This window comes from Chrysoperla carnea, chromosome 3, assembly GCF_905475395.1.
Source record: "Chrysoperla carnea chromosome 3, inChrCarn1.1, whole genome shotgun sequence".
NCBI lineage: Eukaryota > Metazoa > Arthropoda > Insecta > Neuroptera > Chrysopidae > Chrysoperla > Chrysoperla carnea.
The window spans coordinates 64,554,152-64,672,977 of NC_058339.1; the positions used below are offsets into that span (position 1 = coordinate 64,554,152).

The following is a 118,826-nucleotide window of genomic DNA, read 5'->3' on the forward strand; positions in this document are numbered from 1 at the left end:
ATTTTCCTTTATTAACCGATTTTTATAACATTTTTTAATGTAGGTACTAATAGGCAATAGTCTGTGGCATTGTAGCTCCTAATGAACCGATTTTTATGATTTTGTTTGAAAGGAAATTTGATACAGTTTATTGGACATTTCTGAATTAAGGGAAATTTCTGGAAGCCGACGCATAAAAGACAAAAAATAAAGTAAAAAAATGTCAAAGGTTTGTATCCCATCCAGATTAGTATATTTTTACGTTCTATTTAACAATTGCATTCACACATATATTATTATCACATTATATTCCCCTTCAAAATAGGTTATTACTTTTTTACCATTTTTTACTAGGCCTTCTCAATTATTCATATAGGTAAAAAAAATAACATGTCGTCTAACCAATAATTTAGATACATAATGTTTATTATCTTATCTTCATTAATATTTCGATAATATTTTATGATTTTTAGAATCAAATATGTTGATACATTTTTATGATAAAGTAAAAGTTACTCGATAAAATGAAATCATCCCATGAAGAAACATTTCATGAAATTATGAGACCAATAATAGCAAATACACAATTTTTCTCATTATTTCCAATTTCAAATTACAAGAAGTTGTATATTGAACAAAAATCAAATGCGTTCGGTTATTTTTCGGCCCACAGATTATAAAAAATAAAAATCTGTGTTTCAACCACCTTTTAATAAATACGGCATAATATAAAAGTTGTTCAAAATAGCAGCTTGTGAAGTTGGCACTCCCTAATAAAAAGCTTGAATTTTAGAATAGTTTTTTATAATAGTTTTCAAAATATTTCCCATTTTATGGTTTGGTTTTCAATCTTCTTCAAAACTATAAATTTGATTAATTTAACCCGGATTTTTGTTTACCTTACAAAGAAAATTTTGTCGAATTTTCGATATTTTTCAAAATGGCTAACTTCATACATCTTATAATTATTTCAATTATTTCTGTAACTACCATTTGTTCAATGTATTGATCTCCTAAGTAACCCAAACAAATTTTTTCACACGCATAAATTGCCCAGTTTAATGGATTGAATCATTTAGTTTATCATCTTGAACTTTTTGACAAACAACAAACGTAATCATGTTAAAAAATTGCACCCATCATTTACAACCATTAAAAAAATCAAGTCGATCAGTATTAATACATAACAAAAAAGTCAATAATAATAAAATAATATACCGTTATATCAATTATTTAATAAAAACCGAAGAACCAAAAGAACAAGAACGTATTTTACGTAGTGAAAAATTCAAGCTAACAAATTGGAAGGTAATGCAAGAAATTGATTTTTAACGTTGCAATAATTTGTTACAGAGTTGAAATTTAGATATAGTGGTTAATATCGGCTTCAAAAATGTTCTTTAAAAGTTTTTCATCGGTCCAAGGACTCCAAAATTAAGAAGGATCGGAAATCGTAAAATAAGATTTTTCCGGTGAACTTTCCTATAATCAATAATAGCTGAAACATTTTCTGCACATAATATCCTGAGGCACTTTCCTAGTAGTAAGAGTTTGTAATAAAACGCTCCGACCGTCGAGGGGGGCGATGAAAATTTTGTAGCCGAAAATTCTGTTTTAACTCGATCAAACATTACTCTTGATTTTGTAAAGGGAACCAGTTATTTCAGATAAGTCGCTATATCAACTTCATTGAAATTCACGCTGTCGAAACCTTATGGAAACTAATTATGGAAAATAGACAAGCAGATTATCCTTATTTCGAGACTCCAAATTTTGTACCAAAGTATACAACTTAAGAGTAACTTGTTCTTAAGAGTAACATGTTGCTCGGTATGTCTTGTACAATTTTTATAATCACATCTGCTACAAACTACAATTTTTATTTTTCTCCATTTCTATATCTCAATATGTTTCAATTAAGCACTAAATAACTAATTAGTAAACAATTTTATTGTGGGAAATTTTTTTCAAAAGGGTCTTGTTTTCGTTAAAATTGAGTTACTTGAAAAAACAAAGCTCGATATCTAGCCTTACTAAAAAAACCGTTCCTCCCCCAGAGAAATACAATTAACGATAAAAACTACAGTCAGAATTATTGAATTCAACTCTCATATATAATTACTGTGCATTTATTGTAAGTCCAGTTGCATAATTTTTTTAATCCTTAAATCTAAATTTCCAACTAGTAACAAATTAATTTATTTTAAGGTAGGTAGATATACAGATATCTTTTTCAACTTGACATATGCAAAATAATAAGAATATAGTTTAAAAAACTAAAAAATACGCTTGCTCTAAGTATACCCCTAGTTCGATTTACATCTAGGCATATAACTATCACGAGTAGTACATGCGTTAAGCAATGCATCTAAGTTAAGCAATGCAGTTAAGTAATGCATCTAAGCTACTTGCATCGTGGCTTCGATGTCTTTTAAGCTATACAACAGTTCTTCTGTTGTGTGCCTGCAGAGAGTGGGGGTCAAGATGCATTGCTTAACACATCTATCTGTCATACTCGTGATATTTTTATGCCTAGATGTAAATCGAACTAGTTTTATATGTATAGTATGGTTATCGGTAGTATAATAAATGTATATAACTGATGATGTCCACGCATTTTTTGTAAATGTCAAGTTAAAAAAAAAAAAAAACCCTGTGTAAGGATACTTATGTTCATTTTTCCTGAATTAGGAGAAAAGTAGTACATTCTTTATGAAGCAAATGAAACAAATGACAAAAGCACGTCCAATTGAACCGGATTATTTTCAAAAACGTACAATAAATCGTCTGTGGAGTCGATTTTTAGACTGTACAAATTATTTAAATGTTGCAGATGAAGAATATAAAAAATATGAAGAACAAGCTGATATATTAGCAAAAGCAACAAACAATACAAAAGCTTTAATAAATATATCAGATAAATTTGATAGATTAAAAAAACTTGATCCATTAGACTATCGCAAAGTTTTAACACTAACAAACGATGTTGGAGTACTTAATAACAAAAATACCAAGCAATGTTGTCCAATTAAATCATTTTCAGAATTTGTTCACACAACCGAAATAGTTAAAACCACGGGTTCCGAATTAATTATATATGCACCTCCCACACGCAAAAAAAGACATTTCCGTTTAAATGTTGAAGATTTCGCAAATAATTATTTCTCAATAAGACGACGAAAATTTAAACCATGACAAGACATTGTTAACATAAAAGTTGTATCAAAAAGTTCAAAAATTCGAGATACGTAAACTGTTTTTGAAATTATTTGTATTTGCAATTTTTAATGAAACTTTTTTACAATCCAAAAATGCAAAACGAATTAATTCCATTGTTTTCTTGACATGTCGCTTGTTGGAATGCTTGTTAACGTATATAATTGTTAAATGTTACAAAAACTGGCAATGACTTCTAAAAATCTACTAAATTTTAACGATTAAAAGCAGTTTTCCTGTTGTATTTCCTGTTTTATTTCCTTTACCAGGTGTATTCAATTCTATAATTTTCAACGTTTATTCTGTCCAAATTTCTTATATAATGCATGTAGCAACTTTGTCAAGTAAGATTAATTGTGATTAATTTGTAACTCATATTTTTCGGTAAATAAACTTGTATTAAAGAATGCTTTTTGTTTTTATTTTTAATATTCACATTCACAATATTTTAAAGAAAATGACGATGATAGAACCTTAGCGATACAAGAGTTATTCTTAAAATTTTGGCATTTGTCATCATTTTTCATAAGAAGTGAAAACTTTAAAAATTACTACTTTAATAAATTTATTTTTATATTTTAAAAAAGCTTTTATAAAAACTCGCAAATTAAAAAATGTAACTTGAATCAAGCAAACGTAATTTGGCCCCCCACAAATTTTTTTTGGGTTAATTGTAAATCTTTTTTAATCCATTGTTCGTCGTTTGTTCGTCATTGTTTGACCATTAAAATTAATAATTGTTCGATCGTTGTTTATTTATTATTTGATGCAAAAAAATTTTTTTAAGATGAAATTAATTATATGGAATTATGTGCAAGTAATTCGTAAATAGTTTTTATGTATTTTGATTTCATTTAAATAAAGTTGAAAACTCAAACCCTGTTTTTATTTTATTTTTCCCCATCTCTCTGTAGCTATACAATATTATTTCAGTTAAAAATAGGTGAGTATTTCGAACTTCACGATAGGTAAGTATTTCAAACTTCGTTTGCCATTTTTTTTTGTAATAATACTACTCAAAATTTTCCGAAAATGAGTTTTACTTTTTGTTATAATTTAAGAAAGTCGAAAATATGAATATAATTATTTATTAATACGAACAACAGAGCCCTAATGGTTTAATGGTTAGCGTATCTGACTTCGAATAAATAGTCCCTTGGTTCGAAACTAGGTGAGGACATATATTAAAAAAAAGTTCATTAAATCTATTAAGCAAAATCTGATTTTTATTTTCATTTTTTTTCAAATTTCCACCACAGCATGTTTGCCTAGTAAATGATGAAAAAATTAGTTTTTTTTCGTTCAAAAACTTCAATTTTTTTCACATTTCTACTAGGAGAACATCAAGGACGGACGGAATAAGTAGTACCTGATAGCAAGGTAATTGTTGTCACCTCGTAAGTCAGAAAGTTAGTGGTCTGCACACCCGTGTTTGGTGAGTGTGACCTCTAGTGGGCAGACCAATAACTTTCTGCCAAAATAAAATTTTAGACTTTCGGGGTGAAAACACTTACTCACCTTTCTCCTTATCAGGAACTACTAATTCCCACTTATGTTCTCCTAGTACAAATGTTGAAAAAATTGAAAATTTTTTCGAAATTATATTATTTTTTTAATATAAAATTAAACTGACCAATTATTTATATTAGCTGACCAATTATCAGCGAATGCTTCCCGATCGCGCATAGGTGGAGTTTTTTCAATCTTTAATAAAAAATTTTCTGACGCTGACCAATTAATGAGACCAACTGACCTTTTATGACCAATTTCTGACCTTTCAGATGGTATAATTGGTCAATCGAAATTCCGCACATGAGGTGCTAAGATCGCGGAGCTGCCATTTTTGTGCATATTTTTTAATATTTTGTAACAGGACAACATGATTTTAAATGATTTATTTATGGTTATTTAAATTCCCACCCCCTGACGGAATAGTGTTTAGTCACATATGTATAACTGGCGTTATTTATAGCAAGAGGGCGGATTATACAGATAATTTAAACTATAAAAAAAGTGGAAAATTTTTTAACGTCAGGAAAGATTGATTTAATTTAAAAGTAAAAAAGGTAACCAGACCAGGATACGAACTAGCGTACCTTAGTTTCACAGTCAACTACTATACTCACACAACCATCCTTCTTATTTATTACAATATAATTAAATTAATACTTAGCTTTACTAAATAATTAATTAATTTTGTTTTGAAAGAAAAAATTGGATAAAAAATCTGAAAAATAAAACAAAATTTAAAATATATAACGATTTTTATTTATTTATAAAAAAAAAAAAATGTTTTAAATTTTCATAAAAAATCATATTGTACATATTTTCATAAAACAAATTAACAGAGATTTTTCTTTTCTTATTCAAGTTTTTATACAAAATAAGTAAGATTCGATCACTTTTATATAATAATAATAATAATAATAATAAAGGGTGTCCCAAGATTAACGTCTGATTCGATCTTCTTGCGTTAATTTTGGAACACTCCTTAATAAAACACAATGTATACTTTCTTATAAATATTACTAACTAAACCATAACGACTAAACGTAAAGTTATAGGTTTTAAATTATTTTAATTGTGTCGGGAATGAAATTTGCCAGGTGCTGTGAGAGTGCAGGTCCCGAAAATCTTTTTTAAAATAACATGATTATTAAAAATCATTTAATAATTTTTAATATTCTAAAGCGTCGGCGATACTAGAAATTCATGTACTTTTTTACGATTAATTACGATTTGAATAATTTTAAACGATAATGTATAGTTTTTCACTGGACTATACGAAACGATTAAAAATGATTTTCTTTTCAAAACTTCTCGAAAAAAGACGAACGATTTAAAACTATATTCAAAATTCTTAAAATTTTAATGGTTTTAAATCATTTTTTCTTAAGCTGGGTAAAAACCTACAACTTGACGTGAAAAGGTGTTCGATTCAAAATTTAAACAAAAATCGACCAATAAAAAATTTGCAATTTGCTTGGAAAATTTGTAGTATATGGTTGCCTTTCTTAACAAGCACACTAATTTTTGTATAACAATATTTGAAAATTCATTTGTTAATTGATGTTGTTAACAACATAAAAATCAGGTGTAAATTAATGTCAGTCATTGTAAAAAACCTCCGCATATAGTTATCATCATTTGTATGTGAGATATTTTTGGAGATTCACATACTTAACGATTATTTTGAAAATTCTTGTATTAAATTCAAAAAACAAAATATGAAAAGATAAAAAAAAAAATAGAATAATTTTTAAAAATTAAGAAATTTAGCGTCACAGTGCCTCTTTATTTAAAAACACGGTAATAAATCGAACAAATTTGTAAAAATGTTTTTACAATCGAATATTATCTGCTGTGTTGGTAAAACATCTTATCGTAACCTGCGTCAATTAAAACAACGATCTATGTTACTTCTGGGTAAACGAAGAATGTCCATGCGGAGTGGAAAAAAATTATTTACAAAAGAATGTATGACAAATACACAACGAAGAAATCTTAACACCATCGTCAGTTACATAGAAAGAGCACTCGCTAAATGTCCAAAAAAATCGAAGTTACAATGGAACTATGAACATTGCAATCATTTCATGTCTCCAAAAGATTACGAATTCCAAGATATTCGTAGACAAACAGAAGGTGATTATGGCAGAATAATTTGGAAATTTAGAGATCCACCTGATTGTAGATGTCCAGTTACGTATATGCCAAATTGTAATACAATTGCCCGTGTGGATATGTGTGAAGACAATACATCTGAATTCACGGTACAAGAAAAACGTCCATGTCCTTATAAATCGTTTGCGGAATGTTATGTGAAAGGTATTGAGAAACATAAAACTGAATGTGAAATATGTCAATATGCATCTTACATGCCATCACAAATCTCAGTGATTTGTCCACCATCTGATTGCTGTATGAATTGCATGAGTCTCACTGCTGAGCCGTACAAGAAACTTGCACCGTACAGTAATCATTGTAATATGAAAAGTAATTTAACGTCTTGTTTCTGGCCAACTTTTAAAGCACCATGATATATTTATTTGGCATGTCCTTTTTTTCTTAATTATGTTTCGGTTTGTTTGTTTACAAATTACTTGCGTCATTACATATGTACAATTCCTTCAATTTACCACATTATTCTACCATAAACTGTATCTCAACTGTATATTACAATATCTTGAAATTTGAACCAATAAATTGTTTTACATTAACCTTGTTTTTTTTATTTAATTGTAAATTAGACAACCTGCATTGCATAATTGTCAGTAAAAAATGCGTTTTCCAAAGTTAAATATCGTTCGAAATAAAGGTACGAAACTTTTATAGTTCAGCAAGCTGTAAAAATCAAACTATCGAAGTATCTATTCATTTCATTTTGGGTGAGCATAGCATGAAACATCTTATGTCGATACCGCAGAAACTTAAAATAATCACAAAATCAAACAACTCTCTTTTCTTTGGATTAAAGTAATTATAGGGCCCAAAAAAATCGAACTCATTCAACAACTAGAAATATTTTTTAATTTATTCAAAATCATACTCAAATAAAAGCTTTTTGTATTGGATTTGAAGCGATATGTCAAATACGCAAACTAATCGGTCAAAGAATCCGACTTAGTACGAAACACCCGTACAGCAAAGACTATAGGATAGACAAGAAGCAGAAGTATAATTATAAGTGACATCTGGAGTCTGAGGCGATCAACTATTAAGTTTGTAGGCCTTTGCGGGTATGGCTATTAAGTTTAACTACTTTGCGGGGGTGACTATTAACTATTAAGTTTGAAAGCCTGACTCGGTAGAGGCGCTGAAACTCGTATACTACGATTTTACATTAGCTCATATGGGCTGCTTCTCCTCTATCCTATGCTCTTTGCCGTACAGTATTTTGAACGAAATTAAGGAAGCCTGAATGGTTCATGATATCATGATCAATTTATGAAACTTTTACTCTACACTCCATATGTAATACATAACACATTGAGCTATTGAAACATAAGATCGTGCATGGAAAATTAAAGCAATAATGGATGGTTGCAAAATTGATTTCTAGGAATTGGAATTATATTCAAAATAGTATTTTCAGATGTTATCTCCATATATTATACGCAAAATACGCAGATGTTTTAAACACCGAAAATACCCATTTATACGCAATAAACGTTAGGGAGTTATTTATGAAACTCACTTCGTGTTTGTTCATACATAAGTTGCATGCTTTCAGGTGCATGTTCTATTTTGCTCGTTTTAGTAAACTGAGTATAGAAGAAAAAGATGAAGCTATTTTACAATGTATTTGTCTCTCTTTTTTTGTTTTTATTAAGTGTATTATACAAAAAGAACATACTTTATTTTAATTGTTCTCTATAACCTTTTTCTAGAAATCAACTGACCAACTGATGAACTGACCTTAATAAACAAAAAACTTCTAAAGTACGTTAAATTTATCTGTTTACAAAATCGTAAAATAAATGCAAACAAAGATTTTACAACTATTAAATATAAATATGTGAAAATGTGAATGTTTTGATATTTCAATTTCTTAGTGGTGGAAGCCTGTTGTAATATAGTTGAATTTTATTTTCCCGCTATTTATTATTTGTATATTGATCGAACGTGAATTCAATTTTTCTTGAATTTTTCGAGTGAAATTAATAAATGATTCGTGCAAAAAATAATATTAATAGATAAATATTATCATGAATAGTGTAGTTTCGTTTTATGATAAACAATTAGGAAATCGTAAGTAGATATTAGTATTTAATTTTTTTGTTCCTCATTATTGGTTCCGAATTGTAATACAATATTTTTGTACATAGATTTTCAACGTAATTATGATGTAGCTCTGCAGAAATTAAGATGCTTAAAGTTAGATGAATATACTATAAGACATGATAATGGAGAAGGTCCAGCTCCTCCAATTTTGGCATGTAAATTTGCAAAAGCTGCAGGGAATCAACACATCATTGCATTAGCGAATGAAGATGGTGCAATTGCTATTCAAAATGTGAATACTGAAGTCAAAACAAACGCATACCCTGAAATTGATGGTAAAACTAGCCATTTGAATGCTATATTCGATCTAGCTTGGAAGTACGATGATATGAAATTAGTAACAGCGTCTGGAGATCATACATTACGATCATGGACAATTACAGAATCGGATATAAGAGAAGATCGATTATTTGTTGGACATGATAGATCTGTTAAAACGGTTACATTTCAACGAAATGGCTCCTCAGTGTTCGCGTCTGGTGGTAGGGATAGCTGTATATATATTTGGGATACAAGAGCAGCACCACGTACAGAATTTACTCTTAAGGCTGACAAAATAATAAATTGTTCACAGCTGTCAATACCTAAGACAGCAAAGAAAAAGGGTAAATACGGATGGTGGTACCCATCTCTTATGAATTCGATAACAGGACTCGAATTTCAGGATGATAATACTTTAATATCGTGTTGTGCAAGTGATGGAACAATTCGTTGTTGGGATATGCGTAAAAGTTATTCCGCTCATAATCGTATGCCAATTTCCAAACATTCTTTACCGTACATGGGAAGTTCTTCTACACGTAGAGGTTACACAAATTTATTAGTAGATCATAGTGCTGTTCGATTATACGCTAGTTGTCTAGATAATGTTATTTACTGTTATAATATTTCGACATATTCTAAGAATCCTGTTATGACTTATGTTGGTCATCAAATAAGAAATTCATTCTATGTTAAAACTAGCTTAAGTCCTGATAGTTCTTATTTACTTAGTGGAAGTGTTGACGAAAAAGCTTATATTTGGAATGTACGTAAACAGAAACCCTTATTAACTTTAAAAGGGCATGCCGCTGAAGTAACTTGTGTCGCTTGGTGTCAAAGTGGAGAATTAATTTTAGTCACATGCTCAGACGATGCTAAACATAAAATTTGGCGTGTTAGAGACGATGAAACCTGGAAGAATGATATTATTGGTAGTGTAGAACCAGTAGTTTGTAAAACACCAAAATCAGAACAAAAACGTTTGAGTGAAGATGAATCTAGTCCATATAACAAAAAATGTCGTTTATCTGCCCAACCTTCATCAGCAAGAAAACGATTACTTACTGAACAACAATTTCAATCGCCTAACAAACGGTCCAGATCTTTATTTCAAGATGAAAATTCGAGTGATGTTAATTCACTTGCGACAATTCTGGAAGGAAATAATCTGGGAGAATGTTCGAAAGAAGGTGATTTAACTTCGCAGTTAACAGCAAATTTACCAAACTTTGTAGTAGACGGTACAGCACCACATCTAAGAATTATATCACCTCAAAAGCAAAAACAGAACAAAGACTGGATATCACAAATTCGTAAAGAAAAGGAAATTCGTTGTCGAATGATTGAAGAAACGACAGGAGCAGGTCCTAGCTCACCGAAATATCAGAGATTAGATAGTAGCGAACTTAGATTAAATAATAGTCCAAAAAATATTAAAACACCTTCACGTAAATCATCACGAAAACCATCGTTGGATACACCTCCTCGAGCACAGTCACCTCTTTCAAGGTTTTTTAAAATTACAGCTAGTACGAGTGCCAATAGTAATGTAAAAGATATGCATTGTGCTTCTTCGAGTATTTCTTCTAACCAAGTTTGTACCAAACATATTTTGTGATAACATTTTTGATTGTTTAAAATTAAACATTTTTTGGTTGAATCGAATAGGATTTGACAAACATCAGTATTTAAAGTGGTTTAAAGTTTTAAAAGAGTTTTATTTTTTTAAGTAAACTAATTTTTATGTATATAAAAATCTCATTGTGAATAATTTTTAGATTTAATTAATTAAAGCGTTAATTGAAATTACAAATTTCAATTTAAAAAATTGTTTCTTGTGTAGATTGATAGTAAATTTTTATGGCTTATTTTAATATAATGTAAAAAAAGAGCGAGAAAAAAAATTACTGGCTATTCGCATTTAAGGTGTTTCGATAACAAAACGAAAGTGTTATCAAAAAACTGAAATTTTGTGTGTCATTGAAAGAGTATTTAATACGTCTTCTGTATAAATTTCAAGCAAATTTAATTTACGGTTTGCGATAAATTAAATATTAAAAAACAGTCCTTTTTAGATAAGTACTTTTAAAATGGCTTTTACCATTTACATAAAAAAACTTATTATCAATATTCTTCAAGTTTTAAGCTTTAAAATCATGCCAAAATTAACAACAGCGCATGAAAATGAAAAACTTTTTTTGGTAAAAACACTGATTTCGATAGTTAATTTCTCCTAAACCATGTAGAGAATCATTAGGAATTTTTCACACAAAACGTATAAAAGATGTTTGATTGATAAATAAAATTTCAAATCTTTGGTATCATTTTCAATTTACGGTATCGAAATACCTTAAAGAGTTGTTGAAGTAAATGAAAACGATAACAAAAATTTAAAATTTTATTTATCAATTGACCATCCTTTGTATAGGTCTTTTGTAAAAAATTCATATCGATTGTCTGTAAAGTTTAAGAGAAGGGTGCCTTTTTTTTTGGTAAAAAACTGACCTCTGGTAAACTTCTTCATGTAAACAAAATTGTCTTGGTTTTTAAGCCAGGAAGTCAGTATTTCAAGCAAGCACAGTAAAAAATAATTAATTCCATTTTGTAGGTTCTTGGCTTACTTCCCTTACCTTATTTCACTTATGTCATTGCAGTTATACTGGTTTTAATTTCATATCATCGTGTAGTCAACGTTTAGAGTAATCATTCATACCAACAGCACTCTTCACAGCGGCTAGCCAATTTATTATTAAGTTTTTAAAGTCGAATACTCATATTTTTTTATCCGCTTCAAATATTATGCTATTAATGAAGAAATAATCTATAATTTTTTAAAAAATTTTGATTAGCAAATGCTGTCTGGAATTTTAAGTTTACCAAAAATATCTTAGAAAGTAAACAATTTGTATCTTAATAATATGACCATAGTAAGTCAGTTTTATTTATTTTTTACAGTCTTTAAAGTTTTATTTGATGTTTACACTACTTAATTTTTTTAAATTGTATTATTTCTGTTATCTTACAGAAAAATAAATGACAAGAGCTTTTTTTTAATATTATTTCATTTATTCCTTTACTTACCCTTGCATAATGTTCGACAATGGTAAATAAATTAGTTAACTTTCTTCATTTCTCTCTTAGCGTGGAGGGCAATATTGATGCTACAAAAGTGCATCTTAACCAACGGAGGTGACTAACGTTAACTTATTTATCTATCTAGCATTAATATCAAAATTGTTAAAATTTTAAATATTTATGCAAGTTAAATGTCGTTTTCCTTGGAACTCTTTCCAAACTGAACCAATTTTCTAAAAAAAAGGTAAAAACACTCACCATTAAATTACCTTACAAAAAAAAAAAAACAAAATCGGTTCATCCTTTTAATACCCCTGTTTTTGGTTCGGGGATTAATAAAATATATGACAAGGTATGAGAATAGGGGATCGGACTAAATTTTTTTTTTATCACTTCACATGAAGAATTTCCATTTTACAAATAGAAAAGTGAAGTTGGTTTTAAATATCTTTACTCGTATGCAAGATATGAACGTTTAAAATTCCTAATTAAACAAAGAGGATGATACCCATTAGTGGCGTCATACGTGGGTATCTCCATAGAGATTAAAAAAAATTGGCTTTACTAAAAGGAAATGGGCAACAATCTTTGAATGCTTATTCTTCGTTTTTTAATCAATTTTAATTTCAATTTTTGTCATGGTATAGTCTTTTACATTTTAATGGGTAATATGGCCAATTCGACCTCAGGATTATCCCCTATTGTACACAGTCATCATTCACCCCCATAGCCCATATATTGTGTAGCAACATTAGAAAACTAAAATAAAATAAAAAAGAAATTGCTTCTTGTATGCGCTCTGTAGAAATAAAGGCGAAACGTTACATCAAAATGTAGCATTTTAAGCACAAGTTGCAGTTTAGCTAAGGTGTGGCGTCCTACAAGTAATATTAATCTCTTTCATAAGGCACAGTCTCCTTTCAGAATATATAAAGAGAACATCAAATCGTATGACTTGTTTTTCGTTATTCTGGGGCGCATACTCCTCCTTTGCCTTGCAAAATTGTGACCTAATTCAAGTGCTTGAATTATCTTTTAAAATAATGGAAATTCTATGCTAAACAAAGTGATACATTTTATAAATAAATAAACACAAAGATTTTTAATACAAATTTTAATATTTACAAAAGCTTAACAAATTACAGTGGTTATTTTGTAAAAACTTTTATAGCTTTGGGTAATAATGTTACTGTGATTGGTTTCAACTCAAAACTTTCATTGTCAATTGACAATTCTTCCTCACTTTCAGGAATGCCTGGTTTCAATTGTACTTGACGTGCAGCTACTTTATCAATAATTTGTGGTTGTTGACTAACACCTTGTTTTACAAAGTCAATGTAATCAATTTTATCAGGGCCAACATTTATACAAAGTTGAGGTACATCAACATTAGATTCATCCATTGTGTTTGTTGTTCTTAAACTGATACTAGTAGTGGCGACATCTTTTTCGATTAGCTGATTACATTGTGGATTAACATTAACATATTGTATTGCTTCTTGCTTTGAAGTGGATCGTCCAAATAAACTTTTCCACCATTTATTCTCTGAATTCGATATCACATTTTTACAATTTTTACAACCAGGGCAAGGTAACGAATAGACTAGAGTAGCTTCATATGGTGAATTTATTTGGGAAGCATTAAATATATAAGTTGCGTAATTTCTTAATTTACCAAAGTACCAATATTTATCTTGTACTGCTCTGGCATCTCGGAAAACTCCCCATTCAATTTCATTTACTGCATAAACAGGTTTTGAATTTGTGTCATCTTGAACTTCAATTTTCATTAAGTCAATTGGTTTTGTATTTTGTTTAACTACAGCCATTGTAGCATCAGCTAATGAACGTACAACACTTAATTTATCCCCCCCAGGAAACAGTGAAGCAGCTAGTGTATTCGATCTGCCCAAAGGTAAAACTCCCACTGGTACATGGTTTTGTGACGCGTCATTATTACAACGCCGTAAAAGTCCTGTAATGACTTCAGAAACTGTACCATCTCCACCACCTATAACAACAGCTTCAGTTTGGTCAAGTTTTTCTAAAATTCTTTTTGCATGACCTTCGGATTCTGTAAGTATAACATTGACACTAAGTCCAGCTAGATGTAAAATTGGAGCACAATATTTTTCAAATTGAACTTTCGCTTTGGCTTTGTTTGCGCTAGGATTGAGAATAACCGTTATATTTCTTGGTGTTTCTAATACCGAAGTAGTTTCATTACCGAATCGTACTGCTTCTTCACAATAAACTCGCATTAACTCATTTGTCCTGCGCCAAAATTAAATTACATTTAATAAATGAAGTTTCTTCAAACTTTTGGGTCATAATATTTAGAAATCTTTATTTTGAAACTGCCTAAGTTTTCATAAATATTTAATGCTCTCAAAAAATATACTAATTTTATAGACCGAGTCCATAATGGAACAAAAATTCTATGATTCTTTTTATCTTACTTTGGAAAGGTTAATAAAGGTGCAAGGTTGGTCAAATAAAATTGAAATTTAACCGTGGCCCGCAGGTCGAAGTTTTTCAATGCCTACCGTTATGGTGACAACACAATACATGTGTTTTTGCTATCCAATATACATATTTGGGCTAATAACTCGATAATTTTACAAATCTAGTCCAAGAGTAATTGATCTGTTTTAAGGATCAAAGAATTAAAATTTTAATGTCCATAAAATATTTTCCCGGTAAATCATTTTCCCTATATATTATTAATACATTTCATAATTTGGTTTTGTCAATAGTTTTTTAAAATTTATCTCAAACACGAGCGATTATGAATCAATTCTATGTTGTTTGAGGTTATGTTAGAAATTTTTTAGAAAAAGAAACTTACTCAAATTTGTCTTTTAAGTAATCAACGCCATAATAAGCAAGTACACTAAATAAAATAGATTTTTTCCAATGTTCACGAATAGTTTTAACACCTGTCAAAATAGCCGACATTGCGGCAATAATTTAATTCTAATTTCATCAAGATTTACATGTAATAAAAGTACCAACATAAAAGATGTAATACATTTTATCAAATTTTTAACAAAATTTACTTATGCGAAATCATGGATATAGGAATATTTTTAAAAGGGATGGAGTATAACCGAGTGGGGTGAGTCTCACTCAGGGGGAAGAGGCAGGATATCATTGTGCCTACTTTCTATTGGCTGTTAACTAGGCGCATGCTGAAAGTATGCTCAAAGCCTTCTTTAAGTGTTTTTGATTCGTTTGTAAGCATGTTTTTTCTTTAGGGTAAAAGATTTTACTTTACTTTTTTGCTCGGACCAATCTACAACACACGTAGAATTCGTTACCCATTTAATCTTCCCGCAATTGAGAGTGCAAACAGCCGCAGCCAATCAAAAGCAGGCATATTGCTTGAGGCAAACTAAAACCATGGATATAGAAATATTAAAATCTAAAACACACGAAATATTATCGTTCTATTTGAATTTCCCGCAAATGAGAACCGCAGCCATTCAAAAGTAGGCACATTGCTTCCCCCTTGAATGATACACCCCCCTCGTCTACAGTAGGACTTTATACTACATCCCTACTATAATTACTATATCCGTGAATCTCACGCAAAAATGAAATGAAAATGCACCAATTTTTTTAGAAAATAAATTTTCAATTGACATAATTATGCATGTCAACATTGTTTTAAAATGTAAACAAAACTCAACTTATTTTAAATGTAATTTTATTTGAAAAAATTGATTTCAAAAGTCTACACATGTATTGCAATTAATAATTCGTTAATAAGTAGATATGACCATGTAGTTAAAAAAAAAATCAGTACAATACAAAGTCAAAATATTTTATTACTTAAAAAATAAATTTAAAAAGATGAAGAACCTACTTATTGATGATAAGTATTTTAAGTTTAAATTTTGAATATAGAAAATAAATACTATTTTTGAAAATATAAGTATTTTGTTCTGTGTAATTATTAATTTATTTCTCATTCAAAAATCGTGTTCCAACATTACAGTTGATAAAGAATATCATAATGGCCAGGTCGGTACAATAAATGGACGGATGGTGTTGATCCTTCTGGAAAATCGTGTGCAATTACTTGTCCACCTTCTCCACGATCCATGTATTTAACACGTACACCCACATTTAATGCCGTACAAATAGCAATAATATGAATATGATCACTTTCTTTATACATGGGTTCGACTTCTTGATGACAGAATTCAGCAACAGTACGATCACCCTCAATAAAATTCTGATAAAAATCACTTTCTTTTTGTAATTGACCACTAGCTAATAATCTCAAATAAACAACCATATAGTCTGAGTATCCTTGTTCATTAAATAATTTATGTAATTCATCTTTTGCTTTTGAAATTGAATCGGACGCTGCTTTTCCTATTTTTTGTACTACTTCCATGAATGTATCATGAAAATCTTCTACAGTAAACTGAGGAAAACCTAATGCTACTAAATTATCTTTGCTATTCTGTGCAAGTTCAGTAAATTCATCATATTCTTTTTTTGTATCAAGTAATTTTTCAATATAAGCGTAACTAAATGCACGAAAAAAACAATTTCCATCTGGTCGTGTACGCCGCATTGACTTGTATTTTGATGATAAATCTTTTACTTTTAATTGATACACCTCGTCACCGGTGTATTCATTTTCTAATGATGATAGTTGTTCTAATTCACCTACTAAAGGTATTGATTCAGATATCTAAAAAAAAAAGATATTTTTCAGTAAAAAGTATATCGACTTATGAACAAACTGTTTACCTCTTTTTCAATTTGACGTTGTTGTTGTAATATAAGTTCGTCTTGATTTAAATTTTCTTCATTTAATCGTGATGAATTTCCAATTTCGTCGCCCATGTTCAGTGCGTTTGTTTTAAATGACAGCTGACTATTCAAAACATAACCACACGATACCAATAACCGACCACAACAAAAGTATCGACTTCACTTTGATAATAGTGGTAAGTGGCTTACCTGTAGTTTCTAACTTCATTATAATTATTTAAAGTTGGTAATACTTAGAAATAAAATTCTAGTATAAAGGTAAGAACACATGTGTTCATTACGCAATCAGTCTAGTTGAGTCTTTAAGGCGGTTATCTCCGTAAAATGTTTTGGACTATATCACGTCCTAATCGCGACAGGACAATAGACTTTGGACAACCGGCAGCCGATACCAACTGTGATTTAATCAAATGTTACTAGTTTTAAATTTAATATTATGCATTTAATTTTACTTTAAATTTAATATTAAATATCTCCGTTTTCTGTAATAGTGTCCCATTTTTGGACGCAAGGGCTAAAAACTTCAGAACCTAACCAATTCCTCTATAGTCGACAAACTCGACCCAACCAACTCGTTATTACAACAAGAGTTATATCCACGCTTTCGCACAAAAACTAATGAATAGATAGCAAACTTAACAATAATATAGCTCATATATCACAATAACACATGAGCTATAACTTATGAAGATATATTAGAAAAAAAAAAATAATATAAATAAATTTTTATTAAAAATTGACTACAATATCGTATTAAACCACTATGATTACGAAGGGTAAATGCAGAATTGCCAGATCATTTCGTTCAAAAACGGTAAATGCTAAGATAGACCTTAAGAAATTGTTAATCTATAAAATCGCAAAAGTAGTTTATTACTAAAATCATTTAAAAAAAAAACGGTAGTGATAAATCCGTATCAACGATTAACCGTTTAAACCATTTCTCGCATATCTGGCAATACTGAATGAATGTTACGATTTAATTTTATTTACACGTACAATCTTCTATAATCATCTGATCATATCGTTTCAAAATAATAGTATTTAAATCTGAATAATATAAAATATTTAAAGGCATTAATGCATTTGGTACACAACATGAATTCGTTACATTATCCATTTTTAATTCATATAATAATGTTTTTATAGCTGCATAATTTGTCCATTTGAAATTTAATGAATATTTACAATTTCCAGTACAACGATATGCATTATACGCAATTGGTTCTAAAATAAAATCTGACCATCCTAGTGTTGTAAAATTGATATAAAAATCATTTCGTTGGCATGGCAATGTAGTTGTGTCAATTTTGATCTTTGAATAATTATTTATACTCGAATATACATTTTCATCTAAAAAATTAATACACATTAGAAATTCGTTAACAATGTAGCGCTATAACGAAGAGAAAATAAAAATTATTTATGAGACAACCATAATATGAACTTTGTTAACTAGCTCGACCCGTAGGAATTCCGCAGTGCGGTTCCCGTGACTAAATACATAGTAATAAATATCAACAGTGATTTACTTTATTTTTATTTATAGGCAATTTTATTACAGATATGTTATACAAATTCCCTAGCGAACAAGATTAAACGTTATAATATTTCTCTAGTCTGTTTTTCCTAAGCGGTGCATTTTTAGACTGTTAGTTATAATATGTCAGGAGCCAGCACGAGAAGCTTGAAAATGAGGGATAAATCACGGGAAAGATAAAGGAATAAAGAAGATATCACGTGGACAGGAAGAAACAGGCTGGAGAAATAATATATAAGATTCTATATTTATCAGTCTATGTTTAATGTAAGTCTGTGAATACAGATAAAGTCCAAAAAATCATTTTCCTGAAATTTGCTTAAAGTGTTCACGACAGTGGCGCTAGTAGTATAAGTAGGTACAAACAGACAGTTCTTACAACCAAGTCTTTAAGCCGGCAGAGCCATAGCGACCGATGAAAAATCTTTCCATACCCAAAAGTTACTGGAAATAAGGGTTACTATAGTTGTCAAAACAAGATTTTAGTTTTACCTGATTTCAAATTTTGTGATGACAAGTCCTTCGTTTTACCTTCATATACAATCACAATAGGTTGCAAAACATTTTCTTGAAAATCACGTCGTGAAAATTCAACACATAAATTATCTCCAAACAAAGTGGTTGCAATTATCAATAATCCTAGATTTGGTTTATCTCCTGATATCCAAGATTGTAAAGCTGATTTAATATTAAAAATTTGCCATCCAAAGTTAAAATAGCTTACATAATGAACGTTCAATAAAATCTGAATATCTGGTGTTTCAAGATGCTCGATATCCGTTACTTGATATACTTTTAATAAAAAATACGGGGGTGTTATCAATGGTGCAAAAGTTTCATCTTCTAAATTAACCCATAATCTACACAAAATTAATTTTTAAATTTAGTACGAATGGAATCCTTAATTTTCTTTCTCACAAATTTTATCATATATATTTTGCATTTAATTTTATTAACTAAAAGCGCGAGAGTAAGGTCTTATTTGTTCATCGTTTAATTTTATTTTTATGTACTTAAAATAAAATATGATAAAAATAATTTTAAAAACAGCCCACCCATAGCTCAAATAATAATTAAAATTTTTAACTATCGCAACATTTTTTATTATTCCGCCATTAAATATTGAAAATCAAACAATAAAAAAAGTCCATAACCTGTTCTTCTCCTTACAATCGCAAGTAAATTGGGCACTTTCTAAGGTTACAAAATCAATTAATAAATTATAGTGTATCGTTATAAGTACCTATAAATCCGCAATTCAGCTTCTAAAATGTTTGCTGTCTTTAAATACTCCAATTCATTAGAACTAATACCAAACACAAAATGTGTTCGGGCAAAAGACGTATTTAATTCCATATAACTTCGAATCGCAAATGAATTATATGGATATGTGCTTCCAGGTAAAGCATTTTTATTATTTACAAGTTTATATAATTCTATCATATATTCTGGCGTTTCAGCAAGGTTTCCATTAAAATGATTTTCATTATTCCATTTAAATCCAAATAATTTTCGTAATTCATTTCGTGTAATTTCTTCAAATTGTTTTTCTTCCCCATCATTTTCGAAAATTTGTTCAATACTATTGTTAATTTCATTGGAAAATAATTCATTGTTTATTTCTAGAGTGTTATTATCAATTTCTTCATTTTCAATACCAATATAATTTTCATCTTCGTAGTTTAAAATGTGTATATTTGAAAATGCACAGCTAATAATTACTATAAGAGTAAAAACGAATATTATTAATTTTTTGTAACACATTTTTTTAAATGTTTAAAATTGTTTAAGTCTACATTTAATTAAACTCAAACGGAACATTTTAATTTAAGTATATTTGTTGAAATACTCCCACTGGAACAATTTTCTTTAATCAAGTTTAAAAAAATAAATTATTATTTAACAATGTCAAGTTTGAAGTAGGTATTAGAGAAAGAAATCATTATATATTTGTAAAGAGAAATTCGATTGAAATCAGTGCCCGATCTAGCTATTTATAGCCGCTCCGGGCAAAAATAATATTTACCGCCCTTTATACTATTGCCATTTACAGGGTGCTTTTTTAAGTTGATATCTGCTTGAAACTCGTAAAATAAATTTAATCGAGAAAAACGAAATATAATAGTTTCAATGGTATACATCTTATACCTCCATCGAATTCGATCTAAGTTTTCAGGTTCATTTAAAACATCACTCTGATTCATAAGTAAGAAACATTAGATGAACGCTTTACATTAGAAAGTGGTTTTTTATAAATACGCAAACATTTTTTTGTATACCGAGTAGTTTAGACAGTAATTGAGAGTAAAAATCCATAGCTTTTTGTGCGTTTGATCATTCAATTTGAATTAAAATGGTCTTTATAGAAAAACAAACCACTTTGAATAAATTTATTGGAAAATTTTTTTCGAAGAGTACCTAGATTTTCCAGAAACATTTATACGAAAAAACAATTAATTTGGTTAAAACTTTTTAGTCCGTTTTTGCCTAAACTGTACGGTTTGCGGAAAAATGTTTCGATTATAAAATACACTTTAAATTATAATATAATTATATGTAATTTAAAGTGTTCATCTACCGATTACCAGCTATGGAGTAGAGTGAGCTTGAAAACCTAGGCTACGTTTTAATGTCTGCGTAAGATGTGTGCCTACACACCCAACATTTTTCGTTTGAAGTATTTTTATCGATAAAAGTTATTTTTTTTAAAGGGTATATGTATTATATGTACAGTTTCTCGATTCCAATATGGTGTTTTTTCAGTGTTTGATTTAATTTAGGTATAAATTGTAATAAATTTTTCCATTCAATCCCAGCTTTCGGATTAGCCCTGGTTTTATTGAGTCCTGATTATCAAAATTCTCAACCCCTCCCCCCTTGGATCGGGTTTTGATTGATATATATATTTTTGGAAAAATACCACCAAACCCGAGACATAGCTTGTATAAATAATATCATTAGCTTGCTTTTTAATAAACTCATGACAATTTTAAGTTATATTTAATGACAATATAAATACAGAAAATCAGTCAGTGTACCGATGTAATAAAATTTGTTATATTCAATATTATTTCTTAAACAGTGAAGGCAATATGTATTACATTAATGTATATTTTTGTATACATTTAATACACTCTATCTATATCTATACCATACCGGGTGTTTTTGTAAATGGCCAATAAAAGGGATAGAGTAGACTAAATGAAGCATTTTGGCATAAGGGACATGTGTAAAGCAATCACCGCATATTGGAGGTGGTACGGCCGCTATTTATAATCGTCCAAAATTATGGAACGTTTTTTATAAAAAACAAAAAGGCCGCCTCGATTTTTTTTTTAATTGCGAGAAGGATCGTTCGGCAGAACAATTTGTGATCATTAATGTTAAAAAAATCCGAAGAGCTATTTCTGTGTTAGGAAATACTTCGACTAATTGATCTTCCATTAGAATCTTATACAAATGACTATAAGTTTTGGCAAAGTAGTCGGAAATGTCCTTTTTAGGAACTTTGTCTAGTTCGTCGGTCGTCGCCTTTTGAATGCGGCCAATTGAGTTTTATTTATTTGAGTAAAATTTATTTTCAGTTCTGATTATATTTCCTTTCACTCTCTAGAATTTTTGGTTTGTAATAAAATTTTAGAAGGCTTTTTCATTTTTTGGGGGCCCCCTAAAATTGGGGGCCCCAGGCAACTGCCTATTCTGCCTACTTGTTAATCCGGCCCTGAAAAGGCGGCAGTAACAAATTTTTTATCATCATGCGATTGCACTCCAAGGACCAGCAGATACTATCAACATTATTTTCCTTTACAATCAGGTTGTCATACCCTATCTCTCAATCTGTATACCACTACAATACTATTAAACTGACTAATCTACTATTAAATTGTAAATAGAGCTGTAGAAAAGTAAATTCTATATTTAATAGCGCTTTCATTGTTTATTTACACTTATTGTACCACACCGAGACAAAAAGAACATATAGGATGTGCTATATACTGTTGGCAAATGTAACAATTTTATTATCTCTTCAAGGACAAATGGAAAAAATTGCATGCAATTGTTAAAAATTTTAAATTATATCTCGCACGCTTTATTGCCCTGTTATAACGAATATAGTCCGGAGGTTAATATCTTTTATCTTAGTATATTTAAATATCACAGACTTCTAAATTTATATTTATCTAAAACTCAGGCACTTTTTACTTGATTAAGAGATTAATCAAGATTAACAAAAATTTCTGAACCCTCAATACCCTAATTTTTGATCGGTGTATCAAAAACTTTCACGAGCACAAAGATGAACAATGATTTTTATGGCGAATCATTCGGCAAGCAAATCTGACCGAATGGACACCGAAATCGATCTACTATGATAGACTACTATGATATATTCATTTTATGTTGGACCTTCAAACAAAGAAGAAATAAGGTAATATCACATATATACATATGTAATATTATTTATTCTCTTTGTTTGTAAGGTCCAACATAAAATAAACCAAGTCTACACACAGACTATTGTTGAGATTAGAATATATACTGCGTGAATGGGTAATGCTAGATTGATCCAGGTTGAAGTAAGAGTTCGGACTGGATTGGATCTGAGCTAGAACAAGCCCTCTTGTCTAAATTAGGCTTTAAGTTAGAGTTGTACTACTTTTTAAATCTGACTTTGAATTTCCGGAAGCTATTACATATGTGCGTATCAACTTATTAAATGGATTTACTCCGTCTCTGTTTATATTAGTAAAATTAACAAAATTTAAAAACCTCCGACAATTTTTTCAGGTGCGAAACATATCTAAGAACACTCTCCATTAAATTACCTTTCAAACGAAACTAAAAAATTAAAATCGGTTCATTCGTTTAGGCGCCACAGACAGACAGACAGACACACACACACATAGCGTTATAACTTATAATACTCCATTTTTTGTTTCAAGGGTTATAAATAGAGACCATTAAGTTCCGTAGTAATATTTAACTTTTAAATATGCTTAATACAACACACGTTTCTAGATTCTGTTTGAAATTTTTAATTTATGTGTGAATAAATTTTCATAAATATAAATAAAGGAAATGGTTTGTACAGGTGAACTAAAATTATTTTGAGATGCACTTTTATTTTTGATGTTCACATAAAATTGTCTGTTTATTATTTTCTCGACTTTTATCTCATCATCGCCAGGTTTTCTCAACATTAAAATAATTTTGGAATCTTATATGTTTTGAAATGAAAATTACTTTTCACAACTATTTTTTCTCTAAATAAACCTTACTGAGGCTTTTCTTTCGACTGTTAAAGGTAAAAATTTTATTCAGTGCAATCAATAAATGTATCATCTCATCTTAAGGACTATAACTATAGAATACTTAATTTTATATCCTTTTTAAAGCTCGATGAATTTACCTACGACCTTATAGATCATTTATTTACAGACAGTCGCCAATGATCAGAAGTCATTAATCTCTTTTATAGGCAAATAGGGGGATAATTAGACAACTTATTAATCATATCCTATATATGTATAATATTGGATAAACATGAAACAAAGATAAATACTTTTGAACACTTTAAACGAGTGGTTTCTTACATAATTATTAAAAACAATAATCTACTAAAATAACTTAAATTTTTATCAATTTTTTTTGAATCAATTTAAGATAACTGTCTCTTATTGTTGTTGCTAGAGACGTATAGAAAATAGAAAAAAAATTATTTTTTCTATTGATGTACGCCATACAGTTTACTACAGATAACCCCCCTTCAATTTATTCAAATTGTTTCTAAATTGATTAACATAAAAATTATTAGTTATTCATTGATATACGTTTGTGAATTGCTAACATAACATTTAATAGTCAATTTAATTTTAATAAAAACTACGTTTTAGTTAATAATAAATTTAATGTGTTCATAATCAGTGTAATTATAATACATTAAAATAATGTCGACTTACAATCCAAAATTAAGTGCTGTTTTACCCGATATTGAGGTAATTTCTTCTTTGTTTGATATTTTTTTACTTATAGTTGTTAATTTATTATGATTTTTGAATCTATTTAATTTTAAAATATGCATAAATTGATTGATTTCTAAGAAATAGTGATAACAATGAAATTTTTTATAAGAAATCTCAAGGAGAGTAGCCATCAGGGCTCTAATGGAGGGTATACTACGACAAACGGCGTATACCGCCCCATGGTTTTTACCTGACAAACACCATATATACCCTATGATTATTTTGAAAAATAAAAAATTGGAGACAAATTTTTAAAATTCATATTTTTATATTTTTAGTTATGAATCGCAAGAACGATGCAATGCTAAGTTCGAAAATTTGAATTTGAAGTAAGTCGATATGCCGAAAACCGCATTCAAATCCGACTTACGTTAAATTTTTTCGAACTTTGATCCTTTTTAGTGTTTTGTTTCTGCGACTATATTGCAATTTTACTTTAATGTATTCATTGCAATTTAATTATTGTATTTACTGGCTTCCGTGTATAGTTTCTGATTAATAATTAATAGACCTTTTCATCAGACGCGGATCTAAGGGGGGGGGGGGCACAGGGGTCATGACCCCCCCAAAACAGCCCGCATTTCAAAAAAAAGAGCTGAATCAATATTTTACAAACCGAAAAACAAAAAAAAAAAACCAACAAATTAGACGAATTTTTGCATGCGAGTATTCTGATTTTGTTTTTGATTCATTGGAGAAATTCAGTTTTCTTTGTTTATTTGGTTTTTTTGTTATTTTATTGAAAAACAAAAATGACAAAAATCCTACGAGGCCCCCCCCCCCCCTTTGATAAATTAATTCAAAGTAGACCATATTATGTTACAGCGGTACGGAACCCTCAGTTACGCGGGATCGACTCGCACTTAATTTATTAATTTGATTATAATAATGCGTATTTGACTATTTGAGCTTTTCTAGAATATGCGAAAATACGATGACCGCGAAAAGTACATACTTATAATTTTTGACAATTTACTAATTTTCTCGTTAGTAATTTAACCCCTGATTTGTATTCATTTTGATAAAAATTTTGAAGTACTTTATAATAAAAGCTATTGTAATAGTATATAATCAGTTCAAACAGTTTATTATTATAATTGATTCTAAAACCTTCAATCCATAAATTATTTAACTTATCAAATTATAAAATTAATTTTGATAATATTATTGTATATCAATTTTTTATGTTATTTCTTTATTACTTAATTAATATAATAGATAAGAAATCTAAAATACCAAAAAAATGTTATAAATTACCCACTTTTATAAAAGGGTTAAAGGTTATTGTTTTATTTTTTTTAAATATTTAAAATTTTCTTACAAAATCTGAAGCAATCAATATTTCAATTTATCGATAACACATCGATAAATACAGTGTTTAGAAATTCTATGCAGATATAATAGGTTGAATTTAATCTCCGTATAAAAGATTCTAAAAAGATTAGACGATTGAGATATTTTAAAATATGTAGGTAAGCAATTCGTTTTAATAAAGTTCTCTGGATCGCGGGTAAAAAGAACATTCGTGAAAACAGTTCCCACTCGACACGTGATAATGTGAGCGTGGTATCCCACTCACCATTTGTTTTTGAATCTATTTTACTTTAAAAACGTCAGTTTTCCTCAAAATGAGAAAAAATTTTGATATTTTGATTACATAATTCCTTGTCCTCTCTGAGTTTTGGAGAAATTTTTTTCCAGTTTCCTTTTCATCTTTCACCCCCAACTGTCTTTGCAACTCTTACTATTTATCTTACTCTTAATATTTCGTCACTTTCTAACTCAACTAGATTTTATAAATTTCAGAATTCGACAAGAAATACAATTTCTTATTGGGATCTGTTTAATGTTTTATATAATCTTGGATATACTGCGCAACAATGAATATTGTAAATGAAAGTGAGAAACTTTGTCATGAAACACCAAACCTTCAAAAAGCAAGAAATATACAATGGGCCATGCACAATAATGGCCCCAATTGATACACAAATGCTTTAAAATTATAACACCTCTCCGCTTTTTTGTCAAAAGTCCTCTTTTTTGTCAAGATAGTTAAAAATGGATTTATACCTAACAAATTAACCATTTTGAACTAAAAGTTTTATTTTAATTTTCAGAATTTACTACAACTGAATCCTCGAGTTTCGGACAAGGCTACTGTTCGTCCTACAGCTGAGACTAAAATTATAAAAAAACATTGGAAGAGGAATATTCCCAAAACTTGTGCAGTACGTTTTGTTTCAGTTTTTATATGATACGAAATTCAATATTTTTTCTTTTTAGAAATGTCCAAGTGTGTATGAAAATGATTTTTCCGATGTAAAACCAACAACTCTTAGTGAAAGAGGAGCTTTAAGAGAAGCTGCTCGATGTTTGAAATGTGCAGATGCTCCATGCCAAAAATCATGCCCTACTCAATTGGATATCAAATCGTTCATAACGAGCATAGCTAATAGGGTATGCAAAATTTTAATACAATAATTTGAATATTTTTCTTAACTTTCATAATTTTTCTCGTAGAATTATTATGGAGCGGCCAAAAAAATTTTCTCTGATAATCCTTTGGGAATAACTTGTGGAATGGTGTGCCCAACGAGTGATCTTTGTGTTGGGGGATGTAACCTACAAGCTTCAGAAGAAGGCCCAATCAACATCGGTGGATTACAACAATTTGCTACAGAAATATTTTCAAAAATGGGAATCAGACAAATAAGACAACCAAATTTGAAACCGTTAAAGAATGCCGACGCTAAAATTGATTTATTTGGTTGTGGACCCGCTTCGTTGTCATGTGCTACATTTTTGGGGCGTTTAGGGTACAATAACATCACGATTCATGAAAAACGACCATACCTTGGAGGTTTAAGCGCATCAGAAATTCCTCAATACCGTTTACCGATATCTGTTGTAAATTTTGAAATTAGCTTAGTACAAGATTTAGGCGTAACCATCAAAACTAATTATGCATTGTCAGCCAAAAACGGAAATACAATACAAAAGCACTTAAATGATGGCGCTAAAGCCATTTTTATTGGTATTGGTTTACCAGAACCTACAACACAAAAAGTTTTTGAAGGATTAACTCCAGAAATGGGGTATTACACCAGTAAAAGTTTCTTACCAACTGTATCAGAAGCTAGTAAACCTAGTTTATGCCTTTGCAAACAATCACAACCAACTTTACCAAAATTAAATGGTACTGTGATAGTTTTGGGTGCAGGAGATACAGCATTTGATTGTGCAACTTCCGCCTTACGATGTGGTGCTAGAAAAGTATTTGTTGTATTTCGAAGAGGATTCACAAATATACGAGCAGTACCTGAAGAAGTTGAAGTAGCCATTGAAGAGAAATGTGAATTAGTCGGATTTTTGACTCCAATAAAAGTAAATACGAATGAGTCTGGTCAAATTTGTAGCGTAACTTTTGGAAGAACTGAACAAAAAGAGGATGGCACATGGATTACAGACACAGAACAACTCTCAACATTAAAAACAAACTTTGTAATTTCTGCTTTTGGTTCTTCCTTAAATGATAAAGATGGTAATTTTAAATTTTAATAAAAAATAGTATTCAGTTAATGTTTTTTTGCTTCGTCACATGAAAATAATCAGTGATGAATTGATTTAGGAAGATCAAAGGTGTATGTCCTCCCTCCATTTTAATTTACTAAATTATTCGATCCCTGCTGAAATTTAATCATTAAGAATAGTAGGTACTATTTAGAGGATGTGGCAGAATTTCGAATCTATGTAGAAAACGAATAAGCCTTTTAAGAAATCCGTTTTCCTTTGGTTTACTTCTGTCTCGTTAAAAAGTGAATCGTTCCGAGATTTACATGTGACTATAAGTGATTTCATTCTTCCATAGAAAGTTAATGTTTCTCTCGACCCATAGATCAAGAGGGAAAATCCAAGATCTTGTATATCAAAATTTAGTATTAACCTTATTGTCTTGCCTGCTTCCTTGATACCTATAATATATCATGTTTTGTCTGCTAACTTCTTCCACTAATAAAACAATGTAAGATCATGATACCATTTGCAAGACAACTAGCTGCTTATATTGATGTTATACTTACCTTGCAAATATTTCCTTTCCAGTAATCGACGCATTTAAACCGTTGGAACTTACCGAATATAATTTACCCAAAATCGATGTTTTAAACATGCGTACTTCACATGATGCTGTATTTTGTGGAGGTGATCTTTCTGGAATTACACAAACTACCGTTGAATCTGTAAATGATGGTAAAACTGCAGCGTGGAATATTCATTGTTATTTAGAAAATTTGCCAAAAGACACTCCACCCGCTTTACCAGGGTTTTATACTGAGATTGACGAAGTTGATTTATCAGTAGATATTTGTGGCATACATTTTGAAAATCCATTTGGTTTAGCATCAGCACCTCCAACAACAAGCTCAGCAATGATACGACGTGCATTTGAACAAGGATGGGGTTTTGTTGTCACGAAAACTTTTGGTTTGGATAAGGTTATTTTTTAAAGTTATATTTTGTAACAACTTGGATTAAATTTGTTTTTTATTACAGGATTTAGTAACAAATGTTTCACCTAGGATAGTACGTGGACAAACTGCTGGCCATGTTTATGGACCGCAACAATCATCATTTTTGAATATAGAATTAATCTCTGAAAAATGTGCAAAATATTGGTGTGAAAGTATAAAAGAATTAAAACAAGATTTTCCAACCAAAGTAAGTACTAGTTCTGCAGTGTTTTTTAAATATATTTAAAATGATTATTTGAATGAATTTCCTATTGGTTTGCCTTTTTTATTTATTACCCTAGCTTCCTCGTTTATGACCAGGATTTTAGCCTATATCATCCTGCAACCACCCTTTAATCTACTTTCATGTATTATACTGATTGCTACTTTTAGGTAATAATCGCCAGTGTCATGTGCTGTTTCGATAAAGATGATTGGGTTAAAATAACAAAAATGGCCGAAGCAGCGGGTGCTGATGCACTTGAGTTAAATTTATCTTGCCCTCATGGTATGGGTGAAAAAGGAATGGGTTTAGCGGTAGGGCAAAAAGAAGAATTAGTAAAAGAAGTTTCAATATGGGTTAGGGAAGCTGTAAAAATACCATTTTTCGTAAAATTAACACCGAATATAACTGATGTAGTGTCTATAGCCAGAGCAGCTTACGAAGGCAATGCTTCCGGAGTATCAACGATTAATACAATTAGTGGATTGAATCTAATAAAGGGTGATGGAAAACCCTGGCCGGGTGTGGGTCATGATAAACGGACAACTTATGGTGGTTTAAGTGGTAATGCCACACGCCCAGTTGGTTTACGAAATGTTTCTGCTATAGCAAATACATTCCCTGGATTTCCAATTCTGGGTATCGGCGGTATTGATTCGGCAGACGTTGGTATGCAATTTATAATGTGTGGTGCAAGTGCTGTTCAAATTTGTAGCGCTGTTCAAAATCAAGATTTCACATTAATTGAAGATTATTGTACAGGATTAAAAGCATTATTATATTTACAGAATCGACTAGATGGATGGGATGGACAATCTCCCCCTACGATAAAACATCAATTAGGCAAACCGGTAGAAAGAATTAAAGGTGAAAATGGAAAGGTACACGTAAAACCTTTTATTCCACTTTAATAAGAGATTTCAAAGTGCTTAGGAAAGCACATGGCTTGTATGGAGTAGACTCAAACATTTTCGTCCCACTTTCAGAATATCAGCCAATAGTTAGAAATGAAAAACGGCAATTTCATGAATCTTGATGGATGTTATTCGGCATATCACCAAAACCACTCTGAAATACCTATACCTATAGAAATTTGGGCAATATCTTAAAAATTACTCCTCCAGTTGCTAAATTAACCCGATTTTTTAATTTTTTAGATTAAAATCAACCTTTATATTACTTCATCAAATTTTGAAGCAAAAATTTTTGTGTTTATTTCGATTTTTCAAAGAGCAGCTTCCAGAATAGCTCCGAAATACAAGTTTTTTTATATGTATACGATTTTAGACAATTGCAAAAAATCGAGAAAACGTTTTTTTACTTCAATTCAGATAAAATTCATATTCTAGAATAATTATGACCCAAATTCAAAAATCGAGGGTATGTTTGGATGTCTGCTTTCCAAGTTTTCACCTAAAATTGTATACTGAGGGCGATTTCAGAATAATTTCTATCAATATATCAGAAACTTGTCATATCTGGATCCGCGCATTATATTTTATATTCATAACCAATATATCATAATATTTTTAAAATTATCTCTTTCAGGCTTTACCTCATTTTGGACCTTACAAAACTATTCGCGACGAATTAATCGCTAAGAAAAATAAAGAAAAGAAATTATTGGAACAAAATAAAGATCAAAATGGACTAACAACTAATGGTACAAGAAATTTAAAGGTACCAAAAATTTCAGATATGATTGGAAAATCTTTACCACTTATTGGTGCATATCAAAAGTTAAACAACAAGGAACAAGTTGTAGCATTAATTGATGATGTATGTAAAAAATTTAAACAGAGACATTAAATTAAATTCTTTTTAAATTTTAAATTCATTTTTACTTGTAGGATATGTGCATTAACTGTGGAAAATGTTATATGGCATGTAATGATTCTGGTTATCAAGCTATTACGTTCGATAAAGACACTCATATTCCCCATGTGACTGACGATTGTACAGGATGTACAATGTGTGTTTCAGTTTGTCCAATTATTGATTGTATAACGTAAGTAAAACTCTAATAATTGTCATAACTATCAAGTAAGAACTAATTTGTTCTAATTCTTGACAATACCAATAATTTCGTTATTATAAACGCATATTTCGATTATATAAAGTTATCATGGCGGTTAGACTGGTTTGGCTTAGTAAGCCCTCTATTGGTATATATGTCGCAACCGATTATCATAATTATCCGTTCATTTAACAACCTAGCCTTTTTACTAAAACGGCGCCTTTCAACTAGCGGCCTGAATGATATTCAGCCGTGGCGTCTAATACAACATTTAATGAATTGGCTAGCAGATGCTTCGGCCATTTCTAAGGTGACCATCTGACAAAAAAGATGAAATATCTGAAATTTCGAAATTTAAAACATAACATATTGTTGTTTGGTAATCATGAGATCAAATAGATTAGCTCAACTCAGAAATTGAATAGATTATGCACAAAACATAATTTGACAAACAGCGGCCAGATTATATAATAATTATATTAAAAAATAAAAAAAGACTTTCCATTTTATAATTTCATCCCCGATTATCGAATTACGATTATCGAAAAATACAAAAGGACAAATAAAAAAATACCTCTTTAAGTACTAAGCTAATAATTTACAATAATTATTTTAATCCGCCTATTAACGTATACAGTTATTGTTTTAAGAAATATGGCATATTAAGATTTTATTTTACATAATATTTTCCTTTCCCCAAAGTCAACATACTATAAGTTTTTTTTTATTACAGAATGGTGCCAAAATCAATACCGCATGTACTAAAACGCGGGCTGCCTGTTTCTGACATCCACCCAGTGCATCCACTTAAAAGTCAATAATAGGTGAATTAATAAAATTGTATAAATTTAACAAAACTGCATTATTATAAAGATCGCAAAAAATATTTTAAATAAAATTCAATAATCCCAATTTTTTTTTATGTTTTATTACTATATTAATCATTCTTCTCTAGAGTAATTTCGCAAATATTAACGTACCGCATCATCTTAAGTTATCGATGAAGGCGTATTTATTTATTTTTAACATATTACTACACTGTAATAGTCTGTAATATTTCCTATCGTGATCAAAATAATATCATTATTGACGTGATTTTATCAAATATTGGCATTGTTTTTCATAGAGAAAAACATCGAAACTGAAAGCCCTGAGCTTTGCAAAATTTCAAAAGACTTTCAATTTTTAACAGAATTTGTCCCAAAAAATGCAAGAGAAATATTATTTCAACATAATTTTTTTTCCGAAATTTTTGCATAGCTTGTTCCTACGACCGAAATGCTGAAATCTAAAAATGCGGATAAATAAACAGAATTCTGAAAGTATAAATTAATTAACCGAATTCTAAATTTATTAAAAAACATGTAACCATGTAAACATAATAGATACAACAACAATAGGCTATTAATTGTCCGTTACAAGTTCGTCATTATTTCTTTCGAATACAAATTTATTATTATTCTGTTTTTCAAAAAAATACAGGACATAATATAAAAGAGTTTACTTACCTAATTTCTTATTCTGGCAATTATTTTTGGAACTTGGCTTCAGTTACAACTGTGGGTTTCCATTTTCCTCGACTCGTCTCAACTTTATTCAATTCTGAATTATAACTTTTATTGCCAAAAAATAGATTAACCCATCTCTGAATATTACTCCATGAACCATTTGGACTTCGGATCGGAGAGGTCATCAAAGAAAGGCTGGCTCAAATGAGTCAATCTTCTCATGGCAAGAGTTGTTTTGTGACAGAGAAGATGAGATATCGTTTCACCTACTCCTCACTGTGATAGCTCCTGAAATAGCCATGATACACTGGTAGGCCCAATCGTTCGGTGTGTCTGACTAGTGGCTTGTAATAACTGTAACGATTTTGCTTATTGTGGCCCTTTGAAGTGGAATCAGTTCTTCGGAACGCTTATAATTGTACTCCGATAAAATTGTCTTTCAGTACCACAAAAGCAGATTGCAGTTCGCAAAGGGAACTTTCGGATGCCTAATGGTGCTTGTGCTCGACAGCCTCGAGCCATTTCTAGCAAGCTCGTCGGCTTCACAAATTCCTGGACTGTCCCTGTGACCCAGTACCCATATCAGGTTTACATTGATTTGTTCCACCAGCTTATTCATTGTCTATTTTCAAACACTAAGAAAATAAAATAATGAATATTTAAAAAAATACCAAACATATAATTTTTACACAATAATTTTTTAATAAAATCATTTGACATCTTGTTAAACAATTAATAAAGCTATTTAGACATAATTGTTAACAAATATTTAATATAAATAATCTATCAAATATTATATGAAGATCACTTAATCACATGTAAATTGTTATAAGAAATAATTTGTTTGATTAAGTAATATTCAATATATAATATTATTATAGACAGTGATTGTGACATAATTATATCACTGAAAAAAATTTAACGTGATATTTCACAAGATATACAAATTAATGGTGTAATTATAATAAACTAATTAATTAGTAATTATAGGTATTTGAACAAAGTAAAGACATTTGTCTTGTCATGATATTTAGCACTGTAATCAATGAAATTGATATTAAATAAAAATGAAAATATTAACCAGACATAAGCATAGCAATTTTAAATAACACTACGCAATAAAAATGCATGTTAACAACAATCAAATCCACGCACGCGCCTCAAATAAATTAAACATGTAATTGGATTATTTGGATCCTCAATAACAATGCGAGCCTTTTTTCGACGCATGCTGCCCGTTGACGAAGCACTTCATATTTATAGAACAGAACCATCTAGTATAGAGTAGTAGAACTAATAATATTGATGCGTTACGTTACGTTTCGTAACTGATAAATTTCATTAAAGGGAAGATAAAATTGTATCTGATATCTAATATCGTTATAATTAATTTGATAGAACGCTTAATTCTGGAAGATATAATTATTATAATGCGCATTGCTGAGATCACAAAAAAGCTAACATGCATAGCTAAGACATCTGTTTCTGCGATACAGACGATATTTTTTACGTGAAATACTGATAAATACCATATCTCTAGCCCTTATATTGTGACATTTTAAAAAAAATGAGTACTTAAATCTCTAATATGCTGATTTTTTTTTAATGTTTAAATATAATATTATTTCTTCAAAATTTAAATGTTACTAACAACATTATTTCAAGATCTAAGCGAACAGAGTAAATTGCCATACCAGTTCGAATGACAAAAATAATGTATTCGAAACAATCGAAAAATTAAAATAATTAAGTTAAATTCAAATAAACAAATTTAGTGCAAATAGCAAAATAGTTTTGTAAACTAAAGTTTTAATAATTTTGATAACAAAATTACTGAATATTTAAAATAAAACTATAACATGATGGATTATGACGTAAGAATGTGGTAATACTATTTATTTACAAATTCTGTCATAAATTATTGTATTATAAATAAAATTTGTAATATCTTGTTAAATATGACGTAAGTATGCAAAAAAAAATGAAGAGTATGATTTCATAGATACATTTTGTTTGTTTGTTGAAAAATTGTAAAATTTCAATTCTCTAAAATATATAATATATATATATAATTATAAAAACGATACCTATGTTTCCTTTTTTTAGTAAATCTGCAAATTATTGTTTTCGAACATAATAGATTTAAATGATTTGATAATTAATAATCATTTACAGAGTTGGCGAACATTTTTATTCAAAATACTTAGATTAAATGAAATTGCTAAAAAAAAATTAAATATTGTGAAATAAAATTACTATTTTTAACTCACTTACTAAAAAGAGATTTATTATATATAAAAACTTATATTACTTTATTAACAGCAAGTCAGTTAAGGTAATTAAGTTTTACCCTGATCAAGTAAAATGACCTTGAATGTATGAGGGGCAAGGATTTGTGGAGAGTAGCGCCTTATTTAGATAGGGCGGACGCGATCTGATAAAAAGATGATGATATATCCATTTGCTAAAAAAATTTCACTTCGAACATGCATGACATCACTTGTGTGCGCTTTACAAAAAATATCCAATTTTATTGAAAATTTTAATAATTACCTAATTACATATCGCTTATCTTACTCCAATTTTTATAATAAACCTTTTTAGGCTGTGCCAACCACAGCTACAGATAAAATATTCAAAAAGAAGGATATATACTTGATTATAAAATAAGTATGATTAAAAATATTTGCCAACCTGACGACTTTCAATTTTACCGTAATATTTAATACCAATGACACAATTTTTTTTATAACTATTTAGTAAAAAAAAATTAATATCGAAGAGATAAAAAAAAAACATTATTTTAAAACAATAATTTGAAGAATTTCGTTTATTAAAAAAGCGTAAACAATAACTTTCAAAAAAACGCAAATTTTCCAGAATATAATATACTATACGTAGAAAAATTATCAATTATTGCGATTTATATAATCTAAAAAATGCAAACTGCTATTGTATTCTCGTCTATTTTATTTGATTGTTATTTTAGAAAAGCGTACACGTGAGAATATTGTGCCAATTATAAATATTGTACCCTATTTTTATTTAAATCTTTTTGAACGCTTTTCTATTTGTGACTTTTGTAATAAAAGATAGAATTTGTTATAGTTTTTTTACTTGATATGATCACAAATCTACTACCATTCTAGAGAGGATGTTGGTTTATATTATTTGAAAAATAATTTTGTGACCCAAAAAAATATCGTACTCTAACTTCTTCTGAAATATATAACTAGCGATTTTTTTAATAATATGATTGCAACAATTTTCTTTTTCAAAATCAAACTTAAGCTATACAGACACAACTTTTATGAAATGTTTCTTTTTGTAAAACTAAAAATAATCTAGAAATCTGTATTCTTTAAAAAAATAAATAAAATGATTTGCACTAAAAGTAAATATTTTGTTTAAATCATGGACACCTTAACAGTCTAAGACCGGAATTAGAAATATATACTCTCATCTGTTAATTGTCGAAAATAGCATTGAGCCAGATATTAGCAGGTAAATAAGGCTGCAGGTAGCCATAGCCGTAATTATTAATAGCAGCAGGGCTATCCTGGGTATTGTAATATTCAATGCTTTTTTCTTTAATTAACAGATGAGAGTATATTTTTCTAATGCCAGATCTCGGATCATAACTTTAAAATAATAAACGTAGATTTATTCTAGGAATATCACACAATAGAGGTGAAGCTTCTTTTATTTACGAAAATAACAGACATTAATCAATTCTCTTTAACTAATGCTTGATTTATTTACAATTTTATGAAATTAAGACCAAACCATTTTTAAGAAATTAATTTATATCCTACTCAAACTAGTTTTGCAAACGGTTTTTTTAAAAATATATTTACAAATCCTTTAGAACACATAACCTTTCATTTCTATCAATATTAATATTCATTTTTGAATTTAGAAGAACGAGAATCCAGCAGAACAGAGCTCTTAATGTAAAAGCAATAATAAACTGTGATTTAATGAATCACAAGCGAATACATCTTGTGATCTTATACGTAGACATAGGGAATACGATTAGCGTTCCAAAAAGGAATCCGAATTTAAATTTTTAATGAGTTAATAGACACTTTTAATTCAAGATTGTTTGATAATGTTATTTTCCTTTAAATATACAATAAGTGTTGTTTACAGAGGTTTCTTTTCTTAAATTGGCACACATTTTTCAGCGAAAACCGATTTGACAAGCATTTTTGCTCAATTTGACTTGCCATTTCACTATACTTATTTAATATGACAATTTAAAGGATCAATTTTTGACCCATCTCGTAATCCATTATCAAAATGCTGTGTATAAAGCATGCGATTGAACTTTTTATCTGAATTCGGCGCGTTATTGTCTATGTACGAGTTATCAACTTGTTCGCAAAGGAGGTTGAAATGTGGTCTTTAATAAAATAAAGCCAATATAATGGCCATTTCGCCATTACCACAATTTTTATGCAATCATTAAAAGAACTTATGTTCTACATCTCTAAAAAATCGTTATACAGGGAAGGCTCTATCTGAAACTAGCCTCGAAAATCTAAATCCAATTATGTGAATTCCCATTTCCGTTAAACAATGTATTTCTTTTCTTTTGAATTCATTTCTATTATTACAATAATTTTTACATATTAAAGCTGTTGTCTCGTTATGGACACAGTATCAGAAAGTTCTAATTTTTTTTATATTTATTAAGGATATTATAAGTACCATAAAAATTTGAAGTCGATTGACCGTCTCTCACTCGAGATTAAATTTTCGCCGTTTCATTATTGAGATATAATAGTTCAAAGTTAATCAATTTTATTGTTGAACAGAAACGACTATAGAGTATTGTTGGTTAAAGAGAGAAATCTATATTAACATAGCATTTGGTACACACTATTTATTATGACAAATAGTTGAGCCGTATAATAGAGTTATAAATACCACATTATTTGACTGCAAGCATGTATACTATTATCCTGCATATAGTCCAAAATATTTTTATAATATTGTACAGAGACAACAGCTTTAAGCGTATATAGAAGTTTCACTTTTTGATTCTGAAGCAATGATGCTTGTTTTTATCCTACATTATATTATTCCTAAATGTATTTGTTTAATTGATTAATTTATGGTGTCCCATTTAAAATACATTTGACTTTTATAAAATTTCTTTTCGTAATTAGAATCATTCCGTTCTTTAATTTATTCGTATAATATATATACAGATTCCTAATTTGTTTAAAATTTTTGTCTATATTTTAAGTATTTTATTTTCGTTGAAGATTCATATATAATAAAAAAAATTACGACGTTGACACCAGTCACATGAAAGCTCTGAAAAATAAAAAATTTTTAAATAAAATAATTTTTTTGTTAATATTCAATTTAATTTTATCAGTCTATTCAAATGACTGAAATCAACATTGTTTACAAGTTTTTATATCTAAAATTTATTTTAATATTTTACTCATGATGACGCGAGAGACAACAAACCATTTTTAATGGTACTTTCTAAAGATATGACTAAAATTTATTTAATTTTTTTTTTCAAATTGTTCAAATAATTATTAATTTCATACATTTATGTTTATTTCTTTTATTTTCTTTTGATTATTTACAATTTTTTATTTATTTATATAAAGTTGTTTTGAAATAGCATTCAAAACAATTTTCAATTTTAAAATACTTAAAAAAAATTCTTATCGTATATTTTTTGTCATGTATTTTAAATTTTAAATAATTTTTCTTACAAATTGTTTATTAGTATTTAGTGATTGATTATTGTGTTTAAAAAGTTAAAATTCAAGTAGAAATAGACAGTTAGTCCGATAAACATTTTAAAAATATAGGGAAAATAGTTGCAAATCTCTTAAAATGATCATTATTGAATTCGGGTAGCGAACAAGATCCCCAGTTTTCTTTTCAAGCTTTAACACCATTTTTTTATTTTATGTAAGTTTTAGTAATTTTTAATTTTATCTAAAATCACCAAGCCAAATTTTTTTTTTAAGAGACTACCAATTATTTTTTCCAATTTGTTTACCAGACTATATTCCGTACCAAAGTTATAGAAGTAGTATGTTGATGCCTGTTTCACACTTTTTTTCATTTTCGAAAATAGAATAAAAGGTACCAAAAAACTGTAAATTTTTAAAAAGCATTGAGGAATTTTGTATTTAGAGATTACCGGAAATAGGATATTAACTAGGAGCTTTAACGTGTACGGAATATTAGTCGAATAATTCGCATTTTATAGAAAAAAAAAATAATAATTAAAAATTCCGAATTTTAGTAAATTAAATGATATATTTATTTAAAATTTAAAAACAATAAACACCTATAAAATATTTAATTTATGAATTTAAAAAAAAAAATTGTTTAAATGTAATACAAAAAATGATGATAATATATATTTTTTGATTTATCAAAAAATAAAAATAAATAATTGAACAATTATTAATTTATGGTAGTAATTCTGTAAAAAATGGACTAAATTATTATTATATGAATCTTATTTACATATTTTAATTTTTATAATTTTACCAATATTTTTTTTTTATTAATTATATGAACACTTAAAATCTATATCCTAGTAATTTTTTTTTTTTTTATTTAAAAAAAATTTTTAACACAACATATTTGATTCAAAATTAGAAATGTTTTCATTAAGTAAAATACAGTGATCATTTTAATAAATACTTTTAAAATAAATAAGTATTTGACTTATTTTGATTTAAGTTATCGAGATTAATTTATTTAAAAAATTGGATAGTTTTACTTTCGCATCACGAGAAACGTGAATCGTTAATTTAGCAAATAAATTTATTAAATATCAAAACAATAATCTTTAAACTAAACAGTCAAATACTCTAGTTAATTATTAAAATGATATTTTTTCTAAAAAGTTTCAGATCACCGGTTAATCAATAAAACATTACTAATTGTACAAATTTAATGTTTATCGTATTCCTTTAATTTTCCCAATCAATGAAATTTTCGTTCGTTTAGATTAAATATTTTCTGGTCATCAAAAATATATTTTGAAATCAACAAGCGAGTGGAAAATGTGAAAAGAAGATATGATAATGAACACGATTAAACACAAAATTATATACATATGTATACATACACTTTAGTGTCGTCATTCCAAAAGTGATGTGAAGATTTTGAGTATTTGTTAAAATTTCAAGATAAAAATGAATGATATTTATGGTAAAATTTAATTACTTTTTTTTTGGCTAAGTATGACTAGGTCGTCGTCTCACATTCTAAGGAAGCTAAGTACAGGGTGTTTTTTTTGAGTTGACATATACTTGAAATTCAATAAATAAATTTAATCAAGGAAAATGCTTCAAACGAAAAATATTAGTTTCAAAGGCACACATCTTATACTGGCATCGAATTCGATCTAAGTTTTTAGGTTCAATTAAAACCTCACTCAGATTTATAACTGATAAACATTAGATGAACGCTTTAAATTAGAAATTTATTCTTTATAAATAGGCAAACATTTTTTGTTTGAAACATTACTTTGTAAACCGAATAATTTAGACAATAATTGATATCAAAAATCTAGCTTTTTATGCGTTTGTTCATTCAATTTGAGCAAAAAGGTTTTTCATAGAAAAACAAATAACTTTTATTGGAGTCTAGATCAAGTTTAATGTCTGCGTAAGATGTTCGCCTACACACCCAACATTTTTTGCTTGAAGCATTTTTATTGATAAAACTTATTTTTCGAGTTTCAAGCATATGTCAACTTAAAAAAGACACCCTGTTTATCATACACTAACCGCCCACAATAGCAGTCTTTCTGGTGACGATTAAAGCTACGTAGAAATTAACTTTTATTGATATGACAAATGTAAATGAAAAATTTGAGACAATCTGATACGATCTGGGCTGAGACATTTGCTTCAGAAATTATCGTTAAAGAAATATGAAATTTAACAATCATTTCCGATATTTTCCAGAATTTCATAACTGCCCCAGCGAGGACCATAACCGATTATCACAGATATTTAAATTATTCCTTTAATATTTTGTCAGGCCAATAGAAACTAGTTCCGTAGTTTTTTATTCACGATTGACAGTGCTGCTATAAACATTTCCACTAATCAATGACCAGAGGTATAAGTCTAGTTAATAACCAACATCTTATCACTTTTGAAATACCCTGCGCTGACTCTTGTATATATACATATGTATAAGATATACATGTATATTTTTGTATATATATTTTAGTATTAAATCTTAATTATCGTTGCAGCTCACGATGGTATCATGCCATTTTGTTTATTATTGAAGAAGGAACAATTGATGTGTGTGCGTTCAATCAGTCAAAAATACGTTTTCGAAATGTGTAGATTAATTTGTGACGTTTAACAAGCGAAAAAAAAAAACAAACTTTTACATATAGAACTTTCGTATTCGAGAGTATTAAGCGTGGTTTAAGTTATATTTGCACGGAATTTAAAGCACTCAATCCATGGAATATGTTTAATAAGAGACTGTATGTTTAATTGATCGTACTACTTAAGGAATGCACTGGCATTAATTCGATTTTATGAAAATAAAATGAAATTCTATACTTTAACGAATACAAATTGCTTAATACCAGAGTGTCCAATTTTGCTGTACTTTGAAACAGTTGTCGTTCGTGTCCTACCAATTTTACTACTAAATAAATATTGAAACCTACAAATTTTCACTTTTGGTGTTGTAGAGAATTTTACGAACATGTAATTCCCGTTAAATTTCTCTATATTCCTAACATTTTCAAAGGTTTGCCCGTATTTTATCAATTAGTGGACACTCTATTCGCTTCAATTCAGTTCAATATGTATAATTTAAGAACAGTATTCAATTAACAAATATTTTAATAAAATTGAATATATATTTTAAAAAAAATTAAGTCATTTGTATAAAAACAAACAAACAAATTAATATATGCACCTAAAAAACATTTCAAATAATTAAAATTATTACATAACTAATTAATTAAAAATAATTAATATATATTTTTAAACGAATTTTTTTTCAATTATATAACAATTTATGTGTCACAAATTTTTTGAACAATAAGTTTTTTTAATTTTCTTTTAATATGTTAACATACACTTATTTTATATCGGGGAAAACGTATTGTCTTATTTCTTAATGTTGTCGCGAGAACGTGAGCTGCGGGGGGCAAATGCCTATAGAATTTGACACCGTCGCTTCGGCTTCACATGTTGTACTGGACATAAAACTGCACGAATTGCTTCATCGAACACTGTTTTTAATCCTTTTTGTGTTAATGCTGAACATTCCAAATATTTAACTGCACTAATTTCTTTAGCCATTGCTAAACCCTAAATAAATAGAATTATGCAATGTTAATTACAAATATTTAAATTAAATTCTGGTGGTTTGTTTACGCGCACATATACGTCAAAAAAGGAATTAATGTTTACCTAAAGGATCCGGAAATTTTAGAGTAAAAGATTGACAGCCGCTGGTATAATATGATAATAATACTCAATATCTTGTAAAGTAAATGGTTGTAATTCTTTAATCAACTTGAATGATACAAAAATTTTGTTTATAATCTTCTACATCTACATGATGCTAATGGAAAATTAATAAGTATTTTATTCATAGAAGGTGGAAAATATTCTTTGCAATTTATATGGACTAGTTTTTGAATATAACATCAATCAGGTGGCGCCCCTATTGGCCAAAAAAGTGTCCTTTTTGCTGCGTTTTGGTCAAAACAGTCACATTTTGGGCATGCAATGGCATGCCATGGACCTTGTGTGGATTCTGCATTCTTCCAATGCGTCAATTTTGCTTATTAACGCCATCAGAGAGTGTGAAATTGGCCTAGTCGGTCATCAAAATATTCTTACAAAAATTAGGTTGAGTGTCAACCATTAGATAGACAAGTTTGGTGACGATATGGCACTTTTGGATTCTGGCCAATGCTCTCTCTAACCGATTTCATTGGAACGCCTTGGTCTTGATGAGCGAAATGTTGACAATATGACACTGTCACGTGATCAACAAAATTTAACACCAAACAACGCTATTGGACACGATATTTTCGACGATATGTACGTTGAGTTTACACATTTGAACGGCTGTGCTGTGTCACTATTTCGGAGCATTATTTCGGTGTGAACTCAATCGATTGACAAATGTTATTCTATATTTACATACCGACATAAAAGATGGCGTATCCTGTATATGTGTAACCATGTCTTTCGTATCGCACTCTTTTAAAAATACAATATAAATTTAACTCTGGTTAGTCGAGAACTTCATCGTTCTAACCGCGTAAGGATGCGTACACGCAAGTAAAATTCACACTTATGCAATAAAAACAAATGTAAAAGTCCAAAAATAAAATTAAAAATATGTTACACTTACTTGGGGGTAAGTAATAGGTGATAATTTTTTATCTTTCAATTTTTCAATTGTATCTTTATCCTCACGTAAATCCAATTTAGTTCCGACAAGAATAATTGGTGTACTAGGACAATGATGGCGAACTTCAGGATACCACTATAATAAAAGTCAATAAATTAAAAAAACTAAGATTTTTTAAAAAATTTCCATTCGAATTACCTTTGCTCGAACGTTTTCAAATGAAGCTGGATTTACTAACGAGAAACATATAAGAAATACATCAGTTTGTGGGTATGAAAGAGGTCGTAAACGGTCATAATCTTCTTGTCCAGCTGTATCCCATAGTCCGAGATTAATTGGCTTACCATCGACCATAACATTCGCTGAATAATTATCAAATACTGTTGGAATATATTCCCCAGGGAATGCATTTGTTGTATAACTTATCAATAAGCATGTTTTACCCACGGCACTGTTTAAAGCAGAAAATAAATTTTATTAATGAAAAATAGTACCTTAAAAGATTGCAGTGGCACAATACAAACTAAAACTGTTAATTGGACACTTGTTGTTATTATTTCTATCGAATTTATTTCATTTATAATCAAACAGTTGTTTTTTGTCAAAATATATTTTCCTGGAGAAGTAAACATCATTTGTATCGAAACACATGTTATTGTTGACAAATTATGCAACACTAACGGTGTACTGGGAAATTCGGCAAAGAAAAAAGAGCCCCCCTTGATGTTGTACTAGAACACTGCGAAACAAATGATATCTGGATACAATGCCACAAGATCAACGTGCAAATAAATCACCAGTAAGTTATCTGTTGGTATTTGCAAACAAATGCCTGGTAAAAGTTCTAAATAATAAATTGCCCCAGCAAGTTAATTAAAAAAAAAATCATTTGATTGGCTTTACAACGAAAATAACCATCAGATCGCCTAGGATGTAAATGGAGTGTATTGAAAGTGAACTCTGTGAATAAAATACCAACTGGTGACAAGAAAAAAGAACTAGTCTAAAGTCAGTCTTAAGGTATCATTATCTACATAACAGTTATCTACATAACTGGATAGAGGATCCCATGTATTGAAATTGGTCTGAATTTGAAATATATAGATATATACTAGCGCCAACAAATGAGTGGTTAGAACTAAAAAAATGAAGAGATCTCTATATGACGAATATAATCGCGCATGCGTTGAATGGTTTTTTTATTTAGTTCCCAGCCACTCATTCTTAGGTGCTGTTTTAAGCCATAAATTTTATTTAACGCCATATAGATTCTTTATCCAGTTATATAGAGATAAGTGTAAGGTGTAAACGAACTGTATAAAATTATAACTTTTTAAAAAAAAATTTGTTACTTGATCATAATTTTATATAGTTCAATTGAAATTTTTGTATCACAGACTTAAAAAATCGATCATCTATGCTTAATCGCTTATAAAATCTCAGCCTCAATAGCCATATGTTTCAGTGTGAGTTAAAAAAACTAAAGATACTGTTAAAAACCAATATTAATTTTTATTAATGAAAAATATTATTCATTCATAAAGTACACACACGTCGTTATAATTAAAAATAATTTGTTTATTGTTGTAGTGAGAGTACACTGATATCATTAACTATTCTAAAAAAACATGATTCATTAAAGAACTCCGTTGAATCCTGACCATTGACTCCTAGTAATCGAATGAACACATTAATGTTTTTTTATCGTGAACGTCTATCATTATTAATATAAGTATATGAACAAATTGATAATTTACGATGAATAAAAACAAATAATAGGGTATTTTATATAATGAAAAATAAATTACAAAATATTACAAATGTAATTTATGAAGTGAAAGCTTTTCGTAAAATATGTTGTAATTTACTATTTTTATTTAAGGTATTGTACCTTATTTTCAACTATGATAATGAATTTTTAACTTCATGAATATAGACGTAAAACAAGCATAAAATTTTTCGATATCTGCCTTAGTTTTCGAAATATCGAAAGCTAAACAATTAAACAAAATTTTCAATTTTCGATATTTTCAAAATTACGTCGGGCACAACAGGTTTTCTGTGTTTTAAATAAATTATTAATGTTAATTAACTTTAATTAAAAAGTTTTTTTAATTTTCACCGACTAGTTTTGGATAAATCTATGAAAACATATCATCAATCTACCGTTTTCCCATAATACCAATGTTAAATATGCCTACTTTTGAAGTCATTTATTTATTTAAATAATCGGACAAACTAAAATTTTCGACTTAGTCTAACTTTACATAAAATAATCAAGCCTTGTATCCAAAATTGCTCTGGCGCTCATACATCCTTAAAAATTAAAATATTTCAAGTCGTTCATTTTGATGATTTTACTCTTACTTTAAAAACTGTCAGATTGGTATTTATTTGAAAATCGAATTGTTTCCGGATTCAAATCTTAAGACTTTTGTTTTTTTGATTATTGCTTTATACAAAGGTTTGTATTGAAGTGTGACATAATATTTAAACATCTTATTTATTATTCCTTTAGCCAGTTTTTTCCTGTCCACGAAATCCGGTCGCGAGAGCTTCCTTATTCTTTTATCAAATTCCATGGATTTAGCTGGCTCATGGCAAAAAAAAAAAACACACGGTCTGATTTAATTTTGTTCATTATACAATTTGTATATCATATCTAATAAAATTTTGATAAATAGTAAGAAACCTGATGGTCTAAACTGAAACTACTGAAAACGGGTCCACTTTCTGTTCTCTGTAATTAGTAGGAATTATTATCGCCAGCTGGGGGTGTTCATTTGATTGAAATTTGAATATTTTTATTGGCCTTTAAAAATGATAAATAAAAGTCAACCCCCTCCTCAGCTGGCGGGGTTGCTTTAACAGCCGAAACCCGTTATTGGGAAGACTTGACACGGTTTAGAGCTTTAATAAGTCTCGACTGTTAAATCCGTTATCTAGTCTACTGGACTTATTTTTTCCTTTTCAGTCGTATTCGGATTTTTTATTTAAAAAAAAATTTTGTTAATAAGTTAATATAATTCATACTAAAGTAACTTACTGTATAAATAAATTAAAATTAAGCAAAAAAAATAAATGTAAAAAGGACCAAGTTGTGGTTACCCAAATATGTAATGTTCTTGGAAATATTTAATACATTGATGTCTCTTTGGTTTACACCTCTAATTGGTAGATATTCCTATTGGCATTCCTATTTCCATCCTACTAAGATGATTTTTTTAAAGTTATCATTCTTTCACTTTTATTTTGAAATCAAACCTATTTGTATTAATATATATTTTGTGCTTTATTAATCAAGAATAAAAACGATTTGTAAGTGATTAAGTTAGCTCTAATCATAACGAAAGCTTTGCTGCTTTTAGTCATAAAATTAAATATTAAAAAAAAAAAAAAAAGAAGGTGGAAAAACTTTATGTAATGAAATAATCAGTAAAAGAACTAGTAATAAAATAATTGTGGTTAAATTCTATTTTTTATACTGCACAAATGATTCATAATAATTGAACTTTTCAACTTTTGATCATGACTTTTTCTACTGAATACAGAGAATATTTTATAAGTGATTAACTCAAATATAAAATAAAAAATTTTTTACAGTAAAACAACAAAAATTGCTATAAAATTAAAATGTTTTCACATTTGCCTATTATGTGTTTGATGTTTATGTTTCTTTAACCATATATTTAAAATTTTTTTAACCATAATTTTATCATTTTTCACTATCAAATGTACATTTTTAAAAATAAGAACTCTCAATACCGATTTTCCGAGTATCGAATTAATTAGAATCAATTTAATAATATTTCTGCTAAGTTCTTAGGATTTAAATATTAGTTACCTACTAATAACAAATTCATTAACAAGTTAGATTAGTGACATGTTTATATCTAATTTTAGAAATTAATATATGAATAAATTTAGATAACTATTATTATGATGTTATACCTCCTACAAAGATCCTACCCAAGATTTATATTCAAATTTAAAAGGATCAATTAATTATCAACTCCCATGCCTTTTTAATAAATATTTATCCAATTGAAAAAATATAAGTCTAATTAAAAATGACTTAATTAAAGTCAATTAAAACAGATTTAACTGAATTAATAAAATTTTGCCTTCTTTTTTTTTTCTTTTTTTTTTGATTGACAGTGAATTAAAAAAAAAATTCAGCTACAAGTGATAAAGTTGTATGAGACAATCAACGAAATACTTAGATATGAGTAAGTATACTTCTAACCTTATAAACATACAATAGACGTATTTCCGAAAACAAAGTAACAGGAAATAAAATTATTTTCGAAGTAAATTAGAATCCATGGAATTAGTTTTTGAAACAAATGACTTTTATAAATATACATACCCATCACCAACAACAACACATTTAATTGCTTGCATTTTGAAAAATTCACTTCACAAGGACGGCAAGCTTTTACAGATGTCGATGTATTAATTTTTTACTATACCAAAAATACTATGGGCGGGTTGATGTACTTATAATATTTTAGTTTAAAACGAATTTAAAAACATCTTTAATTAGCTAATAATATTATTACAATATTGTATATTGTTTTATTATTTATTTTAGTTTAATACATTTAATTTTAGTGATAAATTTATGCTTTAAAACTTATAATTCCAATTGATTATTCGATTATTCACTACGTTCCGTAACAAGGCTAAACAAGATACTGAAATACCGACAGACACTATGCAACCTTAATACTTTGTAAAACTATAATCGGCTCTTTCGTCGATATTTAAATTTAATTTTATTAATTGGAGATTTTAATTCAATTAATTATAATGAGTTTTATTACTCAAATATTTTTCAGTGTATTCATTCATATAAAATAATTCATAAGTCATTAAAAAATATTTTATATACAAATTATTTACTGTTAACTAAATTTGTTCTAAAAAGAAACCTTTGACCACCAAATTTTTTTAATTAGGAAACTTGTCTGTATATTCAAATTTGAGGCACCTTGAAAATGTGTGTTGCACCTCTAAGCTTTTTATATATGCCCGAATGAATTTTTATATGTTGCGAATAAAATTTTTTAAATATAAAAATTCGATCAGAGCCAGGTCTTCAGGAAGTGTCATTAAAAAAATGCTTAACAATTCTAGGATATCCTACTATTTTTTACTTAATAAATTTTTTTCATAATAATTTGTTCTAAAGAGAAATTTCTAACGTGATATAGCGTCTCATTATTATAAAAAGAAAGGTTAAATTAAGCTATATTTCTTTTATTTAACTACAAAAATCATTAATGACATATATTATTTTCCACGTAAACAATTTAAGCTTTGTTTCCATGGAAATTAAATTTTAATTCCAACTTGAGCTTTGATGTATATACAGGGTGGGTCATTTTAATCTATAATGGCTAATAGCTCGTTTTGTAGTTAATCAATCAAAACATTGCTGAGTTTGATTGGAGGCATCTTGTTCAATCTGACATCAGATTGGATTGAGTTCTTCGGGTTTCTTTAATAGCCAATTTAGATACTAAACGGTAAGATATAGAATAACACTTTAAATTAGAAAGTTGATCCTTATAAAAAAATTAACAATTTTTGTTTAAAACATTTTTTCAAAAAACGTTAGCTTTCAGAGGAAATACGACTTAAAAATATGTAATTATTATCAATAATTGTAGGTCAAAGTCATGGACATAGGCTGTTGTGCTTGGAAACTTTTGGCTAAAGCATTTTTCCGCAGTTAGCGTGTTTTCTTTTGATTAAAAGCAATAATGACATATTTTTAAGTCACATTTTCTCCGAAAGCTGACGATTTGCGAAAAAATATTTTAGCTGAAAAATGTTCTTTTTATATAAGGTTTAACTTTCTAACTTAGTGTTATTCTATCTCTTACCGTTTAGGATCTAAATTGACTATAGAAGAAACCCGAAGAACTGGGTAAAATCTGATGTCATAACATGAAATTCATCAATTTTTGTTTTAACTATTTTTTGATTAACTACAAAACGAGCTATTAGCCATTATAGATTAAAATGACCCACCCTGTATATAAGACTAAAATCTAGACACACCTTATTAAATTTATATCCAAACGGCTGATTTATTTCTGACAAACTATAATATTTAAATTTTGACATATTGTCATTTCTTCAATGAGTATGTTTATTATCATGTCAGTATTTTTAGAAATAATTTTTAAAATTTTGTAAATAAATGGCTGTAGCGTGGCAACAACAGATTTTTGCATTGGACGCTCGTTACAATGCTCATAGAGCTCCAAATCATGCAAACTTTCGTAAGATTGTTATAAAAAAATTCAAGATATCAAATATTTCAAATAAGTAATTTTTATAAATTGTAGGTACACTTTACATACGTAGGCGTAGTCAACTATTACGAGAGAATCGCAATTTATCACCTGAACATTTAAAAAGTTATTTGAAAATACGAGGACAATTGTTGCAAAAACGATATGGATCACCTTTGGATCAACCTAGTATAGGTCATAGCCGTAGCATGAGCCTTCGAAGTGTTAGTAGGGTAATAAATTAATCTTTACATAAACAAAGTCTTATCATCGAAAATAAGATTTTATTTGTTTTTATACTAATAATTTTGATCATGCACCGCTTGCAATACGATATATATCTGCCCTTTTTTCTAAGTTTTTCTTCTCATACATTTGCATAAGCAAATGAGCCATTTTTTCCCAGTCGTTTCGTTAGTCCAATAAAGTGGCGAAAATAAAGACAAATTTTGATAATCAAAGTTTATTTTTGTCAAATGAATCACTGTAAAATTGTGCCCCTTGTTAAAAAAATGTTTATTGTCAAATTTTTATCGAATTGTGCTTCTTGTCAAGAAAGTATAGAAAATTACTAATACTAATTTCTATTTCAACGACTAGATAAAATATCGTTTAGCTAGAAAGTCGAATAATATTATTATTTTGTTAATTTTGTAACAGGTTAGTGGTGATTTTGGTGACGCACGATTGAATATTCAAAATACAGGAACTGTAAGTGGTCTAGTACCAACAAAACAAGCTGATGCATCGCGAGCTATAGTCGGTGGAAACAGTATAGCTGAAAATTATGCTTTCACTGGAGTTCATCACATTTTCGATCAACATAAGTCGTCTGTCGTTATGGTCAAATTTGCAAATAATGATCGTTCTCGGCTACTTTGTGCATCATCGGATGGAACGCTTTCGATATGTGAAGTTGCTGTTGAGAAACCATACCTTGCAGCCGTACTTCGAGGGCATACACAACCGGTTACTGGTAATTTTTTTTCCTTAATTATATAACGCCAAAATTCTAAAAATGGGGGATTTACAAATCTATATCCGATTATTTCAGGTTGTGATTGGTCTGCTAGTAATGATTTAGTTGCTAGTTGCTCACAAGATGGTTCTGTTCGTTTATGGGATTCTAAAAATGGCACTTGTTTAAGATCAATTCAAGATAAACTTCTTTGCCCGCTACAATGTTGTTTATTTCAACCAACAAATTGTAACCTTGTTATTGTATCCTTTAGAATAAAATTAAATTGCCAAAATTAACTTGGTAATATTTTCGAGATTTAGTACAGATGTTAGAAGGGATTAGACATGTAAATTTCTATTTTTATTATTTTTGACCAGAAAGTGAAAAGAGAGGGGAGGTATATTTTTATTATGAAACCAAATTTCTAAATTTGTTTCAAATTTTTGTGTATTTTGTGTAAGTCAAAATCTCCCATACATGATATTTTAATAGCTTTTTCCATCCTAACACAATATACCATATAACATATGAGGACGAGACTGTGTAATTCAATGGATTAACGCATTATATATTATTTAAACAAGTAGAAAAAATCGAAAAAATTACACAGAAGTCGGGTCCGTAACTTCAGTGGTACTGCTATGTAAGTAACCCAATTATAATTATTACTTCTGCTATGTAAGTGACTCAATTATATGTAACCTAGTATACACAAACAGATTCCCACCGCTCATATAAATCATACATACTTCATATTTGTATTATGAAACCAAATTTTTACTTTTCTTCAAATTTTTCTTACTTAATATAAGTCAGAAAAATAAAGCCTGTTAATTAGTCTTAATTGTTCGAATTTCAGTTTTCTTTCAAAAGACAAAAGATAAATAGTTTTGTTTATTTCTGCATGCAATCATACCGATCCCTCTAGCACCTGCACTAGTAGCAAGAAGATAAAAAACAAGTGAAAACAAACAATTGACTGAGTTAATTGTTGAAATACCATGTATAGACAGTTTTGATGACGCAATCGTTTGTTTTTTGACGTCACGTAAATAAAGAAAGATATCCACTCTTAAATAGCCATACACACATAACTAATATTCCCATATTAATACATACTACAAAATTTTCACCTAATTAGCGCCCTCGTGGGTAAACAGTGATGTTTACAAGAAAATGTTTCAAACAAAAGTTGTTTATTTTTTGATAAGGACCTTTTTAACATTTAAACATTTGTTCTATCTCTAACGGTTTACAAGATGGGTCCTACGGACCCAAGACCCAATTGACCTATGTTGCTCATTTACGAACTCGACCTCACTTTTTACGTCTTAAGCATACTATAAAAATTTCAGCTTAATATCTCTTTTCGTTTTTGAGTAATCGTGATGACAGACGGACAGACGACAGACAGACAGACATACGGAAATGGGCTAATTAGTTGATTCTATGAACACCTAAACCAAAATTTTGTTCGTAGCATCAATATTTTTAAGCGTTACAAACTTGGGACTAAACTTAATATACTATGTATATTTCATATACATGGTATAAATATGTGTAATATATCTTGTTTTCGCCTTAATAAAGTATTTTCTAGACTGGTAATAACAAAGGAGAACTGCGAATTATAAATGTATCTACTGGTCGAGCACCATTAGGAGGCTATTGTCGTGTTGGAGGGAGTGTACTTAGTATAGGTTGTGATATAAATGGTCAATTATGGTGGGTTGGTACAAATAAGGTTCGTATACCTCTCATACAATTAATACTCTCATAATATTAAAGAGATTGAGTTAATGGTGACTGATAAACAACAATCCAAGAATTCGGGTTCGACTCCTGATGCGATTTTTTTTTCAATTCTCTTTAATTAAAACTGATTCAACAAATTATTTGTCTATATATAGTTTGCGCCATTTGTATCATAATAAAAACGTTAATTATAATCGAGAGATTTTGACAGTAAATAAATTTATATACAAGAGCTTAGTAAAAAAACAAAATAATAAACGTTATTAAATATATTAAATTTATTTTAGGGAGAAATTATTTCTATTACATGTGATATTACTGGTAGGTTACGTAAAGTGCGAAAATTCCAAATAGCTGGAAATAATTGTTTAATTACAAGTATTAGTTGGCGAGCTTGGATCAGCAGAGAAGCAAGAGATCCTAGTTTATTGGTTAATTGTTCAAACAATAAACTTGCTTTGTTTAGGTATACAATTTTTTTTTTAATATTAAGTTAAAAAATACTTAAGTTAGAATTTTTATAGGGTGATGGATAAAGAAGGGAATCTACAATTAAAATGGAGTTTTAATAATAAACAAAGCGATAACAATATGATAAGATCCACATTCTGTCCAATTATGTCGTTTCGACAAGGTGCCTGTGTAGGTAAGTAAACTGATAAATATAGGACAAGGCGATTGTCAAAATATGATTTCAATATTCCTGCTCTTTCTATAACCATTCATAAATTTCCAATTTTTATTATGCTCTTGTTGCGGTTAAGGATGTACGATGTACGAGCGTCAGGGCAATTTTGGATAAAAGGCTTGATTTTTATTTTATATGAAGTTGGATTAAGTCTAAATCAATTCTTAAAAATTTTAGAGGGGGGGGGGGGTTGCCCGTTTATATAATAAATAAATGACTTCAAAAGTAGGCACATTGGTCTTATGGAAAAACGGTTGATGGATGATATGTTTTCATAGATTTCTCCAAAACTAGTCGGTGGAAATTAAAAAAACTGTTTAAATTAAAGTTAATTCACCTTAATAAATTATTGAAAACACAGAAAACTCGTTGTGCCCGACTAATTGAGGATGTATGAGCGCGGTAGTGGGGACACAAATTTAAAAAAAATATATTTTCAATTTTTATCGAAAATATGTTATGATTTTACAATATAAGACGAAAAGTACGAATAAAATTTTTCAATATCTAGAGTAATTTTGAAAATATCGAAAATTTTGTTTAATTATTTAGCTTTCGATTCGTTGAAAGTGAAAACCATTTGGGATTGAGTAATTATCTCCTTTGTATTATGTGCTGTGAGACTAGAACGGTTGCTTATGGTTCCTTGTTTTCGAAAATTTGCAACCAGACCAGACTACTATTTTTGATTTTTATGGTCCAATCAACATTACAATAATGGGCTACGAAACATTATTTTATTAATTAAAAATATCCCAAATCGTCTCTATAAAATTCGAAAATAAAAATATAAAGAAACTTTTATTTACAATTGAAACCGTAACGTGCGTTTGATTATCGCAAAATAAAAAAATGTGGAGTGTTTGCTTTTAACCTCTATATACACGAATTATTAAAATGAAAATAAGCAATTTGTTTTTTATTTTAATTTGAAATGTATTTTTTTATTCAAGTTACTGGAAGCGATGATGGTCAAGTATATTTTGTGGATATTGAACGACCTCCAAATCGTGCAATCGTAACAGTTTTACAAGGGCATGCAAACGCTTCCTTTGGTCTTAGTTTTAATTATGATGAATCTTTATTAGCCACCAGCGACAAAGAAGGTTTAGTTATTATTTGGAGAAGAGCTTCGTAAATAATATAGTAAGAAAATATTCTCATATTATATTAATTTTTGTTGCTTATCGATTAAATTTCAAAGTATTTATAATGTCAATATTGGTTACCGAATGAATTAACGCTGTAACCAGTAACCACATACTAGTTTTGTGTTGATTGTCAAAGTTAATTTTCCATATTTAATAATTATCTACAGATTTTATTTTATTAATATTTAAAAGTCAATTTATATTATACAAGCACAGCGAATGAGGATATGATTTCGGTAATAGAAAGGTTTAATTTGAATAATTCAAGAGTTATTAAACTGTTTTATATTAACTCCCGCTTAAGAGAAAGCGTATTAACGCTTTGTTAGTTTTTAGTGTCCGACCGAAGGTCGATTTTTGGCCGAAACCGATTAATCGGCTATAGCCACAACCTTCGACCGAAGCCGAGCCGAAGCCGAAGGTTTAAAAACATGATTTTAAAACTTTAATATTAAAGTTGATCTCTAGAAGTTGATCTAGAGATTATGATCTTTAGAAGTTGATCTAGAAGTCAATCTAAAGATGATTAAAAAAATTACCTTGAAATTTATTTCAAAATAATAACATTTAGAACAATTCGTTCAATTCCGACGTTTGCTAGGAACCTTCGGTCAAAGCTTCGGCTTCGGCCTGAATTCAGGCCGAAGCCGAATGTTTGACCGAAGGTGTTTTTTTTGGCCGAAGGTGGCCGAAGCCGAAGCTTCGGTCGGACACTATTAGTTTTACATTTTCTATCCTAAAAGCTAAAAGAAGAAATGATTTGGTAAACATAGAAGACAAAAGACTTTACTAAAATAAAAATACAGTGAAACATGGTTAAGCGAAACATCAAGGAACCTGCAAATTTATCTCACTTATAGAGGTATTCTACTATTCTACTACTCAGTGTCTCATTTACGGAGGGTTCCATTAATAGAGGTCAGAATACAGGTTATTTTAGTTATAAAAATGCGATTATTAAATAAAATAACGTATTATCAATACCATTGCTGCTAGAAAAAATATACCGAGCCTTCGCGCAAAATCTTGTGCCTTTTCTTTAAGCATCGGTCCGCTTACCGGAACGTTTTTGTTACGAAGTTGCTTGACCCATGTTAGCAAACATTGTTCAAGTTCAGGATATTCTGATAAGTACACGTTTTAGTTTTCCTTGTCCTTCAGAACACTGTGATTGAATTTTATCTTTATTCTGAATTATTCTACAAAGAGTATAGATTTTGGCACACAGACTTCATTGCGTGTCTTCCCACTTTCATAAACGGATATTAACTTCAGTTTTTCACATACTGATAACGATTTGAGCCTTCGTTTCAGCATTTTTCAAATCAAAATCCGTATGATAGTAAAGTAAAACTAAAACTGAAGGTCTTTAAGGATCAAAAAAGTTAAGTGCTGAATTTGCGGGTAGAATAAGAATAAGTAAACAAGCAAAACGGTGTTATCTCAGTCCTCAGTTACAGAGGTTAATGCATATAAAATTCTCTCGCTGTTTCAGTTGTAGAGGTAAATATGACGATAAAATCAAAACAAATCCCAGATATAGAGGTTTGCTTCGTCCCACTAACATAGGAATTCATTGCCAAAGTATTGAGACCTCAGTATGTGTTTCAGTTATGGAAGTTTCTCATTTATCCAGGTCCCACTTAACCAAGTTCCACTGTATTTATTATAAAAAAATAGAAATATGTAGAATATAAATTTTATTACAATTTTTAAGCATGGACATAGGGAATAGTAGCTTTCTAAAGGGAAAACAATAAATTTGGAATTTCTCTGTTATTATTAAAAAACAGGAATACTTATCGTTAAGTTTTATAATCAAATTCTTACAAACTCCTACTATCAAATTTTTTCTGGAAGTAATGAATAAAAAAAAAAGACAAATAATGAATTTTTAGGAAGTTTATTTGTTTAAAATGTTAAGTTCATAATATATTACAGTAAGATCTAATAAACGCAGTAATATTTGTAACTAGTAAAAATTAATATTATTATATTAATAAAATCACTTTTAACAAAAATAATATTAATAATGAAATATACACAAAACAGTTAAAATAAATTCCAAAATATTTACAGTTGTAAATTTGCATGATGTCAACATTTCTAATCAGCTACATCAATTTTTATGGGGTTTTTTCAAAATACATATGTTATTTCTCTATAAAAAAAACCGTTCAATTTTGTGTAGCTAATTTTATTTTAATTATGTGAGGGTATATCAATAAATTTTAAAAGTACAATAATTTTATACAGGCCAGTGTTTTTGTAATAGTTATAAATAAATTATTTTAATTTTTCAAAAATTAGTTTGTTTTAGTCCGGACAAATAAATATTTATTTTTTTGGGAAATTTATTCACTTTAAGAATTTATTTTTAATTCGCCCAGTATCGGCTTATAAAAATTGATAGAGAAAAATTTCTTAAATATTAAGTAATTTAAAATTAAATAAACAAATTTTAACTTCATTTATTTTTGGGAAAAACAAAACAATTTTTACATTAATAAATATTTTTTCTAATAATAAAAATATATTTAAAAAAAAATTATTATTATCAAAAATAAAAATAATGATGTACATGACATGGCCGTAATTGTTAATTTTTATTGACATGTACTCAATATTATTATGCTTTTTTAAAGAGTATTTAGTTTGTCTTCTTAGTGCTGAATTTGTTTCTAAAACACACTGGACGGTAAATTTTTTATGTTAATTTTAATGTATTATTTTTTAAAATTTGAGTAATTCAAATTAATTAAATAAAAATGACGAATTTATATTTTTTATACGTTTAAATTTTATAAGTCCTTTAATAGGATGTTTGTTACTTTAATTTTTTGGAAAAATAAAAATATATTTTCAGTAAATTATATGTGTATATTTTTTCTCAAACAAAATCTAACAACTTCAAATTAAATTTTAGGTATGTTTTAATAACTTATACACTGAGGAGTATAATTTTACAGCCATCTGATAAAAAAATTGTTTCGAAATTTCATTCATATTTCCAAAAATTAAATATATGTGTCCGTTATGCGTACCTTTCTTATTTGACATTAAATGCATTCACAAAAAAAAAAAAAAACGTAAAATACTACTATAGAAATTAGGAAATTTTAATAATTATTTCATAATCAACTGAACAGTATTTGAAAAAAAATGAAATGAAACAAGATTTAATTACTGTAACGAATCTTGCATAAATGAGAAGTGTTTTCGTAATTTTAAGACTTTTTAATTAATTTCGAACTTCTAAAAATTATGATTTTTAACACTGAGTAGTACAAAGAGTTAAATATAACATAATTCGTTACAGTAATATTAAGGATTTATCGATTATAAAATATTCATTTTCATATAAAATCATTTCTTTATACGTAACAATTTATTTGCGAGAGGACATAAAATCCAAGTGTTTTTTGTTCGTAAAATACTCGAACATTTTTTTGAGTTAAGAAACTTCTTGTAACATACCGCACACCCCGCGCTTTTCTGATAGTAGAGTAATTTTTGATAAAATAACACTTGATTTTTATACCCCACCCTGTACATTTGTGTCGTGAAGTCGTTTAATACCCTTAATATTAGCTGAATATTTTAATCGGTTAAATTTTGAATATAAAAATTAGTACCTTTACTATTTAGACCAGTGCTAAATCTTATAATCTGCTGTAAGGAAATAATCTGTTTTTAATAAAAATTTGTATTATGAGAAATAAATTAAATCTTGAGTTGAATCATGGATGCAAGATTCATTTGATGTAGGCCAAAAAGAGCTTTTTACATGTATTATCGAAATAAACAAAATTAAAAATTACGAGGTTGATATATTTAAGTATACTAGAGAAAGAAAGTGTTTCTGTTTAATTCGTCAAGGGAACTTGGTTCCATCTCAATAATTATAAGGATGGAATAACTGTTCCTAATATTTTTAGACCATTACACGAAACAAAAGGTCCAACGCTTCTATGTCAAACTTTTCCCAAGAGAATGGATTCAAGTTTGTCCATGCAAGATCGTTGGAAATTATGTCGATAATAATTCATCGACGATATTGAGGTAAATGAATTAATACGATTTTTAACGATAGTTTTTAGTTTTAACCGAGCATAAATTGCATCATCTAGTTTTGGAATTTTAGTTAAGCTTAACTTATCTTGCATAAGTTATGAAGCAGCGAGTTTTCTGCTTCATTTTCTTCATGACAGAATCATTTGTTATCGCAGCTTGTATAGACATCGAAATCTTGAACCCTCCAAGCTCCATTTATGAGTTAGATATAGAAAAAGCTACATCCAACTGCAAGAGTTTTGTACGTACAAAACTAAAGAACAAATTTTATATGAAAATTACGATAAAAGGATAATTTTTTACCCTACTAAAAATATATTGTAGAAACACATTTTACTGATTACTCAATAATACATAAAAACATCCACCCCTTATACCTCACATATGATCCTTAATCCTCATGAACTAATCACTATTCTTAGAAAACTATCAAATACCCTATTATATAATACAATAGTATCAACTTTCTTTCAGTGTTCTTTCTAATTTCTTTTATCTATTTTTTTTTTAATTTTTGATTTCTTTTACTTACCCTATTCTAATTAATTCATACACAGGTACATATATATATATATTTATATAAAAACATGAATAAAAATTTTTATGAGTATTTTTCTATTCATACAGCAAACGTTTTTATTGTCCAATTTGGCTGTAATTTTTTCGTTTATACTCTTTTATAAATAAAGATTTTGTTGTTGTTGTTGAATAAAATATAATCACTAATCAGAAACAAATTTGTGAAAAGTTGATACTTTGCTTCATTTAGACTTTGGCTAATAAAGTCTAATCACTAAATCAACTATCATATCTCCCTCTATGTACATACACTTTTTTTAGACTACAGAAATTTTCAATCATTTTACTTTGTTATTCAAATTATTCAAATTTACATGATTTCGTTTTTAAATATTCATTTTAATTGTGTTTCTTCATCAATCATTAATATATAAAAAATTTTGTATGTGTCATATTTGCACGAATTTAACTTAAAATAAATATGACAGATTTTAATGAAACTTATTAAAAATATTCTTTATTAGTCGAACACTGTAAAACCTTTTATTAATTATACTTTTTAAATATTTTTTTTCTTAACAAAACTTTTGTATTACTATAAGTTTGATCTATTCTATTTCCTGTCTATAGCTTCTGTCTATATCTGCTGTCTATATCTGCTGTCTATAGCTGATACTTTAAGGTGTTTTTCAACTCTAATGTTCCACTCAAGTATTTCCCATCATTACATAGAATTCGCTTCACGTTTTTTTGTTATTTAATCTTAGTACATGAATTCTGGTCTTCTTTTTTTAAAAAAAAAAAAAAAAAAAGATCATATCGTTCCTGATATCAATTCCGTGCATATGGTTGCTGAGCCCAAAATGGTAAAGTTAGAAGGTAAATTTTCTCAGTTGATTCCTTCCGCGTTGTAAGAGTTTAGAAGCTTTGTGTTGAAATATGTTCTCGGATATCAATTTAAGATCAAATAACTGAAGTTTTTATACCTTATTGATTATTAAGAAGGACCAAACCTTCTAAAACTATTTGTCCGAAAATTATCGCAATAATTTCAGATATTAAATTGAGTTTCAGAAATTATATGAAGTATAAAATTAGTAGTAGTATATTAGACTCCAATGTTTGCTGATCTTAATGGTAGCTTCATATGTTTTAATAGGAGTAGGTAGCTTTTAGAACAGTAGGTATGTTTTTTACGCATAAATATATCAAAATACGTTATGAACGTATTAAAATTGGTTCTAATTAAAATGAATATCAAGAGGTATATCATGAAAATTTGATATAATTTTAATAATAAATGTTAAGTTGAAATATTTATACGCGATTAAACAAATGAATATAATAATTTAAATTTGTTTAAATTGTTTGAAATATTATTTTAATTATTATTTTTAAATATCTTATTATTTGAAATAATGATTTTCATTATACACTGTTCTACAAAATTTTTTAATGTTATGTTTGAAAAATGATTACATATTATATTTTACTATAAAAATGTGTGAAAGTGTAGAAAATTTTTTTTTATAAATGTGTATTCTTAAAATCAGGTAAATATTACTTTGTCATAAAATGTATAAATATTCGCCACTTAAATAAAATGATTACTATTTATTTTAAATATCAATTGTATTTTTATAAATTTTTTTTTGACACACCAAATATTTTTTTAATTTTATTTGTAATATATTTTTTTAAATTATAATCGAACTAAAAGCAATCCCTAGACATAATACAAATTATTATGCTATATCAAATTGGAAATATAACTTCGTAGAATCTTTGTAATTCAACCCGACCTTCATAGGCAGCATGTAACATACATGCGAAAACAATAGTTCTACCGAGTGTGGAGTTCACATTCCGATGCGTTCGTTGTACTGAATTGGAAAAAAGGTTTAATATAACGTATAGAACAACATTGCTTTTATCACCAATGGTCCACCGGGGAAAAATTATCTTGCTCTATCTACCTCTGTTCTAAGATACCACAAGGCTGTTCATATTTTCTAAATGAATTGATAAGGATGTCCAGTCATAAGGAATTATAGAGCTGATAAAGACATCTTGTATAAAAATATCATACGGCAGGTAAAATGAAGACACAAAGGTATTGCAAGACAAATATGACAGGCCCTTCGAAGGAAAGTGTTTGGCAGAAAGTATGTCGAGCTTTTGATGTATCAGTTATTCATTTTTATTACGAAAACGGAGAGATTCATTTTCTATCTCTCTTTGTAAAAATTCACTCACTTGAGATAACTATTCTTTGATAACTGATTTCATAAATAATTGAACTGTCTATGGATCGCTGAAATTATTTAATAAAAACGAATACAAAATTAAAAATTGGAACCTTTATTCGTTGTAAATAATTCATTAATATATTATTTTCTGAGTTTTACATTTAATTTTTTATAAACAGAAATAAATGGAGATAAATATATTATTATGGCTAAGATCACTTATGTACTTATAAGGATTCAGAAGTATAATAGAGATTATTTCTTTTTTCTAAAATTATGATATCAAAAACTTTAAATATCGCAAAGAAACTTTGAAATTGTTTAATATGAAAAATATCTGAATTTTCTTTTAAAATATTAATGATTGTGTTAATTCACACTAGTAGTGAACATTTCCCCATTTATATTTCTTTATAAAAATTTAATTGTAAACCAAAAAAAGTTACAATTTCTCTAAAAATAAAAACAGCGTGTACAAATTGCTATTGCCTGTTTTTCTTTGTTTTTTACTAAAATATAGTTAATTTAATAAAACTTTAATATATAGTGCAAAATGTATTTATTGAAATGACAAAAGAAAAAAAAAACAATGAAATAAAACATTCAAAAATGAGCTTTTTCCAATGAGCATTTACATTTTCAAAAACATTTAAAATAAATAATAAAAACTATTAAAACAACTAAATTATGTATGTCATGAATAAAAAAAAAAGAACATAAAATAATAAAAAAAATAAAATAAAAGATTGTTTATAATAAAAATATTTGAATACTGATTACAATTATTTTGCAATATTTTTTTCTCTCTTTTTTGTACCAAATCATCGGCAACAAATCTATCTATTTATATATTTAAATAATGACTAGAAATCCTAGCATTTACACGCTCAAATAACCGAAGAAAAAACATTAATGATTAAAAACCGAAACAATTAATGAATTGATTTAGATAAATCAAACATCATTATTTTTATCTGTACAAACTGTAGTAACAGATTCTCGTTCTAATGTTGCATTGGCACTAGATTCGATGCCACTATCCTCATCAGCACTGTCCAATAATGATGCCTCACCGCGCACTATTTCAATTGAACGTCTTTTTGTTTCAAGTAACATACTTTCAGCGGCACTATCACAATCACTTGGTTGAGATAAATCAACAGCATCCGGTGAATTTGTATCTGTATTATTTGAATCAGTACTAGATGAAGTTATATGGACCATCATTGGCATTATTTTATTTAATGACATATCAAGTTCTTCTGTTGGTGTATCGACATGTTTTATAGAAAATCGTGTTTTACCAAATGTAGTAAATGTTGGCGGATCACGTTCTCTATGAGAATTACTACTGGCGGTAGTATCTGATGATATTTCTAAATTAAACGCTTTATTGGCTGAAAATGAGGTAGGACTTGGTGGTAAATCTAATTTTAATTTATCACGAGTATGTCGTAGTCCACCCATCACAATGTCTTGTACTTTATCGGATTTTTTACTATTTTTTAATGAATCGGCAGCTAAAGCTTTTAAACTACTTATTTGTGATTTTGTATTTGTGGATGTAGCAACAATTTCTGTATCTGTTTCAGTGGGTGAATGATCCGACATGCTAGCGGGTGTAATATCTTCGACACCACTATCAGGTGTTGTAAGATCATTTAATTTTTTATCGTTTATTAATGAAGTCGAATGTAGTTTTTTCAAATCATTGGCAAATTCGATAATACTATTTGCTCGTTCGACATTTGCTGCTTGTGCCTTATTATCATGTGACGTACTTGTGGTGAATTGTAATTGGCCAGGAAAAAATTGTGAACTGTATGATTGAAATGGTTTTGAAGAGCTTGTTACGTAGAAATCATCATCTGTCACAGATAGACCTGTCAAAATAACATATTTTTAATTATATACTAAATTTTTCAGTCCTATTAAATGTTAGTATTCCTTAAATAATGTATGGCATTCACAAATTAATTTCCAAAATTTATAATCCAAAACTCAATTCGCTTGTAAATTCCGTATAATTAATAAAGGATAGATGGAGATAAAATAATTTTGACATTTTTATAATTTCGTTGACTATTTTATTAATTCAGGAAAAACGAAAATTTTGTTAAGTTTTAATAGGAAACAATTTTTAAAGTGTATATTTTAAGTATTCAAAAATTGGAAAATATAATAGTTTAAAACTGCAACAATTTTGCCTTTTTTGTTCTCACATTTTAAGAAGCTTATTTAAAAAAAAATAAGCCCTTATAACTAAAAAAAAAAACCATTTCTTATCGTTACAGGCAATTTTAAAATGTCTGACAACTTGCACGTTTGGAGAATAGCTCATTATTCTTAGTATTGTAAATATTGACGAGCGTGTAAAAACAATTCTTCCTTTGCCATACTTTTGCCTTTAAGATTTTCATTGAAATATACGTTAATTCAATTTCCAAGTTTGGTTTAGAGTTTCGTATAATTCAATGATCTATTCCGACATATCAAAGTTAAAATTTAGTTGTAAAATTGTTCACACTCTCACGCAGATACTTGCAACACTAATAAATCTCACTACATAAAAAATAAATATTTCTTTCTACATGAATATACCGAACATACCAAAATGATACCTAAATAGGAAGATAAATGCATAAGATTAAAGAAAATTGCAAAGCTAAAGCGATTAGTGAGTGTGTCCAATTCAAAGTGGATATGATGATGTTTAGTGATGTTTACTAAATATCTATGTAAATCAATTACTAATACTCTCTATAACTGCATTATTGGTATAAAATCATAATATACCTTCAATTAATAAGGAGAATGCTGCGCTCCATTCAATTAAAAATCTATACATAAATGACAGTGCCATTCTTATTTTTTTTATTCATTTAATTTTATATTTTATATCAAGGCCTTGTTTCTGTCATGAAACTTGTTATTTTTGGGAGCTTGAAATTAGTATCGTGTGAAAGAACAAAGTTTGTCGAAAGATCGTAAATTTTAACCTCACCCTTAAACTCTATCTAAGTAGCTTATTTTGCAAGTAAATACTGTGTGGTTTTTGGTACGAAGTCTTTTAACTCACGTTACGCACCGCGAGATTTCGACGACAATTTTTAATGTCAAATTGTATTAGATATATTTCAACGTTTTCTCGCATACATGACAATTAGACCACAAGCCCATGTTGAAATTTTTCGAGTGAAATGACCTTCCTGGTGGGTCATTTAGAAACATGTTGAAAAGGATGCTCCTATATGTAAAATTATCAGGTGAAAATATGGATGTCACACCCCTGTACCAGCAAATATGTACGGCGTTGCTGGGTACTAACTCTGCATAAGTATTCGAAGCGAATAACACAAATGTCGTACAGTAATAAACCCGTAAGGCTTCGGAATTGAGCAGGAGATCAAAAGTTTTTTTTAACTTCCCGTATTTCTGCACGGTATTTATTTAATTCGTTTCGAATACCTGCGTAAAGTTAGTATCCACCAACCTGTGGGTTATTTTACCCGAAAAATTTCAGCATGGTCTTGGTGGTCTAAATACTTGTGAGGTTAACACACCACTGTCATCTGTTAATTTCGTTCTAGTCGGATATCCAACATCACATCATGTTCATTTTTAAGTTGTATATAAATGCAATGCATATTACATAAGTGCCAATATTGAATTTATAATCTTTTTTATTTATTTAAACTTTGACCTTTCATACCACACTTATTTATTTGTATTCTAGGTAGCTGCACAATCCTACAAACATTTAAATCCATATAACAGGATGTAACCACAAAAATGACAGATTGTTTATTTTCGGATTCTACAAATCTAAAGAAATAAAAAAATGCCATTTGTTAAAACCAAAGCAATTTTCTTTATCTTCAATTTTTAAATGGCATATAAACTATAGAAAAGCGTTCAGTCACCTTAGTTTTCGTGTATATGTAAAGTTAAGCATATTTGATAATTACATTCCATAGATTGTAAAAATATGTTTAATCAAAATTCGGTTGACCTTTCACTTCTGAATATTTTAGAATATAAAATAAAATTTTACTTCGAATTAGGCGAAAGCGCTAAATTTTAATGATTAAAACTGTTTCAATCAAACAATTCAATTAATTTTAAAAATTAAACTTTTTAATTAAAATCCGAGAAATTTATTGTAAATTAATTGTACCTGTTGCAAAGTCTATATCAGGAACCACATCAGCTAATCGATACAAATCACCAGGTCGTCGAAAATAATCTCGTCTTGTGTATCGTGATGTGTCATCTTCAACATCTAAATCCTGACTACTGGAACTCAAAGAACCATTTCCATCTTCAATCATATTTTCAGTATCAAGTTCCCAATCTATATAACAAAATTTAATTTTAGAAAAAAATTATTGAAGCAATCAAGTATTAAAGTTTGAGCTGTTTATAATTATTAAATTTAGTTAAATTAATAGACCGTACCAGCAAAATTTGATAAATCTGATGCGGTTGGTGTACCCCAAATACTAGACGTGTATGGTTGAGTATTCCATTCAGTTGGACTAAAATCAGGTTCTCTTGGATATTCATACACACAATGATATTTTTGTTTTTTAAACCAAACTCCCCTCTTTCTTTCACACTACACAAAAAAAAAAATTGTTATTTCATGAATATTAAAATAAAAAGTGCTTTGGAAACTGACACGTACTTTATCCATTGTTTTATCAGGTGACCTTAAAGCAGATTTAATTGGGGCCGCTTGTGAATCCCATGCTGAAGGTATAAATTCAACACCATCTCCATCTTCTCCGCTACTTGTACTACAACTATCGTCATCAGGTGTGCTTAATCCTAGATTATCATCATGCTAACAAAATATATAGTCGTATTAAAAATAATTAAATACAATGTAATTAATTTGATTAAAAAAATTTGATATTTACCGTTCTCATTTTTTCATCGTCATTAATTGTCGGAGCTTGTAAAACCCGAACAGAGGCTTCATGTTCTCCTTCCTACAATTATTCATAAAAATAAAATTAAAAAACGAAAAATTCTAAATTGTTGTATAAACTTCTTACAGGGCGTGATCTAAAGAGTGCCTTTTTGACTGTTTTATTGGTTTATCCGAAGACACCACAAGCAATGGTATGTCTTAATGATTTCTGCATTAGGTAACTCGACCAGATTTACCGAGTCATGCCACTTAATAGCAGTGTTTAAGGTAGTATGTCCGTAAATACACTTTTCTGTAGAATGCAATGACATTTTGGGTAGACATTAAGAATAACCGTTCCCTTGATTGCTAAATTAAAAATTGTATATACGCCTAATAGAGATATTTTCTATCAAAGAACTTTTCGCATGGGTTAAATGTACCAGTTGACTAAAAAGTGACATATTTCACATAATATATTGTACAGATTTTTTCAAAAACAACTTAATGACACATTAATTTAATACGAACTTTTTAGAATAATGAACACTTTTCTTATCCAACTTATTGAAAAGTAATCAAAAACATACTTTCAATTCGTAAATATATAGTCGTGTACGTATACATACAATGTATCAGTTAAGTACAGTGTCACTACTTATCACGTCCGTAGCCAGGGTTACGCCACAGCAGGCTTTGACTACCTTGGAAAACTGACTACGACACTGCTGTCATTATAGTGTACTGTATATATAAGAATGTTTTTTAGACTACACTGCTGCGGTCGTAATACCTTAAGATCAATAGTTTCTTTAAAAATATTGTACGATTTTATTTACAACAAAAAAATGTATATTACCTTCCAAACAAATTCACCACTTGAACTAGATCTTGATTCACTACCACTATCCCAGTCTTGATCATCAGAACCACCATGGGGGTCACTAAACGAGGTTGACATTAATTGTGTATCACATGGTCCAGAAAATCGTATATCAGTAATATCACTATATAAATCCTCACTTTCCCCATCATAAACTTTATCATACATATGCTCTGAATCATGATGACCATTTTCACTATGTGAATTCTCAACAGAGTCATTATGCATTAAATCCATTTTATTCTCATATGGGAAATCTTTACTTTTTTCAATATTTTCATATAATTTATGATATGTTGGTAAATTTTTATCATCATTTTCAATAAATTTTTGTGTATTTTCATAAATATTTGATGATTTAATTTGTTGTGAAGCGAATAATTTTTCCATATTTGCGCCATTATTCACTTTATCAATATTTTCATAAAGTGATTCAATAATTTTATCATCATGAACTGGTGACGTCGGAATATTTTCGTAAAATTTTAAAACAGAATCATCGTCAAAACTGTTATGATGGTTTGATTTTTTTTCAGGTTCAATTGGTTTTGTATCTAAATTTGCATAAAAATTACATACTTCATCTACATTTGCATACAATGTTGTATCAATCTCTGAATTATCTTTTATATTAGCATATATTTTATTATTTGTACTAAATTCTTGATCACATTGTACCTCATTTTCCATTTTGATATTTTCATTTTTTAAATTCACATACTCAGATGTTTCGTTCGTTTTATTCTCAAAAAAATGATTCGTTATTTTATTTAATGCTTCGTTCGGTATTGTTTCATTTATATTTACGTAAAAAATTTCACTATTTCCCATCCCATCGTGTACATCGTTTTTTTGACATGTGTCAGCTAAATTATGTACCTGTTCAATAATACTCATTCCTTTTTGACTATCTAAAAACGTATCGCCTAAAAAATGATTCGATTCAAGTGTTTCTGATGCAATTGTTTTTAATGATTTCACTTCATATTTTGGTTCTGGTATTTCTTCTTGAAAATCAAAATTTAAATTTAAAAAAACATTTGGTGTTGTTGTTGATGTTGATGAAACTGGTTCAGGAAATTTTGGTGGCGTATTATTTGTTATTGGCGGTGTATCCTCTAAATGTTGTAAAATATCTGACATTGTATATGTTTCACTAGGTTTTTCAGATTTTTCCAAACAATTTTTTGTTGGTTTTTCCTCATCGTCAGTGATTTCAGCTATTTGTTGTGAATTATCATCATTTATTAATTCCAAATTTTCATGAAAATTATTACTGGAATTAATTTTATTTAGATTCTCTTCAGTCTCGTTAATAAATTTTGATTCATTTTCAATAAATTTTTCAGTAATAATTTTTTTATCAGCTTTCAAAGAATTTATTTGATTACTTTCTGATTTTGTTTCCAAACAAGATTGTTCTTGTGACAAGAAATCATTTCGAGTTGGTGAAAAATAATCAGAGTTAATTTCTTGTGTGCTTGGTTCAGCTTCAATTCTTTCAGTACTACTTGGATAGACATCAGATCCATCATATGCTTCCGTATTTTCTTGTTGAATCCGTGGTTCATCTTGTGAATCAACTAAAATGATAGTTTTACTTATTTCTTGTGTTGTGTCACATAATTTTTCGTCAGATGCTGATGTTACAGAATGTGTGTCATTTTCACATTCATCTGGTTGTAAATTTTCCGGACTATTTTTTAAAGTATCACAGTCTCCATTGTATTTTTGATTTTCTGGATCGCATGGTACACCTGTAAGATCCTCTATGTTGAACAATGTGTCATTTGAACAACATGAATCCATGCTAGGTGTATGACGATGACGAGATGATCGACGGCCAGCTGCATTGGGACTACCAGCTCGTGGTGTTCGAGTATCTGTATCTCCACCATCAAAACATGCTCCAGACCATTCACAATCACTGTCAGAGTCCTCTCTGGAAAATTATATAAAAATAATATACTTATAGTAAATGTCATGGAAAAATAAAATGTAAATAAAGAAGATAATTTTCCAATTTTTAATTTTCCAAATGGAATAAATGTTTGCTTTTTAAGATGTGAGCATAGAAGTGCGAAGTCTGAGTAAGAAGTGACGAGTTAAAGGTGAGGTAAGATGTTTATCAAGGGTGATATATACCCAGGGGAGTCGACTCCAAATAATGAAATTAAAAACTATAAAACGATAGATAAATAGAAGAAGAGAGAAGAATAATGTTTTTATTTAATAAAAATTTAGACTACCTGCAAGGGGTTGTTTCAGGTGTGGGACAATCGACTTCTTCAGATTCTTCCGCTATTGGAGACAAAGGTGCGGCAAATACATTATACCGTAATATTACTTCATCATGTTGTTCAGATGTTCCTGGTTCACATTCCCAATCTTCTTGTAAATCAGGTTCAATTGTTGGCCCCTGTGCATGAGGTAATTTAGCAGCCAATTCATTTCTCAAAGCCGCTACACACTCTTCATCAAGACTAAATCCCACATAACTGTTATCAGATGTTGGTGGTGATTCTAAATCATCAATTGTTCCTTCAATTGGGGGTAATTCAGCTCCTGTTTCATTATTTGAAGGATGTAGAAACCAACCTAATTCTAATGAATAACCGGATACATCTTCGTTTAGCGTATAAGTCGAATCGAATTTCGTTATAGTCGTATTGTTATTCGGTAATGTATTATCGAATTCATTTTGCTTTAAAATTACAGTTTTATTTACACTTGATGAACTGTCTAATATCGAATTAGCATTCAATTCTAAACTATCCAATTGTGGTGTTTCAATTGTATCAGATCCATCAAAATATGATTGTTTTTCCGAAACAATACATTCAGCCTTATAAATAATTTCATCAATAATATTTCTAACTTCAGGTACAAATTCATATTTTTCAATTTTACCACAGACAATAATTTCAGCATCTTTTATAATATTATTTACAAGATTTTCCGCTTGATTTTTTAACGCGAATGTTGTGTTCATTGCATGTTCTTCTAAACTATCACATGGTGTTATTATGCTACTTAAATCAGGTGTTATTGGTGGCACTTTACTTAAAAACATATCACTATTTGAGTTACTACGAATTTCTTCATTTAATGATGAAAAGTTTGTTGAAAATTGTAATAATTCATCGTCCACACCTCCAGAAGGAGTATCGTCGACATACGTTGTTTTTAAACCGGTATACAAATCTAACGTATAATCATCGCATGGACCTAGGATTACGTTACTGCTTTCAAAATTATATTGTGGTATTATTTCGAAACGCATCACATTAAATTCTGGTGGTTTATTTGGTATTGTACAGTCTAAACCATCCACTAAATTTGTTACAGTTTGAGCTAAATCAATTGTATGCGATTGTAAATCGTCGACAGTTTTTGTACTTTCTGTATCTAAACTAAGATTAAATGCAGCGTTATTAGAATTTGGAATGATTGTTTTTGTTTCGTCTTGTAAAGATTGCTTTTCTAAACTATCTTCACTGAATATCTGGACATTATTCTGTTCTAATTCTTTAGTAAATGTTTCATTTGGCAATTCTGCAATACCTGTTAATTGTTTTACAAACGTTAAATCTAAATTATCTTTTTTCGCAGACTCTTCTTTGTCCTTTTCATCAGAATTTGTAGATTTTTCAACATTTTGTACATCTTTTATAAACGTCTCATCTGTCTCTTTAATAAAAGTATTATTATTTTTCGCACCTTCATTGGTATTTTTTTCGAAATTCGAACTCTTTTCTACAGTTTGTAAATCTTTTACAAAAGTTTGGTCTGTTTCTTTAATAAACGTATTATCATTTTTCACAGATTCTTCTGTGTCCTCTAACTTTTTTTCAAAATTCGGACTGTTTTCAATACTTTGTGATTCTTTTACAAAAGTTTGGTCCGAATCTTTAATGAAAGTATTATCAATTTTCACAATTTCTTCAATGTCTTTAGATACTAATTTTTCTTCAAAATTCGAAAGTCGTTCGTTTTCTTTTACGATCGTTTCTTCTGCATCTTTAATTAAAATATCTTCGGGTTTTACAGTTTTTACTATATCTTTATTCGTAATATCTTTTGAAAACGTTTCATCTAAATTTTTTATAAAAGTGTTATCTTTATTTGTAGTTTTGTCAATATCTTTAGTTTTCATAAATGTTTCATCGAAATTTGTTGATAAAATTTTGGTTTCATCCAAATTATTACCTTTAACAAAGGTACAATCAAAATTAGTAACTTTACCAATTAATTCTGGATTATTTTCCTTAATTTTATCTAAATTAATATTTTTTTCGATATTATTTAAAAATTCATCGAAATTGCCTTTTGTTTCAGTTTTATTTACGAAATTTATTTCATTTTCTAAAAATTGTTTACTGTTAGGACCAACAATTATATTTGAAGTATTTTCGTCACTTATTAATGAGAATCCTGAAATATCAGATGGTTTTTGAACAGTATCTTCTAATAAAGTTGTTTTATTAAATATATTTCTAGCGGTTGGTTGTGGAATATTTGCTTCAGTATGAGTTTTATCTTCTGAAACTTCTATAAGAGTTTCATTTGATAAATTAAAATCTTCTAAGGGTTTTGAAAATTGATTTGATGGTTTGAATGGAGTACTTGTGACAATTTCATTTGTAAAACTTGACGATAAATCTAAATTTTTTATTTGTTCATTTGGAATTAGTTTTTCCTCTTTGTTAAGTTCAAAAATATTTGTATCTATAGATTCAGTTTTGTTTAATTCTAAAAGAACTTTCGTTCCCCTTTCAAAGTCTAATTCTAAATTTTTATTTGAAATTTCTGTACTGATTTCAGCATTTAATATTGATTCATTTTTGTTCATTTCTGAAATTTTAGGCGATATTACTGCTTCATCAGTATCTAATATCGATTCATTTTTGTCTAATGCTGGTTCTTCATTTTTTTCGATACCTGAGTCTACTTTGCTAAGTAAATTTAGTTCACGAATTTTATCTACTTTAGCATTTACATTTGAACTTTCTAGATTGGAAATAGAATTATTTTCTATAGGTGTTTCACTATTAAAAACATTTTCTTTTTCACTGATTTTAATATCACAATTCTCTATATTTTTGTTTGAATTTGTACTACTGACAGTTTTTTCGGGATTTGATTGTGTCGAAATTATTACAGTATTATTATTTGAATTTTCTTCTAGTTCCGAAGTGCTTTTAGTTTTATCTGAATCAATCTCTAAAGATTTGTTTGGATTAATTAAATCTTGTTTCAAATCGTTCAAATTATCTTCAGTTAATTTTTTAGGTGAAAGTTCACTTTCACTTGAAATGTCAACGGAAGTTTTTGAAATTTGTTCAATATTAAAAGTATTTTCTGGATGAATAAATGTTTCCTCTTTCTGAATTTTTTTATCATTTTGTACAGTTTGATCTTTTTCTTGATTTAATTCAGATTTATTTGACAAATCTGTATTATCATTTAAATTTTCAATTTTATCTATCAATTGATCTGACGTTATTTGTTGAATAACGTTATCTTGTATATTTTGATCCGGATTTAATGCGGAATCAGTTGAATAATCTGTAATTTCTTCTGGATCAGTATCTGCAGAGGTATCTTTGAATTTAAAATACACGGGTTTATCAGATGTGTGAACAAATACATTAATTGGAATATCCAAATCATCCAGATTGGATAAATCTTCCATACTTGCTTGAATAAAATTTAGGCGTGGTATTAAGTCATGATTTTTAACTACATCTTCCTCGTCGTCAATAAAATCATTATGATTTTCCTTAACGTTAATTTCACCGTTAGATACTAAATTATCTTCAACAAATTCTTTTCGTTGAAGAAAAACATGAACAGGAAAATCTAAATCTTCTTTAATTGATAAATCTTCTACACTAGCATGTATTATATTTAAACTTGGAATATTTTCATCACAGTTTCGATTTTGAGATTCCGAATGAATTGTTGATTGAGAAACGGGCACAAACAATAAACTATCACGTCGAGCCTCTTGTAATTTTCTCAATTCTTCTTGAAACGTATCGTGCACAACATTAATATTACCCTCACTGCCGTAAGATTTACTTAAAATTTCCGCTTTAAACGACTGTTTTGTTTTATAATCTAAACTAGGTAATGGTGTCTCACTGTCAGTGTCTGTGTCAATATGTGTTAATACCATTAGATCTGCAACAGATTTTGATTTAATTCGTACTTTTTCTGAATAAGCACCACGTTCAATACGCTTTTTCCACGTTTCATCTTCAGTTTCTGAACCAGAAGATCTTGGATTTAATATACTATCTAATAAGCTATCTGGTTGTGAATTAGGCAACATATCATTTATTTGGGGTTTCGCTTCCATAGGTCCTAATTTAAAATCAATTTTAGGCATTGTCGTATTTTGTGTGGCTTTTTGTTGATCGAACCATGATTCCGGTCCAGGACTTGGTTGATGACTTGTATCTGACGAACTTGAACTTTTTTCTAATGCTAATGCACTGTCTAACTCTTGCATTGCTTGTGATAAACCTTTGACATAACTTAAATCTTCTTTATTTTGTGACGCAATGTTTTCTAGCCAAGATTCATATTCTTCACCTTGAGCGACCTTTTTGTTATCAATAAATGGATTCTTTGATATGTTTTGTTCGTCTCCACTAGTGGGTGTAATTAAATTTTCCAATGAACCATGTAAATTTGTTAAACTTAATGATTTTTCACGTCGAGTCATTTCAGCTATAAAACAATCAGAATTTATTGTACTCGCCGGTGATAACTGCTTTGCATCATACGCAACTGTTGTACTTAATGAGGAATTTGTTTTATCTGACGACTGATTATGAGAAACATCAATTTTTAGTTGAGTGTGTTCTGGTGTATGATTGTCAGTTTTTACAATTGTATTCGGTTTTAAACTGTTCCAACGTGATAAGAATTCTGAATCAGATACTGGTTCGCAAGTTTGTGTATTTAAATTATCATTATTTTTTAGTAATATTGATAGCATAGATTGTACTTGAGTTATTAGTGGCCTTGTTTCTATACTGCTACAACACAGTCTTGAAAGTTGGTATCTGAAAATAAAAGAAAAATGTTGTTTAAACAAACATTGCACGTATTTTAAAATTTTAGTAATTTGACCACGGTCCTGTCTGCCAAAATTTAAATTCTCGTAATAACGAAAGACAAAGTTTAAGCAATCCACGTTTTCCTGATAGTTTCTTCATCATTTGAGAGTGTGTATACGGTCACTTTTAAAATGCTATCGATTTTTGAGTTCAAGACACTAAGATTTAAAATAAGAAACAAATAAGGGAATATTTAATACTAGACGACCCGGTGAACTACGTTTTAGCAGCAATTTATTTGATTATAACTTTCGATAAGCGATTATTAATATTAATTAACCTGCAGCTCCAATTCATTAATGGCTATAATACTATGCAAGTAATAGCTAGTAATAGCTATTACAAGTAATAGTTAGTTGTATATAAAACTGGTCGATAATCTCTCTGATTCAATAATTTTCGAAAATAAGCATAAATTATTAAAAACATTTTTGGTGTACCTATCATTACATCGACAATATTTCCAAAATATTCTGAAAAGCACCTCTCTGTATCAAGATACATGTTACCTCGATGCAAAATTTTAGAATTTTGATATAATTATTTACTACTTACATATTATGTGAATATGATACTAATGTTTGTGGCTCTTCTAAAACAGTTTGCATTTTCTCCAAGACCAGAGTAACAACATCATCGTCAGACAATGATGCATATGGCTGTTTACCATATGATATTATTTCCCATAACACAATACCCAATGACCAAACATTACCAGCACACGTAACCATTTTTGGTTGAATTGTTGTTGATGTACATATAACATTTTCTGGTGCACACCATCTAACAGGAATTGGTGGTGTACCTGAATAATAATCTTCTGGATATACTTGTGGTGAATGACCATAATCACCCAAACATAAACACATTTGATCGGTTAGTACACAATTTCTTAACGCCAAATCACTACAAAAAATGTAAAATGTATTAAACTATAAACTGTATAAAGTACATATTTTTAACCCCCTAACACTTCTTTGATTATTGACCATTAATTCATATAAAGGTTTTTCCAGGCTCGTGCGCAAGAAATCACCTAAGGGGGGGGGGGGTCCAAACTTTTGTTCATCTTGTTAGGTCATAAAGTCAATAAAAACAAGAAACTCGAGTAAGAGAACATTTTACAGAAACTCTTCCAAAATTCGGTTCTCTACACCGCGATCTATAATGAGCGAGGCCCGAGGAACCGTTTAGCGTATCTTCAAACATTGACGATCTAAGGTATGTTTTGAGACGATGCAAAATTGAAGAGGAGCACAGATTTCACTCACGGTTTTAAAAATCAAAATCTGTTTCGCAGCCTCAGCCACTTCGATAGCCTTGTCAAAATCCAGGTTTTCTGTGTGACTCACAAAATCAAAGAATGTACCGAGCTCAAAATATACATAGATATCTGACTAGTCAGTGGAAATGCGTTTCATAAATGGATGCATATACAGGACTATATTATTGGCTCAAATTTATGTGTAAAAATTTTCAATAGGAGGAGTTTTAACATACATTACCCACCCCCTACCAACCTCCACCGTGCGCACAGGCCTGGGGTTTTCCATTCAAAATGATAACTTTGAACTTGAATTACAAAACTTGTGAGATGTTATTGCAAATATTTCGGTTTCTATTGCAAATACGTCAAACGTGATAAGAAATGATTTTGTTTAAAATTTTGATATCAACATTTTTTATTTAAAACTTGTTTCCATATCTTCGTATAATTTCGAAATATTTTCAAAAAAGTGATTTTGGGGGTAGTTTTTAATGTTTTTCTATCCACTAAACAGAATTCAATATTTTTTAACTATGTATAATTCAAAATTAAGTCAAAAAGAACTTATATTCAAAAATGCAGGCTTCCGTTTTGATGGTAGTTTAAATCTTTAAATCTTCAGAGCTACTTAAGGTGTACCATATTATTTCCACTGACTCATATCGTCAATATTTGTCAACTTATTACATAAAAGGCGAGTATTTAATCTCTAAATTACACTAATTAATAATGAAGTATTTAGACAGTTAAAGAAAATTATTTTCATCTTCGGGGAAGTTCAATGTGTGAGTCATAAGGGTTGAACTCACATAAACAGCTTGTTTAAGTTTAAAATTCATCAGCTTCATCATGAAAAATTCTTTAAATGCTGTATATCTCGTTATTTGTCACGAATAAAATAAAAACGAAAATTTGATTCCCTTGTAAAACAGTATAAAACATAAAAACTTACGGATGTGATATGTTCCTATGATATAAATATTCTAGTGCATTTGTTAACTCCCAACACAATCGTAACAAAAATATTTTATCGGTTATTTGATTCTGATTTTCACGTAAATATTTCTTGAGATCACCTTTCCCATAATAAGGTTGTATCAATAATAATGGCGGTACATCTAAACATTTGCCATGTAATGGCATTATATTTGGATGTGATGTTTTATAATAAATACGTGCATCACGTAAAAATTCTGCACGTTCATGTGTTCCAGCTGCTGCATCTAATGCACGTACAACAACTGGTACTGTTTTTATATTTTCATCTTGTGAATTTGTTTGGTCATTAAGTATTGCTGCCTCACCAATGAACACTCTGCCAAACCAACCTCTACCTAATTCTTTGATGTATTTCAATTTATTTCGTGGAAAGTTAACTTCTGATTCATCTGAAAAAAAAGAGTAGAATAAATTTTCATGAATTACATTTCAGTAATATATAATTTTTGTCGCTTACCAAACCAATCGCTAACATCGTCATTCGGTTGTACATTCGCTTCGGTTATTCGTTTTGCTCCAAATTGTGTTTGAACTATACTCTGCAACAAAAAATTTCAAATTATAATACAAATGCAATATTGCATTTTTAGTAACGAAAAATATATATTTTTCGTTACTAAAAATTCATTATTAAATAAGATTTCTGCTTTATCGTTCTATTTAAAACAGAGGTACCCAAAAATTTTTGTCTCGCGAACCACTTTCGATGTTTTTCGGTTTTGTATAGACTCCCACATTAGCTAATATTACAATTTTGAAAATTCATTGACTTTAAAATATGCGTTTTGATTCATTTCTAACTGCAATGAGGTGTAAAATTTGTCAACCAAAATAAAATTACGTAGTTATTTAAATGATATCGACTATCGTGGACACCAGTAGATATCTCAAAGACCCCAATAGTTTTTTTTTTTTCATTCACATGGACCCCTTGTAGTTTATTATGTACTACTAGAGGGTCATATGGACCACTTTGAGAATCACTGATCTAAATACTCTTCGATCCTACCTAGATAGTCTATATCTTTAAGTACCAAATGAGATCGACTGTCGTGGACCCGTTTGCGAATTACTGAGGGGTCCATTTTGATCACTTTGCGAATCACTGATCTAAATATTCCTCGATCCTACCTAGGTAGTCGATTTCATTTAAGTACCAAATGAAGCCGACTATCGTGGACCCAAGTTTACATCTCAAAGACCACCAATCCTTTTTTTTTTTGTTCACATGAACCCCTTGTAGGTTATCATGGACAACTGGGGTCCATATGGACTACTTTGGGAATCACTGATCTAAATATTCCAAATAATGAAGAAGTGAAAAATCAACAGTTTGAAGTTCCTAAATTCGCTATGGTATCAAGTTTGTTCTACACCCAACGAGTAATAATTACATACAAAATTAATTAATATTTAAAAAAAAATATTACCGTTTGAGGGGCAGTTGTTATCACATTATTATTATGATGAGAAGGCGATAATGGCCGGAATATTGTAAATTCAGATCCTGAAGTTATTGCTGCAATTGGATTTATTAATCCTGGATCGTTACCTTGTTCGATATCAGTTCGTGTACCAACGAGGCTACCTTCTGAAGCCGTTACAGATGCATTTGTGAATTCCTTTAAGAAAAAAAATGCATTGTAAAATAACTCGTTACAGTACGTTGAAATTTAAATATTCTACATTAAAAAACCCAAAACCATATTCATGCATAATCCAAAAAATCAAAATCAAAACAATGTTCATAAATTAAATATTTTCTTGGTTAGAAAATGGTAAAGAAACTATAACAAACAAAAATGTCTTACTAGCTCCATTATATGATTGCAGTAATGTACTCATTCTTCATCTCCTTAATTTTATTTATTTATTTCTTAAGGTAGTTCCCAAAAAATGAGTGTATACAAATATTTGAGAATTTCGTTTCAAATTTTTAGGGTGGATTATGTTAGAACTTAGGGAAATTTTTCGATATATACTAATTTTTGAAATATTGAAGCCTAAAGATATAGAGAAAATCACTTATAGAAGTAATATTTATTTTCTTAACACAAAGGCCATTCATTTTTTATCATTTTAAATGTATTTTATGGAAAAACAAATCCCGCTTGATATAATTTTCTTCGTAGGAAAATATTTGTCTTGGTTTTTAATGAACATTAGTTTTCCAAATTAATCCTAGGAAAATTACCCTTGTTACATAGTAAAGCATCCCAGCTCAAATCTATAAATTTAGCACCGTAAGAGGTTAAAAAAATAACCTGCCTATAAAGGTTATTAATGAGAATGCATATACATGATTTAAAGATGATCCTAAGAGACCGTGATTTTTTGGGAACTTCGCGCCCCCTTGTGGTGCACCATTTCTGGAGTTCAGTGGGCTCCTTTGCCACCTCTTAAATCCGCCGCTGACAGCAATATTAAAAATAATTCTAGTGATCAACTGCGATAATTGTTTAGTTTATATTTCATTAGAATTCATGGTAAAAATTTATATCTTTTTATCCAAATAAAAAATTTTAATCTTATTAGTAGTTTTACATTACATATCCACACATGTTTCTTGTTTGTTTGGTACATCACCATTAATAATGCCGTTAATTTCCCATCGCACATTGCGAATAATTTAAATTTTCGATTCGTAGCATCGAGATCATATGTACCATGGAAAGATATTGACATAGCTTCTAAAATTGTTATCTTAATTAATTGACTAAATTTTGAAACGAGTCGAATTAGCTAATTTTTAATGGTATTTAGAAATTTTGTAAATTTTTATCGTACTCAATAATTACCGAAACTGTAATAATTTGCGTTATACACACAGTAAAATTGAATGTGATAAAAAATATAAACAAATATAATTTTAATCAAAATAAAATGTTAATCTTAAAGTAAGGTCATTAGGTTTCATAACATTCAAAACATATTGTGTATTGTGCCCCCTTTATGATCTGATAAAATTTATTAAGTGCTATTCTTTATAATGAACACCTTCGTATAATTTTATAAAATATCATAAATTAATAATAAACATTGCAAATTTATAGAATTAAACCCACGTTAGTTAATTGTAATGATTTATCATTTAATAGGTAAAAATTGAAAGTATGTTCGGTATATTTTGTATACAGAAATATCAAAATTAATATTTTTTTAAATGCTTTAGATTCGGTGAGTTTGGTATGCTACAGATTTTATTCGCAAATCTGTGGTTCATTGTCCTTCCTTAATATTTAAATACTTAAGATCTCAGATAGTTCAGAAAAATAAGACAAAAAATAGCCGCTCCGCTTAAAATCCAAGTTTTTTACTGGGATTATCTATGAAAAGTCCACTGGAAAATCATGTGCGCTAAAAAAAATTAGGGTCAAAGGTCGCGAAAATAGCTTTTTTTCAAATATCTCACAAACTATTAAGTTTATGATAGTTTTATAAAATTTGTTCGTGAGTTCATTTTACATAAAAAATTTCTTTATAAAATATCCGTAGAAGCAATAAATATTTGGTTGAAAAAATTAAAGTTTCGTTACAAATGAAGCACGTCTCACCTCTTCAACCCTCCGTAAAAATCGGCAAGGGGTGCAAGGGATTTTTGAAAAGTTTTTAGATTCCAAAACTAGAAAGTACAAATTTTCTAATGAGTATAATAAAATTTTTGATAACGCCTTTTTTGTATAAAATGGCGGCCAGGTGAAAAAACGCCTAAAATATGGAAAAATTATGTTTTTTGACATTTTTTAAAAACGAAAAATGGGAGAGTGATAAAATATTTTACAAAAAAATATGCCAGGGCCTAAAAGAAGGCAAGTTTAAGTTTTCGAACGATATTAAAAAAAATTTCAGTGCGATGACTATTTCAAAAGATACAGGAATTTATACCCAGAAGTGCCAATTTTGCTTAGAAAGCGAATATCTTGGTTCAAAAAGCTCGTACGAAAATTTTTTATACCTCATTTTAAAGAAAAATAAAGCTTAAGACCAAATTTGCTGTAAAATAATTTTGCTACGCTTCTAAAATTTATTTAAATTTTGGGATAACATTTCTCACCCTTTCAAACCTCCGTGCAAAGCCGGAAGGGGTGATAAAAATTTTTAAGCAATAGATTCCAAAACTAGAAAGTACAAGCAATTTTTTAAATGAGCTATTGTGATTTGAAATTCGATGATTTTTCGCAGCGAGAGAACAATATTTTCCTTTAATACTTTGGCTGTGTATATTAATAGTATGTCCCTAAATTTTTTTAAACTTTTTGAGTTCATTAATAACTTTATGAGCTAAAAGCGATATTTTCTGTAAATTCTTTTACTGATTAAAAAAATATAAATACTCATCAACAAAAATAATTGAAAATAATCCCTTATAAAAATTGAAAATTAATATATTGACAACTCTAATCTCGAAAGTATTAAAAAGAAATTGATTTTCAATTGGTTAATAATAAAATTTTAATAAAAATATAATTATCTGATCCAAATATCAATTATTATCAGTTTTTGCACAAAAAAATATGACGTATTTGATATTTATAAATAAATATGAAATAAAATAACAATAATTTTATAAATGGTAAAAAAAATAAATAAATCTGAAAATGTGGTGATGGATGATAAATATGATGACATACGGACACAGAGGACAGGCAGCTTGGTGATAGGTACCTCCTTGTTTTTACACAATCAACATCCTGTTTGGAAATGTTGATGCAGTGATTCACTACCATCAAATAAATTTTGATATTCAGTCTAGATTTTCTTGTACTATAAATTTTAATCACTTTAATTGTCAAATTAAATTATGGCAATTGGCTTCATTAAATTTTAATTTGATTTATTTAAAGACTATGGCGTAAAAAACATTTAACTCAAATAATTTCCCAGAATTGCATTTAAAGACCAAAGCGGATTCGGAGAAATTCAATAAGTGCAATTTTCCCCATCGGAGAGTAACGAAGTCAACTATTGTAATGAGAACATAACTGTCAATTGATTCTTATTCACAAAAGCTTATAGATTAATATTCCGGATGTTGCCAGAAACCCTACTGGTCCCCTTTTGCTCATCCTAGTTTTTGTATATCCTCCCTTCCACAGAAACAGTTAAATGTCAATTTTTTAAACCAAATAAAGCTACCCGAGGTTTTTTGGGTAATTTTACGTGAAAACAGCACCTTGTGATTTTTCCTTAAAGTTAACCGTTTTTGAGTTATTAACAGTTTAATGTTTGGATAAACTCCAGAAAGGTTATTTTCAAAGCTGAAAATTAATGCAAATAAATTATTTTTTTCAGTTTTTCAAAATTTTAAAATCATACTTGAACATAGTTTATAAAGTTCTGAAGAGTAAAAACAGATTGTTTGATTCAATTGTTAAAAATTGTTTAATTGTTAAAAGTTATTCTGGAGTTTTTCCAAACATTAAAAATCAAAACAAAAAATTTACATTTGACTTTTTCTGTGGAGGGGGAAGGATAAACAAAAATTGGGCCAAGAGGGTTTTTCTGAACAAGAAACTTCATTTAGAAACTGCTCTGTTAGAAACTTGCCATAAAAACCATAATCCGGCTATGAATTTTTCGATATATTTCCATAATCGAAATGCAAAAAGCTTTTAGGGTAGGATTATACGCAATATCTAAAAAATTATTCACCCAATCGTTAAAAAACACGATTTTTGTATTTTTTGGGTCAAAATTATCATGCATGCCAAGTTCAACAAAATTCGAACAATAATTTTTTTTTGAGATGATCTCGATTTTTTCAAAGGGGGGAATTCTTTAAAAGGCTACTTTTCCCTTTCGAAAGTGAAAGTATCTGTTAAGAAAATGGCAAAAAATCGGGACAATTTTGTTTGTTTCCGATTTAGATAAAAATCATTTTCTAGAATCATTTCGATTCAAATAATACAAAAATCGCGACATTTTGGCGATTAGATGGGCAGAACAACATTTAGAAAAGATTTGTTGGTAAAAATTTGTTTAAATACTGATTTAGTCGTAAGGAACGTAAATAACACTTAAGAGCGAGCGGTGATAATATGATATTGTTTTTCCAAAATTGAAAGTGCCAAGTCTATAAAAAAAATTTAAGCATAGGTAGAAAGTGCCAAGTATAATTGTTGCCATAAATTTTTATGGATAAACTAAGACGTTGATGAGATCATGCATGTTTAATATTTTAACGTTACGATAGAGAATACTGATTAAAATTAAATTTAAGGTAGTATGTCCGTTTCAGTGAAATATAAAAAAACACGCTCATATATACGTGCTAGTGATTTGACGAATATTTGCATATTTTTTCGCAAGAAATGATGTGAATGTTGACAAAAAATGGAATTGTAATCGGATATGTAATGAAAAAAGAGGTTTCGGCATCATAAATTCCAAAATAAGTCCAAACTTCATTAATATGTTCTTTACTGATATTTTTATACCACTTTTTAATCACAGTTAAAGATTGTTGGAAAAATGCAATTATATCTAACTAACCTCAAATCAAAACAAACTGAAGTTTGCTTTTTATGGACTTATACGGTTTTGTTTTTAATGGACTTACATGACGGATCCTTTTACGCTAATGAATAATTATCTGTATTAAGTTCGCGAATGTTGGAGATAAACATTTGCATTCTCCAATGCACAAAATATCATACCCGTCCTATCACTAATACGTACCCTATATGTGACATCAGGAGTGATACTGTACTTAATACTGAGATATTGTATGTAAACATATACTTAAACACAACTACATACTAGACGGATAACAATTTTTTAAGGTCTATTCCATTGAAAAGTTACATTTGAGGTTGCAAAAGTTACAGGACGGAATTTTATTTTCTTTGTTGTCAAAAGGAGTTAGTGTAAACTTAAATCTATGTGTATGTGGTCGCAACTAAGACTTCTGATAACTTCATATTATTCACTAACAGATGGCGAGCCGTTAGTTCGTAATACACCTTAACATCTTCCCTAAATGTTACTAATTACATTCCACACAAAAGTGGTTTTACAAACGTACTACCTTAAGTTAAACTATAAATATTCATATGATCAAGCTAATCCAATTATTGTTTTATTGGAATCTATTTTTAAATTGTAAAAAAATTAATCATCTCCCATTTCACCATCAACAAAGTACAGACAACTTGACTCAATATACAAAGTGACATCAGTGATGAGACGTTAACATTGACATTTTAAGTTCAATATACGTTCATTAATAATGGTTAGGGAGCTGGTAGTTGAAATTTTTATTTAATATTAACATCTAACTGAAGTAAACTATAATCGAATTAATAAGCTGAAAAATATTGAAAACCTGTTGGGCAGCATTGATTTCATTCTGTTTTCTACATGCTCCTTAGGCCTTGCTTCGGGCTTGATTTGGAAATTGCAGGAGATTCAAAATATGCATGATATTTTAAGTTGTTGCCCAAAAAAGTGAGCTCAGCTCCCTGGACCGGAGAGGTGATCAGCGATCAAAAAAAACCCCCTGGCAGAAATTATCACAGAAAAATGATATATACGAGTATTTCAATTTTAGCCCAAAAAATTGAAATATATATCTCTTTTCAAAGGCGTGAAATCAATATTTGATTGGCGTGAAACTATATAATCTTTTTAAAGCTCCTCTTAAATATTCATTGATAGAAAAAAATATTTATAAAGAAAAGCGGTTTTTCAGATAAGAATGGTTAAAGTTACGTTTGAATTTCAAGCACTGTGATTAATATCCCTTACATCGATTTGAAATTTTTATATGTTATAGGTACTCATATTCTATGTGCCCTGGTTTAGTTTTCGAAAATCCTGTTAATTTTCCCAATTTTCATTGTTCACATCCAGATATAGTGGAATACGAAAAAGTATCTAAGTGTAAACAATGAAAATTGTGAAAAATAACAGGATTTTCGAAAAATAAAAGTAACCAGGGCAGATATAATATGAGTACCTATAACATATCCAAATTTCAAATCGATAGAGTAAAGGGTATAATCGCAGTGCTTAAAATTCAATTGTAACTTTAACCATTCTTATCTAGAAAACCGCTTTTCTTTATAAACATTTTTTTCCACCAACGAATGTTTAAAAGGAGCCTTAAAAAAGTTATAAAATTTCACGCCAATCAAATATGTAATGATTTCACGTCATTGAAAAATGTGTATAGAACCGCCTTAACATTTAATCAAACTTGGATATAGCACTTCCCATGCCTCTGTATGTACACCACAAATAAATTATTCGGGTGAGGTAAGCTTTCTTGTTTAAGGAAAGTGAAATTTATATACGATCTACTTTAAGTCAAGAAAAGCTAAACTCTTTCGCATTTTTATGCATAGAAAGAAATTACAGAAATATTTTTCGGTGCTAAATCCGCTTTTTAATTATATTTTTTAAATAAAATTTATTAATATACAATTTTATTTTGAGTATCGTGGTATTTATTTCAATAATTAAGTAATTAATATGATTGTAAACTAATGGCAAATGTGTAAATCCACCACTGATTTACTTTAAAAGACTAAGATTAAAATGATGCACTCTTTATCCTTTTAATACATGCATTACAAGTAGAAACAAAATTTTTAAACATGCGATTTATATATTAAATGCAATAATAATTAGAAAAAAATATTCGACAAATAAAATGCAAACTGATTTGATATTCTACACATATCAAAAATATTCTTGAGCTATAAAACATTCCAATATTTGATGGTTAATAATATACCTGTGGATTCTTTTCCTCGTCAGGCTATATGGAAAAGGTTGGGTAAAAAAATATTGTTAATAAAATTATTTTATTAAAGTAATTTATTTTTAAGCCTCACCAATTAGATTTTAAAAATTTGTGTGTGGTATGTGCGTTTGCTAAAAATAAACTAGCCGTTAAAAAACAATTATCTAAATTAATGTAATGAAAGAATATACGGATAAAACGCACAATTTATCTGCACCTTAACTAGTGATCGGAGGGAGATCAATATTTGTATTGGTTTTGCCTTGTTAGTTTTAGTCTTGGTCTTGAAAAAATATGTCTTAGTCCTGCAGAATAGAGCCTTGGTCTTGGTTTTGCAAAATAATCTCAGTCTTAGTCTAGGTTAATCTAGTCTATTTTTTATCGTGCATCAGCCATGTTTTGAGCTTTTAAAGGACCCCGCAATATCAGATAGGAAAACGGCTTTCTGTGAAACTTTTTCCGACCTACCCCAAAATGTTCTTTAGATCATTTTGATCAAAAGCTCTCATGGCAAGAAAAATTTTTAACGAGTTATTTTCGGGCGATCAAAGTTAAGAAAATATTATAGTTTTAGGATATGACCAGAAAAATGGCTTTCTGTGAACCTTTTTCAAACCACCCCCAAAATGTTGTTTGAAAGGTTCTGATCAAAAGCTTTCACGGTGAAGAACAGCTTGGGCTAGTTTAAAAAAGTTTCACAGAAAGCCATTTTCCTGGTCATATACTTAAACTATAATATATTTGAAACTATAATATTTACTTTGATCGCCCATAGCTCGATAACTATTGGTTAAAAATTTTGGTAGCCACGAGAACTTTCGATCGGAATGATCTAACAAGCATTTTAGGGTGAATTACAAAAAGATTCACAGAAAGCCATTTTCCTATCTAATATTCGGGGTCCTTTCGAATAAGTCTTGTATTATTCCAGAATTTTTGTAGTCTCATTTTTAATAATCATTACAAAGTTAATCAATTTTATATTTATGTATTATTTATATAAAATGATGAGAACAGATAATCAAAGTCTAAACTATGTTATTAGTAGATTAGTTATTGTTTTTCTTTATTTCTCTGGTTTTATTTAAAATGCGAAAGAAAATTTTCTTCTTTAATTTTCAACGCACTAAAGCATGCTTTTAATTATTTTTTAACCGATTTTTCGCATATTACCATCATTAATATCAATTAATCAATCGCGCAATATCCGCACATATTCAGACTAATTTTGCTCATCACTACCCTTAACCGCCTTAAAGCTTCTTTCACAATATTGTGGCGTTCGTTGAAAAGACGGTTTTTGTACCCAAGTCAAAAGTAATATGAGCCATTTAAACGAGAAAAGGCTGAATCTTCACATTCTCGTGATAACTTGTGCAGTGTTGCCAATTTTCAATTCTCAATCCCACTGAACAGACGATAGAAAACCACTAGCAGAAGTTACCAGAATATTTTTCGATTTTTATCACAAAACATTCAATAATTAGCATAAATAATATTAAAATATTAAATTATTTGTCCACTAAAAATTCAGTAAACAAAATTAAAAAATTATAATCATCCATATTAACTTGGACCACCTAGTATGCATACATATTGAATTCCAAAAAACACTTAACTTAACCTTTTCTTTGCGGCCAGCTATAAAGATTTAAAAAAAATTTCCTCGGTTTACGCTTACTAGAAAGTTTTATGACAACATAATTTTATAAGAAATTTTAAAATGTGTCTCTGACTTTTCAAACACCTTGTATTCATATGGATAATAATCAGTAAACAAACATCATTAGTTAGAAGACCACATTTAGAATATGGAAAAAAGAGAATTAGTTTAAATAATAATTATTTATTTTTTATTTAATAATGTTGTAATTATCATTGGCAATGTCGTGCACGTGCTTTTAAAACTACTTACAGAGAATATAAAATGGAAAATGTGTATATCGTTAATTAAATCATTTTAATTATATTGGTATTTGTTAAATTATTAACATTGACAAGTATTTGTGGTAGAAACGATAGTAAGGAAGAGTTTTTCATTAAATATAGTGGCTTAAAAAAACCTAATTGCTGATTCTTTCTTATTAAGAGGGTTTTCCCCTACTGAAATAATACAGTTCTGTACAAATCGGCGCATGAGATCAAACAATTATTCCATCTCAATTTTTTTACGATTCTGTTCAAATTGTCCTAATGATGATAGAAATGCATGTTGCCAGGTCCAAAAGTTTTTTAACAATTTTCTTCAATAAAATAGCCAAAATTATTTATTAAATCTCGCAAAAAAAGATTTCAAGGTTATTTGGATAATTTAGAACAAAAAAGATTTCCTGTAAATTTTCTCTAAAGCTAACGGTCTCAGAGATGAAAAGTATTTTAAGTTCGAAAAAATGCGAAAATGGCCACTTTCAATACTGAAAAACAGTATAAAAAGCCAAAAATTTTAATGTTTAAAATTTTAATCTAAGTAAGAGGTATGGTAGGTGTTATATGAAATTGCAAAAGTTATTTTTCTTGTGGCTTATCTGTTGTAGTTCATCTATTCAACTAAGAGACTCCCACTCTCCAAGCGTCTTACAACTATCTGAACGTATATCGAAGCTTCAACACATGTACATAATACCTCTCACTTCAATGCATTGCTTAACGCATGTAATCTGTCGTACTCGTGATATTTATATGCCTAGATGTAAATCGAACATTCTGTATATATATTCTGCGTGAGTGGAAGAGAGACTTGCTAAATTACACTCATATGTTCAGTCTCTCTTCCACTCACGCGGAGAATATACTAATCGTTCACTTTACATTTAGATATAGACGTCTTCCACGAGTATGACTGAGTACATGCGTTAAGCAATGCATCTAAGTAATAGGTATTATAGATGTTATATAAAATTGCAAAAACATGTCTTACAACTCCAAGCGACTTACATCTAACTCAACGCGTATCGAACCTTCAACCTGCCATACTCTTGGTAGGCCTGTGCCTAGATATAAACTAAACACTAGGTATATGCAAGCACTTAATTAAGGGCCTACGATAAAATAATATACTAAAACAATATGGGACTTTGTTAAGGGATATTTGAAGAATATTTAAGAACTTTGGCAACATTAAAATTTTGCATTTTCGCATTTTTTTCGAACTTAAAATAATTAATATATTTGAAACTATTAATTTTAGAGAAAATTTGTAAGAAAGTTTCAATATGACGTTATCATGCTCATTTGAAAACGCAGCACTTAAACGATAGACTCGACAAAAAGAAGCCACTCGCGAACAAGTTTGTATTAATCCTTTAACAAGGAGTTAATAAAAATAACAAAATCTGTTTAGTCATGGTAGATTGATAATATTGAATATCTGACCGTAGTTTCCAATTAGAATCAACTTTTCTCAATAAATATTGTCGATATTGAAAAAATTAAGGTACTTTGATTTTGTACAAAATTTACATTTTTCGACAAACCTCGTATACAAATAAAAAAATTGATATTTGATTATTTCTTGATTTAATTGAACACACTGTATAAAATTTATTTGCCGAAACAAAAGCAAACTAAATGTTTATACAAGAAATATGCAACTTTTTCATTTAATATAAAAACAACCTTGAAATTTAGTTAGAATGAGGTAATTTTTGTAAGCTTTTGTAAAACAACTTTCAAAAGTTGAATAAAGCAAAATACAATAAATTATACTTTTATACACAAACAGCTTTGCTAAACGACTTACATATAAACATCATCTACATCATCACCATCATAATCAGAGTTCTGCAGGTCAAGGATATTTATAATTCTTTTTTAATATCAAAATGATAAAAAAAGTATATCATTTTATTGATTCAACCAAATATCAATGAAATAATTTGGTGCTATCATTTTAATTACGATTATGGGTACACGGACAATTTTTCAACGAATATTTTCTACTTTCACTAAAAAATCAGCCTTAATCCAAGGCAGAAGTAGAAAAGAAAAAGAAGAGCTGTAGTGTTCTATTTCTATCTCGTTTAGGATTGAAAAAAAATACCTTAGGATATTCTAGATTATATTGGCTGTCCATAAAAGACACACTTAGCTATAGAGCCCATTGTGATACCATATATATGTTTTACCACCTTTTCCGCTGATAATTTCATTTAACGGTTCCTCAATTATGTTGTGAGGCTGAGTGAACTTCCTTGATGACCTAGACCAGTCCATTACAACTATTAATTCAATTAATTTTTGTTTTTTATTGCGACGGCGAGAATCGAACCCGTTGCCCTAAGCATACCGGGAATTGTTTACGCTTTCACCAACTGAGCTACTAAGGTTGACTTTAGTTTTGGCTGAAAAAGATGTAGTAGTGAATATGGACAATTTTCTTTGACGGAAATTTTTGTTTTCCGCTGGCCATAGCCACGGAGATGTGGAGGGAAACAAAGAAGTGGACAGACACTGGTACCTTCTAGAGATTTTGGAAATACTATTAAGGACCATCCATTGATTACGTCACACGTTTAGGGGGGGTTAACGAAATTAGACATTGTGCGACAAGGGGTAGGGGGGGAGCCATAAACTATTTGACGTCACATGTTAAAATTTAAAATATAAATGCAAAATTTTTATGTAAAAGGAATAAAAAATGACATAAAAACCAAGAACTGTTGTTTTATTTTAATTATTTCTATTAAATTATAAAATATGCTACGTCACACCAAGGAGTGGAGGGGCTCCAAAAATGTGACCATCTACGACAGGGAGAAGGGGGGTTTAAAATTTGTAAAGTGTCGCAATTTATGGATGGCCCCTTACCGTTGTTGAATTCTCTAAAAGATATCTTCGACGAAATTTTAACAGTTTTTAACACAGGGCAACTCGATGTACCTCGGGTCGATCAAGCCATAATAATAATAATAATAATAAACTTTATTGTACATTACGTATTATGGATATAGATACATCGTCAAAAAACATATAAAATAAAATAAAATCAATAATTAATTGAAATGTCTGGAACAGCTTGATTGATTTTTTACTTATAATTGTAAAATTCACTTAGAGAGTATAAGGTGTTATCAATTAAAAAGGCCTTTAATTGTCTTTGTACCGTTACACTCTGTTTTTAAACGGCTTGACAAATTGGACAACAAGGAATTTGCACAAGTTGGACTTTTTTTTGTTCTTTCGTAATTAAGGTTTGGAATGAGAATAATCCGGTCCCGGGTATGATGGTCATGGCTAAAATACTTTAAGCTAGCCTACAAATGATGAATTGAAAATGAAATAAACATTTCTCCGTGTACTTTTATTAAATATTATGATATGTTTATACAAAAACAAATCCTTGATAAAAATATTAAATGGTTGATGATTCAACAATTTCTGTTCGAAATTATGGAAGGAAAAAATTATATCATTCAATAAAGGATTTTATTTCTTAATTATTTATTTTCATTGATATAAATGAAACATATCAGTTTCAATGCATATTTTTGAACAACAACAAATTGTATGAGTCAAGCTCACATTTAGTAGGGCGTGAGTTTGATGCATTTTTGACCTCATTATAAAAATACGTTCAAATATACAAAATACAAAATACACTATTTTCTGAATTCATTCAAATTTGTAATAAATAATAAATGTATACATTTTGTAGATTTATGAGAGAAACAAACGTTCTTATTGGTGAGACATCTGAGAAATGACAGAATTTTCATTTCCTTTGAATAATTTGATGGGGAAAGCCGTATTGCACATACGGGTTAATGGAAAAATATATCTATAATATTTCCGGGCTCTTAATAAAATTATTTTCTACTTTTTAGTACAATAAAAGCTAGTCGCTTAAAAAGTATTTTTCATTAAAAATTTTTTTCGATTAATATCTGTATTCTGGGTTTTTTCATTTTAAATAACCCAAACCAGAGATATGGTGCTTACGGCTGGATCTCCAGGAGATTGCCTTCAGGAGCAGTACCATATCAAATTTTTGAAATCGGACAACGCGATCTTAAAATTAAAGAAATGTCCTATATATATACGTTTTTTATATTTATGTAGAATAAATAGCATTCCTTTAAAAATAATTATTAATTTTTTATTATTAAATTAAAAAAAACTCATGAACGTGTTCCCATACTGATATTCCCATATAAAACATACTATAAAATTTGCACCTAATTGGCGCCCTAGCGGGTAAACAGTGATGTTTAGGAAAGAATGTTTCAAACAAAATTTATTTTTATTTTTATAAAGAACAATTTTTATATGTAAACTTTTGTTCTATCTCTAACGGTTTAAAAGATGGGTCCTACCCAAGACTCAATTGACATATGTTGTTCCTTTACGAACTTTACCTGACTTTTTATGTCCTAAGCACGCTGTAAAAATTTCAGCTTGATATCTCTTTTCGTTTTTGAGTTATCGTGTCGACAGACAGACGGGCAGACAGACAACCGAAAATGGATTAATAAGGTAATTATATGCACACCTGTACCAAAATTTTGATGGTAGCATCAATATTTTTGACGTTACAAACTTGAGACTAAATATTTCATATATACATGGTATAAAAATAAGAAAATTACTTATGAACATTATACTACCGACAGTGCACAATACCTGTTAGATTTAATTTTGTTTTTAATGTAAAAAAAATATGTATATTTTTTTCTAAAAATATACACATTTAAAAGAAAGTGGTGTAATAAAAACATAAAATATGCAAATTGATATTATTCATTTACACGAACTTTCTTACTACATCAAAACCATCGCTGATTTTATATTATTATTATTATTACATTGAATGGGTTGACTTGTAGTCGGAAGGAAAAATATGCTTTATTAGTTCCAAGCAATTGCTTTCAATCTAACAAAACATACATTTTTACATTATCTTTTTTGTTACAATCACCGCGTTAGTTGTCAGGGTGTTATTGCAGAGATATTACAAAAAATGTGTTGCAGGCGTTATGATAAAAGACTAATTTTTTGTTATCTCATCATTTTCGATCTATCATTCACGAAAATCATCATGCCGTCCGTACTTTCCGGCGGCTCTGCAGATATGCCATCTTCGCGACTATTTGCAGAATAATTTTCTTCTTACGTTTTAAAATAGTTTGAAATAAACTCAAAAATTTCATTTCAAAGGTAAAAAATTAGCGCCTAGAGAAAAGATCACAAGAGTACTTTTTTGCCTAAAACTGATAAAAAATGCAATAATATTTTTTATTTAGAAAAAATTCAAAATTTTATACTAAGCGCATCCCCCTACCCCTTGTTTACCGGTCGATTTTTATCATTAACGAACTTGGCCTTTCAAATACCAAAACCCTTCTTGATACCAAATTTTATTCAAATCGAACTTAAATTGCGTTTGCTAGAGAGTTTTTCAAAATTCCATCATCAGTATAAAAGCAATAGCTCCACTTCCCTTCAGAAATTCGCTTAAAATGTATATTCTACTTTTCAGTTTTCTAAAATTTACATTTTTAACCCACAACGCAAAAACCGCTATGTCTGTGTGTTTGATTGCATGTCCGTGGCATCGTAGATCCTAGGATGAACCGATTTTGAGTTTTTTTTTTTTTTTGAATGGTAATTTAATTAATAGAGTAGTGTCAAGAAAATTGGTTTAATTTAGAAAGAGATACAAGAAAAAAAAACCGCATTTGTCGGGGGATTTTAAAACTGTGTAAATTTCACTTGTGATAAGTATGATCAATACCTCGCAGGGAAATAACATTTTGTTCGTGTTACAATGTCTAAATAATTCGAGATACCGCGTATTTAGGGGTTCAGCGGAAGGGAATGGCATTTTTTTCGACTTACTGAAGATTACGATGTAACGAGGTTCCACTGTACTATCAACATATATAATTTTATATTGTTTTCAAAGCGCTCGCTTTATTTCAGTTTCGTAAAGTATTTTTTACATAATTTTATTTTGTCATCAAATTTTTTGTTTTTTAATCTTATTTCTCGTGACTATGCTACTCGACTTTTTCAAATACCTACATTAGATGTTATTTTTTTAAAATTGTTTTTGAATGTGTTAATTAAGAGATAATAATTTATAACGGAAAACAAGTTTATTATATAAGCAAATCTGTTTGTTTTTCTCATCAAAAATTTTGTATTTGAATATGTCACTGATTAATTTACAGATAAACCAACCCTAGGCTTGAATCAGTCTTGCAGTCTTGAAACTATCATACTGACGTCATTATTGTTTATCTTTACTTAAATATCTCACTTGAAAAGGAGAGTATATAGCACTTTTACCGGTTTGATTTTGATATGTTCGCTCATTCAGTAATCGAAATGTTACTGAGATGCCAGTAGAATCTTACAAAAAAAACTAAAATCGCAAAACGCGATGTAAAGCTGCCTTTTTGGTATGTTGTTTGCAGCCCTGAAGGAATTGTGAAACTAAGTTTTGTAAGCAAAAAAAAAGCTGTGCTGCGTCTGAAAATTGGACGCATTCCATTCGATTGGAGCATAGCTTTACATCGCGTATAGCGATTTTAATGTAGAATTTTATTAGTGTATGAGAAGCCACATCCATGTTACCTATTATTGTTGTTTTAAGGTAGAGTAACAGCTGGCAGATAAAAAAAACTCAAAGGGATTGTAATCAGTTAAATTTTAATATGGAAAAACTTTTTCCAATTTTTGAGCCAATGTCCAGTTTTTGGTTTCTCAGGCCACCGGCCCACCAGAAATTCTCCCGAACTCCCGTATGGCCAATAATTTTCAATGAAAAGCCTTTTATTAGAGTTAAAGATGTTACAAATAAAGGAAAATGAAAGAAACCGCTCGCATTTTGCTAAAACCTCATGGAATGTGTTTCTAAGGTGTCCACTATCATAAGTAACGCATGCGTTAGTGGCGCATATGTTTCTATTTGTTAATAAACAATAAATTTTTTATTCAATGGGACGGTTAATGTTAAAGTTTACTTACAAAATTAATAAATAGGTAACTTGAATAACGTATATGTTATACATTTGTAAGAGTTTTCGATTATTTGACAGACACTTAACATTTACGTCATACAAGTTGCCTAATTACTAATTTTTTAAGTGAACTTTAACATTGATTGTTTCAATAAATTAAAAATTTATTGTTTATTAACGAATGGGTAACTAACTCTTGTTTATTAACATTTGCGCCACTAACTCATGGAAACACATTCCATTGGCATGCATTTTGAAACATTTTGGCAAAATGTTTCTTTCATTTTTCTTTATTAGTCGATTTTTGTAACATCTTTTACTGTACTATTTATGATACAACAAAAATTAAAAAAAAATTCCACAGTGTAAGAACAAATAAATATTTCACACACACATTATTTTAAAAATCTAATTGGAGGATATTTTTTATTAAAAAAAAGACGAATATGCAATTTAATATGAATTATGAAGACAAGAAGCAATATTATTATATGGTTTTTGTTTGAAATTACTTACTTGAAATCCTTTTTGTCTTGGTTGACAACAAAGGCATCCAATAATAAAAACAATTGCACATAGTGCAAATGTAACGGAAAATAATACTGCTGACCATTCCCATTCGTTCTTGTTGTCACCTATAATCAAATACATCACATATTATTATTTATTATTCAAAAATGTATAGACTATCAATTGATTTTTATTTTATTTTTAACATAAGGGGGAGGTGGGGATCAGTGGAATAACCAATCGTTGCATTTGTATATAATTCCAAGAAAATTTTAGATAGAATTATCTGGATTTATTAACTTAACCAGGCTAAATAATAATAATTTAATAATTAAAATAATAATAATAATAATTTAATAATTTGAGCAATTCAAAAATAAAGACTAATAAAGACCAATCTCACTGATCCTCTTTCCATAACACTCGAAATAGGGATAGGGATTGTTTTACACAGGTATATGTACAGTTTTATTAAATGTAAAATAGTCATAATTCATTGAGTACATCAGATGGCTCTGAAATGTATTTTTATCATTTTTACATTCACCATTTTTACAGAAATCTTTAATTTATGGTTCAAAATGATGGTCATAGATGGTGCAGTTAAATGACAAACTAAATTTAATTTTTTTAATGTATCTAAATTATAGCACATGTGTTAGTCTGATGTATCAGCCATATTATTGTAGAGTTTCAATCAAAATCCATTCAGTAGTTTTTACGTGAAAGCATCCAAACAAACAACTTTACTTTCACATTTATAATATAAAAAAATAGGGAAGAGGGATAGGGGTATATTTTTTTTGATTGTATTAGACAACTACCTTAGCAGCTGATGTCAACGAAAGCAATGACATACTTGCGAAATAAGACAAAAGGGTGGTAAACTTTGACGAGTATACTCGGCGAGGATATTCCGCGAGAGTGTGGATCAGAGATGAGATATCGATTGAGGATATTGCTCAATGTATATAAGATTTTGTACTACATCTCAGAAAGTATCACACCAAACGTCAAAGGGACCTGATTTTTATATTTTTTGAATCAAAATTATTCTAACAATCATTTTTATTCAAATCGGTGATAAAAAATTTTCCGAAGGATTCTTAAGGGAAGTTATGCTTAATTTGATTGTTATAATGAATACAATAATTAGACCGCATCAACAAGACTAGTTTTTATTTATTTCATGCATATAATTTAGTTCGGGAAGTTGCGGTTTTGAAGATAGGGAACTACATTTACTAGAAGTGCAATAAATTAATGAACGAACTATCAGATTCAAGCTTATGTGTTTCAATATAGACAATGGAATTTGGCAGAGAGGTGAATCAAACTTGTTATTTTTAAGATATTATAAAAATTTATTATGTATATTATTTCATTTTTGAAGGTTTACGAATGCAATCATGGTCATTCATTTTTATACAATAACATTTCTGATAAATATTTAATTTTATATGAAACAACATACAGAGTGGGTCAGAGAAGTGTGTGATTTTGAAAATGGTGTAAAAAGAAATGATATCAATTTTTTTCGAATTAATTTTTTATCACCTTGAATAACATAAAAAAATATTTAAACAAATGCAATTAAAAATTTACTAAGTTAATTGTTGAAATATCCTATATAGACAGTCATATCATAATTTTAGTCCCAAGCTCATAACGCTTAGAAATTTTTATGATACGAACAAAGTGTTGGTATAGGAATTCATAAAAAATCATCTAATTAGTTCAGTTTCTAATGTCTGTACGTTACCACGATAATTCAAAAACGAAAATCAAGCTGAAATTTTTAAGGCGTGTATAGTGCGTAAAAAGTGAGTTTGAATTTGTAAATGACCAACATAGGTCATCAGGTTCTTCTCTTTTTATGAATGGTGGATTGGCTTGTTACAGCGTGTACAAAATTACACATTTATTTGCCCAGTCTGTAGTACAATGACTAATCATAAACAATGATGATTGAGAATATAACCAAATCTCTCCCCCTATCTAATTGCATACAATTTTATCATTAACTATTTACCACAACAATACGTATTTTTCCTATGTGAATTTCTTCCTCTCTGCAAAAAAAATTATCAAAGATCTGTTGCTTAAATCTTACATCATCGTTTTTAAAATTCATTAAAGACATTGAGGATAATGATTGATTTCAGTTAATTAATAATTTATTTATGTATTATGTATTGTAAAGGTATGTGAAAATTAGATGAAATTTTTCCAAAACGAAATTTCCTAATTTTCAAGGTTTTCGGGTAGAATAATTCCAAATTTCTGACTCTAATCTTAGCAAAATTTACTATCACATTTCTGATAATCTTAGCACAATTTACTATCACATTTTTACCAATTTTTGAAATAACTTGAAATTATTTGCACTTTATTTTTAACTTTGATTATGAATTTTGTTATAACTTCATAAATGTAAAAGAAAAATAAGAATAATCTTTTTTGATATCTGTCTCGTTTTTTGAAATATCGAAAGCTAAATAATTAAACAAAATTTTCATTTTTCTATATTTTGAAAATTACTTCAAATATTGAATATATTTTTCTATATTTTGAAAATTACATCAAAAGTAAAAATATATATTTTTTTTAAATTTGTATCCCGACTTACGTACTCATACATCCTAAATTAGTCGGGCACAACGGGTTTTTTTTTTGTTTTCAAGAATTTATTAAGGTTTCAACTTTAATTTAAGTAGTTTTTTTTTTATTTTCCACCGACTAGTTTTGGAAAAATCTATGAAAACATATCATCCATCTACCGTTTTTCCATAAGAACAATGTTAAATATGGCTACTTTTGAAGTCATTTATTTATTTTAAAAATCCTGAAACCCCTCTTAGTTTTTTTAGAATTCATTTAGATTTAGTTCAACTTCATATAAAAAAATCAAGCCTTTTATCCAAAATTGCCCTTGCGCTCGTACATCCTAAAAAATTCCATTAAAAAATCGACTTGACCTTGAAGTGACCTTCATGGTAAAAGTTAAGATCAAATCCAAGATTTAGATTTTACGAGCGAAATCCTAAAACTATTGTCTTGGTCATTTTTTCAGTCATTATTTTCTAAAATTCAGGAAGTTTTTGAACTCTTTGAACATCCTGTATGTTTACCAAATTATTATTAACACAATACATTGCAATAATTTGACTCGTACATTCGATTTTTCATGGTAGTCTCGTTCGGTTAATTTTCCGTAAATAATAATGCGGATTGCGGAAAACTGACCATAAGTGGATGATGAATCTCAAATGAATAAAAATCGATACTAAGGATTCAAAAGAATAAATAAGAAACTATCTCTATCTCGAACTTCTGTCAGCAGCCTCTCAAAATAAGTAGGTAGTTTGTAGAACTAAAAACAATTTAGTGTTCATCAACTCATTGACGTAAATATAATTCATTGTAAATAATTATTGATATAAACTAATGACGTTATACCACAGTCGGTACAGAAATTAGATCGTGAAATTTCGAATGAATACAAATACAATTTATCATATTCAATTAATTTTTATGAAAAAATTAATTTTTTAATTATTGATCTCCTAATTACAATTCTTTTCATTTATTTATTATTTGTAAACACAAAAATTGCACAATTACTATGTTTAACAAAGTATAATCAAAGAGGTTATAGCTGTTTCATTTTAAGAAAATTTATGATTCATATTTAGCAAGTATACAAAGAATTTTTTTTGTCTTTGAGCTAAAAATAATTATTGGTTAATCATGTTAATCATTATTTTTTAATTCTGGTGATTTTTCTCAGATTTATTACTACACGTAAGTTCAAAGGATTAAAAGAGCAAGCTAAATTTATTCGATTACTAATAATTCACAGGAAAATTTTACTTTGTGTAAAGTAAGTTACAGCTAATTTTGTGGAAGTAACTATATTAGTAGTTGTCTTGCCAATTCAATTTATGATAAATCCAAGTGCAGTGAAGGGCAGCTGTATTGACTTACCCTCCTCCCCTCGGTACGGCCGTGGATCCTGCCTGATATCTAATTATCATAAGGTACCCTTTTTTTCTTAAAGAAATTCCATCATTTTTACTAATTATCTTTTAATCACTTTAAATTTCTTTTTTATGAAGTTTAACATAAGCAAATTTAGTTTAATTTCTATAGATAATTGAAGTTATTCAACGCAGACCGCAGTATTCCCAGTGTTATTTAAACCACTTCCTGTCGAAATTAATCTTTCAGTGTTCCAATATTATTTTGATCAAACGCTTTCACAGTATAAATGCAATGCTAGAGTATTCACTGCTCCACTGATTTACATTTTCACGCCAAAACCGTTGAACCAATAAATAGGACCCTGGGAAATGACAGAGTACTTTTTGTTTCGAAAATAAAACATGGAAGGGTTAAAATAGAGGAAAGTAGGAAAAACATCCCTTAAACTATTCTTTTCACTTTTATTCACGCTAATGTGTTGCGGTTTTTTCTCATTTATTATATATCATAAACCTTTCAAGATGTTATTTTGGAATTTAGTTAAGATCTTAAACGAGGGCCATTCAAAATATTTTAAAAAAATTCTTTAAAAACAAATAACTTAAAAAAAGAATACTTGATTTGGAATTTGAAGGAACAAATTTGAAACCTATACAAATGTAATAGTTAAAGGGGAATATAATTTTGAAAAATCGACCATAGGAAGTAAATTCTCTTTCTTTTACATTAAGAACAAAATTATTATTAGAGCCAAGTATTTGACATAAACTAAGATGAAATTTTTGATATAATTTTTGTTTTTTTGCATTCTTATAATCGATGTAAGTAGAAAAGAAAATCTTACTTAGCACTTAGCACTATCTATCTTTTTTTACTTACACCGAGTGTAAGTAAAATGTGTATGCAAAAAGAACATAATATATAATTTTCACGTGAGTCGAAAAACTATTACTCCAGGCGCTGCCCATAAGATCTGTATGTATGCAAGTCGTATTTGACTCGGAGAATAATTAACTTTTATGTTTTTCAGGGCATGGATTACAATTTTTTGATAATTTGTTTAAACTAACGAACCAAAAATTTCCTCCTAATCTACAAACCAAAAAAAATTAAAATTAGTGGTCTCTCCGGATCGTATATATGACTTGATGTAATATACAAAATGTTCGATTTACATCTAGGCATATAAATATCACGAGTATGACATAATACATGCGTTAAGCAATGCATCTAAGTGAGAGGTATTATATACATGTGTTTAAGCTTCGATATGCGTTGAGATAGTTGTAAGAAGTTTGGAGAGTGGGAGTTTCTTAGTTGAATAGATGAACTACAACAGATAAGCAACGATACAAGCCACTTTTGCAATTTCATATTACACCTATAATACCTTTTACTTAGATGCATTGCTTAACGAATGTACTCTGTCATACTCGTGGTAGTTATATGCCTAGATGTAAATCGAACATTCTGTATAAAAAACATTTACAGTTATTTATTACTTTATTCATCATAGAATGTCTTACTTTACACATATTTCAAGGTTTTGAATAGTAGAGTTAAAAAAATATTCTCTTTAAGAAAAAAGGGATTATAAAAATAACAATTCCATTCATTGAATAAAATTAAAATGTACTTATTACATTGTTATAAATGTTTTAATAAATATTATACAAAAAATAATTTAATAAATAATATTTTTATTTTAATAAAAAAAAAGTGTCTAATTGTAATCATTCTGATTCATAATATTTAAATCTATTATCTTGAATGTCTTATGTCCGATGCCCAGTAACAAAAGGGATAATAATGAGTAAATTCCAGTTTTTTTTAAATTCAGATTTTTGTAAATTTATGAGATATGCCAAATGGGTGAAAATGATTATTTCTAGTAAACAAGAAGTAATCTGGAAATTTATTGGAATTTTCAAAAAAAAAAAAAAACAAAAAAAACAAAATGAATACTTGAATAAAATATACCGAACTTTATAATACGAAAATATACAAATATTACTTCTTTTTCTAAAATAATGATAGCCTAAATTCGTTCTTATAACATACAAGCTAAAGTCCCGTCTTAATCTGTGCAAGTCCTGCGATTCAACCGTTTCGGCGATTAACCGAAACTACTAGACAAAAATTTTTTTTTAATTTGGCATTCTGGTATAAATACCGTGTAAACATTGCAATATTATTAAACCATGTATATGAAATATATCAAGGTATACTAAGTTTAGTCCCAAGTTTGTAACGCTTAAAAATATTGATGCTATGAACAAAATTTTGGTATAGGTGTTCATAAAATCACCTAATTAGTCCATTTCCGGTTGTCTGTCTGTCGGCTGTCTGCCTGTCTGCCCGTCTATCATCACGATTAAGCAAAAACAAAAAGAGATATCAACCTGAAATTTTTATAGCGTACTGAGGACGTAAAAAGTGAGGTCGAGGTCGTAAATGAGCAACATGGGCCAATTGGGTCTTGAGTCCGTAGGTCCCATCTTGTAAACCGTTAGAGATACAACAAAAGTTATAAAAAATTAAACAACTTTTGTTTGAAACATTTTTCGTAAACATCACTGTTTATCCGTGAGAGCGCAAATTATGCCCAAATTGTATAGTATGTATTATATGGGTATATCAGTTATGTATGTGTGACATGTATGTATGTGTAAAGAGTAATCATCACTGTCTATACATGGTATTTCAACAATTAACTCAGTCAATTGTTTGTTTTCACTTGTTTATTATGAAATTGGTATGTAGTGGATTACTGACTTAAAAAATTCTATGTAATAGATTGTGGACTTAATGAAATAAAAAATATTGCTTTTCGTCAGTATGGTTAATTAAAGAATATTATCACATATTTTGATTATTAAATATATATCTGTAAAAATAAGATATTGCGCTTATATTTAAAATTAAAAAGTTCCCTCGGTTTTCCCTCTTTTGTACATACTACATCTTTTAGGCACCACTTATTTGCCATACTATAATATTTGAGTAAGCAATTACATACGCATTTCAATATTAGAGACGAGAATTTGAAAATCGAAAATAAATAACATTGGACTGTATACCTTTAACGAAAAAACGTGATATATGAATATTCAACGGGTTTCGCCTAATTTGTTTATAGTAATAAAAAGAATAATAAAACAAAGTTAACGTTAATTAATAAAAGAGAAATCACCATTAATAAGTAATAATCTTAATTAAATTATATTTACTTATTATTATTATATATTATTTATCGGTACATACTTTAAGAATGAAATAATAACGGAGCGAAGCGGAGGTACATTTTATATTATTTATATGAATTGTGACTAATTACAGTTATCATCAATTTTATATTTTATTTATACAACTTTATTATTTAAAATAACTTGGATTATATGATATTATATATGCAGCCTCGTTGACGAGGTTAATTCATTATTTTATTAAACATCGCCAGTAGCTTAAAAATTGGATTCTCGATTCTTTCTACTCATGATCAAAACCATATTCAAACTTATCTTTCCAATAAAGCCAGATTGATTGATTTATTAAAAACGTTTTTCTTTGTTTTATTTTAATTTAAAGTTTTGAAACTTAAGATATTTCGATACCAAAAAAAATGCAAATTATCCAAAAAAAAATTTATTAATCAATCCTTAAATTTATTTATTCATCCTTAAAATGCTTCATACTTAATTTGAAAAAAATTAAAGTCATTTTTTTACCAAAAAAGGGCACATTTCTCATAAACCGTACAGAGAATCGACATGAATTTTTCACAAAAGACCTATCGATACAAGAGTGATTGATTAATTAATAAATAAAATTTTAAATTTTTGTTATCGTTTTCATTTCAACTCTTTAAGGTATTTCGATACCAAAAATTGAAAATGATACCAAAGATTTGAAATTTTATTTATTAATTAATCATTTGTGAAAAATTCATATCGATATCAGTACGGTTTAGGAGAAATTATCTATCAAAGTCAGTGTTATTACCAAAAAAAGTTTTCCATTTTTATGCATAGTTCTTAATTGTGGTATGATTTTAAAGCTTAAAACTTGAGGAATATTGATAAAAGTTTTAAATGTTAAAACATTTTTAGAAGCACTTATTGACTTAAATCCAACATTTATTACGACCTCTTCTTATACCACCATGTAAAAAGAGCTGTTTTTAATAATTTATTTATCGTAAACCGTACAGAGAATCGATTTGAAATGTACATAGAAGACGGTATTAAATACTCATTAATTGACACACAAAACTTCATTTTTTGGCAACACTTTCATTTTGGTATCAAAACACCTTAAAAAATCCTCTTATAAAGATTCCTTATTTCTCCATCATTATTCTTAGTCAAATTATAATCGCTCAAGGAAATAGCATTAAAGACGTTAGCATTAAGGAAAATATTTTAAACTTCCGTTTCAAATTTTCAAGATTGATTCTGTTAGAACTAGAGGAAATTAGACGAACATTAAAAGTAAAATTTTTTACCATAGTTTTCGAAATTCGTTACCAAAAGATTTAGAGGAAATCATTGATAGAAGAAATGATTATTAATTATATCTTAACACAAATGCCATTCATTTCATCAGTTTACATGTATTTTAGGAAAAAACGAGTTTCGCTTGTTATAACTTTCTTTATAAGAAAATACTTGCCATGCTTTTAACAAATGAATATTAGTTTTCCAATTTAATCCTAAGGAAATTAGCCTTGTTACATAATAAAGCATACCTATATCAGTAAAAAATTTATAAAAACGAAAACTTTAACAACTCAAATCAAACTCAAATTTCTGTACGCGGTATTATACAATTAATATGTTTCTAAAGGACATTAATGAGAATGCATAAACAGTCAAACCTGGTTAATTGAGAACTGGGTATGTGAGAAAACTCTATAAGTGTGAGTAATAGCCAGGACCTGTCATTTTAAGCTCCCAAAACCTCTATTAGCGAGAAACAGAAACCTCTGCAAGAGAGACTGCTACTTATTTATACCTCTATAAGCGACAGTCGAGCTTTAGTTTTTTATATTATTTAGGAGGAACTATAGCTACAATAAAAATATATTTACTACATATTTACTACATTCGTACTTGCTGTGACTTGTTATTGCTGCGTACCTCTATAAGAGAAAAACGCTACCCATATACCTGCATTAGCGAGAAACTCGAATTAGTGAGAAACCTCTATGAGCGAGAATGAGATTGTGCTCCCTTGAACTCGCGCTTATTCAGCTTTGACTGTACACGATTTAAAGCTGATCCTTAAAAAGTCATTTTGTGCGAACGTCCTTAATCCGTATTCAATTTTTATTATATTCATTCTATAATGTATGGTTTTGATTAACATTGTGTATCTCTTGCGAAAGAGCTAAGTTTATGAACGTCATAACTAAAGAAATATTTTATAACTAGCTCGTCCCATGCGGAGTTAATAATAGTAACCGCTTCCGTAGTTACCGTAATCCGTGGCTACACTGTACTCGTGTCTAAAAACAACAAATTTCGTAGAAAAATTATTATTTAAAATTTTTAATTTATGAAATTTTTTCGTTATTTATTTGTCCATCGTGTTTTTTCCTAAGCGGTACATTTTTAAATTGTGAGTGTATTTTTCGTCAAACCTAGACATAATAAGCTTGAAAATGAAGAACGAATCATGAAATTTGATAAAGAGAGATAAGGGTAGGACAGAAAAAAGCTTGCTAGAGTAATAATATATAGCGAATTGCGAGGCTATTTGTATCTATGACAATGAGGCATGTAGTGTTAAAAGGCACGCACAGTTGGATGCAGAAGAAAGGGTTTATTGTTTATATAATTATTTAACGTGATAACAGCATGTATGATAGGGAAAGGCGAAGATGTTACGTGACGTCACGTACACTCATAATATATTAATTTAATTACAATTTTTATTGTTATAAAACAATAATTTTCAATTTAATATGATGCCATTTTTTAACGTAAATATAAACAAAATTTTCCATTTGATTTTTCATGGTATGCGAATATAAATTGTCTTTAGTTTACTTATCGAAGACTTCAATTAAGTATTCGATGAAATTAATGAGTTTTATAAAGTATTGAAGTTTCAAAATATTTCATTTTCCACAACGTAATCCTCCGGACAATTGGAAAAACCGTTTTTCCAATTTTCCGGGGCGTTGCATTGTGGAAAATGAAACTTTTGAACTTGTCTGTTAATTTGACTTTATTTTGAGTCGATTGGTGAAAATCCCATCTTTCTAGCAAGTATAGAACCGAAAATCGTTTATCTTGCATAGTTTTTCGCGCACTGATCCCGAATTCGAGGATGTAACTGAAGATGCAACCCCATTAAAAACATTGCAACCATCCCTAGAAGTGGCAATGATAAACATTTAGAAAATTTTAAATTACATTTCGGAAATCGTGTCTTGGTAGTTTTTGGGGCCGCTTTTCATAAATTCAAGGTCAAAAATCAACCTTTATGTGCTTTCAACCACATTAAAACCACCCCTAGAAGTAATAATGATTAAAAAAATGTAGAAAATTTAAAATTTTTTTCAGTTAGGGGTGGTTTTAATGTTGGTGCAACCACATAAACGTTGCTTTTTCAAGACACGATTTCCGAAGTGAAATTTAGAATTTTCTAAATATTTATCATTGTCACTTCTAGGGGTGGTTTTCATGGGGTTCCAACCATCTTCAGTTACTTTTTACTCGGGAGACGATTTTCGAGGTGAAATTTTGATTTTTTTTCACTGTTACTATTTCTAGTGCTTTGGAGATGGGAAAACTACCTCAATTTTCTCAGTTTTCTTTGAAATGCTTAGGTAAGTGCGGCTGAATGTTCCTGAAGGTCTAAAGACCACGTAAACAAAAAATTTTTGAAATCTGAGCTGTCCCACCACTTTTTCTTTTAAGAACATCCCTAAATTAGAAAGAAATAAATAAATAACATTTACTGTCAATTTAAAATGCAGTTTCATTGATTACAAAATCGTGTATTTTAGAGTGTATATGTATAGTTTTAAAAACATATGATATGTAGTAGGTACTTGACTTGAAGAATTTTAATTATTTGTAGTGTTTTTATTAATTTATATTATAACAAAACATAATCAAAATATATTATAAATTTACATATATTATTTTAAATATGCATGTGGTGTGTGTATTTTGAAAAAGTAGCACATGTGTGTGCAAACACATAAACATCAAACCACCATTGATTGTATACGTATTAGTTAGTTTTTTTTTTATTTGTAACCATCAAACACCGAAATAAAAATTATCTTACAAGTGAAATATTTTTAAACAAATCCAACGAAATTTTTCGGGTACGGAACCCCTAAACCGCACTTGAAACATATCTAAGAACATTCTCCAATAAATTACCTTTTTCCTTCTCCAAACGGAACCGGTTTTGAAAAACATCGCCTATTTTTTAGTTGTTCCGGGTACGGAATCATAAACTCGCACTTGAAACATAGCTAAGAATACTTTCCATTAAATTACCTTTCAAACGAAAAAAAACAACCAAAATCGGTTCATCCGTTTAGGCGCTACGATGCCATAGACAGACACACACATATAGCGACCACTTGGTTAAGGGATTAAAAAAAGGAGTGCACTAGTGTAGAAAGTGAGATTTTCCTGATGGATGTGAAATACAAATGTATAATCATTATTGGGAAAATCAAATAATATTTGATTGTTGATAAAATGTTTGGTTGAAACTTACTGTTACAAATAATTTTGGCTTATCAAAACAGGCAATAACCGCTATCAGTTCGCATTTAGAAAATTGTGCGTTTTCCATGAAATCGTAAACAGTAAGCTATAGGAAATTTTATGGTATTTGAAAAAGAATTACATTTTACATCTACTGTTGCCATTAAATACAGGATGTTCTATTTAAGTGAAACAATGATTACTGTTTAAAATTTCGTATTTCTTTAGTCATAATTTTAAGACAACCTGTATATGTTATTCAATTATTAACAATTGCGACACAAAACTCAATCGATTAGTAGACTCCAAGATGAAATTGGTTTGAAAAACGGATATTAGATTTGAGAAGTTTTTCAAAAAATAAAGAATATTTCGAAAACTGTGAATTTTAAGAGAGGTAAACCCAAGTGAAACTCAATTTTATATTGACCGTAGAAACTAAAAATAATATAATATACAGGATGTCCCAATAAAAAATGCACAACTTTGATACTTCTGGTATTTTTCTCTGTATTACGCAAATAATCTTAAAATGTACTGCCGATAGGCCTCCATCTATCTATCACAGAAAGAAAGTTTTCTTAAAAACAAAGTTTAGCATTCAAAACTAGTTTAGAATTCGCGCAGGTTGTTATGGACATTACCTAAAGCTGTGTGTGTTGACCAGATTTCAGTGTTTGATTATTAAATGCACTAGTATAATGTACTACCTGTACGTAGATAATTGAAACTATGTATGTTGTGTGACTTGTTACATTATTTTTCATTTATGTATTCATAAATATATCTAAATTTATTTGTCAACAAATTTACACTCGAATAAAAAGTGCCCATATATACCTTACGTTGACTGTAGAAATATTAGTAGTCGAAGAGGCCATAGCAAGTTTTCTCTGATCAGAGTGATCCCTTAAAATATTTAAAAAAAATATTTAACAGAAGCCTGCTTTATGCTCGTACTTAAGATGTAGACAGTTTCTACCTATCCTTCTGCCATAAAACAAATGCCAAAAAAATTGTTGAATAAGATTTGCAAAGAATGTTCGCTGATAGGCTGCGTCAATAATTTATGTTTTACAAGCTTTTATTGTTTCACCTGTCTGTTATTTGTAATCAAATTTTGCAAGTTAAACCCACTTTTCAGTTTTCGATTGAGCTGAAATTTTGCATGCATATGTTAAATCGGATGACAATAAATTTTTATGTATGACCTGATTTTATTATCGCTTGCACCATATTTGGCATACATACGTTTTTTAGTTTTAAAAGTATTTAAATAAGTAGAAAATAATTTTTATTGCGAATCACTCATACATGACTATTCATACATGACATTCGAAATTGAACGCATCCAGCTTTTACAAATAGTGCATGTGTGAGTGACTCATAAGAAAAATTATGCTTTTAACTATGCAAATGGATGCTTTTGAATCGTGCATAAAATATCGAAAAAATCGATTATGTAAAATCAATACTAACCCAGTAATGGCTTTGAAATGTCGTTGTTTAAGGCAATATTCTGGCCTAGAAATTTGATCACAACAAGGGTAGAAGGGCTGGAATCGTATCAACCAGGATGCTGTGTTTTTTTATAGTACCCATTTCACCAGCTTGTAATTCGAAGAATTTTAAATTTTTTTTTATATTTTTAAAGTGTCAAAAAAATCATATGAAAAAATGATAAACACAATTTATTATATTTCCAATCATTTTCAAAATTATTTTGGGGGGCGGTTTGAGCTTCTTGGATTCCTTAGTTTTTAAGATTTTAAAGCTATCGCGAATAATTATTTCTTGCATGGCACATCCTACTTTACACAGATTTGGGTATAGTGTTTCATCGAAAAACATTCGACTGTTTGCCAATTAATTATCAACTCGTTTTCAACAAAGATTTCGACGAAGAGTCTACCATGGACTCTTCGACTACATTGGTTTTGTAAAACTCAATAGATAATTTATAATACATATATAGAAACTCATACATATGATAATGAGCTATATATAATATTATAACGGCTTATAACAAGGAGCAGAGGTGACACTTCATATTACACTTTTTGTTTTTAGTCTTATTTTCTCCGAAACTATAGACTTATGCACTGTATTGAAGATCAACGAAGAGGGTATGTTACAAATCCGATTTATAACCTTTAAAACACATTTTATGGAGTTTTCGAGATGAACGACATATTTTTTCTACGCATATTCATTTCGGGCTACTTTTTGACATTAAAATAAACTGGAATTTGGTAGTATAATCGACTAAGGCGATCGATTTTTATTAAAGTGACGATTTTAAGCAATTTTTAGAAGATTCCCAGGAGAAAATTCGAATATTTTGACGTTTTTAAACCTTTGCGCACCTATATTACCCCACTGCAATTTTTTATTCATTGCGCATCCTTACAGTTAAATTAAGCTAGACGATTAAAAATTGGTACCAGAGTTAAATTAATTAATGCCAGTAGAATATGTTTGGGAGTTCAAAAACTTTCAGCATCTTTATTCATTTTTTGTCGTAATGTCAAAATATCACACTTTTTCGAATTCTTAAGAACTTATGTATCTCTACAGCCCCAGCAAATTGAGTTAGGGGAGTACTTCATGCGTAAAACATGAAGACAAAAATCAATTCAATAAAAAGATTAGCTAATAATAAGAAGCAGAGGAAATATGACATTAGTGATAGAACTCTGTTGCTGAAAGTTTTTTTTTTCACTTATGTAAGCAAATAATGCAAGTTGTCAATGTAAATCATATATGAATAGAATTTGAACAGTATCTATGCCATTTATTTTTTATGATAATAAAAAATAATAAATGATTGTTTTAATTTTCAATTATTTTCTACGTTACACAAGACAAAATGAATTTTTATTATTTGAGAAGCAGGTAGCTTCCGGTTTATAAACGTAGAAGTAAAAAAATTTAGTTCAGTCCATTAGGTTCAATCATTTATCTTGCTTCGTTTCAGAAATAAACGTTTAAGGTCGTCAATACAATTATAATTTTTCTAGAAGAAAATAAGATACGTTGCACACACTATATTATCATAAAAAACAAATTCCTGTAGATATTTTGTGTAGAAAATCGTATAAGAAATTGTGACGTTTAATAGAAAACTAGGAAAAGAGTAAAAAAATAGGGGTTAATTGGCAACCCAAACACGGCATTTCTTACGTACTCTCTGAACTTACATACAAAAATTAACGCTTCTTCTATCTTAATTTGGAGGGGACGTAGATATGAACAAGGCCATTAAAACGTCGAAAAAGACAGTAGAGTAGTCTTGAAAAAAATAGTCTTGCTTGAAACATAGATAAGAACAATCTCGTTCAAGTCACCTTTCAAACAAAAACAAATAAATAACAAGTGAAAACAAACAATTGACTGAGTTAATTGTTGAAATACCATGCATAGTCAGTGTTGATTACTTTATGACATAACACACACATACATGTGACACATACATAACTGATATTCAAGTATAGTACATACTATAAAATTTCTGCCTAATTGGCGCCCTCCCGAGTAAGCAGTGATGTTTACGAAAAAATGTTTCAACAAAGGTTGTTTATTTTTTGAAAAGAAACATTTTTTACATTTAAATTTTTGTTCTATCTCTAACGGTTTACGAGATGGGTCCTACGGACCCAAGGCCCAATTGACCTATGATGCTCATTTATGAACTCGACCTCACTTTTTACGTCCTGAGTACGCTGTAAAATTTCAGCTCGATATCTTTTTTGGTTTTTGAGTTATCGTGCCCACAAACGGGCGGACGGACGGACAACCGGAAATGGACTAATTAGGTGATTCTATGAACACCTATACCAAAATTTTGCGCCTAGCATCAATATTTTTAAGCGTTACAAACTTGGGACTAAACTTAGTATACCTTTCATATTACATATATGCATGGTATAATAATCGGTTAATCCGTTTAGGAGAGCTATGATGCCTCAGACCGAAACATGGATACGCACCATTAAACGTTAAACTTATAACATCTCTACTTTTGTTGTGTCGGAGATTCAAAACGTGAGATCTTATATTTTTGTACTTAATCAATAGCTCTGCACCCTTTTTTTCTACTTGTTTTTCTAAAATAATTAAACGTTCTGCAACCCTGTATGTGACTAATAGACAGTACATGCAAGACATTCTTATCAAAAATTCTCATAACGTACGAGGTCTAATACAAAATATATGCTAAGAATCCGGTAAGAATCGCTTATCAGAAATTCTGATCGTATGCGGTCGGCCTAAAGATGTTTCTACCAATTCTTGACAATTTTTGAACTGTTGTTTAATATTTTCTAATGAACAAAACATGGAAAAACGTTATTTAATCGAAAAATATTTTGTTTTAAACATACGGGGTTGAAAAGTAAAATTATAGAATTTTCCTTATTAGAAAGTGCGGTCAACTTCTGAAATATCTGTTCGAGCATTTTATAGCCCCAATTTTTCACAAATAACAAACATCACACATTTTCTTAATTTTTTGCGGAGAGAGGAACGGAAAGATGACATAGATAATTTATAATGATATGTTTATGTATTAGTGATGTGCCGGATATTCGGTATAAAAAAAAGAACCCGTTCTTTCTTAGCGGAAGTACAATTTTTTTTCGATTTATGGGAAATAGAAGACATTAAGAAAAAATTTGTAATAATTAAAATGGAATTTTGAATTGTGCAAATACATAAATCAATAAAAAATGTTCGATATAGCTTTAAAATTAAGATCCGTATCTGCGGATCTTGACCACTATTCGTACCGTATCAGCCAATCTACTTTTTTGCCGATCCGACTCATCACTATTATGAATCAATTTTTTTAAGATTATAAAAAAGCGATTTTTATACCTTGTATATATGAAATATATATCCAAGTATACTAATTTTAGTCCCAAGATTGAATGATTAAAAATATTAAAGACACGAACAAAAGAAATCCACCTAAAATTTTATAGCGTGCTCAGTACGTAAAAAGTGAGTTTAAGTTCGTAAACTTATCAAAAAATAAACAATTTTCGTTTGAAACTTTTTCGTAAACATCACTGTTTACCCGCGAGAGTGTAAATTTAGGACAACACTTTGGTGCCCATTTTCTCCAAAACTATAAAAGATAGGCAGTTAAAAATTTGCAGGCAGCTTCAACTAATGTTCTTGTGAAAGATTGTCGAAAAACGAAAAAACAATTAAGAAGACCCCGCCATAATTTTGTTGGTTTTTTTAATTTTTCTAATTTATTAAAAAATATAGCAAGCACTCACATTCAACACTTTCTATACAGAATATTTCAACAATTAACTCAGTCAATTGTTTATTTTCATTTGTTTATATATAATTTTGGTAACCCTGAACTAAAAAAACATTAATTTTTTTTAAATCCAAGCATAATATAATAGCACAGTCACAGACAACTAAGAAAATATTTAATCGCATTTCCTAAGCAAATATAAAATTTCTATTAAAAGTACCTATTTTTAGAACCAAAAACATTATATTACTACTATATGGCCTTGATTAAGATATTCTCTTCCCGTTTCAATTTTTAATTTTTGGGAAAATTTTGTATATTTATTTTATATAAATTTATAACTTGTATATTATTATTACCTGTTGTTACCTATTTATCAAATCTTGTTAAAATACACAGCATACATAAAAAACAAGTGAAAACAAACAATTGACTGAGTTAATTATTGAAATACCATGTATAGACAGTGTCACATTACACATACATACATGTCACATATACATAACTGATATTCCCATATAATACATACTATATAATTTACGCCTAATTTGCGCTCTCACGGGTAAACAGTGATGTTTACGAAAAATTGTTCCAATCAAAAGTTGTTTATTTTTTGATTAGGAAGATTGTTAGATTTAAATTTTTGTTCTATCTCCAACGGTTTACAAGATGGGTTCTAAGGATCCAAGACCCAATTGAACTATGTTGCTCATTAACGAACTTGACCTCAATTTTTATGACCTGAGCACGCTATAAAAATTTCAGCTTGATATCTTTTTTCGTTTTTGAGTTATCGGGTTGACAGACGGATGAACGGAAAACCGGAAATGGACTAATTAGGTGATTTTATGAACACCTATACCAAAAATTTGTTCGTAGCATCAATATTTTTAAGCGTTACAAACTTGGGACTAAACTTAGTATACCTTGCATATTACTATATGTATGGTAAAAAAATTCCCTTATAGACAAATTAATTTTTAAGCCCAAATTATTAACCAACAACATCAAATAAATATTTTATTATTGCTTTGGGACGCCGACATTACTCAAGTTGGTCCCATCTTCATTTATATAATCGAAGTATAATCATGAACCACTTGAAAATATGGCACACAAACCTCCATATACACTGTGTCGCATTTAAGATGAAGACACCTTCATATTTTCATTATTTATAGAAATTTCGATTTGAAATTTTGCACAGTCATACAGGGTGATGGAATCAGAACTTTAAACTCAGCCTAATACAAATTGACAAATAGGGCCATGCTTAGAAAATTTTTTTAGACCCATATACCGATTTTCATAACAAAATTCGCATTTTAATTTTTTCCATTATTTTTATACATTTTCGAATGTTGCCACCTTCTATAGATTCAAAAGTAAAAAGCTTCTACTTTTAAAAAATTAAATCGCGTGCATTACAAAAAAAAAAAATCTGTCGAAGATTTATTATTACCTCGCCTTAATCTGATTTTTATTGGACAAAAATAATTTTAAAAGGTTTATATAAATACACGGTGATCAAATTTTGAAACGAAGGCAAAAAAAAATAATTTGTTTTAACTTAAATAATAAATAATAAATTTTAGGTCAAATTTCGAGATACAGATTGGCAAAAAATTATAAGCTTTTGATCATATGTTTATTTTAACATATTTTCCTATTTTTATAAAAAGAACCTCACATTAAAACAAAAAAATTTTGTACTAAAAGTTTCATTTGAAAAATTTAGCAACGCACTTTTCTAATGTTTAACCATAGGTTTATACGAACTGCTTTTTAATTTTTTTTCAAAAATATTACACTCTGTACATAGAAGTAAAAAAATGCGAATGATATGTTATGAAAAAAATCCCAGTGGAATTGAAACGAATTTCATATTTAAACCTTTCTCCGTGCGGGAGATATAAATTTTATAAAATAAAGTATCTACAAAGATACGAAAAAAATATATATTCACGAATTTTATGGTTGATTTGCACAAATAAATCGCAAAAATTATTAAATGAACTTAAAACAAATTTACCAGAGAGTCTGTAGTAAACAAACTACTTGTTTTACCTATAGCATCGGTTTTTTAAAAGCTCCCTGACCAATTTAACATTTTGTGAAAATTTAAGTAACAATAAAAGACCTTGAGAATAAAATAAAATTTGTCAAAAATGTCGACTCATTTAATTTATTTTGTTCTCATTAAAATTGGAACAAAAAATGCATTAGAAAAATAATTGTTCTAAGTTGGACAATATACATGAATCGTTCTCAAGGTCAATTTTTATGATTATTTGTTACTTTCACATCAAAGTCTAAACGCGTTAGAGATAGAGAAAAATATACTATTTCCACGAAGTGCTGGATTCGCGATGACACATTTCGTTAACATTGTGAACGTCCACATTGATGTCCAGGGAAATATGGATGGGAGACTATCAATGCTTAAAGCATGAAACAATCGTGTAGAGATTTTGGACCCATCCATCGCTAGCACTAATCAAATGGTTAATATTGACTAAAATATACTTAAAAGAAAAAGTATAAGAGCTGACACCATCTCGAAAAAAGTTGATTTTAAAATGAATTTTGGATATCACTTTTCTTATGAAATTAGGTAGCGTTTTTTGAAAATGCGTTTTAAATTTTAGAGAAAAATTTTATAAATGGTCTGGAACGAAAATTAATGAACGGAAAAGAATGGGCAAATCAAGAAAATAAAAGGAAATAAAAGCGGTTTTTGGCATTCGAATTGTTAGAGCATCAGGAGATTTTGTGACCTGATTATGATTTATAAAATTGTATAATTGCATTTTAAATTAACCGTAAATATACTAAATTCACAATTCGATGAATAATGATGAAAATGATTCCAAATTTGTTACTCGGTGATTTTTGGAGTTTCTGAACACGAATATTGCATCAGAATTGGTCTCAGAGGTACCTAGTGCCCAGGGTAAACGATCCCAGTCGTCTCTTGGAGTTGTCGTGAAATTCGTTATATAATCGGTCTACACTCGATCCTCGGGGGTTTTTGGGGTTCGATGGGCGCCAGGTACTTGGTGCCCCATTCTGTCGCGATATTCGAGTTCAGGGACCCCAAAAACCCTCGAGTATCAAGTTTGGAATCATTTTCATCACTATTAACCGAATTGTGAATTTAGTATTAATTTAAAATGCAATTATAAAATGCATATTATTTAGGGAAATTGCATATTTTTAATTTTTATAAATCAATTTAGGTCAAAAAAATTTCCTGACGCTCTACCGAATCCAATGGCAAAAATCGCATTCAAATCCAACTTACTGTTCAAATTTTTCGAACTTAGACCGTTTTGTTTCCGCGACTATGATAGTTTTTTTAACACAATAGGCCTAAAGCTCCCAAGTAAACGATAACTATTAATGAAGAATATGATAAGGGAAAAGAATTCATATAACATCCCATTCCCAATCGAATCTTTCGACCTAGCCTAAAGCCCAAAATAAATTAATACTAAGGTTCACATATTTTATCTATGGATCCTAAAACGATAATATAAAGTATAAATTATGACAATACACATGTTACGTTAAATTTGAAGTGCAACCGTGCATTACAACCGCAATTGTGACCCCGACCTATAAAGAATATTTTCATGAGAGTCTTCGCGCAGCGTACATTATATAAATATAATATTTACATACATAAGTATAACAGTGTCTAAGAAATATTTTTTAGGTAATGCTTTCATTAAGAACATTCATTATTTATTCAATGAATTCTTTAGTAGATTTTTTTGTTCGGAATTTTATTTTTAATTTTATACATGTTTTTATAAAATAATGACATATTTAGAGTGGACACTCATCCACTACAGTAAACACTCTTTCGAGGTAGCGATCGAAATCGAAATTGTGAAATTCCTTGGTTAGAAAAAACTTTCTCACAATTTATAGAGTCTAGATGAATTGTAGAATATATTAGATATTTTTTGAGTGTTTTTATTTTATATATGTAAATAGATTATAGGACAACTTTTTACCATCCTTCAATAATTTATTGAACTGTGATTCGATATAGTTATAATATTATATTCATTTATTTTGTTAATTATCTCGCAAAGTAGGGCTCAGATCCAAAATTGGTAAATAACTTTTCCCTTCATCCTTATGAGCTTTTTCTGTAAGCCAACAATCTGCAGTCAATAACAGAACACCCTGTATAGTTCCAGCATTATTTAACCACAAAATTTCAGTAAATCATTCAAATATTAAAGTATTGTTGAATACAGGCAATAAAAGTAATTGAATTTGAGATCAACTGAATGTGGTTGCATCGAGGGATTTTGTGGTCGCTGATTACGAATCCGAGGACAAAAAGTAACTCAAAATAGTTGCAATCCCATTAAAATCACCGCTAGGAGTGTTAATGACGAAGGTCTAAGGAACACCTACAAACAAGAATTTTTAAAATCGAAGCTGTTTCACCACTTTTTCATATTTTCCGGCTTATTAAGTGTACTATTAAATATACTTATTTAAATTCATACTAAATAAACTTTGAATTGATAACCACGAAAAAAAAGATATGAACTGTCTGCATGCTTTACTATAAACGTCAAGGGTGCAGGTTAGAGCGTAGAGACTTTTTCAGACTTAAATTGGTAATTTCGAGAAAATATGTTTTCATTGAGCATTTAATCATAATGCGTCCTATACAGTGCATTAAGATGTTGCGATTTACCTCTTATCCTAGAATGACCCTTATAAAGGATTAATTTTTTTGTTCTTATAAAAATGGCTAAAAAAAAGAGAGTCGGTTGCCCTAGGGAGGAATTAAATTTATAATTACTTTCCGGAAGTGTATTAAAAACAACATATAAAATCAAATTTGAAACCATTGAAACCATAAAACAAAATGACATTGATGAATTTTGTTGTCTGAAAACATGAAATGAATCTTTTTTTTCTCCGCAGATGCAGAAAACAAATAAAATATTGATAATCACAAATACAAACATACTTAAAACACTACACACTCTAATGTTTAGTAGTGTCAAAATCCGTGTTATCTCTGCATGTTATAACAACGCCTACCTGTTTACGATTTGAGTACATCATCTCTTTTCTAATAAAAAGTCATTCTCATTTTTATGGAAGTAAATGAACTATGAGCTCAAAAATTTTAGAGACTTAAAATTTGCTTTTAGGTAATTGAAAGGATATAAATATTATCAAAGATGATAAATGAGAACTCTAGAATATTTCGATTTTTGCGCCAATTTCTTAGATCAATTTTTGTATAAGGAAAGGACATAAAATAACTTGCTAAAGTGGTTCTTTTTCTGCATATGTTCAAAGGGAAAACTCTTAAGAAAATTGCATAAATCGAGGAAAAATTGTTGTCTTTGATTGGTCTGTGCATTATTCAGAGTGATATATGTTTACATCAGATTTTCATACAGGAATTTTAGAATCAAGTATTCAAGTATTATTTTACCCCTGGCTTTTAAAGAGGGATGTTTTACCGCTATGTGTGTCTGTCCGTGCCATCGTACCTCCTAAACGGATGAACCGATTTTGATTTTTTTTCTATGAAAGGTAATTTAATGGTAAGCGTTCTTAGCTATGTTTCAAGAAAATCGATTCAGTTTTGAGAAAACTACCAGGAAAAACCGCATTTGTCGGAGATTTTTAAATTTTATAAATTTCCATTGTTCAGATATCGACTAAAATTGTATATGAGAGGGGATATCCCGGAGCAATTTTTTCAGTCTCAGTCTCAGAAACTTATCGCGAAAATAGCTAGATTTTAGTGTCTTGGGATTATTTAGGATTGCGGCTCAAAAAAATATAAAAATTCACGTCATTTGGCAATTAGATCAGTTATTTCAAAATTATAATAGCTTCGAAATAAAAATTTTTGTACTTTTGAATTCTAGGTTCAAAGTACTCTATATCCAAGTTTCATCAAATATAAAACCGGGATTTTCTTGACTTTTTCAAAGGGTTCCCTTATGGAAAATGCAAAAACTCTGACAAATTCTTGTCTCTTAATAAGTAACTTATAAGTAATTTTGACCCAAAAAATAGAATCGGGTCTCTTTGACAATTGAATGTGTACTTTCTGAGATGTAGACTAAAACCATACACGAGGTTGATACCTCAAAGCAATTTCTTCAGTCGATATCTCAGAAACTGAAAGATAACCGCATGCAAATTTCATGTGCAATTATTAATTAATTTCATGTGCAATTAAGTTTGCTTAAGAACTACAACTTGTACACCAACCATCTTAAAGAATTACCTAAAAATCAATTTTGCCGTACTATTTTTAACAGTTCAAGAGAAAAATGGAATAATTTATACTTTTATTCATTGTTTATTTTCATTGCACACAATATGTTTGACAATTCTAGAGAAAAATTTTTCTAAAAAAAAGGTTACGTTTGGATAAAAAATAATAATTTGTTTTAAGTATTATAATATTAATATTTAAAATTTTTCTAATTTATTAAATACCTAAATTTCTCAACACAAAAAAATGTTGTAATACTTTCAAAATTAATTAAGTATCGCATGCAATTTTATTTTCAAGATAATTTATTAAAGGAACGTAGATATTTGACTTCCTATTTAGGCTAAAAAAAAAAGGATTATCTTGAAAGTCAAGTATCGTTACAAAACGAAACAAATGTAAAAAACAAATGAATTACAATAATAGAAACAATTGAATTGCATTAAAAAATGAATAATACGTTTAAAAATTGTAGTAAAATATTATGATCATTGATCATCACAAAAGATAATAAATGATAAATAATAATTTATATAAATTAAATACGTACATAGAGATTTATTAATAAGGAAAAAAAAGTGACAGCAAAGCCTATTATGACTCAGTGACTCACCTTCATATTCATTTAATTCAGAAAATATTGGCAAACAATTGCATAATACAATGAATTGTATAACCAAAAATAAATGAATTAATATTCTCCATAATTTCTCCATAATCTTTTTATACAAAAAAAATCGACTCAATATTATTTATCCACTGACAAATTAGTCATTGTTCCTAAAGTCAACAATAATGTTCAAACTACATATCACTTCTGTATTATAATAAATCTGTTGGTTTTATATTTTAAGTGAATTGCAGATTTTTTTTTTAAATATTATATATCGTTTAGTTGATTCAATAAAATATTTGTTATATTTGATTAATAAATGAAATATGATTAATTAAATACACCATAACAAATAATTTTTTTTTAGTTATGAAAAATTGAATAAATTTTCTATCTGGTATAGTTTCACACATTCACTCAATACACTTTTTACGTCAGGCAGCCATGTTTTATTTAAACGCGATTGAACGCTCGCGCAATGCAAACACCACTGTCTGTGTATGCAA

General features: G+C 28.9%; 9 protein-coding genes across 10 annotated transcripts; 4 read left to right on the forward strand and 5 right to left on the reverse strand.

Moving 5' to 3' along the window:
• The first annotated feature begins 1,053 nt into the window (after positions 1–1,053).
• On the forward strand, positions 1,054–3,215 carry LOC123296492. The gene is made up of 2 exons (XM_044877978.1): positions 1,054–1,287; positions 2,671–3,215. Exons 1-2 carry the CDS (start codon positions 1,099–1,101, stop codon positions 3,172–3,174), a joined length of 693 nt encoding a protein of 230 aa, XP_044733913.1. The 5' UTR covers positions 1,054–1,098; the 3' UTR covers positions 3,175–3,215.
• A 5,599-nt stretch (positions 3,216–8,814) lies between these two features.
• LOC123295222 (protein lethal(2)denticleless) lies at positions 8,815–10,931 on the forward strand. Its single transcript, XM_044876481.1, has 2 exons — positions 8,815–8,946; positions 9,024–10,931. The coding sequence occupies exons 1-2, from the start codon at positions 8,904–8,906 to the stop codon at positions 10,856–10,858; spliced, it is 1,878 nt and encodes a 625-aa protein (XP_044732416.1). The 5' UTR covers positions 8,815–8,903; the 3' UTR covers positions 10,859–10,931.
• Positions 10,932–13,450: 2,519 nt separating this feature from the next.
• On the reverse strand, positions 13,451–15,449 carry LOC123295143 (acylglycerol kinase, mitochondrial). Its single transcript, XM_044876374.1, has 2 exons — positions 15,164–15,449; positions 13,451–14,589 (listed from the first exon to the last, which is right to left on the reverse strand). Exons 1-2 carry the CDS (start codon positions 15,271–15,273, stop codon positions 13,464–13,466), a joined length of 1,236 nt encoding a protein of 411 aa, XP_044732309.1. The 5' UTR covers positions 15,274–15,449; the 3' UTR covers positions 13,451–13,463.
• Positions 15,450–16,261: 812 nt separating this feature from the next.
• Positions 16,262–17,349, reverse strand: LOC123295438 (ubiquitin thioesterase otubain-like). Its single transcript, XM_044876788.1, has 2 exons — positions 17,083–17,349; positions 16,262–17,023 (listed from the first exon to the last, which is right to left on the reverse strand). The coding sequence occupies exons 1-2, from the start codon at positions 17,176–17,178 to the stop codon at positions 16,310–16,312; spliced, it is 810 nt and encodes a 269-aa protein (XP_044732723.1). The 5' UTR covers positions 17,179–17,349; the 3' UTR covers positions 16,262–16,309.
• A 742-nt stretch (positions 17,350–18,091) lies between these two features.
• LOC123296178 (bone morphogenetic protein 7-like) lies at positions 18,092–20,112 on the reverse strand. Its single transcript, XM_044877640.1, has 3 exons — positions 19,890–20,112; positions 19,139–19,506; positions 18,092–18,459 (listed from the first exon to the last, which is right to left on the reverse strand). Exons 1-3 carry the CDS (start codon positions 20,087–20,089, stop codon positions 18,092–18,094), a joined length of 936 nt encoding a protein of 311 aa, XP_044733575.1. The 5' UTR covers positions 20,090–20,112.
• A 4,366-nt stretch (positions 20,113–24,478) lies between these two features.
• LOC123295225 (dihydropyrimidine dehydrogenase [NADP(+)]) lies at positions 24,479–32,323 on the forward strand. The gene is made up of 10 exons (XM_044876485.1): positions 24,479–24,642; positions 26,787–26,897; positions 26,953–27,126; positions 27,190–28,210; positions 28,771–29,162; positions 29,221–29,385; positions 29,571–30,281; positions 30,949–31,179; positions 31,251–31,408; positions 32,151–32,323. Exons 1-10 carry the CDS (start codon positions 24,595–24,597, stop codon positions 32,236–32,238), a joined length of 3,099 nt encoding a protein of 1,032 aa, XP_044732420.1. The 5' UTR covers positions 24,479–24,594; the 3' UTR covers positions 32,239–32,323.
• A 9,656-nt stretch (positions 32,324–41,979) lies between these two features.
• On the reverse strand, positions 41,980–47,882 carry LOC123296989 (ras-related protein Rac1). Its single transcript, XM_044878730.1, has 4 exons — positions 47,696–47,882; positions 43,525–43,777; positions 43,327–43,461; positions 41,980–42,269 (listed from the first exon to the last, which is right to left on the reverse strand). Exons 1-4 carry the CDS (start codon positions 47,728–47,730, stop codon positions 42,114–42,116), a joined length of 579 nt encoding a protein of 192 aa, XP_044734665.1. The 5' UTR covers positions 47,731–47,882; the 3' UTR covers positions 41,980–42,113.
• A 1,595-nt stretch (positions 47,883–49,477) lies between these two features.
• On the forward strand, positions 49,478–56,071 carry LOC123294511 (WD repeat-containing protein 13-like). Of its 2 annotated transcripts, none has more exons than XM_044875563.1 (8): positions 49,478–49,619; positions 49,686–49,855; positions 50,292–50,607; positions 50,686–50,852; positions 52,193–52,336; positions 52,635–52,813; positions 52,872–52,993; positions 53,989–56,071. In XM_044875563.1, the coding sequence occupies exons 1-8, from the start codon at positions 49,538–49,540 to the stop codon at positions 54,171–54,173; spliced, it is 1,365 nt and encodes a 454-aa protein (XP_044731498.1). In that variant the 5' UTR covers positions 49,478–49,537; the 3' UTR covers positions 54,174–56,071. The 2 variants fall into 2 exon arrangements, with proteins under 2 accessions (XP_044731498.1, XP_044731497.1); XM_044875562.1 differs by having other exon boundaries at positions 49,686–49,864; positions 53,989–56,070.
• Positions 56,072–61,828: 5,757 nt separating this feature from the next.
• On the reverse strand, positions 61,829–118,480 carry LOC123296180. Its single transcript, XM_044877641.1, has 18 exons — positions 118,321–118,480; positions 94,445–94,563; positions 77,653–77,844; positions 76,680–76,761; positions 76,176–76,611; positions 74,512–74,862; positions 73,487–73,902; positions 73,286–73,420; positions 73,162–73,237; positions 71,948–73,110; positions 71,207–71,836; positions 69,076–71,104; positions 66,803–68,768; positions 65,951–66,022; positions 65,706–65,874; positions 65,487–65,627; positions 65,206–65,382; positions 61,829–62,911 (listed from the first exon to the last, which is right to left on the reverse strand). Exons 1-18 carry the CDS (start codon positions 118,421–118,423, stop codon positions 61,983–61,985), a joined length of 9,186 nt encoding a protein of 3,061 aa, XP_044733576.1. The 5' UTR covers positions 118,424–118,480; the 3' UTR covers positions 61,829–61,982.
• Positions 118,481–118,826: the final 346 nt, after the last annotated feature.

Excerpts from the sequence above, each read along its gene's own strand:
- LOC123296492 (XM_044877978.1), top strand. The coding sequence starts at position 1,099 with ATGTTAAAAAATTGCACCCATCATTTACAACCATTAAAAAAATCAAGT. Across the intron at positions 1,288-2,670 it reads TCAAGCTAACAAATTGGAAG|GAGAAAAGTAGTACATTCTT; the intron begins GTAATGCAAGAA and ends TTCCTGAATTAG.
- LOC123295222 (XM_044876481.1), top strand. The coding sequence starts at position 8,904 with ATGAATAGTGTAGTTTCGTTTTATGATAAACAATTAGGAAATC. Across the intron at positions 8,947-9,023 it reads TGATAAACAATTAGGAAATC|ATTTTCAACGTAATTATGAT; the intron begins GTAAGTAGATAT and ends TTTTGTACATAG.
- LOC123295143 (XM_044876374.1), bottom strand. The coding sequence starts at position 15,273 with ATGTCGGCTATTTTGACAGGTGTTAAAACTATTCGTGAACATTGGAAA. Across the intron at positions 14,590-15,163 it reads TACTTAAAAGACAAATTTGA|GACAAATGAGTTAATGCGAG; the intron begins GTAAGTTTCTTT and ends ATTTTGGCGCAG.
- LOC123295438 (XM_044876788.1), bottom strand. The coding sequence starts at position 17,178 with ATGGGCGACGAAATTGGAAATTCATCACGATTAAATGAAGAAAATTTA. Across the intron at positions 17,024-17,082 it reads AACGTCAAATTGAAAAAGAG|ATATCTGAATCAATACCTTT; the intron begins GTAAACAGTTTG and ends TTTTTTTTTTAG.
- LOC123296178 (XM_044877640.1), bottom strand. The coding sequence starts at position 20,089 with ATGATAGAATTATATAAACTTGTAAATAATAAAAATGCTTTACCTGGA. Across the intron at positions 19,507-19,889 it reads GCTGAATTGCGGATTTATAG|ATTATGGGTTAATTTAGAAG; the intron begins GTACTTATAACG and ends AATTTTGTGTAG. Across the intron at positions 18,460-19,138 it reads ATCACAAAATTTGAAATCAG|ATGAAAATGTATATTCGAGT; the intron begins GTAAAACTAAAA and ends TTAATTTTTTAG.
- LOC123295225 (XM_044876485.1), top strand. The coding sequence starts at position 24,595 with ATGTCGACTTACAATCCAAAATTAAGTGCTGTTTTACCCGATATTGAG. Across the intron at positions 24,643-26,786 it reads CTGTTTTACCCGATATTGAG|AATTTACTACAACTGAATCC; the intron begins GTAATTTCTTCT and ends TTTAATTTTCAG. Across the intron at positions 29,386-29,570 it reads AACAAGATTTTCCAACCAAA|GTAATAATCGCCAGTGTCAT; the intron begins GTAAGTACTAGT and ends TGCTACTTTTAG.
- LOC123296989 (XM_044878730.1), bottom strand. The coding sequence starts at position 47,730 with ATGCAAGCAATTAAATGTGTTGTTGTTGGTGATGG. Across the intron at positions 43,462-43,524 it reads TTGAAAACGTTCGAGCAAAG|TGGTATCCTGAAGTTCGCCA; the intron begins GTAATTCGAATG and ends CTTTTATTATAG. Across the intron at positions 42,270-43,326 it reads CACCTATTACTTACCCCCAA|GGTTTAGCAATGGCTAAAGA; the intron begins GTAAGTGTAACA and ends CTATTTATTTAG.
- LOC123294511 (XM_044875562.1), top strand. The coding sequence starts at position 49,538 with ATGGCTGTAGCGTGGCAACAACAGATTTTTGCATTGGACGCTCGTTAC. Across the intron at positions 49,620-49,685 it reads TCCAAATCATGCAAACTTTC|GTACACTTTACATACGTAGG; the intron begins GTAAGATTGTTA and ends TATAAATTGTAG. Across the intron at positions 50,853-52,192 it reads CAAATTGTAACCTTGTTATT|ACTGGTAATAACAAAGGAGA; the intron begins GTATCCTTTAGA and ends AGTATTTTCTAG.
- LOC123296180 (XM_044877641.1), bottom strand. The coding sequence starts at position 118,423 with ATGGAGAAATTATGGAGAATATTAATTCATTTATTTTTGGTTATACAA. Across the intron at positions 74,863-76,175 it reads CATAGGAACATATCACATCC|TGATTTGGCGTTAAGAAATT; the intron begins GTAAGTTTTTAT and ends CATTTTTTGTAG. Across the intron at positions 71,105-71,206 it reads TATAATTGTTGGTCCTAACA|ATAAAATTAAGGAAAATAAT; the intron begins GTAAACAATTTT and ends ATATTAATTTAG.